General features: G+C 36.1%; 2 protein-coding genes and 1 long non-coding RNA gene across 3 annotated transcripts; 2 read left to right on the forward strand and 1 right to left on the reverse strand.

Annotated features, from left to right (window-relative positions):
• Positions 1–10,162: 10,162 nt before the first annotated feature.
• LOC141429195 (uncharacterized) lies at positions 10,163–110,874 on the forward strand. Its single transcript, XR_012451502.1, has 3 exons — positions 10,163–10,295; positions 55,216–55,335; positions 110,469–110,874. It is a non-coding gene; the product is annotated as an uncharacterized lncRNA (long non-coding RNA).
• Positions 30,663–32,216, reverse strand: LOC141428504 (uncharacterized). The gene is made up of 3 exons (XM_074088496.1): positions 32,024–32,216; positions 31,274–31,398; positions 30,663–31,145 (listed from the first exon to the last, which is right to left on the reverse strand). Exons 1-3 carry the CDS (start codon positions 32,139–32,141, stop codon positions 30,663–30,665), a joined length of 726 nt encoding a protein of 241 aa, XP_073944597.1. The 5' UTR covers positions 32,142–32,216.
• Positions 110,875–141,302: 30,428 nt separating the features above from the next.
• On the forward strand, positions 141,303–143,646 carry LOC141428725 (voltage-dependent T-type calcium channel subunit alpha-1I-like). The gene is made up of 4 exons (XM_074088739.1): positions 141,303–141,409; positions 142,128–142,261; positions 142,993–143,090; positions 143,609–143,646. The coding sequence occupies exons 1-4, from the start codon at positions 141,317–141,319 to the stop codon at positions 143,644–143,646; spliced, it is 363 nt and encodes a 120-aa protein (XP_073944840.1). The 5' UTR covers positions 141,303–141,316.
• Positions 143,647–144,179: the final 533 nt, after the last annotated feature.

Genomic DNA, 144,179 nt, shown 5'->3' on the forward strand with positions numbered 1-144,179 from the left:
ATGGTAAGAGATGACCACCGCCCATAAACATCTGCAACACCAGGGGTATTGCAGATGCGTTGCCAACCTAAAGGCCTATGATGGGATACCTCAAGTGCCAGAAATTTCACCGGCTGTCTTACTCTCCACGCCGAAACACAACAGTGCAAGCACTGCTGCTTCACGGCAGGATTATCGAGCAAGATGGTGGTAGCAATCCGGGCTGACCTTGCACAAGGTCCTGCCACCTGCAAACCATGCTACCATGCTGAGTGGAGGCCCTTTTTGGTTTCCTGTCGTATCACCACTTAGTTTTAGTGTTTTAGTCTTATTACTGTAAGGTGGTACCTAGGTGGTACTAATAAAACCAAAATAAATCTATCTCTTTCTTTCCTTTGTTACAAGCTTTTACAAAGTTGTACACTTTGTTCGCAGGTGCTCGCGTAGAGGATTAAAGCGATAGTGCGCCGCAAGAGAACAGCTTACCTGATGCGCCATGTGTTCAATGGCTGATAACATTGTACAGGTGGTAGGACCTTGTGCAAGGTCCGCCCGGATTGCTACCACCATCTTGGTCGCTCCACTGCCATTGTTTTAGTCGTGTTCGTTCAACTTTGTGGAGATTGCTAGCTTACCCGGATATAATAACAATAATAATTAGATACAATTTATGGTAAATAAATAAATAAATAATAATAATTATTAGATTTGTCTAGATTTCAACATCACCAGCTTGGCCAATTTACATACGTCTCACTGCTGGGCACAGGTCTCCCCTCAGAGTGAGAGGATTTAGGTTATAGTTCTAACGCAGTCATAGTTGCAGACGTATTAGCCTCTAGACCCGTGAGATTGGATTGAATTTTATTGGATTGAAAAGTAGCCTATGTGTCATTCCCGATATACATCTATCTACATATAAAATTACATCTATATCCATCCAAGCGTTTAAGTGCAAAAGAGTAAAAAATACATACACTCGCTCAAAAACTTTTAAATTTATAATATTAGTGGGATTAATTAATAATAATAATAAACTTGTTTATTTAGGCAATGATCCTATTATGATAAAATACAATATAAAACAAATAAAATACAAATAGAAAGAAAGAAAGAAAATGCGTTTATTGCCAACAATTAGGTAGGTATATAATGCATATTACACAAGAAGGGTACCTACTCTAAAAATTAAGTTAACTTACTAACTATATGCGGGTTCTATAAAAGTTCAAATACAAGTGAGACAGGTACTGCATTCAGTATTTTTGCAGTTTACAATGTGTCTGCTGTGCAGTTGTATGAAATTTTAATGCGTTTATGCATACATGTAACGGCACACGCAGTCAGATTGTTTGTTAATTGGCTATGTCGCATACGTGTCATGCACAGATTATCTCATTTCAGCCTATATACGTCCTGATGGGCACAGGCCTCTTCTCAGAATGAGAGGGCTTGTGCCGTAGTTCTTACGCGGACCCAATACGGATTTAAAACTTCACACATACTATAAAAATTGCTTCGCATATTTGTACAGGTTATCAACCTTGTCCTTAACGGTTTAATTCTTCTTATTAGTACAATATAAATATTTCTGAATAAATATAGCTGTTTATTCAAGCTAAGCCAAGAAACGTGAAAAAAGAAGTGTCTGACTTTGATATCGAAGTTAAATTAGCATACAATTTTTCGGCTTATTGAAACAAAGAATCCCTTTTAATGCAATATTTCATAGTTCGATATTCAAAGGTAATCCCCGTCTGAAATTCCCGAGACCTCCATAAAAACCTCAGGCTTTCAGACAAAGAATTGCCCGAGTTCAAACCTCAATCACATTTTAAACAAACAAAATAATCTCTTTCACGTAGAGTCAAATGACTTCCCCCGGGAAAGTGGTTGGCAAGTGAAAAAGAACGGGAGAATCTCCGGTTCAAATTGCGAACGATATTTCACCTGGCGGTAGCATCTGGCCACACCAAATGAAACACATTTAGAGTCTCAGGGCGATATTAAAATGCCCGAGTGCTTGTATAACGGCAACACCGACAGGACCGCATTAAAATGGATTCCGCTCAATCAGCATGAAAACTTTTTGTATAACAACCTTTCTGCTAATTATAATAAACTCTCTGCTAACAAACGAAGTGCTTTACTCTTGAAAAGCATTTTATTTAAATTATATAATACTTCTTCACTAAAGACTGTCCACGATAAAATCGGGGCATGCCTGATCTGGTGTATCTTTGTAATGAATGCTAATTTTCAAGCAGCATTTTTTAAAGTAATTAGTGGTTATGAAACTACATAATAAAAATAATATAATCATAATAAAAAGTTAGAGCGTTTGTGAGTTTTAGCTTTATATATTAGACTGTCTTCTGACGGTCTTTTCTAGGTTTTTATGTAAAGTTTATATATATTTTTAAAATTGGACAATCCACTTTGTTAATCCAATTAGAATTATTTTTGATGTAACTTTCAACTAGAATAATGTCATTTTGAATGAATTATTATATTACAATATTTCACTTTTCATTTTCATTTTCATCGGCTGCTATAATACTTATCATTTTACATCAAATGGTCCAGTAGACCACTTAAAAAATTGGTTAGGTTATCATTTCATAAAGGCGCGGAGCGGCTCTACCACTCTGAAGAGCAACTTACTTTTAGTCATAAAAATAGTATATAATTAAACAGTAACAGATATTATATAAACTGTTCTATATTTATGCTAGCAGAAAATATACAGCTTGTTGATATGCATTCTGTTTTGTACATTTCACCAAGTATGCAGATTTAAAATTATGTATTTCGTTTATACGAAAACTGAAAATTGTTGTTGTGAAAGTCATTAAAATATATATCGCTAACTCTGCTCGCCCTTTTGTTGGAATGTTCGTTGTTCAAGATATTAATGTCGGCGACTTTAACTGGGCTATTTTTCTCCCGCATAACTTGTTGAATGAATTCTGTGGGGACGGCAGTTTTGAAATAAATGTCGGTCTGGTTTTTATTCCGTGGTTTCATAAAAAAATTTGAGGTTTTTAGGGCTTCGTATCTCAAAAAGGAAGAGAAACCCTTATGGAATCACTTTAAAATCACCTCTTTATCTGTCTGTCTATGAGTTAAAGACCCTTTGCTTAGGAACGTTTAAAAATATTAAGTTGAAATTAATCTATAAGTCTGAAATACATTAAAAAGGGAAAAAAAGAAAGAAAATAAGTTTCTAACTTTTTGCGATCATACTGTACAACTTTTTTAACCGAACTCTTCTCAGAATGAGACTGATGAATGAAAGGCATATATACCTACCTACCTTCATAATATTTTTAACGAAAATTCAGCGAAATCAGCAGCTCAAAAATTATTCCATAATTCGAACAATGCATTTCGAAATCGGGCAAAATAACGAAAAGAATGTGATTACTATATTGAATCAGTAACAATGTGCCGAAATCACAAAATATCCGACCAAATAGCAACAATAACAATTTTCAATAAACACGAGCTCTTCAATAAACGTCCGAAAATAAAATTTTAAACTTTTCATTAAATTTCGGAGTACAATGTGTGAGTTCAATATTCGGAGCAAGTCCATATTTTTATTTTGGAACACAAAGGCAATAAGTGACGTAACAAACAACTGAGTTTGGTTCTTGTCAGTTGCCAGAAAGGTTGGAAATAAAACGAACCCTTCTTTCTTTATTTTTTAGTCGCGTAGTATTTGCATTCAGCTCACGTTCTGATCAGTGATGTCCAGTCATTTCTACAAACACATTTAAACCTAGGTACTGCAGGTCTATGTGGGGACAACTGGGTGTCTATGGGAGGCCTATGTCCAACAGTGGACGTCCTACGGCTGTATGATGCTGTTTTGTCATTGTCACTGTAGTTGTTGTTGAATGTAATTGGGTACCTTAAGTTTTCTAGGATGGTCCATAATATATTATATTTTTATCGATAGTAGACTTATAATGTAGCTCACTATTGTAGATACATTTTTTTCACTTTCCGTTTTTTTGTAAAAATAAAATGAAACTTTATTTTGGCAAACCACACGTTTCATGGGATTAATAGGTTTTGTGCCTTGGTCTGTTTGTTTAAAAAGAAAAAGGTCGGACTGACAGCTGTCAGTTGTCAAATTTCGCCATACGTACGTACGTGTGTGTAGGCAGCGACATTTGAAAACTGACAGTCCCACGAAACGTCTGGTTTTCCGAAATAAAGTTTCAATTTATTTTAAGGATTCGCGCTGTCATCGTTCATCCACCATTACCTCTCATATTTCGTTTTCTAGAATTTTTTTACCGTACAACGGCAAAACCTACTAGACACTGGCAAAATTGTCCTCCAATGGACATAGCCATATTTTTCTAAAAAATCTAATTTATTTAAACAAAAAAACGGAAAGTGCTCTTTATTAGCTGCCTGAATGAACAAAATTTAAAATTAATGAAAATGTAGTAAAAATTCCTTCATCCTATTAATGTTATACATAAGTACTCGTACATGAAAAAGTTACGTTACGCCGTGTGACGTCTGTCCAGAATTGCACCATCCCATCTCTTCTTGCGGGTGTCGTAAGAGGCAACTAAGGGATAAACCGGAGGATGGGCAGAGTCCTCCGCGAACTATCTGGTATACCTGCGGTTGCCAACCCGCTTGCCAAGTGTGGCGACTAAGGCACTTTTCCCCCAAAGGAACGAGATATCTGAGTGGAGCGCCTTGGGGGAGGCCTACATTCAGCAGTGGACGTCTTTCGGCTGACATGATGATGATGATGATGCAAAAGTTTGTATGTGTATGCGTGCGTGTTTTAGGTATGTTTATCTGTTTCTTTCACGCTAAAATGAATTTGGATGCAATTTGGTATGTAGATAGCTCAAGGTCTGCAATGACGCATATGCTACTTTTTCTCCTAATTTTTGCACGGATGCTCGTCATAAACGCAAATGAAGACCATGATGTAATTTTTGGAAATTCCCAGGGGCATTCAATGAAATTCCAGATTTTCTATAGGCTATATAAATAAATAAAAACTCCTCCAACACGAAGCTAGTGTAATAAAAGAGAATGTATTGAAATACTCCAAACCTGATACCTAATGTAATATTTGATACGAAGATACGGCTTACTGGAACGAGAGCGTAATCCTTTGACACAGGTACGGGTTTCAGATGACTTCTACGATAAATATACCTAGGTACCTGACTAAAGCATGTCGTCCATTATTTACAGATTATTTATCTTAAAATGACACAATAATGATAAAGCTAAAAAATACGCAAGTGAAATCTAGAGAGTCGTTTCTAAATAACTGATTTCAAAACGCTCATTTTTAAATAATCTTAAACTTCGAGAAGTTGTAAAATCTCCGCTATTTACATTTCAAAATTCAATATCTCAAAAACGGGTTAACCTATTTTTATTACAAATAACTAGGAACCATCGCAAGAAAATTCACTTTCACGTAAAAAAACGCATCGAAATCGATCCATCTATGTGCAGGATACCACGGGCAGAGAGGGACAGAGATTAGCGTCAAACTTATAAAACCATTTTTATGCGTCGGGATTTAAAAAGAAACGGACGTTACGTTTTAACGAAAATGCGCAACGAGCCAAGCTCTATCATCATCAGGTTAAGCACAGTTCTTCCAAACACAATTTCACGAGGTAAACAAAGCTTCAATGAGTAAACGCCTTAACGGTAGGCCTCCATCGTAGGCTGAATCCCCTTATCTGTAAGTAATCATGGAAAAATAGGAAGAACACAGACCCGACCAAAGATAGATCAGCACTTAAGATGAGGTTCTTGGTCGGATTTGTGGTGACTTCGGGTACGTCAATTTAAAAATATATCCGTATTTTCTAAATTTAATTTAGGCACGGAAGTTTTTTATACAATGTTATTACAAAGAACGATGTCATTATTGGGAACTCAGGAGTTATTTTGTGAAGTCCCGGAATTTAAATCTAATTATTACCGCAAGCGAGGCCGTGATATTATGTTTATGTTTCATATTCCAATCCAGCTAGTCAAGGACGTAATGTCAGAACCTAACTGATTTTTACAGTAGGTAATTAAAATGCAATGGGATTTGAAACATCAGATGTCTGGATGTCTGCTTCTCCGCTGGTCATCTTTTAGAGTATGATTCGGACGAAACAAGAGGTAGGTAATTCAGGAAAAAATAGTAGCCTATTTTTAGTTTTTAAGTCATTGTCAACTGACAATCCAGCATTACATAGCGCACTTGCGGCTTTTTGCTCCATTTTTACAATAATCGATAATAATAATAATTTGATGTCTGCAAATAATTTCTACGTGTCAAGTTAAGATCTCAGTCCTATAACCTAAGCTAAGTTTGAAAACCTGCGCCAAACCGTGAGCTATGAAAATACGCACTACCTACCATTCGGCATTACATGTTGCTGTATGTAAAATAAGGAATTTTATAAAATATTTAATTAAACGGTAGCACGTGTCGGTAACGAGATAATACGTATGTAGCTAAATCGTGTATTAAAAATACATTAAACTACCTTTAAATATTATCATATCATTTTGGTTTTATTCGTATCGTTTTTTCTGTCTATGGTTTATTTTAAGTAAATGTAAATAAGTTTTTACGTACATAATGGAATCAATGATTGGTCGAAATGCCCAAGCTTGTTTCACATAAAGAAACAGATAAATTTGTACATATATTTTCTTTTTAACTTAACGTAACTAAATCAGTGTTGATTTTTTTTGGATAATGCCGGCTTCAGAATAAAAGATAAGCAATATTTATTACCCCGGAAAATACAATGTAATTTATGGCAAAGGCCTTACCGTTAAACGTTTGTAAGAAAACTTCATCTTAATTATTTAAAAAATAAATTGATTTGATTTCAATTATTTTCTACTTAAATAAAGGATGAAAATATATGTAGATGAGTGTTCTAAAAGAAACGTCAAGAGTTAACAATGAATATTTAATGCGAAAAAAGCTATGTTTTATGCCTTACATTAACAGACCAGACATCCGTCATCGGACATCGGTCAGTTACATTAACAGACCAGACATCGGTCATCGGATATCGGCCAGTTACATTAACAGACCAGACGCCTAACATGATTTATACTTAATATGTAATTGCTGAATTAAACAGTTCAACTTACGATTATTAAGTCGTCTGGAAGTGGACTGGTGCAGGTCATATAAGTATTATTATTAAGTTTAAGAACTTAAGTATTTATTTTCATTCCACCAAATGAATTTCTATCGAAAATTTATTGTATCACAGCTTTTATATTTGAATACCGTGAAATATTCGTAAAACACGAATACAAAGTACCTACGTAAAATACGTGTTTTATTATCAATGTTCATTTTAAGAAATATATTTAGTAAGCGAGTGAAGAGAGACAGAGATGTGTGATAGGTATTCACGGGGTCGTATGAGCGTTAATATAATGCTTCATTACATTTCTTTCTTTATAACAAATATTTTTTTTGAAGATGTAGAGTAATGTTTGTATTTTTTATGTCAGCTTTGATTAGATTGAGGTAAAATAAAAAATGGTGACTTTTTAAATTTTCAATTTCTAACAAGACGAAACCACTTTCATTATACTAACAATAAAACAAAATGATACATCAACCTGACCTGCACGTGGTGCATCCTGCTAAATAACTAACGAGACTCTGACGACCCACCAACACGCACTGGACCAGCGCGGTGGGCTTACGGTCCACTCCTCCTCATGAAATCAAGATCAAGAGGAGAGGCCTTTGCCCAGCAGTGGGACACTATTGTAGACTAGAAAAAAAACATTTTGTGAAGATGTTTATTAACTGATTGAGATGGGTACTTATGTAGGTAGGCTGAAACTTTTTGTTTTGTGTGTATAATACAATAGGTACAATTTTTGCATGTGCATAATGATAGTTTTAACTTTAGAGGAATACCGTAGTATATTAAGAAAGCGGTCAAGGCACGCGAGCCGAAAATGATGAACGATATAAGAACAGAACGCAAAGTAAATAAACATGTAAACCGTCAATGCATCCGTCCAGAGTTCACATTGCTAATTTTACAGCAGCGCGCAATCTTGTACCGAAATGGCCTAAAATACTGCAAAATCAAACACACTTAAGCCCTTTTGCGTCAGTTAGTTCCAGTGTATTGCGAACGGAAGTGTGAACAGTCTTTGGTATTTGCTCGATTATTATAGACGGGTAAATACCTCTTGAAGAGGACGGCTTGGTATTTATGGAATGGTATTTGTTATACTTAGTGCTTGGCTAATAGTAACAGGGACGTGAAATGATTACACCGCTTCCTTAAAGTGGTGGCCAAGTGGTGACCTATGGCCTCTTAAAAAGAGTCCTGGGCTCGCACTTCAATGTTCTTCGGAATTGAGCTTTTTAGTGTGAAGAGGAAAACGTCTTAAGTAAAGGTGTATGAAACTGCAAAGCCATTCTATGGTTAATTGTGTAGTTCCCATTCTGTATTGGTGTACCACGTGGAAACTGCAGTGCGACATACAGGCCGGAGTATCGGTTGAACATGCACCAAGTTCCGATGACTTATTATTATTTCGTAATACTAAGATATAGTGCAAGAAAGAGCAGTTTTTATAATAATTCCAAACATTTTTCAAAAGAAAATAATAATAATAACAAATTTCTAATGTTCACGGCAAAACCATGACTATTCACAATGAAAAGTGAATTTCTCTGCAATAGTTGCACACGATGCACGTTGCACTGTTGTACACGGTACTACAATAATTTAGTGCCAAGCGACACTGTCGCCGCCAGAGTGAAGCTACGACATTATACATGCCTTGCTATGACAAATTGGCGACTTAAAGGCAAACAGTCGCCATTATCAGTAGATTTCTAGATGTTCAAAAAGTATTAGGACACAACCTTGTTATCAGTCATAATATACTTCGTTTTTTCGAAAAAAACGAAGTGTAGGCTGGAAATACACATGCCTTTAGTTCGCACATTTTCGTACAAGTAGCAGAGCTGGCATACAAAGATGACACAAGCGTGCAAGCTACTTGCATTAAATTTAAATATACGAGCTTCAGGCATGTGTATTTCCGGCCTGTGTTCAGATATTTTTGACCATCTAGATTCTAATGTTTATGAGGGCACAAATACCACACATACTACATTAATCTGTCATGTTTCAATAACGCCGTGGGTTTTATGGCGTTATGGCGTTATTGACAAGCGTCCATAAGCTTTGAACTTTAAAAGTTTATTTCAACAGCAATTTCATCTTATCTTCTACTGTCACTACCCTCTACACTATCCTTTTTTTTATTCGACTGGATGACAAACGAGCAAGTGGATGGATCACCACCGCCCATAAACATATCCTAACTACTATATCCTCACTAGCCAGGACAGTCCAGAACCGTAGACTTTTTCTGGGCAAAATGTTGACCTTCAATCATACTGAAAATAAGTTTCTGTTAAACATTTCATTTTTGATACAGTTGTTTTTTGTTGTCTGCACTTTCATTGTCATCCAACTTACAAATGAATACTAAATTTCAAGTAAATTTGACCATTGAAAATAGGGCAAAATGAAGTTGCAAGATTTGAAACAAAAATAAACAGGGCCCGTTAAAAAACTTGTAATTATTCTTAATGTGGGAACTAGAACAGTCGCCGCGTATCTGTAATGTAGAACCTGTTGACTTTTCCTGGCCAAAACGTCGACATTGTTATCATACTGTCACTGACTCTCAATGAGAGAAGCCATGACTTTCCCTAAATATAAAATTGCCCATTGACTTTTCCTCACGAAAAAGTCAACCTTGATACGCATTTTGTAACTCTCCATGGAGTCACGAAATCAAATCACCAAGTGCCCGAAATAAAAACCTTCCACCAGCTTTTCCTGGGCAAAATGTACATCTTGATATCGAACAGTTACTGGCGCTTAATGGGGGGAGCCACGACGGTCGCCCCGTGCCCTAAATATAAAACCGCCCATTGACTTCCTCTCCTGGCCAAAATGTGGACCTTGACCACAGCGTCCTGAAAGCAAACGAGCCGCGCGGAAATCAATTCGCGTTATCCATCAATATTACCTACTTAGTTCTGGATGTGTACCTACTACCTGTAACAGGTAGGGGGAGGTGCGGGCCCAGCCAGTGCAACCGAGGCCGCCCGAGCCGACAGTCGCGCACGGCGCCGGGATAAACTCGCGGACCGTCAGGACTACTGTGCTAGTGACTGAGTATAGTGTTCTATTTCCGTTGGTTTGAACGGTTTGTTTTGTTTTGTGATTGTTTGGAATAAGGTGCGTATTTTTTTATATTTGGAATACGTAACGTAGTTTTGACTTGATTTTTAATATGTTCTTTAGTTATTTAGCCCGAACAAAAATATGTAGTGAAATTAAATTTTATAACCGTTGTTTGCGTATGCTGTTTAAAAAATATCTCGCTAAAATATTCATCCCAGCCTATATACGTCCCTCTGCTGGGCACAGGCCTCCTCTCAGAACAAGAGGGCTTGGGCCATAGTTCCCACGCGGGCCCAGTGCGGATTGGGAACTTCACACGCACCATTGAATTGCTTCGCAGGTTTGTACAGGTTTCCTCACGATGTTTTTCCTTCACCGCAAAGCTCGTGGTAAATTTCAAATGTAATTCAGCACATGAATTTCGAAAAAATCAGAGGTGCGAGCCGGGGTTTGAACCCACGACCCTCTGCTTTAGAGGCGATAGGTCAAACCACTAGGATTGTTCCGTGAATTTTGTATTTATTGTCGAATTCCAGACTATTTCAAGGTCCGTGTATTATCAAGATAATAAAGAACTATATCATCCCGTTGTTTATGATAATACCGCTCCAGATTTTAAGCAAACGAAACGAACGAAATATATCATTCACTCATTTATTCGTGCAATAAAAATCGGTTTGAATCATCGACCGTAATGAATGCAAGACGTCTGTCCGTCCACATATATTTAGAAAACCGTTAAAACAAGAGAAGGCCACTTTTACAACATCCTATATCGGTCTTTAATGAATTAAACACTGCAGGTACCTGTACTATTTTCCGTGTTTAAAAGTTAGTGACGAGATGAAACCACAAAAGAGGCTGGAAACTTGTGGTCCGTCGTATCATTCTCTTCGTATGTTCGATGTATTCTTTTTCCAAAATAATGTGAGATAAATATCATGGGACAATTGATACCAATTAACCTGGTCCCAAACCAACCAAAGAGTGTGCCTATTGTGGGTATTACGCAAAGGATAAACATATTTGAACACGTAATTATTATTCTAAAACTGCTGTCTTATAATCAGTAACGCATGTACTTCGTATATAATTTAAAAGCTGTCCCTTTCATATTACACACAGACACTAACATTTTATTTACTTGTTATACATATGTACATTAAACATTCCAGTGCAAACTTTTGAATTTTTTTCACACAAATATTTGCCCCGACCGTGATCGAACCCGGGTCCTCAACCTTTGTAGTCAGTTTCTCTAACTACTAAACTGCCCGGTCGTCAAAAACTAAAATTTAAACTAAAATGACGTTCTAAACTTTACTTGTAAGTGAATTATAATGGAACAACAAAATATGAACAGCCACCAAAAGATACTTACACTTATATATGACAGTAGAGTCCTATGTAATTAAACCTTTAATGTATATATAAATATACCACAGCTGACTGTATACATGGCTTGTTATTTCGGGGAACCATACCTAACCCAGAATCCCTATATGATTCCATCCCATCGTTTTACCAAGGGATGGGATCATGTACCTACCTAATAATTTCTTAGTTACTTTATAGTAGGTACAATTCAATATTAAGTAACGAATTAGAATTAGCCAGTTAGATATTTAACTATGATTTTAATATCAACTGGATATTTCCACGCGTTCCCGAAATAAAGAGTCTCGACAGACCGACGGACGGACGGACAGGCAGCAAAGTGATCCAATAAAGGTTCCGTTTTTAACGCCGCCTATTGCTCACCTTGTAATTTTTTTTTCTCTGTGTATCTGTTTTCTGTATCGCTTACTTAACTGGTGTACAATAAAGAGTCTTTGTATTGTATTGTATTGTATTGTTTTTTCCTTTTGAAGTACGGAATCCTAAGAAACAGTAATTTCGATAACCATTTTTGTCTCGGATAACAGAGCAACCGCAGCAAGAATTACCCGCCAGCCCCAATGGCGCCAACTAAAGCTGACAAGGAAACCTCCGTTAATATTGTACGAACAGTTTAACTGTTGATTTTGCTTATGAAGCAGGTGAAGTAGTGACGTAACGATGAATATTTCGCGAATGCAAAAACTTCACTATATTTGAAAATACAAACTGAAATATAGGTGCACAGAAAAACCAGAAAAATAAGACCATCACTGGGAATCGAACCCAGGTCCTCGGTATTTCGTACCGCGTGCTATACCGCTACACCACTGATGGTCAACGGTACCGACACGAATTTCCCCTATGCACCTCATATCTCAGCTTGTTTATTTCTTATTTAGCCACTTAAGCAGTGACGCTAGCGACATCTATGCCGTAGCCCTCATCGAGAAACTTTTTCGGCACTCCATTGGAACTAACCGCTCACCCGGACAAGAGATATCCGTTACTAAGCAATCAAATTAAGATTGGTTTTTTGGAATCTTTTTGTATTTTTTATTTCAATTCCAAATTTTTACTTTTACGGTCATCCCGTAAAACCTAAATTGAAAATACAAACTGAAATATAGATGCACAGAAAAACCAGAAAAATAACTATATTTGTATATCACTATATTTGTATTCCAATTGAGTATTTAAAATACAAGTTTATTATCATTAAATAATTTATTGAATCAGGCGTTACTTTGCGGAGGTCCATATCAATGAACTAAAATAATTTTCTTGCTCACCCGCGACCTTACGATAGCTAAGCTTATGCAAAATATGCGTGTTCATGCAGTTCCTCCACCTCCACACTGTAAGAACACACACAAATCACACAAACCCATCTATCACCACCACCACACTACACTGACGCGTTTCGAACTCAAACAGAGCTCATCTTCAGAGTGACACAACCGTTCACCATGCTTCCAGTTGTTAGACTAACGAACTACAACCACCGTTTTAACTTGTCACTGTAACTCCCCAAGTACGTTTTACTCACATACGTTTTATGAAACAAAACAAAACTACCCACAAATTATTAATATTTTTTTTTTTTTTTTTAGTAAAACGGTGGTTGTGGTTCGTTAGTCTAACAACTGGTAGCATGGTGTACGGTTGTGTCACTCTGAAGATGAGCTCTGTTTGAGTTCGAAACGCGTCAGTGTAGTGTGGTGGTGGTGATAGATGGGTTTGTGTGATTTGTGTGTGTTCTTACAGTGTGGAGGTGGAGGAACTGCATGAACACGCATATTTTGCATAAGCTTAGCTATCGTAAGGTCGCGGGTGAGCAAGGAAATTATTTTAGTTCATTATTATCATTAAGACTTATTAGATTCTTTTGACTTCAATTCAGAAAAAGCGGCCAGCATAATTAATTAAAACCAACGGTTGTGTAAAATTATGGTAATTATTTTTTCTCTAACACAACGCATTCCTGCTATAATGCTTAACTGAATCCGCACTTTCGTAAGACTTAGGTACAATTTAAATTAATCATTCTAGATAGATTTCATTTTTCAAAGGAATTCATGTAATAATTTAGATGCAAATTGGTCATAAACACAAAAATATGGTTACCTATATATTGTTTTGTGTGTATCTACGCAAGACATACGAATAGTTACAATGTAGTAGGTAAGTAGTTATGTTATTGAAAGAATTGTTGTCTTCTGCACCTATCTCTTTACAAAAGTATTTTTTTTATTAAAATAGATTTGTGTGCGGCTTTTTCGCTTGAACCTTAGTACAGTCAGCGTCAAATATAAGTCAGCGGCGGACGTGATCAAATATATCGGAGCACAGGGTTTATGTATGGTTTAAAGATTTGGTCCGACATAGTTTTTAAGCATCGTGGCCTGTTTGGATAAAAACATACAAAATATTATATTATATATTATCCCTACTAATATTATAAATTCGAAGTAACTCTGTCTGTCTGTCTGTTACGCTTTCACGTCGAAACCACTGAACCGATTTGATGAAATTTGGTATAGGTATAGGTATTTTGAACCCCAAGGATCAACATAGGATACCTTTTATTCCGGTAGAGGGCGCCACCGCGCGATAACTAGATCCGCGCAGACGAAGTCGCGGGCTTAAGCTAGTTATATTATATACTAGCGTTTACCCGCGGCTTCGCACGCGTAAATCATTAGATACAGCAGTTGAATTGAAATTCGGGGATTTTATTAAATTCTCGTGGCAATTCCTAAAATTACATCGTGGTTTCATTGATGTTAAATTAAAACACCCATGCCAAATTTCATGACTCTAAGGCCAGCGATTGTTATTTCAAGATTTTATCCCTATCCCGTGGGAATATCGGAATAAAAATTAGCCTAGTGTTATTACAGATTTTCAGCTACCTACATACTAAATTTCATGACTCTAAGCCTAGCGGTTGTTATTAAGAGATTTTATCCCTATCCCTCGGGCATATCGGGATAAAAAGTATCCTATGTTTTAATCCAGGTTATAAACCATTTTTTTGCCAAATTTCATCCAAATCCGTTCAGCCGTTTCAGCGTGAAGGAGTAACAAACATACTCACTCACTCACTCACTCACAAACTTTCACATTTATAATATTATAGTAGGATTTTGCAGGTGGTAGGACCTTGTGCAAGGTCCGCCCGGATTGCTACCATGTTGCTCGCTAATCCTGCCGTGGAGCAGCAGTGCTTGCACAGTTGTGTTTCGGCGTGGAGAGTAAGACAGCCGGTGAAATTACTGGCACTTGAGGTATTCCATCTTAGGCCTCTAGGTTGGCAACGTATCTGCAATACCAGGAGTATTGCAGATGTTTATGGGCGGTGGTGATCTCTTACCATCAGGAGACCCACTTGCTCGTTTGCTAACCAGTCGAATAAAAAAATATATATATATATTGTCAAAGTATCACAAAATTAACCCGAAATTGAAGCCGTGGTGGCCTAGTGGTTTGACCTATCGCCTCTCAAGCAGAGGGTCGTGGGTTCGAACCCCGGCTTGCACCTCTGAGTTTTTCGAAATTCATGCGCGGAATTACATTTGAAATTTATCACGAGTTCTGCGGTGAAGGAAAACATCGTGAGGAAACCTGCACAAACCTGCGAAGCGATTCAATGGTGCGTGCGAAGTTCCCAATCCGCACTGGGCCCGCGTGGGAGCTATGGCCCAAGCCCTCTTGTTCTGAGAGGAGGACTGTGCCACCGAAATATTTCAGCAAATAGCTCGATAAATTAAACTGATTGCCCATGTCACAGTAGGTACAGTGAGCATCAAATATGAGATGAGAGTAAGGAAGGCCGGGTGCTCAAATATATCGAACCATGTTCTAACGGCCTTGACATAGAGAAGTGATATAATGTATTTTACGATTATTGATTAATTAATTACTATGCGATTGTTGTTTTGATTAATTTTATTATTGTTTTTGAATAGTACTTTTTTCATTTAAAACAAAATTTATTTGAAAATGCTGTTTTATTTTAAATAAATAACTAACATTATTACAAGAAGTAAGTAGCATATCGTCACTACCTAAAAAAAAAGTCGTACCTCAAAATAGATAATTTTTCCGAGTGAACTTTATGAACATTATGTCAAGGTTTAATTTTGTTGACATATTTATTTTAGATACGAGATTTGTTCAAAGTAGTGACGATATGGGAATAGAGCCTGAAATAAACGTTAATTATTATTATTTGAGCATCTGAGCCGGTGCCAATACTTAATTGACCATTTTTATAAAATTTTGTTTCAAAATTGTGTTCAGTGTTGTTTAATACAGTGAACGAGTATGATACTCGTCCCTTCTCTACAAAATTATCGGTTAATTCCGTGCTCGAATGCAACAAGTGAGGCGATATCGAGCGGAGTTAGCTGAACCATGTTCTATTAATTATGCTTTTGATAGTCGAATAAAAAAAATGTTTTCACTTCTCATGCTCGTAAAGTTCGTGTTTATGCTGGATCTAGGCGACATAAAATTACTTTTTATGCTCTAGTGCATAAAATAAAATTATCGTCTAAGACCAAGGCATTCAGGTCATTATTATTATTATTTTTAGTCAACAGCCACAAACAAAACAGTTTCTATATATTTTTTAAATAATTTTTAATTTATGTAAAACTAAAAATCAATTAAAATAAATCAATATAACTAAAAAATATAATTATTTAGCAATGCATGAAAAATAAAAGGTACCTAGCAATTGAACAATTGTTTCAACCGTTGCTATTTAATTTCCTCGCAATTGAAGTGAAAAGCAGTGTGTAAAACTCGAGCATTAATCCCATTTTCCGTCACACACACAATCTACTACTTAATATCTATTGTCATAATTTTTTAGTTTTGAAAGAAAGAAAGAAAAGAAAGATATTTTTATCACATTAGATGAAAGAAGTAGAGCACATTTAAGCACTGGTATTTTATGGTAAAATAGTTGAAAATAGATTGTTTTCGATCGGATTAAGCATAAACAAATCAACAGCTGTGAAACGGGGTCGTATTCTATATAACATTTTTCATATTATCTGACCCATATTCGTTGCTCTTGTTTATATAAAAGTGTATTATAATACAAAACAGTGACTCTTTATTGAGCATCATAATATAGTAAATAGTACAGAAGACAGAGGTACGAAAATTTGCAGAAACGTTTTGCGTGCTTATTCATAGTGGGTTTTATGCCTAACACTTTGTATAAAAGCGTTCACAGTGGTTCATATTATAATGGTCCTCTTCATCGATTTCAATGAAGGTCACCCTAAAAAACTACCTATTCTATAGATGACGTCTATTGTGGTGTGGATTTTTAAAAAAAATACTCTCCTGCACGCGTGACAGTACAGCTGGACAGCTAAGTTGTATGTGTACGCGTAGGAGGACTGAGGTCATTCTTTACGTAATTGAAGTAAGACGGAGTACGTAGTAACATGGTTACGTTACACGATCTCAGCGTAGAGTACCTACAAGAATGTTCAAGTACGGAAAAGTTCTCAAAAGGTATATCAGCTGTTACATTATGCCTTCAAGAAAATGGGTGAAAGGCAGCAAGTTGCTGTATGCTTTCGCAAAACGAGCCTAAAGCTATCCGATCTTATCCAGCAAAATACGTCAGTCGGTAAATCTGGTAGCCAACATTAATTTGCCGTTTTGCCTGAACCAATATTAAGTTATTAAAGGCAAACCGGATTATAAGTTAAGGTTGACTACAAAGGCTGTTTCTCTAGACGCTTATCTTGGTTGGCCGTATTCCAAACTCACTGGAGATTAGACGCTGTGCTTCAAGCAGATTCGATGCGGCTTCATATTTCAGGCTCCGTTTGGTAATTTCTAATAAAAACTTTCGCAGACATCTAATAATAAGAGTAATATTATCGTAGACATATTTTCTAAGGGATGTGAACCTCGATAACTTAATATATTTTATCTACATGCATATCATAACTTCCCTATTATATGTTCAGAAACGACTATCAAATGGCCTTTCTTAACCTGGTATCTGCGGGTGCATCTTAATGTTCACATTAAAGTACAGTGCATCTTAATGTTTACATTAAAGTATCGGTAATACTTTTTTTAACAATGCATATCTGTACATATTGTAGAAAACTTATGACATACATGTAGATAATAATTATTATTCAAAGTCAAAGTCAAAGTCAAGTCAAAGTCAAAGTCAAAATACAGGCCATATCTGAACATATTATAGAAAACTTATGATATGCATGTAGATAAAGTTATGTATGCGGCTATACATAATTAGGCATTAAAACACTCGTGTGATCTTATTATGAAACTCGCCTTCGGCTCGTTTCATAAAACCACACTCGTACTTTAATGCCTCTCATTATGCACCAGCCACATAAATAACTATAATAAGTTTCCGGTTATTTTAAGGCATCAGCATCTACCACAGTGATGACCATGGGTAGACTGGACTAGTACATTCTATTACAGAAGTGAATGGACGGTAAGGTGCTTAAAAACGATCTACACACGACTACTGCCAAGGCAATAAAAGAGTATTTTGAGCATCACACTCAATTATAAAGAAAGCGCATCAATTATGCTGCAGCCGTCTTATTTCCAGTGAATTTGTAATACAGTCAGCAGCAGAAGTAGATCAGGGGTTGTGGCGTTCAAAATGACTCTACTGCCAAGGTAATAAAAGAGCGTGTAGATAATTTTGAGCATCACAACCGCTCATCTACTTCTGCTGCTAGCTGTACTACATGAAGGGTCCACGGAAAGAACGTGCCTAGTCACCTAAGCAACTTTTTGAGTTATAGCGGTTTGAAAGTTAGTCATCACGAACAATTACTATGGTTACCATTTACTTAAAAGATAAAAAAAATGATTTTATATTGTTTTCAGATTATTGAATTCAATGGTAAGTCATAGTACTTTGTGAGCTCTACATTTTGAGATTAAAATCTCAATTTTAAAAAAAGGTGACTAGGCATGTTCTTTCCGTGGACCCTTCACATACTCACTGGAAATTAGACGGCTGTACTGAGAGCATATCTGATGCACTTTCTTCATAATTCAGGCTCGCTTTGGCAACTCCAAGTAAAAGTTATTGCGGATACAGAATATTTTGTGAAATGTAAAAGAGCCCATTGCAGCCAACTTGCAGAATAAATGTTTTGATTTTGATTTTTTGATTTCGACAATCGCTGTAATTACACAAAAAAAGGTTTATTAAAAAAAAGAATTGCTTTACTAATTGCTTGCCGTTGACTCCACACTAGGCAAAGCGTGACACGTGGCGACCGGCATTCGGGTACAAAACACTTTACTTAATTTCATAAGTTAATTCGAGGGACTTGGCCATCGAAACTTTCCGATTGCTTTTTGTGTTAAGTAACTAAAGTCGCTCCATAGGATAGCTACAGTATGATTGTATTAAAATTCGCAAAGAAAACTAGAATAAGAATAATAAAAAAAATATAATAAGAAGAAGCAAAGCCAAATAACAGGGAACTTTATTTTTCTAGAACAAATAAGCCAGGCCCCTACAGGCCCTGTACTACGAAATGCAAAATTCAAACTTCGTATCTTGCCGTTCCGCTTACGCTAATATTATTTAATACGAGAGTAAAAGGGACGGTCAGATATGAACTTCCATTTTGGAATTTCGTAGTAGCCCCCCAGTATCCTCTCAATAACATCGAAAATAAGCCTAGTATCTTTTGTAAGAACGTGGAGCTAATTCAGAAAAGTATTCAAAAGAAAATATTCTATTTACGGAGCCAGCCGACGCGGAGGTTTCAATGTTTCACTAGATCAAGAGCGACCTCGGTAACCTTTGGGATTTGTACTAAGGGCACGGGCACAGTTAGAGCTAGTGGCTAGCGCATTTCTATATATTCTAAATGAAAATGAAAAATAATTTATTTGCCAATGTTCAAGTACATTACGTAATAATTTACTTAGCTACTTAGCCTAAAGGTAGGAACTAGAGTTTAACAGCGGTTCTCACACTAGGTCGGGCTGTATCGTGTGAACCCAGTAATTTGGCATAAAAATCAAACTTTAGTTTAATAACACTAGCTAAAGAGACTGCCTGCTTGTGTGTGTGTGTGTGTGTGTGTGTGTGTGTGTGTGTGTGTGTGTGTGTGTGTGTATATGTGTGTGTGTTTCTATATCTATATACATATAAATCTCTTTTTTTTCTATATAATTGTATGTCTGTATTGTTTATGTGTTTCATTAATTCTCACTTATGTTGATAACTACATGACCTTTGTTGTGTTCCTTTCTTCTTTCCGTTTTTGAAGGTTAGGTACTTGGCAAAAATTGGTCTGTAACGATAAGGGCATCAATTTTTTTTTGTTTATTTCGTGGTACACGAAACTGGTGGCTGGACTCGTCTGTCGCATGCACCCACAGAGGTGGGCTCACACAGTCACTTGGTGGGCACCGGAGGACGGCCGTCGACGGCGAGGCAGACCGAGAAGGAGATGGCGGGACGATTTAGACGCGTATGCAAGGGATTGGCCTGACATTGCGCTGAACCGGGAGGTGTGGAGATCAAGAGGAGAGGCCTTTGCCCAGCAGTGGGACACTATTGTAGGCTAGCAAAAAAATAAAAAAAATCGTGGTAATAGAACAATGAACTCTAGCGAAACCCTTTAGATATCCGTAACACTTAAAGTACTACAATCCCCAGGATTTATTTACGAAATGTACCATTGCCGTGGTCCTAAGTACCTACTCAGTGTTCGTTCGCTTTCAGCCAGCGCCGCTTTCAATTAACATTTTGCGTTTTTCAAGTGTTTAAAACTTTTTCTTTTCTCAAGGAATAACCCTTACAACATACACAGTGTATAGGGTGTTCCGATTACACCGAGAGAATCTTCACAGTATATTTACTTACCTACTTATTAACAGTAGCTCGTAGCCTCCTGACCTATGAGGTCGGGTTTGAAATGAAGCCAGTTTCTTGTTTTATTTAAAAAGCTTTATATTTTTTTAGGCAAATTAACTTATTCGAGTAACGCTCGCTACTCTAGCCGGTATATTGTTTTCATTACAATGAGTTATCATGGCCGTAAAAGCATTATGTTAAAGTAAAAATTATGAAAGGTCTCATGTTAGGTATACACCTAACCTACCTGTAGGTACCTACGTACAATTGCCATATGTATCCCACTAATATTATAAATGCGAAAGTTTGTTTGTTTATTATCACTTCACGCCTAAACTGCTGAACCGATTAAGATGAAATTAAGTACCTATACAAATAGTTTGAGTCCCGGGGAAGGACATAGGAGATCGGTTCAGCGGTTTAGACGTGATGAAGTAACAAACAAACAGACTTAAAAACTTTCGCATATATAGTATTATAGTGGGATAACATCTGCGTTACTTTCCCGAGTTTTTTAACCGTTTATGTACTGTTCAATCGCAGCAAACACAGTCAAATGTTAATAATTATGGGTTACGGTAGGCTGATTGGGACTGTTACAAGATAAGTTACTTTAAAATATTTTGAGGCATTTTAGGGTTGTTTACGACGGTTTGAGGCTAAAAAAGATAAAGTGTCGAAAATAAAAACATGCTGTGAATAAACATAAAAATATTTTTAATACAAAAATATAAATCAAAAGGTTCAAAGGGTATTCTCGTTCAATCCTGCTAATATTATAAATGCGAAAGGTTAAATGTATGGATATTTTGTTACTCCATCACGCCAAAACAGGAAATCATTTTAACGAGATTTTGGCACAAAAGTAATTTATAAACCGGATTAACACAGATTACTTTTTATCCCGGAAAATTGGATAGTCTCAACGGAAAAGCGATTTTCGAATTCTTCGCAGACGAAGTCGAAAACAACAACTCTACTAGTACTCTACTACTTGAAAATTTTAAGTATGAAAATTTTAGTTCCGGGTTTGAGATTTGTATCTTTAAAAATTATAGAAAATATCCTCACATGGGTCTTCTAACAAAAAGCGTGTTATTCTTGATTTCAACAAACTCCAACAGAATGTTATTTGATATGGATTCTATGTTTTTTTTTATAAAAAAAAAAATCAAATATCACTGGCTCTTAAGCCTTATTAAGGCAATTTTCACAGTAAAGTAAAAATACTAAACATATGAATATCTTTACCCAGAGCACGGTCAAATTTAATTTAACAGATATTATTTGCTCGTCGTGTCATGCGGGACTCCCCGAAGGCTTATTGACATGAACCACAATATATGGGACGGTAAATAAGCTACTGTGACTACTACACCTGATTATAGCTACTGTCACAGTACTTTACTACACCTGATTGTATTTAACAAAATATATAATACTAGCTTAAGCCCGCGACTTCGTCTGCGCGGATTTAGGTTATCGCGCGGTGGCGCCCTCTACCGGAATAAAAGGTATCCTATGTTGATCCTTGGGGTTCAAAATACCTATATACCAAATTTCATCAAAATCGGTTCAGTGGTTTCGACGTGAAAGCGTAACAGACAGACAGACAGACAGACAGACAGAGTTACTTTCGCATTTATAATATTATAGTAGGGATTAAAGTGTAATTGAAATTTTCAAAATCTGAAACTGATATGACAGCTCAAATTTTATGATCACGTTGCCCCAAAAGGACAAATACGCCAGAATTTTCCAAATGAAAAAACAACAAGGGAACGTTCGTTCCCGATATCATTTGGCAAATAAACATTGATAATCGAATTTTGTCTCGCAACAAACCTGCCAATATCTCCAGTGGAAAGAAATATTGTTTTGAAAAGGTTGGCTTTCTCGTTTACCGCCTTATTTTTACTGAGGCGTGGTAAATCGTTCCATTAGCAGAGTACACACTGGCAACTTCATTTTTGTACTTTTTTTTCAATTCCGAAATCAATACGTGAGGTCTGGCATTGAAAAAGAACTTGCATATTTTTGTGATTTGAATTTGGAACGAAATATGACAATAATCAATAATTTTGATGTGAATACCTTTCGTTTTGAGTCGTATGAGGAATTTTGTTGGTTATGTTTTCAATGTACCTACCTAATATCCGAATGATAAGTTTTTGGCACGAATTCTGTTCTAACCGGCACGAGAAGTTCATAGCTTGTAAAATTGCTTAGAGTAAGGTTTGGATGATAAAGAAAGACTTGTAAAAGACCAATCATCCTTAGGTTTATGATCAAATAAAACGACCTAGGTGCAGGTCATCAAAATAGTGGGTAGTAAAGTTTCAACGACTGCTACTACTCGTGCCGTGGCACATGACATCTTCTGTGTTGGCACCATATTATTTTTTTAAATCGCATTTAAAGTGCTATTTTTGCAAAAAAAAACCTTCACTTTTTTATTTGTATCGCTTTTTTATTTAAGAAGAAGAAGCGATATATCCTATTACTAGCTTTTAGCCGCGACTTCGTCTGCGTAGATTTTTATATTTACACATATTCGATAGGAATGAAGTTAATGTCCCGCATTGGCCGTTTCGTGGAATTTTCGAAAAATCCTTCAACTACAGCTAAACAATCAACTGAAAAATCTGATCATGATCAATAAGTTTCACATCTAAATTGCTCAAGAAATAAGATTTTTATTCTTCGCTTACTATTTTCCTACATCGAGTGATCGCAAAGATTGCGTACATGTCTTTGGGATCGCAACCCAGCCGCGCTGGCTTGCCGTTTCAGCCGAAAGCGAAGCGGCCTGCTGGCTAGTATCCTATTATAGTATAATACTAGCCGTTGCAACTCCATCCGCGTAGAATTCGGTTTTCGCACTCACACACACACACACACACACACACACACACACACACACGTGCACACACAACACACATTACACACATAGTATAACGTTAGTTTTACTTTTTTGCCGGTTGTTTTGTATCAATTTTGTATTTTTTTTTTAATATTATTATTATTATTTTCCTGCATGTTGTCGCTTAATTCTAAAGCTTTACAAATCTGTTATTCGCACTCGCAGACGTCCAAGATACAGGCTCAGCCTAGTTTGGAGTCTGATAGATATGTTCTGTATTGTATCAAATATGTTTCTGTTAATAAAAATATTTGTATTTGTTTGTATTTGTATTCAATTTTCCGGGATAAAAATTATCCTATGTTCTTCCCCGGGACTCAAACTATTTGTATACCGAATTTCATCTAAATCGGTTTAGCGGCTTAGACGTGATGAGGTAACAAACAAACAGACTTACAAACTTTCACATTTATAATACCAATTGGGATTACACACATCCGCGAAAAGATTCAATTGGTCGTAAGCTTACGTAACTGTAGATCAACTCATCGATCTACAAAATCATCATCACCATCTTCATATCAGCAAACCAATATCAAAATATCAAACAAATTTCAATTTAAATTAAAACGTTACCTAATGTTACCTAATGTTGTGTTGTGTGTTGTTACCTATGTTGGACAAATGAATAAATGATTATGATTATGATTATGATTATGAACGTCACCAGAAAGCTTTCTGCTATGACAAAGGGAAATAAAGCTCTAGAGGCCTTCAGATGTTTTTCTTATTGCGTAAACGGCGTTATCTTAAACGTATGTAACATGAAACAATTTGTTCGTGTCACAGGAAATCGCCCGAGTCACGCCTTTGGCTAGGAAATAGTAAAGAAACACAAAGCTAGATTTATGATAGGGAGACTTTTATGCTATGGAATACTTGCTTTATATAACAGCGCTTGTGTGATTAGCATTGACAATTATTGTAATAAACATGACTTAGAGAAGGCGCGTTAGAATAAGTGACTTGGTTTCAAACAGATTAAATCGAGTAGCGACAGTTATAACAGGTTACTGACAAATTAGGTACCAAGATTTTTTGAGCTAATACTACTCGGTTTTTAGGAACGGAACCCTTATAGTTTCACCATGTCTGTCTGTCTGTCCGTCTCGTGTCGGCTTTGCTCAGGGACTATCAATGCTAGAAAGCTGTTATTTTGCACGAAAAAATGCCCATAAAATATACTTAAACTTGGAATATCCGTACAAAATACGAAATAATTAGAAAAATATTACTTATTGTTTTCGTAATGGCTACAAAACCCTATTTTGGGCGTGTCCGACACGCTCTTCGCCTGTTTTTAAAGTACATATTACATCTTATGACAAATGAAGGTGTACCTTATAATGTTGAAGTCCGTCAAACCGATTTACCAGAAATTTATAAATGACCGATCGAGTGCCACAATGTACCATCACAAATCGTGATTGTTGAGGCACTCGCGCTAGTACCCATAATTTAGCCGCATTATACATAATCGTAGTAATGTTACCATTAATAAATCAGAATGGCATTACACGGTCAATTATTAATACTGACAAGTGACTCAACAGTCCCGGTTCTTCGACTAGTGCCTAATGTAACTTATAAGTCATAAAAAATTTCACGTTACACAAGGGTTTAACTCCCACAAATTCCCAGTAATCGTACTGTACCTACCGACTCGCATAAGAATACCGGGTCAAGTGTGGATACAATTCGAGTGCTCTCGCTGTCTCTTGTTCATTTCGCTTACCTACTTCAAATGTTTTTTGCTCTATGCAGCCTTTTCTAAGTATAGCGAAGTGAAAGGGACGAAATAAGTAGGTCTGTAGGCTGTAAAGATTTGTTTTATTTATTGTGAATTACTCGTACACTTCATGCCAGAGGCAGATTTGTGGAAAAGTATTGCGGTTTGGTCATTGTTGCTCCGAAATATAGTGGGGTAAAGATTTATGAGTACTTACTCGTAGTTCTAAAGGTTAAGAGGTACCTATTTGAGTTAAGTGAGTCAATCTCAACTGTGTCTTTTTCTGTACCTAGTAGGAACACAATAAGGAGGAAGGAAACTTAAAAAATAAATAAGTAAACTTACGGATGACAGCTCCATACATTTTGTCACTTTTGAATCCTATGGTGTCAGTTGACTCGAAGTTCGACACTGTTTTTTTCCGTGAACTTTGACGACTTAGTTCATTGATATAGTTACCTACCTACTAACCTTTTGGCCAAATTGAAAAAAAAAACATACATAGTGCCACTATCTTGACAAGTGACATTGACGTGACACATAGGAGAGACCTAAAAACTCACTCTTTTAGGGTTCCGTAGCCAAAATTGCAAAAACGTAACCCTTATAGTTTCGCCATGTCTGTCTGTCTGTCCGTCCGCGGTTTTGCTCAGGGATTATCAATGCTAGAAAGCTGTAATTTTGCACGAATATTATATGCAAATTATGCCGACAAAATGGTACAATAAAAAAATTTAAAAAAAAAATTTAGAGTACCTCCCATAGACGTAAAGTGGGGTGTTTTTTTTCTGAACCAACCTTGTAGTGTGGGGTATCGTTGGATAGTTCTTTATAGTACATTGTGTCTTAAGGGCGGTAAATAAGGAATTACGGAACGAGAGTCTATTAGAAGCCCGAAGTCGAAGACTGAGGCTTTAATGAGTCGATGTTCGTAATTCTAGTACGCCCGTGCGACATACAATGTTTTTCATAACATATGCAAGTAAAATTTTATATTTGTAAAAGAAAAAATATAATTCTTCAATATTGGCGATACCTTAGGCTATGCTCTGGCAACGTCGCCCTCTACCTCCTCGGCATGCGCCGCAACGTGCGTGTGCATGTGGTCCATGTAGTCCTGCTGCAGCGCATCAGTACGGACACCGACTCATTTACCGACCTTGGGCTTCATGGCAAGAAAATGTGTACGCGCAATGACTCATTACCGACCACGGGTTTCATGAGAAGCACATTAAGGTCGAGGGTTTATTTGGGGGGTTGCAGCGAAGGTAGCCTGCAGTTACGACACTGTTTACGAGCAAGTGTGATGAAAAATCCATTAGGGGGTTGCTAAAACGAATGTTCGATTCAGTGATTTATTTGCAAAATATTCAACAGTGCACATTGTTTATTAAAATCGAGCGTCCCCCGCCTCTAAAAACCGGTGGGTGGAATTTAAAAAAAATTAGGATGGTAGTAAGTATATCAAACTTACAAGAAATACTATAACAGTTAAGTTTTCTTGAGAATCATTAGTAGTTTAAGAGTAAATAGCAGCCTAAGGTATAAAATATACCTAAACTTGGAATATTCCGTACAGAATACGAAATCCTTAGAAAAGTATTACTTAATTTTTTCGTAATGGCTACGGAACCCTATTCCGCTCTTGGCCGGTTTTTTAAACCTTCTTTTGCTTTCATTAAGCATTTGCGTGACAGTTTGGTTTTGATACGGATTTATAGAAACATTACAATTTTACAATCATGTGCGTACAGTACGATTACTTGGAGTTAACACTTGACAGATGGGCGTGCCTTCAGTCAATTTTCAACTTTGACGCCATACAAATAAAATAGTTTTTACATCATCTGTAAACGTGGGTAGCGGTATACTAAAAATGGCTTTATTTGTATGACGTCAAAGTTGAAAATTGACTGAAGGCACGCCCATCTGTCAAGTGTTAACTCGAATTAATCAAACTGTAAAATAGACGTGTTTTGTAGTATTCACCCTTTCCAAAAATAGTAAAAAAGCATGCCATACTGTGATAAAAATATCAAAATATCTTCATGAAGCATTAACTACTTTAGTATACCAGAAAATTGGCCCAACAAAGCACTAAAATAGCGCAATAGAGAGCATTTATTCATAATCTTTCACTCCCAGTGGATCACTAAAAAGGATCATAAAAGCATCTATGGGTGACAAATGAATATGAAATAGGCCGACCCATCTCTTAGTCCGAGATTTGACTTCTTTTATCGAATCTTGACGGTTGGCACTTCCGAATCGCGCGAAATATGGGGTCTTATTGGATTCGAATGTCCCTGTTGACAGTTTTGTGGCTTGGAAAGTTATGACATATTCTATTATGGACGCTTTTCTAGATGAAGCAAGAAAGGTTTTTTTCGTAAACGAAGCGGTTGACTGCTGTTGGCAATTTGTAAAAAAGTTTTTTATGTTATTTATTTTTTAATCGACTTTTAACATGAATCAAGTAAAAATAATTCAAAGCGAAAAGCTATCTTATCATAAAAATACAGCTTCTTCTCTTTCTTTTTGTATCCTTAGCATTATTGGGTTATAAGATCGGTCACGCTGATAAAAAGTAAAATTTATCACTTGAACGTGTTCTGCTTATTAAATACCTAACTAGCTTTATTACTTCTTTACAATTCTTTTTTTCACTTCTCATGCTCTTAAAATGTTACTTTAGTCTCTGCATGAGACGTATAATGGTCAGATGATGATGATGCATTGATAAATCGACCGCAGCAATTAACATTGTCGTATGTCAAAAATCGTTACTTTCCAGGACCGGCGTTCAAAGTTTCAAATGTGTATAAAATTAACTATCATTAACGTACATTGACCAAATTCGGTATGATATATTAATATTGATTACCTGACGTAGTAATAAGAGCAAATTTTGAAAAAAAAATTGGAATTTTGAAAAAATGCACATGCAACATTATTAACCCAAAATTGGTTTGCGATATTGTCGGATGTGGTAGTTCCGACATTGTTATCTGGACTTCAACATTCAAATTTAGTCGGATGAGGCACATTCCACATTATTGCATGCACTTTTAAATCTTAGTTGTGTTGGATGTGCCTTTTATTACATTGTTATTCGTTGTTTACAAATATTTTCTTGTTGTATGTCCCACATATTATTTTAAGTCGCCGAAATTTTCAGAGATTTTCGTTATAATGCATTAAAATAGTTGAGTAATAAACTTATTGTATAATTCGGAAGGTATTCACATACTTAGAAAATAATAAGCCACAAATGGAATGAAATTAAAACTCTTTATTGGAAACGAAATTAAAATCAAGTCACATAACACAAAAACGAAATTTTTTCCTCTTTACTTTTACAGTTTAGGACTTAGCACATAAAATAATAACTCTCTAAGTTTATTCATCACATAAAATGACTTTTTTGCAACTCAATAACTAAATGAAATAACAGTCTTATAGATAATAGTCTTCGAGTGTTTGAGATCAACCTGAAATAAGATAAGTATTATTATAATCTAATTACTACAACTAGGCACAGGTAACAGTTCAGTCAATATTTATATACCTAAAAGGTGGACAAATTTCACAGCACGTATTGTAGTAGAAATTCTAAAGAATAACAATATACTTAAGTACAAATATTTTTTTAATATCCTTAATTTATAAGTTAACTTTTAAGTTCACAGTCTTGTATTTATGGCACATGGTAAGTTTTATCTAATATCACTTGGTACAACATATTTTCTAATAGGCTAAACAAAGGGGTGTGTAAGCAGATTTAAATGAAAAAGATGAATTACTCGTACTCTTCTTAAAATGTACTTTCTAAAAATGTACTCTGATTCGCTTTCTTCACGAGCGAGATTAGGAGCGGCAGTATGAGGTAGGTTAATATAAAAGTTATGGTGGCGCTCAGGAATGATTCCACCTTTGCAGAGATCTGTCAAATCTTTGAATTTTTCTTTACTGATTGGTAATGGCCCTTGATACGCTTGCTTTAATTCCAGATCATTTTCCAATCTTTTCTTGTTACGAGTGCCCGATCGTAACACCACAATTATTTTTGATTCTTGGTCCAAGTCGTACTTGTACTCTATTCTGTCGTTCTGTCCTGCATCTATTTTAACCTCTCTTACGGAGTTCCATGACACCTTTTCATTTTCAGTGTTTTTCGTCCAATTTTTGTTTGCAAGTAAGCCTTTAAAATCGAAAACATCTTCTTTTTTCATTTCTTTCACAACGTAAGGGTCGCCTTCGGTTTTCGCCCAACGAACTAAGCAGTACCATTCTTCTGGCGTCCAAATTGATTTGTGTCTGTAAGTTCGTTCTATTGTTGCATGTACACTGTCGCCTTCGTTTTGTGTGTGACCTTTCTCTAAAAAGCGATGTATGACAGTTACTCCGAGCTTTTTTGCTACAAACATGTAGAGCGAAAACACGATTCGATTCTTGTTTTGACCCGCGCAGTTGTCAGACCAAAATCGAAATTCTTTAATGCCTCGTTCAGCATGACCTGTAATAAAGTTGAGTAGACAACTTGATACTTCGATAGATCCACGTCGGGCGATACCTTCATGCCACATGTAGCAAGTACCTATCCTGGAAGCCATATCATAGAGCGTGAAATTCAAAGTAGCCAACCTCCTCTTGTAGTATAGTACGCTAACTTCTCCGAAAGGTGTTACTAAAACCTTTTGAAAGTCAAAAACTACAGTCAAGAGCTCTTTGTTCCCTTGAGCCTCTTTCTTATCGGCTTTTTTCAATTGTCGTGCTCTTTTTTTACGACATTGATGTAAATCGAACGCAGCCTTCTCTTCATCTGTGGAAGTAGATTTATTCTCAAACACGTGGCAAACATCACATTTATCTTTTTTAGGTCTATGTAGGGCCAAGTTGAAGTTGGTGTTCACTACATTTCGGTACTGCCTTTTTGTAGTTGCTCTTGAGGAATACTCACTGGGATCGAACCATTCGCAGTAGAGATTGAACATCCGAGATATACTTTCAACACCCTCGAGGTAAAGCTTATTTGAGTTCTTGCGCACGTAATGTGCCTCAACTACTGGAAAACATCTCACGTGGTCGCATACACTTTTTACTAGATCATCATTATAAACGCGTCTTTCATGCTTATAGCGACCTCTTTTGTCTTCTTCTACCAACGCGGTCCCATCAAACTTCTGCCAGGCCGTGGTCACCACACGTTCACTGAGCGATATGGTATTGAGAAACATCGTCTTACAGACCCTCACTGGCGACTTTTCCGAATCCGGCAAAAAGTACTGGTAAGTATTCTGTCTATCGTGCTTCGTAATTTCCGTTGTTTGCCGACGTTTAGGATTTTTTTTTGTATATTTAATAACGAATTCCCAATGTTTTTTTTTCTCACCAAAACCCAAAAGTATTCGAAAACTCGCTTTCTATTTTCATCTGATAACTTTTGAGTACATTTCAATCTGCAGCTATTGGCACAGGGCTCCTTTATTTGTTTTCTTTCGACTGTCTTCCCCTTTTGTTCACAAATTCTTCACCAGTATTTTTTTTTAGTTTTCTTTGGACTGTAAGCCATCTGTCTCTATGCGGAAGTCGCTTTTTTCCCCTGTCAACCTTAAAAGTTTTTTTTCTGGAACTGGTTGTAGAAGATGGTGTACAAGCTTGACTTAAAGAGGAAACCTCAGACGGTGTTCCCATGTTTTCATATACCTCATGCGTAGAAAGAGCATCAATCACGGAAGAGGTCTGAACCGATGTTTCAGTATTTTTATTTTCAACATCGAGAAGCCAAGAAGTAGAACTCGGTGATGGCATGGGTGTCAATATGTTATCGGATGGTGTAAAATCGTCATTTTCATTAGTTTCCACCACTTCAGGCGATGAATAAGTTGCTTCTGATGGTAACATATTCGGAACAGGACCGTTAGGAGTAGTAGGTGTTTCTGGTTTGGTTACTGAATTCATACCAATCTAAAACAAAAAACAGTTATGTAGTTGATAAATCTATTGTATTATAATAGGAATTAACTCTAGTAACATGAATTTCACGTAAAATGATTACTAATTGAAGATAGTGATTTTTATTTAATTAGACTTACCGGATTCATTATAATATCAGAAATATCTTCCACTAAGCTCATAGGGTCATCAAAATTATCTCCAAGCAGATCATCCAGTTGTGTTATGAGTTCCTCATCAAAGTTTTCAGGAAGAGGCGATTCTCCTAAAGAAAATTGTTAGTAATTGAAAGTTAAGAAACAAAGCAATCAAAATAAATGATGTTAAAGAGGGTAAATAGACCTAAATTGGAAAAAATCGAATCAAATTGCCCTTTTTTTTCAGATAAGACCATAACTATGCAAGCCTTTAACAGATAACAATGTCGGTATCACCATATACGACAACAGTTTACGAATATTAAATAAGGAATAATGTCGCATATGGTAAATCCGTTAGTAGCAAATAAGAAATATACAGGCAAGAAAGTCGGTAGTGACAAATCCGACAATAAAGAAAAAACACAAAGCCGGCAATAAAGTAGGAAGTGGTACATCCCACATACCATCATGACATATGAACAAGCATCAAAGTCGGTAGTACCATATCCGACAAAATGGAATTATCTTAAACCAGGCAATAATGTAGGATGTGACACATTCGACGAAGAAAATGAAACGAAAATCCATTAACAATGTTGTATCTGACACAACCGACATTATTGTCGGTTTAGTGTAGTTTCGTCCATTTTTAAACATTATATTAAATTAAAATGTACTTGCAGTTAAACAACACAAAATTTTGACATTATTGTGATGAAATTATTGACATACAAATTATTATGTACTTACTTTTTCTCTTCCTGCCATTATTCGTTTCTCCGATAGTGACCGTTAGCGCACAATTTGACTCATTTTCGTGTTGCACAGGTGGATCCAATAAATCTAATATTCTTCTTGACCTCGACATAACGAAAACATGTGAATTTGTGATAAAACGCGTTTAATAAGAATGATTCAAAAATAGAAATGGCGCGTGCGCTCCTCCCGCTAACAAAGCTAGTTGTGGCAGTTCCGCTCGCCGCACGCGCCAACGGTCCCCTCCCGCGCCCCGTGACCAACGTCTCAACGTACTATCCAACTATATTAATGGCACATAGTAAACATATCCGACAATATTAACTTTAAAAAAATGGTTACAGTATTAATTGCGATTTAAAATTTGCATAGATATACAGAACGTTATTTTAAGTTATTTAATGTAATAAAACGAAAATTGCCAAAATGTAGATCCGACAATGTTAATTGCTGCGGTCGATCTTATTACTTTTTTTTACAAAAATACCTTGAATCTTGAAACAATATTGTCAATTAATAATACTCACATTTTGTTCATAATTCAACAAACGCACCTAAAGCTACGTTTCCACCAATAATGTGCGAGAATGTATTGCAAGGAATGTGTTTTTCACTAACCAATAAAAACACTTTAATTTACACATCCTCGCACAGCCCATCTCTGGTGGAAACAGCTGAGCGGAGCGAGGCTAGGTAAATGAAGCGTTTCTATTGGTTAATGAAAAACACATTCTTCGCACATTATTGGTAGAAAAGGAGCATAATACACTAGTACATAAATATTTTAGTGAGTTTTTTTTATTACGTATAAACATATTGTGAGCTTCTTTATAAGACATTTACATTTCTTAAATATTGATTCATACTCTTCTTTACTGGCCTAAAATAAGAGGTTTCGTAGCAGTATCGTAGACCTAGGAGCTACGAGGCGTAGACATTGCTACGATATGTAGGTGTATTGATACCGAAGGCCTAAACGGCTACAACAGTGTCAATCTCCTTAAGTGTTAAGTAATTTTAATAAATTCTTGATATGTTGTTCATCAGCACAAAGTTTAATTTTGTTCATTCCACTTGTACATTTCCGAGATGATGTGATACTCGTATGATGACATTAGATAATCCGATATGATGATATATGAGCTCATACACTAAACCATGTGTATAGGTAGAGTGACAATGATTTTAATTAAAAATAGATTTCCATATAATAATTATTTAAAAACCGGCCAAGTGCGAGTCGGACTTACGCACGAAGGGTTTCGCACCATTATCTATACAACATTAGACATTAGCAAAATCGGCAAAAAAACAAGTTTTATACTATTTTAATATAACTAAAGATTTTGTGAATATTTCAAGCGTCTACCTGTTGCCGTTATTAATATCAAGCAAAAAATGGTAAAACAATCACGTTTGTTGTATGGGAGCCCCCCTTAAATATGAATGTATTCTGTCCTTAGTATTTGTTGTTCGTTGGCCACAGCAATACATAATTTGTGAATATATCAAGTGTCTAACTATTACGACTCAAGGGATAGAGCCCTGTGACAGACGGACGGACAGACAGACAGATAGCGGAGTCTCAGTTGGCACCCTTTGAGTACGGAACCTAAAGAACAGACGTTTTGTTTACTATAAGTGCGACCTAAACGTGGTCGCCACCAAATACTGAATTGCAGCGTAGAAAAATGTATTCCTGACCACCGATTAAATTCATCGTGTATATTAGAATTTATTGATGGACGTATAAACTGATGGACAAAGTGTACAAGCACCGTATATCTATGTCGGCGGCCGATCGTAAAATCCGGCAGATCGATTAGAGCAACGCATTCGTCGATATTCCTAGCTGTATACCGGGCACATTGTGATATGCCGAAAAAAAGAAAAATTTAGGTGCGACGAGCGAAGCGTGGAGTGGTTAGTATGAATTGTGACCACAACGCAGGAGCCGAGCGAGCGAAGCGATCGTGCCGCGGCAGCGGTCGGCGAAGTGCCAGAACCGATATAGCGGCGTTTCATGATATGCCTAGGAATTTCATGATCTGCCTAAACTGGCCAAATCATGAAATGGCGGCGATTCATGATATGCCTAGGAATTTCATGATCTGCCTAAACGTCACTAGGCAAATCGTTAAACGGTGAGTTTTTAACGATACGGCGGATGTCCCTTAGCTAATTCATGAAATGGCGCCATTTCACGATATGCCTAGGGAATTTCGTAATCTGGCGGATTTTAGGATCGGCCGCCGACATCTATATCCTGAAGACAAGCGGTGCCGCTTAAGTTCTGCTTCTGGTAAGTACGTGAAAACAATATACATCCTACACCTGGCTGGACACAAGGACAAAATTTCAATTACTAGAACTAAATTGTCTGTTCTTTAACTTTGGCTATGTGCTTTTATTAAACTGGTTTTTTTTAATGTATTATAACCAGATGACCCCAAAGGAAGGTCTGCGTTGTTCGCAAGACCGGCAGATTGCTGATTTGTGACCATTTCGTGACATGCATTTTTTTTACTGATTCTTCCCACGTTTTCACAAATAAATGTTTTCTTTCTTTCTTATTTCCAAAGTATCAAGGGTTCCTCAAAGAATCAGAGTATTGGCCCAGCCGTAAAACACATTGAGTAATGAGCGTCTTTGGTGTCACATTGCAGCATCATCAATCAGTGAGGTACGTTAAGGTACACAGATGGCGCCACGAGTCTGTGGAAAGGTGTGACGTTTCATTTATAACTATGAGGTTATATTATACTTATTGTCATTGGAGTATTATCAGGAATTAGGAATTATATAACCAGTTTTGAGGTTCCTTCATTCTTTAAAAATGAAATAATATTTCATAAAAAGAAAATAATATTTATTTTAAATTTATTTATTAAAATTACATTTGTACACTTACAGCTAAAGCTAAACCGGTACAAACTTAAGCCGAGTTTAGCCTTGCAAGAAAAATCGTGCAAGTTGCATTACATTGCGAGGCCGTAAAGCCAACGAGATTTTAGTGAAGATTGGTTTTTTGAAATCTTTTTGTATTTTTTATTTCAATTCCAAATTTTTTGTTACTTTTACGGACATTCCGTAAAACCCATATCGAAAATACAAACTGAAATATAGATGCATAGAAAAACCAGAAAAAAGAGACCAGCGCTGGGAATCGAACCCAGGTCCTCGGCATTCCGTGCCACGTGCTATACCACTACATCACCACTGGACTGGTCTCTGGTCTGGTCTGGTCTTATTTTTCTGGTTTTCTATGCATCTATATTTCAGTTTGAATTTTCGATATGAGTTTTTAAAGGTAAATCGGGCGCCGCGATATAATGCAACTTACACGATTTTTCTTGCAAGTCTAAACTCGGCTTTACAATACGTACTTAACTTGATACCTAATAATATCTAGGTAAGTTATAGAGCTCGCAGGCATCTGATCTTCCGCCACTCTCTTGCACTCGATCATGAGGCGCCGTACAGGTTTCGCAATAAATAATATAACGGTCCTGTTTTCTCGGTTGATCGACGCTTTTGGGGACCCAAGAGCTGGTGCGTACTAATCCCAGCGGATCGCACTTGCGGTCCAAATGGGTAATACAGCCAGAATCATGGGAACCCTGCCACAGGCAGTTCTTTTTACAATTTTGTTCTTTTTGTTACACATTTAGTTAACATATTTTCGTTTTTTTTTTTGTTTAATTGTATTCATAGATTTTAATATTTATAGTATCCGAAATAATTGAAATTATCACAATTAATCGCCAAGATTTGAAAGCGAGTTTAAACGCGCGTGTGAGAATTTCTGGCGGCACTGATTTCGGAACTTTTTTTTCTATTTTGTGGTCATTTTCTTTTTGGTAAATATATATTTTTTTATCACTGCTACCTATAAGTACCAACTTCTCAAGGATAGTCAATAAATATTATTGAAACAGTCGATGCTTCGAGTTAACTTTTTATCAAAACTAAAGACAGCACCGATGCTGAACCTAGTTTGATCAAAGTCATTAACTTGCGTCTCAACTCAGAGGTCAAATATTCACCCAAAGAAGAAAATCATCTAAATTTATACGTATTTAATTCAACAATTAATGCAAGCAACCTCCACGAACCCCGTTTTCCAAAGAATATTTACAGTACAAGTACACTTATCGTATATAAAAGTTCGGCTTATTGAATAACTCTCGAGAAAGTTACACGTCATTAAATCTACCCGAAAAAATTCGCAATTTTCCTCAGTACCCGTAACTTGCAACCCTCTTTTTCGTAAGTGAATATATATTTCCAATTTTGTAACCCCGCTGACGGCAAACAATATAGGTGGTCAAGATCGAGTTGAGTTGGAACGATACGTTATAGAAGTAGAAACATGTTTCGTAATTCACATAAGTCAAAGTCAAAATATCTTTATTCAATTTAGGCTATAACAAGCACTTATGAATGTCAAAAAAAAAATCTACCACCGGTTCGGAAAAACCTCTGCTGAGAAGAATCCGGCAAGAAACTCAACGAGGTATATATATTTTTTTTAAAACAGATTTACAATATTATTAAATGATATGTATACATCACAAGTATTTAACACAACTTTATTTTTAACATAAAATTACAAAACATACACACTATTTACTCCTAGCCAATTTATGAACAAGTTTAAACATTTTTAGTCGAATATCTATCGTCGTCTAGATATCGTTTTAATTGGGAGATATTCATTCGAGTAAGCACTTGTCAATTCTCTGAAGAGCAAAATTTGTAAAAGTACGCTGTTTTTGGAACGAAAAGAAAAATCTTATGTGGTGTCTATACTATGTAAATTACATTTTAAATCGTATTTTTATGCTTTATCACTTAGGTACTTATTACAGCTCACTAACTATGCATCAGGAAAGCTTATCCGTATTTAAAAATGTTTAGTCTATTTTTAAACTTAAACGCGACATTCAAACAATTTTTTAATTCCGCATCTCAAACCTAACAAAATAACTAAAAAAATAAATAACTAACTTGAATACAATGACTGTCAATGAAATGGCAATGAAATGAAATGAAATGACAATACAGATGAGAAAAAAAATACTAGTAGAACTATCCTTCTTTTTGTTCTGGGTTAGAAATTTAAATGGATAAAGGAAAACCTTCCTCATTTCTGTTTTTTTCTTTTCAAGAAAAAACTACCAGTCATCATGATGACCGCACTCTTGCGGAACCCCAAACACGCTCATTAATGTTTATCAAGCAAAGTTTGATTCATATTTCCATACGGAAAGGGCCAAAGCAAACGTAATTGAGAACGGATTTTATTTTATCCCTTACAATGTGACGTTTACTTATTAATAATAGTATACATGTGGAAGTTTTAATTGGTTTCCGAATACACATATTTTATCACTGTCACTTGGACAACTGGATAGCCTAATGCTTAAAGAACCTAGCTACGAAGCTTAAGGTCTCAGGTTCGATCCCTGGGGTAGATATTATATATACTAGCCGTTACCCGCGACTCCGTCCGCGTAAATTTCGGTTTTCACTATCCCGCGGGAACTGCAATTTTCCGGGATAAAAACTATCCTATGTCCTGCCCCGGGACTCACACTATCTGTATACCGAATTTCATTTCAATCAGTTCAGTGGTTTAGGTAACAAACAAACAAATAAACAGACTTACAAACTTTCGCATTTATTATATTATAGTGGGGTACGACTGTTTGTTCAAGAGTCTTGGGTGTTTAATATGTATGAAGTATGTTTACCCATTGCTTAATACCCATAACACAAGCGTTGCTTACTTTGGGACTAGGTCGATTGGAGTCAAGTGTCCTGAGATATTTACGAGTATTTACTATTTCCATATTTATTTTAGTACGTAGGTTAGTATGTAGGTCGCTCTGAAGTGATAAAGCTAGGCTGCCCATTGCTTACCTTGTATTTTCTCCCTGTTATTTTTTTGATATCGCTTGCTATTGTTGTGTTCAGTAAAGAGCCTATAGAGAGTATTGTAGGTCAAAGGTAGTACTTAAATAAAAAGGTCCCCGACCTCTGCTGCCGCCTTACTGGCAATCATATCGTTGATCAGCAGTTCTTTTTGGTACTGCTGTATTCTGGTGTGAGGAGTAAGACTGCTGGTGAAATTACTGGCTCATGAGGTATTCGATTTTTAGGGTTCCGTAATCAACTAGGAACCCTTATAGTTTCGCCATGTCAGTCCGTCTGTCTGTCTGTCTGTCCGCGGCTAAACTCAGAGACTGTTAGTACTAGAAAACTGTAATTTGGCATGAATATTTTATATTAGTCAGGCCGACAAAGTGGCAAAATAAAAAAAAGTAAAAAGAATTTTTAGGTTGCCCATAGACGTAAAGTGGGGGTCATTTTTTCTCAACTAACTCTATAGTGTGTGTTTCGTTGAATAGGTCTTTTAAAACCATTCGAGGTTTGCCGAGACGATTTTTCGATTCAGTGTTCTGTTTGCGAAAATATTTAACTTCTTTTGTTACCTACTTTAAAGTTTGTAAAGTGGAAGTTTTCATTAAAATCGATTTGTAGCTGTATTAAAATACACGCTAGTAGATATTAAACACCGTGTAACAATGTACCTTCATAGTACATTACCCTAATATACCTGAATTCAGCGACAAGCGTAGTCTACCCCAGATAACGTTCGAAGGAAGTTGTACCGGGACCAAACGACGCGTACCTAGAGCGCATCAGTGCTTCGAAACCTCCCAAAGATACTATCCTCCAGTTTAGGGCATCCAAAATGAAACCTTATACCAAATAGTGCAAAGTGAAGTTCAGATTTGTCTGAAGATAGAAAATTGAACTTTGGCGTAGTAAAGTGGCTGGTTGGGATTTGTGCATGTGTAAAATATGGAGGAGGAAAATTGGTAAATGTGGTTAGAAATATGGGGTCAATTTTAGATATTTGAATGTTTACGGCATGTTATGATATTTGCATTTTTACAAGCTTATATTTAGTTTCATCTGTCCCGTTGTCTGTCTGTAGTCAAATCTTGGAAATTAAATTCGACCAACTTCCAGTAGTCGGATTGACTTGATATTTGGCATACTTATGTAAATTGCGTGATAATAATCTGGTAATGACATCTTGGTAGTCCGGTCAGGATCATCTCCCCAGAACGGAACTCTTCAACGGTTAATGGCATCGATTTGAGATTTGGTATGCAAATGTTGTTTGGGTGAAAAGGCGAGTAAAGTTATCAAAAAGTACAGTCAACAAAAAAAGCATGTATTCAAAATGAAAACTTATTTTAAATGACAAAAATAGCTAGTTATGATAGATAAGCAGTATGTGTATATATGTACGTATCCATATATTGTACTCTTTATTGTACAAAATAAGTAAAAAATACAATTGAAAGACATTGAGATAGTGGCACTTAAACCGAAATTTGTTCATAGTAATATTTTTTATAGCGGTTTTTCGAAAAAACTTCCTCGCAAAATATACGAGACGGGACGTAGGTTATGAAATATCCGATAAAAAAATGTTTTTAAAAAAAATTCAAATGGCGTTGATAATATATTAAAAAACTATCTTGCAACAAAACCTCACTTAATTTACCCCGAGGTTTTATAACTTGAAATCTCACGAAGTGTAAAAAAATGTCAAACACATTAAATGAGAAAACTAGTCCCAAACATGATCTAGTCATTCAATACGTGGCGCCCTACTCTAATGACATATTTTTCTCCACAACAATAGGATTAACTTATTGCGATATGGTCCTACACTAGGCTACAATTCAAATTCCTTTGTATATCGACGTTAAAAGCATACACGTGAAACAACATACAACTGTGCATTATCTCAAAATATATCCATCGTCCGTGAATCATGCGTTTCGCTATTAAAATCGGTATTGTGATTGATGTTCATATAACCAAAACAAATCGGATAGGATGCTGTCAAAGCAACTCATAGTCTATGCGGTGATGGGTGTAGCAAATAGGATAACTGGTGAGAGTAAGAGTATGGTTCATTGCAGTACTAATAATAAGGCAGATAGAAGTGATTTCTAATTTTTTTTATCATAAAATTACAAATGAGATTGAACCAATAATAAATATATCACTCTATTATTTAAAAAAATAATGCTCTTAAGTGAAGTCAAAAAGACCCCGGGCGCAAAAGTGCCCATAACTTCTAAATTAGGTACATAACATCTCAAACATACTGATAAACCAGAAAAATAAAGCTAGGGTTTTTGGGATTGCGAACTAAGTTCTTCATCACATTAATGTCAAGAATAAATGTGGATTACTAATGTATGGGCAAAAAACTTAAGTAATAATATAATTAAGTAAATAATAATAAAAGTATAACTTCCCAAAATATTTTACTCAAATTATCATTTGGCAAAGCAAATTATCGCAATTTTACAGAAAGTCATTTTTTTTGGCAAATTATTGGTTAGTCACGTTTCATATTACCAAGTATTCAAGTCAAATGTATCATCAAGTCAAGTCAAGTAAATCTTTATTCAATTTAGGCTACAACAAGCACTTATGATGTCAAAAAAATCTACCACCGGTTCGGAAAAATTGTGAGAAGAATCCGGCAAGAAACTCAACGAGGTATATATATTTTTTTTAAAACAGATTTACAATATTATTAAATACATAATGTATACATCACAAGTAATCATATTTGGCATAACGTACTCTTTCCAAAATATATGGCATAATAACCTACTTTTCGGGTAGCAGTTGGTTTCTGTGGTTGGTTCGTGTGCGAAGAATCATTTTGAACAAACATTTTTTTTGGAATATAATATTAGCCAAAATAAAACGTTTGCCTAAACCTTCGGGGGCAGCCATCTTTAAAAACTGGCCAAGAGCGTGTCGGACACGCCCAAAATAGGGTTTCGTAGCCATTACTTAAAAATTAAGTAATATTTTTCTAAGGATTTTTTCTAGTTTTCTTTGTAAGTTTGATATAATTACTACCATCCTGGTTTTTTTTTAAAATTCCCACCGGTTTAGATTTTAGAGGGCTGGGGGAACCGCTCGATTTTAATGAAAATTTGCCCTTTAAAGTTGAATATTTCACAAACAAATCACTGAATCGAAAATTGTCTTAGCAATCCCTAATGGTTTTAAAAGACCTATATAACGATACCCCACACTACAAGGTTGGTTGGATGAGAAAAAAAATCACTCCCGGTTTACGTCTATGGGAGGTACCCAAAAATTTTTTAATTTTATTGTTTTACATTGTGTTGGCATATTGGCATATTTTGCAAATAGCTATCGTAAACATTGAAAAACATTGATAGTCCCTGAGCAAAGCCGCGGACGGACAGACAGTCAGACATGGCGAAACTATATAAGGGTTCCGGTTTTGCCATTTTGGCTCATCATCATCATCATCATGTCAGCCGAAAGACGTCACTGCTGGACATAGGCCTCCCTCAAGGCTCTCCACTCAGACCGGTCTTGTGTTTTTGGCATCCACCGCGATCCCGCGATCTTAACCAGGTCGTCGCTCCATCTTGTTGGAGGCCTACCGACAGCTCGTCTCCCGGTCCGCGGACGCCATTCGAGAACCATTTGACCATATCGGCCATCAGTCCTACGAGCATGTGCCCCGCCCATTGCCACTTCAGTTTCGCAATTCTTCGGGCTATACCTTAGTTCTACTGCGGATATCATCATTTCTGATTCTATCCCACAGAGAAACCCCGAGCATAGCCCTCTCCATAGCCCTTTGAGTGACTTTGAGCTTCCTCATGAGGCCCATCGTTAGTGCCCACGTCTCAGATCCGTATGTCATCACTGGCAACACACACTGGTCAAAGACTTCAAACACTGCGGCCATTTTGGCTCCGGAACCCTAAAAAGCTTAGATGAATGATTGGTCTCGCGCGCTCGCTCGACTAGATACCGCGCTACCTAAAAACAAAAGGTTCGTGAATGCGGCAACTCAATATTGTAGTGTGCGTAAGAACGGTGTAAGACAATTTGCAAGGATGCTGGTGTGCGTGACGAATTGTGTTGCCAGCTGCTCCACTGTTACCCGAATTATTGGGAAAATAAATTATTCTGTGGTCTATTAAGTTACTGGTTACAAAATGTATCTTGGGAAATACTTAGAAATGAAGAAGTAATTAAGAGTGAATGTATTAATATGTTTGTGTATAGGTTAGGCGTAGGTTTCGTCTTTAAAAAAATGGTAGGTATGATGTAGGTATATCAATGATCAGGCCTCACTTTTAATTATATATATATATATATATATATATATATATATATTTAAGGACATTCAATATTTACAAATTATTACTAAAAATTCATGGACTGAGTCACCAACTAAGAAGTTTTGCGTACTTAAGATAACACGTTGCATCTATAGTTAAACCTAATATAATGTTCAGGTTAATTAAGACTAAAATAAAAAAAAAATTGTTTACAAAATATACATACATACATGCATACATACATACTTACATACATACGCTTGAAAAACATAACCCTCCTTCGGGCAGTCGGGTAAAAAGTTAACATTTCAGAAAAATGGGTAGAAATACAAAAAAAAATTTTTTTCGAGTCCCGTTATACCTATGTAAATCAGCTGATTGTGTTTTTGAATGGGAAAACGAAAAAATTTTAATTTTAAGACACATTCACCCCTTAATTAAATAGTGTCGGGTACCTAACAATTTATACACCTTCAGTGTATATATCACAAAGATAAACATTAAATAATATAGAACTAGGTTATGTATATATAATAATTACGTTAGATACTTAAATAAAATAAGTTATTAAAATTTATCATCATTTAATGATGATAACAATAAAGTTCAATTTATTAAAATTTCAACCACGGGGAATTTGATTCTTATGTACGCGGCAACACAGAATGGCGTTTAGGGTTCATGTTATTTTATTTTGTAATTTCGAAATTATACGATATTTACTGATGGTATGTGATCCCAGTGTCCTTCTTATTTCTTGTAGTATTATTTTTAAACAGTTTCACTGCGAAAACTGGCATTTAACTTCGGTTTATGACCAAAATTTAACAAAACATTGCTACATGCACCTTACGCACAGTTTGCAAGGCGACTGACTCGCCTCGGGCTCGGGTACGCCGAATTCGGCGTACTATTTGTTGCCGCATTTGACAAGTACGCCGGCGGTATCTAGTCGAGCGAGCGCGCGAGACCAATCATTCATCTAAGCCTAAAAAGGATCCTCACGATTTTAGAGAACGCTATGTCTAATGGTGGAAGTCATTCAGTTGATGGTAATGATGATGTTATAGCTCTAATGCATTAATGAATGTTTTTTTATTAGAATAACAAACGGTAATGTTTAATAATACCTACGCTTTCACTTGATTGAATGACCAGTAAAAGAAATGAAAGTCGCACTTCTAGTTTTATTATTCATCGTGTTTATGGATATAAAGATAGCTGTAACTGCGCAGAAGGCTTTGATGTCTCTTTTTTATGACTTCCCCTGTTTGTAAAGGGCTGTATCATTTTTTATGAAAACACATTCTACTAATTTATTCAAACTCTTGTCAAGTCCTTGAGATGCATTGCAAGAAATATGAAAGATTTCGTGTACTTTTTTCGATTTTGATGCTATGATGTTAACTTTATGAAGATTCCGCAAGTGAAAAGAAAAAACCGACCAAGTACATACTGAACATTGGTCAGTTTAGGGTTCCGTATACGTCACTAAAAATTACGACGTGAAAATTTTTTCCAACATAAAACGTTTTTTCATAAAAGAGGTTTTTTCCGAACCAGTGTTAGATTCTTCGATGTTCATAAAGAGGTACTTATTCGAATAAAACCATTAAAATATAATAAATCGTGATAAATAGTAGATTCAAAACGACGATATCAAAGGACTGGCGGGAACTAAGTGGTTGGAAACTGCTCAAGACCGGAACAGATGGCATCATAAGCTGAAGGAGGCCTACACCTTACAGGTTGAGAACGGCTAAAGAAGAAGAAGAAGAAGAAATAGTAGATTGATAACCAAGGGTGGAAAGTGTCCCATTTTACCCGAGATATTTGCAAGTTGCAATAGTTCGAGGGGAAATGGGTAATTTCACCCGAGTTAGACACTGAAAAATATTTTTCATCTCTCCTGTTCGGAAAGTTTAATTTTCATGGGTAGATAGCCGGGTGGAAAATTGCGTTTTCATCTCCAGGGTGGAAAGTTTTTTTTTTTAAATTTTCCAATTAGCCACGGAGTCGAAGATAATTGAGTTACGTCAATGACACTTTTCACGTTTCGGCATGGCCATCAAGATACACGTCGTGACCAAGGAGCTTATATACAACACTGGAGGTTGAACGCCGAACATTCGTTTGAAACAAGAAATTTGATCTTTATTACGTCACAAACATATTCCTTCTCTTTCTTTAGTTAGGTTAAGAAAGAGATGGAAGTCATTCGTGAAATGTGAAAGAAAGAGATGGAATATATATATAAATAAGTAATAAAGGTCAAACTTCTTTGTTCGGCGTTCAACCTCCAGTTTTGTATATGAGCTCCTTGGTCGTGACCAACTCGATTTTTTTTATAGTCGGCGGTAGCGTTGCAGGTTGGATATAAGTTAATTCAATTTATTATTATTCTAATTTTTTGTAGTATTTTACTTTCCTCACAGTCGAAATGAAAAGTAGTGTCTAACTCGGGTGAAATTACCCATTTCCCCTCGAAATGGAAAATAATCTCGGGTGGTAATAATGGAAATATCTCGGGTGAAATAGGTCACTTTCCAACCTTGGTTATCAATCTACTATTTTTTTTTTTTAATTCACTGTAGATAGATATCCATGACAGCGTAGGTACCATTCAATGAAGTCAAATTGATATCTGTTAATTCTTTTTAATTTTAATAAAGTTCTGATTCAATACAGAATCGTACCAAATTTTAAGAGGAATCTTCGTTACACCCATACCTTTCTCAAGAGGACTCGCAAAATATTTAAGTCAGATCTATATTGCAAAACAAATCCCGTGATTTGATCCTTCTTCAGCTATCATCTGTCAGTGTCTGATCATCCAAATTATCTCAAAGCGGGCGACGGAGTGGAAACCTTCCGGCCGAGTCGGTGGCATTTGTTTGAAGGGTTTACAATCTTTGACTGTAAGGCGTAAATGGGTTTAACCCTTCCTTTGTGCCGCTCAAGCTTTAAATTTTGAACAGGAAGCATTGTCTTCAAGCTTTATGTCTAAAGAGACAAGTATAATGTGAATTATGTTCTAGCTCAACATATTTGATTGGTAAAGTAGGACTGTACGAGTAGGACATATCTTGGCGTGGTTTAAACTGCACTCGTGGTAGCCAAAACGTTTGGCTTATGGCCTCTGAAACAGAGAGTCGTGGGTTTTAACCCGAGTTGGTATCTCTGAAGTTTTTCAGAATTTGTGTGCGATATGACATTTGAAATTTACTATGAGCTTTGCGGTGAAGAAATTCAATCAATGGTAAATGTGAATTTCCCATTCGAACTGAGCCGGCCTGGGAACAACGGTCCAAGCCCTCTCATTCTGAGCGGAGGTCTGTGTTCCACAGTGGGACGTGTATAGTTCGAGGTAAGTGCCAGATATGAAGCAATTAATAACAATAACGTATCGTAAGTTAAGCTGACTTTACAAGCTGTTATTTATTTTGTCGTGTATCTCAGTCATTTCTTGTCATCTCCACTCATCACAACCATCTAAATAGCCCCGACGTGTTGTGTTCACGCTAGTAGAAAAACGCTAATATCAGCAAGAAAGCAAATGACAGGAAAAACTGGCCCTTATCACTGTCGGGCGGCTTGTCATGTCATGGCCGGCCTAGATAAAGGAGTCATCGTTCTGTGAGAAAAATAAGAGTTTCAATGAATGCAATGTAACAGTATTTTCTTAGTTAAATTATTAGTTTTTGAAAAACGCAGTAAGTTGACTGAGAAGCATTTGTTTTTATAATTACTTATTACTTGAAGTTATTTGGACTTCGGTCTCCATGCATAACAAAGAGAGATCTCTATCGTGCTGTATTGTTTTTTGTGTCTGGCAAAGGAAAATTTTAAAGTGACACAGATAATATTGAAACAAATATTATTGATGAGTTTAGAAGCATTTACGAATAAGAAGTAAGGACATTTTTATCAAACTGTTCGCAATCTAAATTAAAACCAAATCTATAATTGAAACTTAAACAATTTCAAACGTCAGAAAGGATGTTTCTTAATAACATTCTCAGTGGCTGTTCATTACAAAATTAGATCTGAGCTTTATTTTAAAAATATAACACGGAAAAGTTATTTTGTATCAACTATGCGATTAATAAAAAACATGCAAATTTGTAGGTACCTATATCAGAATATACGCTTTAAACGGAGGAATCCATAAAAATAAGTATTAGCAGAGTACTAATTTCTAAATTGATTGATTTTTGAAGCCGTGGTGGCAGAGTGGTTTGACCTATGGCCTCTCAAGCAGAGGATCGTGGGTTCAAACCCCGGCTCGCACCTCTGAGTTTTTCGAAATTCATGTGCGGAATTACATTTGAAATTTACCACGAGCTTTACGGTGAAGGAAAACATCGTGAGGAAACCTGCACAAACCTGCGAAGCAATTCAATGGTGTGTGTGAAGTTCCCAATCCGCACTGGGCCCGCGTGGGAACTACTGCCCAAGCCCTCTCATTCTGAGGGGAGGCCTGTGCCCTGCAGTGGGACGTATATAGGCTGGGATGAATTTCTAAATTCAATGTCGATAATTTTTTTAAGTGAACTTTGGGAACATTATTCCAACCTTCAATTTTATTGACGCATTGGTTTGAGAAATGAAATTCTTTTAAAGTAGTGAAGAATATGTGTTGTCATGCAGAGATTCGCACTCTTCGACGTCCACATACTTAACATTATGCCACACGGATGCAAACACAAAAAAACATACAAGACGCTGTCGCGTTCCAAACTCTAATAGTAGATTGTACAACAAGAGCATAACACGAGCCATTTTACGCAAGACGTTCATATAGCCACCCGAGCCGGTACGGCGAGGGTGGATAGACACATCGAGGGGAAAATGGGTTTAATGCTCGAGTTTTACACTCTGCTTTTCACTTCGATGGCGAAGAAATGTAATAAAAACAGTGGAAACAATTGTTCACTTACTATGTACCTTTTATTGTTCACGCATTACGATTATATTGTGCATTTTAAGTTTTATTGATCTATTTTGATTAATTTTTAGTTTTATATAAATTAAAAATATGTAGAAACTTCTTTGTTTATGGCTGTTTACACCTGATTGCCTTGGTCTTAGACGAAGATTTTACTTTATGCACTAGAGTATGCTCTAAGTAATTTTATGTCGCCTAGACCCAGCAAACACGAACTTTACGAGCATGAGAAGTGAAAACTTCATTCTTAAAGTTACATTGACCAGAAACATGTTAGCGCCTTGTGTAGTGTTTTTTAATAGTTGAATCTGTGACATATCAAATCTAATGCAATTACCTTTAAACTATCTATTCTTATTTATTTATTTATTTCTGGGATCTCAAAAACGTGCGTGTGCGGATTTTCAGTGGCGAACAATCTAGCTCGGTCTTCTCTGTGGGAGAAAGCGTATTTTAAATTTTTAGCACAAAAAAAATAACTCCGAGGAAAGCTCGATCGATCGCCTATATGCTTATGTTGATTTATGTAGAAGTAGGCGAAAGATTTCTGCATTAAAACGAATTGTGTTGCATAATTGTAGTTATTTTGTACGCGTTGTTTTGGACTAGTAATTTTTAAGGACTTACTCGAAGTATCGCCTGAATTAATTCGTCTGTTAATTATTATTATTATTTTATTCGTTACTTAATTTTTAGAGTAGGTACCCTTCTTGTGTAATATTTATTATACACCTACCTAATTGTTGCCAATAAACGCATTTTCTTTCTTTCTTTCTTTAGTTATGGGCAGGCCATACTGAACGGAGAACATATGCCCGTTGGGCCCGAAAAATTCTCCAACCACACCAACGAGATAGACGGATGACCTGGTTAAAGCTGGATGATGATGATAATGATCATGATGATAATGATGATGATGTTGATGATCATGATGATGATGATGATCATTAATGATCATGATGATAATGATAATGAATGAAAGTGTCTACGTTGTTATTTTTCTATCGAGCAAAATTTAAATAATAAATAGTTAAACAAAAGTTAGTTAAAACACACCACTTGCTCAAGTTTAATCTCAGTTTTACAACAATGGTCACAGTCCGCCCCTGGGGCGTAATTTGGCAGCTTTTAATTAATTAAGCGCTGCCGACATACAGTTCGCTTGTAACAAAATCATCCACCAACATGAATGAAGTGTATTCAGAATAACATTCTATTTCTGTTGCTCATAGACATTCCATGCAAACTATGGGTACAGACAGACGGGTGTATGGGCCACTAGAGCGTTAGGTTCGCGGCGTTATACGTCATGGCGTTATTGCCATGACGTTGCGTATTGCGTCAAATGCGCGTTCATTTCCGTAAAAGTGAATGCTATCACACTAATATTTTAAATGCGAAGGTTTGTAAGTCTGTTTGTTACTTCATCACATCTAAGCCGCTGAACCGATTTTGATGAAATTTGGTATACAGACAGATTAAATCTCGAGGAAGTACATAGGATAGTTTTTATCCCGGAAAATTGTATAGTTGCCGCGAGATAGCGATAACCGAATCCTACGCGGAGAGTCGCGGGTAACGGCTAGTAATCAATAATTCCTGATTTAATTGATTCACAATTATTCTCATCTTATCAGTCGTAGGATACGTCTATTTTTGGACATAGGCCTCCCCTATAGACTTCCAGCAGTTGCTTTGGTTGAAAGCGGCCTGCATCCAGCATGGACCCACCACTTTAACCAGACCAGCAGGTGGTAGGACCTCGTGGAAGGTCCGCCCGGATTGCTACCACCATCTTGCTCGCTAATCCTGCCGTGAAGCAGCAGTGCTCGCACTGTTGTGTTTCGCCGTGGAGAGTAAAACAGCCGGTGAAATTACTGGCACTTGAGGTATCCCATCTTAGGCCTCTAGTTTGGCAACGCATCTGCAATACCCCTGGTGTTGCAGATGTTTATGGGCGGTGGTATCTCTTACTATCAGGAGACTCACTTGCTCGTTTGCCATCCAGTCGAATAAAAAAAAAAGATCATCCGTCCATGGTGGAAGTTCTATGCTGCGCTTGGTAAATCGATTGCGATTGACTTATTAATAAAAAACATTAAGTACCTAAACCAAAACAATGCACTAAATTTTTTATCGATAAAAAATCAATACTAAATATAATGTAAACCTTCACAGGCCTGATTTAGGAATTGATCACTTCATGACGTGGCCAACCGTTTAATGATACGGCCAATGGTCAGATAAAAACACCAAATCGTTTAGTCAACGTTTATTGGTATGGCATCCACGTGCCATTTCATTATTATAGGGTTTCCTTTATATCGGAGCTTAGGTTAAGTTTGATTATTTGATTTGTTTGATCATAATTTTTGCACTGTTGTGTTTTGGCGTGGAGAGTTAGACAGCCGGTGAAATTACTGGCACTTGTGGTACCTATCCCATCTTAGGCCGCTAGGTTGGCAACGCATCTGCTATCCCCCTGGTGTTGCAGGTGTCTATGGACGGTGGTGATCTCTTACCATCAGGAGACCCACTTGCTCGTTTGCCATCCAGACGAATAAAAAAAGTTGCTAGCGCTACTTATTATTTATTTATTTATTTCCAACAGAATGCAAGTAAACTTTACGATAATGTATTTGAAAAAAAAATGAAAATGTGTTTATTTAAAAATATACAGTGGTTGACAAGAATTACCAGGGGTCCCCGCACTAGGCACTATTTATGTATGTAAACTCTTTATTGTACAAAAGAAAAGAAACAAAACACAATTGACAAACTTTGAGATACTTGTACAACGGCGGACTTATCCCTTTAAGGGATCTCTACCAGTCAACCTTTGAGTAGATGAGAGGAGCAATCAGTTAAAAATAATCAGTTAAATCAGTTAATGTATAGTCAAGCTCATGGCCACTTCATGATATACCACTGTACCATAAAACACAATAAATCATATTAGATCATGTAATTATGATTGGAATACGACTTATAGAAAACTAAAAGTTTACACTGACTGACTGACACGGTACATTTGTTATGAACACATAAAAACAACCGAAACACATCTACTATATTAATGAAACGTATCTTTAAATCTATTCCATAAACTCATTAGTGAACCAATGAAATCGTCAACATATCACCGAAGGTCGTCTCCACATTCGAACAGCAATGCTCAATATATGCGTGTCGCATTATAGACATAGAGACATATGCATAACTTTATTTATAACGCCTATGTATAATTTATTGATCATCACTGTTTCAATCAATCAATCAATCAAATCAGCTCACATTCACTCACTGCTATGTAAAGGCCTCTTCATTTTCACGCCACTTTCACTGTTTACAGCCGAATATTTCACTGCAGAATTATTTACCTAAAATCTATTATTTAATCGAAACGCGACTAAAATATAATTTTACGCTTGGGAGTCTTTAAACGCCGCTACCTCTCTTAGCCTGCTACAACTTTTGAGTTCCTGAGTATTAATAATATTACAACTAGGCAGATTGGGAGAGGTGATAATTTTTTTCGAGAAAAAATGCGAATGTTAAAAAAAACCTAAAATATTTTGGTCCTTAAAGGTTTTTGTGACAAGATTTTATTCAATAAGCAGGATTTTATTTATTTCACATTTCGATGAAACAAAATACATGCGCAGAATTTTATGGTGCAGAATTTTATGCTACACGATCTCAACTTTTCTTTTAATACGCTGAAGATTCTATTTTCGCGAAGAGCAGACAGTTTTGTCATGAATATGGATAAGTGTGGCAGAGTTGTGGCTTTATAACTATAACTATGACTATTTTATTTGTTTCCTTCTTTAAATATACTATGAATACATAATTATTTATCTACCACCTCTGTCAATTTAATTAAATTATCCAAGATTCATTTTCCAAGCAATGTATTTCTCTGTATTTTTGTATATACCATTAATTCTCTATGATATAATGTTTATGTATTACTTCATTTCCCACAATTTTATTTGTACTAATTTTATTTGCAATACTACTTAGTCACGGACCATAATCCATATACATGTCATTATAATATTTGATAGCATAATTTAGCGTCAAAATATCAGTACCCATAATATTGTCTCATAATGATAGTATCCATATTTTTTATAATCATAATTTTCATAGTCATCATCATTACATTATAATCAGAATCATTTGCCGCAATTACAAAATTCACTCAAATTCACTTAACCTTACCAAAACGTAACGAATGCGTTAGAATTCTTTTACAATCACCTCGTACACGGGTTCCACAGACGTAACTTATTTGTATAGTTCCAGAGCCAGCAATACAGGTTTTAGTTCATGAATGTGGACCTCCACAAAGTAAAGTGATTCAGGTACTTAAACACTTTACCTATAAAATCCCACATGAAATTAAACTAACCTTCAATTTACAAATACGGCTGATACGTGACGTGCCAAAGCTTTTAGTCTATCTCCATGCCATACATTAGGTTTTAGTTTATCCAACACAAAGATTTATCATTTGCATTTCCGAATACCTCGAACACTCGGCTAAAATTAATGCTTCGATGTACGTATTTATAACCAAACTATAGTTGGTTTGGATAGGTATTTAACTAAATGTAAACAAACTTCAACTGCCAGATTTGGTACATTCAAGGATTTTAAACATTTCACTTATTTTGTTTTAATTGTTTTGATAGAAATGTAAATATTTAGATATATGGGGAATTTTCAATATCTAAGGCGTTGACGTTGACGTTGTTTTGTTTACATTTAGTTAAATACCTATCCAAACCAAGTATAGACTTTAGCCGCGGCTTTAAATGGTTTCGCATTTCTAATTATACATAGAATGTAATAAAGGTTTTTTATTTTTATTTTATCGATTTGTTTTTAATGTCTGATTAGTAACATCTCCATGTTCTCCGGCGTATAAATACTTATATCACTGCTGGGCCTAGGCTTTATCTTCGAATGAAAGGGCTGTAGTACCCATGCGGGCTTAGTGCGGATTTGGAACTTCTCACACACATACATGCACAAGTGTATACATACTCGTATAATGCAAATATCTTTTAGAGTTTTCCTATATTCTAAACTTATGTTTGGCAGAATTCTAGGTAATTTCTATTGAATTGCAAATAAATTTGGTTGCAAATTTGCATGTTTACGGTACATGATTGCTTTACAATTGTATGCACCTAATACAATATGAAATTTAATTGCGTGGTTTCGTAGAACCAAACTGTGATTTACCGAATGTACAGAATTGCTAAATGCTTAACTTACTTTGGTATAGCCAATTAATATCTCAAACATTATAAATTTATGTTTGCCTACAAAATTGCTTTGTTTAGATTTCCGAGGCCGTGATATTGACCTCTGTCTTTCCTGATGGCAAGTGCAGATGGGGTCGAAAATAAAACATTATTAGGTTAACCAACAGTCTATTCACTCACTGTGTTTATCCGGAATAAGTTTTATTTTATTAAATTTTTAGTACTCACAAGATTTTTTGGTGGCTGTACACTTTTTGACTGAACTTGCATTGTCATACAACCTACATTGTATAGACCAAATTTCAAGACAATACGACTAGACTTCTTCTAGTGGTCCACTTGGATCAATATTAAGTTGTAAGATTTGAAATAAACAAAAAAAACAACGGCTGGAACGAAATAAAAGCTTGTAAAAACAGATGACTAAAAAGCCAATTATATTCCGTAGCAGCCCACATTATAAAACATGAAAGGGTGATAGAAAGCTGAAAGACGTCCGCTGTTGGACGTAGAAATCCCCCATATACATCCAGTTGCCGCGCGGTTGGAAGCGGCTTGCATCCACCGTAAACCCGCGACTTTAACCAGGTCATTCATCCCGTTTACCTTTACTTGCCCGAATTTCATTTGCCCGAATTTCACTTGCCATACCAACGTTTTCCATAAAATATATAGAACCGTGCTGTTTTCAGGATTTTTTTAAATGTCATCATATAGAATTCAGTATTCGAAATTCGAAATTCGGGCAAACGATAGAGAACCCATTCATCCATCTCCTTGGTGGGTGGACGTCCTACGCTGCGCTTGCCGATACGCGTAAAAAGGGTCATGTACTTAAATTGTGAAACCATAAAATGTAGAACGTAAGGACTCAGGATAAGAGAATCCAAATCCCCGTAATAATTTATTTATTTGTGCAGAAGCAGGAAAGTGTATACAAACAAGCCGAGCTATATTTGTCCCCTTTGTTCTCAACGGGCGCTTTCATTGCCGTGTATAATTATGCCGATGCATTTTACTCATTAAATTTTACTGGCCAGTAATAAGATGTTTCAATAAAACTTAATTTGGCCTGTATATTTTATTGTATAAAAAAAGATCGTTCAATGAATGCCCGAATAAAAATGAAACGGTCTGGTTACTTTCACTAACCATTTTTTGTAAAGTATTTTTTTATATAATGTTTTAAACTTTCGTGATTTTCACTCATAGTCAAAATACCCCAAACGGGACTTATCACGCTAAAACACACGAGTAATATTTACCTCGACGTTTCAACCACATTACAGTGGCCGTGGTCACGAGTAGGATCTTGAGTTTGGCAAAAATTTTACATGGACTATTTCGATTATGCACCGTTTTTAACACTTCGTGAAATAATTATAATTATTTTGTGTCTGTAGATATGTCGGCGGCCGATCATAAAATCCGCCAGATCACGACATTCCTAGGCATATCGTGAAATGGCGCCATTTCATGATATGCCGAAAAGTTGGCCAGGCATATCACGATGTGCCTGAGAAACAATACGGCAGATTGATTAGAGCAACGCATTTGTCGATATTCCTAGCTCTATACCGGGCACATCGTGATATGCCGAAAAGAAGAAAAATTTGGTACGACGAGCGAAGCGTGGAGTGGCAAGTATGAATTGTGACCACACCAGAACCGGTATGGCGGCGTTTCATGATATGCCTAGGAATTTCATGATCTACCTAAACGTCACTAGGCAAATCGTTAAATGGTGAGTTTTGAAAGATATGGCGGATGTCCCTTAGCCAATTCATGAAATGGCGCCATTTCACGATATGCCTAGGAATTTCGTGATCTGGCGGATTTTACGATCGGCTGCCGACAGATATAAACTTTTGTAGATACTGGTTTGTGGTATGCAATATAGAATTTCTTCACCGTATATCTATGTCGGCGGCCGATCGTAAAATCCGGCAGATCGATTAGAGCAACGCATTCGTCGATATTCCTAGCTGTATACCGGGCACATTGTGATATGCCGAAAAAAAGAAAAATTTAGGTGCGACGAGCGAAGCGTGGAGTGGTTAGTATGAATTGTGACCACAACGCAGGAGCCGAGCGAGCGAAGCGATCGTGCCGCGGCAGCGGTCGGCGAAGTGCCAGAACCGATATAGCGGCGTTTCATGATATGCCTAGGAATTTCATGATCTGCCTAAACTGGCCAAATCATGAAATGGCGGCGATTCATGATATGCCTAGGAATTTCATGATCTGCCTAAACGTCACTAGGCAAATCGCTAAACGGTGAGTTTTGAAAGATATGGCGGATGTCCCTTAGCCAATTCATGAAATGGCGCCATTTCACGATATGCCTAGGAATTTCGTGATCTGGCGGATTTTACGATCCGCTGCCGACAGATATAAAACTTTTGTAGATACTGATTTGTGGTATGCAATATAGAATTTCTGTATTTTACTGTATTGTATCGCAACTTCTACAAAATCGATGCGATATTTAGACAGTGCGCACAATTTAGAAGAATGACTGGTGCTCATTCTCCAGATTTGTGCATTCAAAAGTCAAAGACTCAAAGCAATTAATTGTTTAGTACCTACCTACAGATTTTTTGGATCCGGCTCACGATATGCCTTGTTTTTTATCCATATATTATGTCGGGCTTAGTCTTGTAGATACATGAAAAACAACGTCCAGAAAGCAATGTATATCCTAGACCTTTGGTTAATTTTGTGTTTTTTTTGTTTCAGATACCCCGCTTCTCCAGTAGTAAAAAAAATAATAAAGCATCTTAAAAATAGTAGTGAATAGTTTTGATAAGTTCAAGTTGTTTCGGCTGCTGTCAATTCCACTCTTCATGTTTAACAAAGGTAAGTAGTAAGTAACTAATTTAGTATTTTAAATTTATGAAACAGGTAATTTTAGTTCGAATTGATAACATTATACAGATATAATACATGTGAAGCTCATCTCGGAAAGCTTTATCCAATATTATCTATCTACTCATATACCTGTAAGCACTTGAATATCACTGAAAATTTTAATACGAAAGTGAGTTGGCTTCCTTGTTTGTTTCGAAGTGAAAGACGGACAAACATACAAACACACATACTTTCGCATTTATTATATTAGTATGGATTACTTACTTGGATTATTATTATTTCTAAAGACACTAGGCATAATAAAAAAAACACGGTGCACTTGACACCAATTGACCTAGTCCCAAAGTAAGCAAAGCTTGTGTTATAGGTACTAGGCAACGGATAAATATACTTAAATATAAAGATACACTTCAATACTTAATACACACCCAAGACTCGAGAACAAACATTCGTATTTTTTTTCATACAAAAATCTGCCCTGACCGGGGATACAACCCAAGACCTCCAGCTTCATAATCAGGTTCTCTAACCACTGCCCTTTCCAGTCTTCAAACTACAGAATGCTCCGCTTATGTACTAAAATTAATCCCAGACACGATATTTTTTACATTCCAATTCCAAACCTCAGTGTCCTCTCGCGGAAAAATTTTCAACCGCACGCGTTTGAAGAGCACAATTGAATGCTCTAGAAACCAGAGAACTAGGCCAGCTGGTTCACTTATCTGCGATATCTCGTGGTTCCGTGGAGATTATAATGTTAACAATGCACTTTTGTTTGTTGCCCTACTGCTGTGTTTACGGTTGGGATGTTATATTTTACTGAGGGGCGTCTACATGGACTTTATGAAAGTATCTATAGTATGCTCCGGGGATCTTCCTATAATATTATAAATGGATTACTAACGTAGGGACAAAAAACTTTCCCCAAATTATCACATCCCCATTCCCATACAATTACAATATTTATTTGGATTGATAGTTTATTCTGACCATATTTGGATATCTTGTATTCGAGCGTTTATTTTATTTGCTTTACGTGGGCACTTTTTAGGGTTCCGTAGCCAAACTGGCAAAAACGGAACCCTTATAGTTTCGCCATGTCTGTCTGTCTGTCTGTCTATCAATGCTAGAAAGCTGAAATTTTGCACGAATTATATGTATGACGACAAAATAGTATAATAAATAATAAAAAAAAATTTTTTAGAGTAGTTACCTCTCATAGACGTAAAGTAGGGTGATTTTTTTTCTCAACCAACCTTGTAGTGTGGGATATCTTTGGATAGGTCTTTTAAAACCATTAGGGGGTTGCTAAAACGATTTTTCGATTCAGTGATTTGTTTGCAAAATATTCAACTTTAGTGCAAATTTTCATTAAAATCGAGAGTCTCCCCCCTCTAAAATCTAAACCGGTGGGTGGAAAAATTTGAAAAAATTCAGTATGGTAGTAAGTATATCAAACTTACAAGAAAAACTATAACGGTTAAGTTTTCTGGAGAATTATTAGTAGTTTAAGAGTAAATAGCAGTCTAAGGTATAAAATATAATGTCTAAACTTGGAATATTCCGTACAAAATACGAAATCCTTAGAAAAATTATAATAATAATATCATGGGACACTTGACACCAATTGACCTAGTCCCAAACTAGCAAAGCTTGTACTATGGATACTAGGCAACGGATAAACATACTTATAAAGATAAATACATACTTAAATACATATTAAACATCCAAGACCCGAGAACAAACATTCGTATTATTCATACAAATATCTGCTACGGCCAGGAATCGAACCCGGGACTTCAAGCTTCGTAGTCAGGTTCTCTAACCACTTAAATTGGCCATCCGGTCAATATTACTTATTTTTTCGTAATGGCTACAGAACCCTATTTCGGGCGTGTCCGACACGCTCATGGCCGGTTTTTTGTTGACATGGTAAAAGATTCTGTCCTAGTTTTCCGGTTATCTAGTAAAAGTACAGGACACGTCTAAAAAATAATCCGAAACGTCGTCAAATTCTATAACCCGTTCATAACAAAAATGTAACCACGAAAATTGAGGCGGTTCAAACGTTTGAATAACGATCCTTTAGCCATGTTATAACAAATGGGGTGGAAAATGGTCAGTAAAGTCAGTAAAAGTCAGTTTTTTACCAAGGTCAGTAATAGTCAGTTTTTTTCGAAAAATGGTCAGTAAAGTCAGTACTTACATTCAGTCAGTGACAGTAACATACACCAAAAATTATTTTCTTATCGTGATATCAAATAGAGCTGTTCAGATCTACAACCCTACGAATGGTCAAGGGTTACTGTCGCCGTTATGAAGGAGTTTCGAGTTTAGTGTGAAATGGGTCGTCGCATTGTAAGAGGAACTACTGAATTAAATTTTAATGAATGGACTGGCCGGCTTTCCTTTTGAGGCTCTTCGCTTTGTGAGCCACCTAATTATAATCAACTGAGTGTTTTAATGCTGTTTTATACATTTAAAACATCTGAACACCGAAATTAACAACAGGGTTAAACTTAATCCCACCAAAACTATAAATGTAAAAATATACTAAATATCATAGATGTTAACAGTCAAATCGATCCCCTAAAAACATTTGATGTACACTGGTGAACAAAATTACATGGCCGTTTTGTGACACGTTCTTAAATAAAGTATCTTATAGCATCAGTCCTTAGGAGTGTCTGTGCTGCGATCGTGAAATAGCTGAGCCAATAAATAAATTGAGTGATCTGTAAAGTAGTCAACTAATTACACAAGTTCTTATTCGTGATAAAGAAAAAAAGTTACTTAATTGTGAAAAAGCGCCCTTAAGAGTTCGTGTTTTGTATGTAAGAATTTTTATTTAAATGTGTTGCTGTCCACGACATTTTACGTCAAAAAATTAACAGCTGTGATGAATGTGCCCTTAATTTCTTTACACTCTTTACTATTGGATTTGTATATCTTTTGGCTCAAATACACTAGGTCAGAACCTGAATAGCTACTCACAAATCGAACTAATGGAATACTATTAGCCTTGCATAAATCGTAGGTATTTACTGGAATAGTTAGATAAGGGGATCAAAGCACTTTATTGAGGATGCATTGATGGACGTCAAAGGTTAACGCGTCACTGCAGGGGATTTAGTTCAATGCGTATTTTTATATCTTGTAGCGTAAAAATGCATGCTAAATAATAGTTTAGATAGTTTATAGTTTGTTTTATTTTTTAGCGTTTACCCGCGGCTTCGCACGCATAAATCATTAGATATAGCAGTTGAATTAAAATTCCGGAATTTTATTAAATTCTCGTGGGAATTCTCTAAATTACATCGTGGTTTTCACTGACGTTGAATTTAAACACACATGCCAAATTTCATGACTCTAAGCCCAGCGGTTGTTATTTCGAGATTTTATCCCTATCCCGTGGGAATATCGGGATAAAAAGTATGCTATGTTTCAATCCAGGTTATAAACTAACTTTTTGCCATATTTTATTCAAATCCGTTAGCGGTTTCAGCGTGAAGAAGTAACAAACATACTCACTCACTCACAAACTCACTCACTCACTCACTCACAAACTTTCACATTTATAATATTAGTAGGATTAGTAGGATTTACTCACTTATTGGCTATGTGATTGACTGCAATTTACGCTAGTAGCACAATTACGTTATGTCAAAAATTCACAGGGCTTCATACAAAAAAATACAAACAAATCAGAACAACAGCACAGACAGCACAGTAGGTATGTCTCTCCAGCATTACCATGTATTATGCCCGGTGTTCGAGCTGAATAGCCGAATGGGGAATCGTGAATATTCGCTGAGCTCAAGTAACTAGGTACGAGTTTTCTTTTTTAATAATTGAATGTGCGTATTTATAACCTTTCCTTTTGGTTCATGTAATATGAAGTATTGGGTAGGTTGTATTGTTGATTTCGGCGTTTCGGGGTTCTGTATCTAAAAAGGAAACAAATTTTAAATAGTAATTTAATAACTTGGTCTTGCTGAAAAGATTGTTTTTCTTAGGAATACCAATAGACCAATACGCAATTAGAAAGAGACCGTTTGATTTTATAAAAGGTTGATCTGATTAATAAGTTCAAAATCGTGTTAATTCTTGATAGAGCGCATAATAATATGAAGTCTAGAAAAAATGATTTTAGTTTTACTTGTGAGCCATCCAAGAGTATGTGTGAAGTTCCCGATCCGTACTGCACCCAAGAGGGAACTACAGCCTAAAGTATTTCATTCTGCGAGGAAGCTGGCTGAGCATTGGTCCATATATAGGCTGAGATGGTGACTTCAATTGTTAAATTCAATGACAGTTTAGGATGTTTCACAATTAATCAGGTACATTAGAAATATTTTATGTGGAATGTAAACTGAATAACTATTATGGGCTCACGACCTGCACCGTTCTTCCAACTCTCCGTTTGTCTAGTCGTTCTCGACTCGTTCATTTTCTGATTCGTCACTTTTAATTCTATGAGCTTAGGCTGACGGAGCCCCACTTGGCGGAGCTTCTATTCCACGTGGCTCAGGGGCTTGGCGTCCTGACGGAAATCGAATGTAATTTAACCTATATTGGGACGTTAAGTCAAAGAAAGATATGAGCGACGAAATAGACGAACAAAGAATCTAGCCATTAGATACGAACACGCTAGAGACGAACAGGAAACCAGATGCTGACGAACTACTAGCTAGCTCATTAAGGGTATTCACGATCTATATCCCGTAGAAAATATGTCTAACTCAATTCAATACTTTGAAGTATAATCTACAACCAACAGAGGGTCGCTGGCCCATTTGATCATGCACATTCTAGCCGAACTTGGCACGCCTAGTAGTCGCCGCCTCCCAAGTTAAAGTGATATCGTTCTGCCGCGTAAGAAGTTCGTTGTTTTTTGTGTACCACAGTCGCACGCAGTATGTGTAGATTGACACACAAATCTGTCTGGCATGATATTAAGGCGTCTCTACTCGTTAATCAACATCATCACAAATACAATTAAAAAAAACGCAATAACTACCCCATCAGTTACTTACCTTTTTTTTTAAATATGGAATATTCATTTCTTTCTTTTGTCAATTAAACAAAACGCGGTAAAGATAAAGTAAGTTAAAGTTTCCAGAATTACCAGAATTGTGTTCACTTTTAGGAGTATAATTTTTGAAGAAAGTTGTCTTAAATCAATATATTGCACAGTTGATTTCATTCGTATAGTTAGCAAACTGATCATAAGTTTTGATGTCACTTGCCTAATCATCTCACTTGAAACTATATTATTTTTTTAGAAATGTAAAAAAATATCATTTCCGTAAGTAGTAGTTTTTTCAGGTCATTTTTAAACAAACAAAATAAATATTACGTACACGATTTTTTAATAATCTCGAGGAAATAAACTCACATCCCCGGTTTAAATACAATGTCACCACTGAACTGATCAGTTGAAACAACTTTTTAACTAAAAGTAACCTAAAGTGAGTTGAAAGACCAAATCGTTTTTCTTTCCAACAGAATTCAACGATGGCCGTCGTTCAGCCCTTAATTCGTTTAGCCAACTTACAAAAGATTTACTTTCGCCTTTGTAAGCAGTTTTAAACTTACTGCCGGCTAATTTGTTAGTACTTAATCTGGTAATAATTTAAACCTAGTTTAACTTGGGCCTCTTGCTTATTGGTAGACGTCGCGTAGGCGTTTTAGGAAAATACAGATTTAAGAAAAATTTAAAGAAAGTTAAATCTTTTAAAGAAAGTTTATAATTATTGACATCATTTTAAGCGCGCTTGAGTTTGCGTAAACGGGTCTTTGTTTATTGGGAAAAAATCGAATTAACTGGCTTTTAACTATCTTTCTATAATTGATTCCTTATTACACGCAATTTTTTTATATATAATAATGAAGTGAAATACTTTTTAGAAGTTTTTAATTTACTTTTTACTTCATCAATATTTTTCTAGCTAAATGACGAAAAAATTAACACACCATTACTCTTAAAAAATACATTTACAGAATTACTTATCTACAAAGCAAAGTTCCCCACATTTTTTGAACTCGATAGTCAGGTAAAAAGTTTAGTCATGCATCACACGTGTTTTCCAATGTACTCGTGAATCAGTTGTCGATCGCAGTAGTAATGCAAATTCGTATTTGACATTCATTCTACATCCATTTTAGATACGTTTTCAGTCATCTAACTAACTATTGTGCTGCATCGATAGCCTGCTTTATAATTTTTTTTTAAGGTTGACTGGTAGAGATCCCTTAAAGGGATAAGTCCGCCTTTGTACAAGTATCTCAAAGTTTGTCAATTGTGTTTTGTTTCTTTTCTTTTGTACAATAAAGAGTTTACATACATACATACATACATACAATTCTACTTCAAAACAAACTTCGGGCTTTGAATTGTATAGAAAATTAGTTACGTGTGACCAAAGATTATTTCACACCATTGTTGTGATACTGACACCACTAATTTGTCAGAAAAGTTGAAGAAAAATTAAGCTGACTCCTCGCCAATTCTTATGTGAAAGGTTTCCGAAAAAAATCAGAGTTTCAGAATGATCATATGACAACCTTAGTGGCCAATTGAACGCTATATTTAAATTTTTCACAATAAATGAAACTTGAGCTCGGCTCGCTGAAAAGAAACACTTTAGATGAGAATGCTTCTAGGCGACGACGCCGACAAGCGGTCAAGATATTTTTAACCCCCAAAAGAGAGGGACGTTAACATGATTACAAACCTTTGTATGTCTAGTGAGGCTTAGTATTTTAACTTTAGCAAACACTCCAGTGGAACTTCAAGATCAAGACAGAACATCGTAACCTATCCGTGTTTGGAGTTAGTGTTGTTGTTGGTCTTAGCCTCTTAGGATGTACCTCTCTTAAATCGGTTTACCATTGAAGTGTATTCTTTTAACTTTTAATATTATTTAGTTACATGGGGTACAAAAATAGACCACCTAATGGTGCATGAGAATCACCAATGGAACAAAAGAATTACAGATGCGCTGCCAACTTAGGTAAGTCAGATTAACAAGCCACTTAGTAACCATAATAACTCACTCTTGCATAATAAGTGTACAAACGAGACGTACAATTCTAATAAAAGGTCATGTTGTAGAGAATTCACACTTGATAAGTAATCTGTGCCTTTCCCCTTGGTAAATAAACTACTATTTCTTTTCCAACAATTCTATTCTTAGCTATAATTCATTATTTAGTGTCAAGATAAAAGAAACACAGCGAGTACCTTCGCATGTAAATTCTTATCATAATTATATGCGGCGCGATTATTTGTATTAAAATGACTAGGCTTTACAAATTGTGTGCCACGTTAAAACCTTATTATGTAATAATGGTTCGAGCCGCACGCAATGGCTGATTGTAGTATTTTACATAATAGGGCCTCAAATAGAAAGGTCGGAATTAATGAAGAAAATAGGCAAACGGATTGAACTAAATGTGGGACAATGTCAATAATACAGAGAAAGTTGGGTACAAAGGACACTTGATAATCTCTGAATCATGACGACTCAAACTATGTGCCGCGCTTTGGGGGCGTAGAAATCCAAGGGGGACATAGGGCATAAAAACTGTCAACATTGCGAATTTTGGTATACCTTAAATCAGGGCTAGCGGCTTACATATGAAACACTTTGAAGTTTTATTTATTCTAACTAGCAAGACAGAGAGGCAGGGGGCGTAGTTATTAAAAAAATAGATGCAGGAGTTGTATATTAGAAAAGATTGGGAACCTGTGGTGGAAAAAATATACTACACGTAGTTACGAGAAAACAATGATCAATCTGTCACCGCCAGAAAGGGTACCTACTTCCTGATGGGCGCTATCTATTTGTTTGTTTGTTTTCTGCTAACTATTAATAAATAAATAAATAAACTACGTGTAGAACAATTTTTTTTAATTACCGTACAATTTCGTACAAATTTTGTACATTTTTTGATGTTAGTTTGAATTCCATACGACACCTTGTCACCACTAGAAAGTATGACACAACCTGTGATCTAAAACAGTGTTTTTCGAAATTGTTCAGGACGCGACCCTCCTGGGTCTGGAAAATATTTGGCGACCCCCTGCTTACCTCCACTTGCAATTATTTGTATTAATTTTACGTTAATAATATAAACATTGAATAATCATACACAATAACGATGCGACTGTGACCCCCCTAAGGGGCATCCATGACCCCCCGGGGGTCGCGACCCACAGATTGAAAAACACTGATCTAAAATATATGTCAAAACTTTGAGAAGCTTATTGGTATAAGTCAGTTCTGGTTATTTTTAAATACATTCTCAATTGTTTTGTTTCGTTAGTAACTATTATTTTGAACATAGATAGAATGATACACGCAACAAAAAAAATACATAATTAAAATACAGAATTCTAACCAATTATCGTGTAGCAAATGGACACCTTGTGTCTCTAATAACGCTCTCAAAAGCTAGAGCCACATTTACGTCACTGCATTGCTATTGCACCTATTATACCTTTAGTCATAGCACTCAATATTATCTAAAAGGCTTTAAAGCGCACACTGCACTGCTATCTCCCCCGTTATGTTTCCTATGACCTTACTTCTACGACCGTTACGCGACCTATTTGCCGATATTGGCACGGGTGCTCTCCTACGACCCTTAGCTGTTTAAATATTGATAGCAAGCTGTAATAACAAATATTGCACTGATTTATTGAAGAGAAGGCGGTATTAACTAGTAATCTGTTGACCGCGAATAAAATCAATAGCCAAATCTGATCACCAAGGCTTTAAAAACATCGTTTGTAAATCGAAAACAGCAAAAAGATTTTTTTTTTTAACAAAAAAAAAACCGACTCGAAAAGCTAGCAAGAGTGAAACTATAGTCATTTACATTATGTACATACTATCTTTTGGGCTTTATCACTCACTCCTGCTAGCTCGTTCTAAGATATCGAATTGCATGAAGTTGTGTTCTTAATCACTTTTTTTTTTATGGTATAGGGGGCAAACGAGCAGGCGGATCGCTGAAACGAAAAATGTTTTCACATTTGAAAATCTTATGTTTATCATGGCTCATGCAAAGTAGCATGGTATCAAGGCCACCCAATTCATTAGTCGATATTATGGCAGATATCCAGCAATCTCGATTTATTGCTTGATATAAGGACCCTTGCGGGAACAGCCGATATTTACTGCCCATTCGCTAAAATTGTACAGCATAAACATGAGTGCTTCGGAAATAATCGGAAGTATATTAACGTTACAATTTAATTTCAGATGGAAGAGGTAAAGCACGTTTTGTGATACCTATGTTACCAGCTGTATTTCGTGACTTTGTTTGCGATTTCTGGAATAAGAAATATCATAACTTATTTATACTATTCGATGATGATTTTTTTTTCTGCTTATTTATTTTTCTATGTATCGTAATAATCGTAAATTAATGTCTCTCCCTTCCATACACGTTTTGTGATAGCCTCATGTATCAGTAGAAGAGGGTAATTCTAATGTAAATAATTCAATTATCTGTCGCATTGTCGCCTGCAACCTATAATATAGGTTATAGGTAATCCTATAAGATGGATTTAAGTAGATTTGTCTACATTTCGAATTGATTGAATTAATATATGAAATTTTTGTAGGAAAGTTTAGGGTTATCGATCCGTGAACGAACCAGATCATCGATCAATCATGTGAGTGATCCAACTGAAGCTCGAAGATCTAAAAAAGCACCATTCGAAAATGATGTAAATCTGTGGTATCATTAAAAACTACCGCTCGTAATCGTACTTTTAAATTAGCTTAAATAATGTATACACTTGCTTTTGTTTGCTCTCCTTGAATAAATAATAGATAAACTGGGGCAAACTTTTTCCTTCTCAAATCACGTTTTAAATTAAACACGTTTTTCTACCAATTTGTAATGGTACCTATTTTCAAACATTTACGAGTACGACGTAACTTAAAAAAATCGACCCTCTGCACTTAAAAGGCGTTGGAAATAGTTTCTCAAAATGACGCTCGCAAAAAAATTAATTTACAAAACAAACTAAAATGCTATACCTACTCAATAAAAAACTTCTCATTATTGCGATGCCAGCTAATCCCCCATACTCGGACCAGCTGCGGTACAAACTTTTACAATGTTTTAAAATTTGCTCGACTGTTTACAACGAAACGCACTTTGCGGTTTTTTACGGTCACTACAAGCTTTAAAATGATTTTCCATCCAGAATTGGTGAGTTGTTTACTTGCAAGCTAAATGCTTTCAAATCAAACGCATGGTGTTTTAAAAATAATCCAGAATATTTCAACATTGCTTGCGCATCATTGTGTAGGTAGCGAAAGTGTAGGTCTGTAGCGTCTCTAAGATATCTTAATTTTGAATCAAAAATTCTGACTAGAAATGTTTAGACGGGTCTTCGGTCAAATTCAATCATCTGCTGATACCTACATAGTATTCCGGATTAATTTTAAAACCGCTTGTATAGGTAGGTACAGATCTGATAAAAATATCAAAGTCGTCTCTAAAAATGCAAAATTAACCCTTAGCACGGCGTAAATATTGCGCGATCGGTCATTGAGTTTTTAAATGATGAGAAAACTACATGGTTTATATCGCGTATAACGTTACATTTGTAAAATAAGTATTTGTTACAAGCTTTTAGTTATTTAGTTTCACCTGTCCCGTTATCTATGTGTAGTCAAATCTTGCAAGTTAAATTCGACCAACTTTCATTAGTCGGATCAACTTGAAATTTGGCATACTTATGTAAATTGCGTGATAATACAATAATCTGGTAGGGTAGTGACATCCTGGTAATCCGGCCAGGGTCGTCTCCGCAGGACGGAACTCTTAAGGTTAATGGCATCGACTTGAAATTTGGTATGCAAATGTGGCTTGGGTGACTACGCAAGTAAAGTGAAAAAGTACAGTCAGCAAAAAGAGCCTATATGAAAAATATTTTTTTAACAAAAACTTATTTTAGTAACTCGAAATTCTCCGTATTCTAGTATCCTCTTTCACCCTCCTTTACCTCTATCCGACTAGATTAGCGCTAAAAACTCTGTAGCACCTTAACATATCGACCATAAATTAGATTGTTTAAATATTACGATTTTAACTATTAAAGCCATTTGCAGGTATTGCGGTAAAAGGCTACTTAATAAGCTTTGGAACTCGACCACAGGTCAAAGCGCTCAAACCGTGGGAACGATTATACATGAAATAATCGTACTATTATTATTGATACTTTGTTGGATTGTTTATTATTCAGTTGGCTAGTTTCCGGGCTAAAAAAACAACATTATATTTCAGGGTTTGCCAACCTTTATTTCGCCGAGCCTCTCCGAACTAAAAATATTATTTTCATGCCTCCTTCAGTTTCAACAAAAATAAGAAACACAATTCGGAACAGTTCATTTACCTACGCGTTAAATAGTTTTTTTTCTGACGAAAATACCCACTTGCATGTGAAATATCTATCAGCTAAGAGGTATTTGTAATTCATAGTCGATACTAACCTTATTCAATTTGTGTGTTCCCAAAATGCAAAGGAAATGCCGCACTTGACGTATTCCAAACATAAAATGCTCTTTTTATCACTTTTTTTTCAGTTTCAAGTGGTCCAGTTTTAAAAACGAATGACTCAATAAAAGTGTGATAACGGCTTATAACATTCCGTGTAGAGGAAATGATACATGCTCGTAGCTAACTGCTGCTACGGAAACGTAGATAAGCAACGCCAGAGGCGGGTTTATTTTGTTGTTATGTCTGTTTTAGAGGTGGTTTTATGATCGGAATAGTACGTGTAAATATTAATCTTTATACGTTTTGGTTTTATTTCTGTAATGTGAATTAACTGAAAAATTCGGCCAAGAGCGTGTCGGACACGCCCAAAATAGGGTTCCGTAGCCATTACGAAAAAATTAAGTATTATTTTTCTAAGGATTTCGTATTTTATACGGAATCTTCCAAGTTTAGGTATATTTTATACCTTAGGCTGCTATTTACTCATAAACTACTAATAATTCTCAAGCAAACTTAGCCGTTATAGTTTTACTTAAAAGTTTGATATAGGTACTTACTACCATCCTGAATTTTTTCAATTTTTTCCACCCACCGGTTAAGATTTTAGAGGGGGGGGGGGACGCTCGATCTTAATGAAAATTTGCAAAAAAATCACTAAATTGAAAAATCGTCTTAGCATCGTTTCGCAACAGATTCGCAATAGCCTACTATAAACAACATTTTTTAATACATGTAAGTATACTGTTTCAAGATTTACTTGGAAATCTTAACTCACTGGTCTCTTCAATTAACTCACTCATCTGGTCTCGGTTTTAACAGTGATATAGAAATTCAATATCTAGGTCTAGTATATAATATTAAGTATATTGCTGGTATGTCTTATCCTGTTTCATCCACACCACATCACTCAGATAATCCCCGTTCTCGATTATTCGGTTTACGACGTCAAGATGATGCGTCAGTGATCGGCATAGAAGGCTATTCAATATCTAGGTCAGTGGATCACACACAAGTATATCGTTTTGCTGTCCCAAATATATAACAAGTATATTGGCCGTGAACTGGTATGTCTTAAAAATAATCATCTCTACAAGATAATAATTAATGTACTGAAATCCTGAGACACCCCAAATTCTTTATTTATTTAATTAGTTTATTGTATTTATATTTTAATACCCTAGTTACTTATTTCAAAAAATATTGCCACCTAGCAATCCTTCTTCATTTCTAACTCTACACTCACAATTTTTACTTGTCAGTTGAACATTGCCGTTTTTAGAAAAAAAAAACGAAGAGTAAAAAATTGCAATCGAAAAAAAAAGAAAAAAAAACAATCGATATCATAACAATACACCGGTGTTTTTTCACACTTGAGTCGGTTCGATTCCCGGATGAAACAATTTTTTTTTAATGTCTCCTTTCAGCAAAATACCTTATATATGTACAACATTTAAGGTAGTTTCCCTTCATGCCGCATAGTTTTGAGACGATCTATATATGTCGTAGGTGCCACAATGGGTCCAAGCTTAGTTACACCTCCGAGTTTTTCTTAATAAACATGCAAACAACAAGTAAAACATCGATAGTGGGAAAACCTGTATACTTGCGAAGAAATTCAACGATACTTCATAAGTTCCCAATCTGCATTAGGCCCGCGAGGGAACTACAGCTCAATTCCTCATTCTGAAGGGGAGACCTTTGCCCTACAGTGGGACTTATGTATATAAGCCGAGGTGATATGTGAACCAAACTAACTAAGCGAAACTCGAATAATAATTAAGCACAGTTACATAATTAAGCTTTAGTGTTAATATAGCGTAATAATCGTAAATGCTCATAATCAGTACACCTCAATAATTAACGCGAAATCGGATTCAGTTGGAGTAATTAGTAACTGTTTATATAAAGCTCTAATTATTCAATTACTATTTCAATGGTTATAGTTAATTCTGATAACAGTTTGCAATTACCTAGTCTGTTAGCGAAAGCACGAAAGATCAATTATCAACTAGAACCGCCTAATTACTTAATACAATTTTTTATAAATTGAAATGTAAATAAAACTACTAATTAATGAGTAAGTAGTATTTTTTATCCTTTTGAAAGTCAAGCCTATCTAAATAATAAGTTAATTTGAAACTTATACAATCACAAGGTCACTTTTAAGCTGTATCAGAGTTAAAGCCAGTTTTTTTTAATCAATATTTTTTCTTACCACTATACTCGAACATTCAAATCTGATTTGTTGTAAAAACAGCTAAAAATGATATCTACATTTAAATTCACTCGATCAAAAAAAAACTTCTTTTAAATCATTTTTTAAATCATTGATTGTTTCATTGGCCTTTAACTCTATTACGTTCCCTTAACAACATCATCAACATATACGCAATAGAATTTCTACAAACCAGACATGCGTACTTCAAAATTAAAGCCAACCGCATAAAAGATATCGCAATATTTTTCGCATTTTACATTTCTTACCTACACAAAGGTAGAGGAATGCTTATATTTATAACGACACAAAGGTTTGTGGCCTGATTCCAGCCGTCAAGTGAGTGAATCACGCCTCGGTTAGGTTATACTCGTACAGATGTAGGCACGTACTTAGCTATACTCGATGAAAGGAAATGGTCATAATCGCACCAGGAAAACTGTTCAAAAACTACTTTTGAAGAAACCTGCACACACATGCGCAGAAATTCAATGGTGAAAATCATAGACCGAGATGATGCTGAAGTCTAAACTGGCCTTATGCTGGCCAAATCGCCATGACACTGCAGGCAGGTGTGTTTGCAGGTGTGTTGCTTGTGCAAGGTCCGCCCGGATTGCTACCACCATCTTGCTCGCTAATCCTGCCGTGAAGCAGCAGTGCTTGCACTGTTGTGTTTCGGCGTGGAGAGTAAGACAGCCGGTGAAATTACTGGCACTTGAGGTATCCCATCTTAGGCCTCTAGGTTAGCAACGCATCTGCAATACCCCTGGTGTTGCAGATGTTTATGGGCGGTGATGATTTCTTACCATCAGGAGACCCATTTGCTCGTTTGCCATCCAGTCAAATAAAAAAATAAATAAAAAAAGGCATGATCAAATCTGCAGTTACGATCAGTTTGAACTGTCCAATTGGCAGCGACGTTCAGTTGAAGCCATGGCGTCACCAGTGACAGACGACGATGTGTTAGCTGTTTTGGGCATTTTACTCATCACAAAACAAAGAAAAGATCGAGTAGAATGATGCAAACAGTGGTTAATGAAAATAATTCAGTTTACTTGTACTTCGCGGTACGACGCCTCCACCACCGACAAAAATCTTAAGTTTACTGACTGAAGTGACGATCGCCGACCGCCATACACGCTCCAATCGGCATGATCAAGCCAAAAGAATTTAAATTTGATAGTGCCGTCAAATATAACTGTCATGCTAATCCACGCCCACACACAGTCAGTTCTAACTTATCCAATCGGCAGCGTCATGCGCCAAGAAACCAGAAATACCAAAATTAGATACTGTCTACATCCGCCATGTTCGAATGCTACAAATCGTATCCTCTGTGTGTTTGTATGTTTCACGTCTAAATGGAGTAACGGATCGACGTGATTTTTGGCATAGAGATAGTTTATGGGGCAGAGAGACATAGGCTACTTTTTATCCCGGAAAATGCACAGTTACCGAGGGAACAGCGCGCAATAACCGAATTCCACGCGGGCGAAGCCGCGGGCAAAAGCCAGTAACAATATAAGCTTTAGATTGAACATTCATATGTCGTCTATATACATTATACATACTTGCCATGTGTAAGAACAGGTTTCTCGTGTTTGTGATTAGTAAGGTACGTAAGTGAAGTAATTATGTCCCCGAGACTGTCAATTGACACGCTTCTACACGGAGCTAAGTGGTTTACAATTAGTCTACTTTGCGCGTAGTTTTCGTATCTGATTAATTTTGTCACCGTGAAATATCAAAGGTAAATTGTCTGTAATCTCATTCTCTATTCTACAAAGTGTTCAGAATTGAGAGGAGGATTGATTACACTTTACTATAAACGAGGTTGCGTTTTTTTAATTCCTCTTTTACAAGTGCCATGTCTAAAAGTTTTTTAAGCAAGTTTGCGTTATTATTGACATAATTTAATACTGGTCGTTTTTCTGTCTATTTTGATTTTCTTCAAAAAACAACGAAGCACATCTGACAAGCACAAGTTATGGCTGTAGAATTAGAAATCAAGTAGAATTATAGAAAGTTGGGATGTCTGAGGTTTTCAATTTAATAGTTAACCTACGTTACTTTGTAGTACAGTCGCCATCAAATATTTTGGAGTGGCCAAGGTGGTCAAAAATATCAGCACGTATGTGAGAGGCCAACGTTTTCAATTTAATAGTTAACCTACGTTACCTTACTTTGTAGTACAGTCGCCATCAAATACTTCGGAGATCACCTTGGCCTCTCCGAAATGTCTGATGGCGACTGTACCTATAAACATAAACGAGATAAAAAGGCAAACTTTGTGTATTTATTTGTTAGTATAATAACATCTGGGAATGCTGAACCAATTTTAAAAATTACTTATAGCATTGGCGCAAGGAGTAACCAAAATTATCTTTTATATCCAGCACTCTTCCATATCTGAAAATGGGACCAGATTCTACCCATGATACAACTTTTAAGTTAACCTTACTTTGTATTCGTTTGTTGGTTTAATTACTGCTAATTGTTTTTGACCTACTTTCACTGCTCGGGTTGACATGATTGAACAACAGTAAACTGAATACAATCTAATGTTTTAAATTTTCGCGGTTCTTTACTGATAACTTACATTTCTCAGGACTTATCACGACTACTATTTATTGCTAAAATTCTGAACCAAAAAATTGGATCGAGCTTCATAATCCTAAAATCTGTTCCACTGATCGTCATTACTACGAGCACTCCAGGATGGTACGTGAAGCGGTAGAAATAGATAAATATATATTTTTTTAACTTGGATGATGATATAAGATCGTTTGTCTATGGAATCCTATCAAAGTCAAGTTCAAAATATCTTTATTCAATTTAGGCTATAACAAGCACTTATGAATGTCAAAAAAAATCTACCACCGGTTCGGAAAAACCACTGTTGAGAAGAAAACTGAACAAGGTATATTTTTTTAAACAGATTTACAATATTATTAAATGAATATCTTTATCACAATTATTTAACACAACTTTATTTTTAACACAGTAGGTTTGCTATTTGAAGGGATCGCTAATGCGGATCGGAATGATTTCCAAATATCCCTGTCCATGATATGATCATTTACTTTATAATAAGCCTAAGATATTAATATCTTCTTGAGAATAGATCTGAATTTTGTATCTGTTTCATTTTTAATATTGTTTGGAATTTTATCATAAAAACGTATGCAATTTCCCAGTAACGACTTTTTGGTTTTAGCCAGTCTATAAGATGGAACTTTAAGCTTCCCTGTGTTTCTAGTAGCCTTTGGCTTATTGACGTTAGTGGGAAAATCACATACGTTCTTCCTAACATACATGATTATTTAAAAAACATAAAGCGACGGCAGGGTTAGGATACCTGTTTCCTTAAAAAAAGATCTTAAAGATTCACCATGCCTGCGATAGGCAAATATGGGAGTCTCAGATGAATCTTAGACAAACTTTCGCATTTATAATATACTTAGGTATTAGTAGCATTAATATAAAGCTACCCTAAGCAAGGAAAGTGTAGGTATCATTTTTGGGTCCATATTGACTCTCATAAAATCCTTACTCCTATTTTTTATTTTACTACTGATTTGTGTTAATAATAATCACTCTTCATAATTTTTTTCCTATACTTTTTTGTTCATAAATTTTTATCATTAACATCGGAACTCATAACAGACAGTGTTCATATTTTTTTTACTCATAATGTCATACTAAGAACATATCTCAACTCATAATGTTGTTTTTCAGAAAATTTTCCTTCATAACACACGAATATCATAATTTTCTTTTTAATAATGGCATTAATAAGAAAACATTTGAACTCATAATATTGTTTTTCATAACGGTAACTACTTATTCAAAATAAGATTTACTAATATAGTTAATTATTTACATTATATTAGTACCTATGAGTTGAAAAATATGTTCGGTCCTGGCGCTTCGCCGGCCGCTGCCGCGGCACGCTCGCTTCGCTCGGTCGGCTCGCGCGATGTAAGGTCACAGTTCTACCTAACACTACTCCTCGCTTCGATCGTCGTCGTACCTAACGGAGTCCTTCCTTAGATACATCATTTTGCACCATCGAAAATTTTCCAAGTCCCTGCGCGTCAATAATGCGGGTAAATAACACATGATTAAGAAATACGTGAAAACAAATATTAGTATTAACAATGTTAGGAATATTGGCGTTATGAATTAGAATGATTAGGAGTTTCGATCGTTAGTATAAGAAAATATATGAAAAGCAATATTAGTATGAACAAGGTGTTTGATTAGTGATATTATGAATTCTGATGATTATGAGTTTCGATCGTTAGTATTAAAAAAAATTATGAAGACTGATCGTCATGATGTAAAATGGTATGAGAAACATTTTCGGACTTCCGATAATAGGACTAAAAAGTTATGTGAAAAAATGCGCACCCATCATTTTTTAATGAACTTATTAGCGGGAGTACATCGACTGTTTTTAAAGTTTCCCGAACTAATATCCCACTGGATGTTTCAATTGTATAGTTGCTAATGAACCGCACTGCGATATCAAAAGCGCGGTTGGTTAATCTCACGTCGGAGCGATCGCTTTGTCCGTCTGTTTACGTTACGTTCTATTTTCACGTCCGTCACGCGGCATTGTTAGTGGCGCTGCGTGTCTTTTGCGGGGATTTAAAAGGTACGTGGAATTAAAGAGACCAGCGTGCCTAGACAGCTGCTGCCTATATAACTAAACAAGCATTTTCCCGCGGTTTCGCCCGCGTGAAATTAGGTTATCGCGTGCTGTTCTCTCGGGAACTGTGCATTTTCCGGGATAAAAGTAGCCTATGTTTCTCTGGCCCATAAACTATCTCTATGCCAAAAATCACTTCGATCCGAAGCTCCGTTTCGACGTGAAAGACGGACAAACATAAACACACAAACACTATCGCATTTATAGTATTGGTATGGATAAATAAATATCATGGGACTCTTGACACCAATGACCTAGTCCCAAAGTAAGGAAAGCTTGTACTATGGATACTAGGCAACAGATAAACATACTTATATAGATAAATACAATACTTAAATACATATTAAACATCCAAGACCCGAAAACAAACATTCGTATTATTCATACAAATATATGCCCCGGCCGGGAATCGAACCCGGGACCTCAAGCTTCGTAGTCAGGTTCTCTAACCACTTGGCCAACCGGTCGTCAAAAACGACTACCACTACTAGTACTAGAGCATACCTACCCGCGGCTTCGCACGCGTAGGTACCTAACCCTTGACCCTGTACTTTTTCCCATGAAATTCCTGTGGGAATCCCCAAAAATTACATCGTGGTTACATTGACGTTGCATTAAAAACAACCGTGCAAAATTTTATGACTGTAAGCCCAATAATCGTTATTTTGTGAAAACAAATTTAGCCCACAGTTTATTACTTATTTTAGTACTTCTAGTAGCGCATTGTCACTTTATACAAAAGACTAATAAATAATGTGATATTCTCTTCGGCAGTTGATACTCGAAAATGAACTCTATGACTGTTACTTACACCGCCAGCGGTGAGCCGGCTGGATGGTAAATTCAATATATCAGTTCTGTTGTCATGCATGTCATACACGTTTTAAATATATTGACCCGGATAACTCACGTCTTAAATCGAGTTCAGCCCGACATGTTTCGGGCTAATCCGTAGCCCTTCGTCTTCGGAGCAACGCGACTCGGCGGCTGCTGCAAGACGCGCACTGCACGCCGCCGCTCTGCTCGCGCGACTACCCGACGAAACTGACACCGGCACACAACTACCTACCCGCGTTTTCATCATCATTTTCAATACAACTGTCAAATGTAGGGTAGCACACAACACTAACAACATCACTCTGTAAAGGTACGTTCACACACACCGATGACGCAGCACGAGTATTTAACACCGTTTTCCAACTCGGAGGTACCGTCCAACCACTATCCCGGTTAAAATTTGCCATTTGACAGTTGTATTGAAAATGATGATGAAAACGCGGGTAGTTGTGTGCCGGTGTCAGTTTCGTCGGGTAGTCGCGCGAGCAGAGCGGCGGCGCGCAGTTCGCGTGTTGCAGCAGCCGTCGAGACGCGTTGCTCCGAAGACGAAGGGCTACGGATTAGCCCGAAACATGTCGGGCTGAACTCGATTTAAGACGTGAGTTATCCGGGTCAATATATTTAATATGAGTGAGTCTTACGGTAGTTTCATGTTCATACACGTTTCGTGTAGTATAATGTAATATAATATAATAATAATGTAATATAATAGTATAATGATAACTTGTGCCTCTAGTTTGCACTTATAAAAGTGCATAATAATAGTTTATAAGGTCTAACTTGTGATCAACTGCATAAAAGGTAAAATTAAAATTTCTAGCTGATTTTATTAGTCTCGCGTAAGTTCATCTGTAAATAAGCTAACTTTTTAATTAAAATTAACTTTAGATCTTAGTAGAAACTTTGACACTATAATGATTAAGGGAATTTGCCTCGTGACGCTCAAATTATTTTACTAATGAGACATACTAGTAAAATATTCTATGTAATCATGAAATTTCGCTTCAGTATCGAATAAAATTGGCCGAAGTTGGAGTTATGGTAATTAAGTTTGGAAAACTTTGTACATTTGGCTGTGTGCCGAGATGCGGTCATGTGTACTCTGTGAGGGAACGCCAGTGAGTGGTTCCCAGTAAACGACAAATGTTTGCAATCTCTCAGTTCAGTTGAACTGAGCAACGCGGAATAGCTTCATCACTAGCTTGTGATTGTTTGATTATTTTACTTTCGGTGTTGGTTACAAAGGCGCGACTGTCTTTTGTTTTACTAGCATCAGAAACATTGTATGTACCATCGCGAATAGGGATTGTGGAACCACTCATCACTCTTCATAAATTAGCCGAGTTGTACATGTACAAGTATGTATACTTGTAGTAAATGTTTTGATTAATAAAACAGAATAGTATTACCCGGTCAAATTACAAACAATGGTAAGTGGATTGGCTTAACAATCTCTTTTCGCGACTGTCTATATTATGTATGTATTTTAACTCTATATTGTACTAACATAAATAAACAAACACAATTGACCAATGTTGAGATACATGTACAAAGGCAAACTTATTCTTTTAGTGGATCACTACCCGTCAACCTTTGAGTCGATAAGAGAATTCAGTTAGAGACAGAGAAAAAGTAAGTTTAAAAGTCAGAAATAGTAGAAGTTACAAAACAATGATGTAGATATTATAAGACATAAAATCTTTAAAAGGAACTTAACATTAAAAAAAACTATTCTATATACAAATATGTACCATGCATGCATAATATGACTGAATCATAGGAATACTTAAAACAAGAGTGTTCTCAAATTTAAAAGAGAAGTTGTGCCACATTTTCCTCAAGCCATCCCCAAACGATCCCATTGTTAGACATAACGTCACTACTTAAAAAAAAACTCGTACCTCAAAATAGATAATTTTTCTGAGTGAACTTTATGAACATTACATTAAGGTTCAATTTTGTTCACATATTGACTTTAGATACGAGATTTTTTCAAAGTAGTGACGATATTCAACTGTACTGCAACTCGTCCTATTAGAGAAAGCACCTAAGGCAAAAACTTTTCGATCTCGTCCACTTCTTCCCGGTCAGAAACTTCCAAAGCCAACAAGATTGTTGCTAAGCTATCTTACATTGTTATTAATCCGAACCAACAAATTGTTTATAACGATTAGTGCTCACCTGTTTATTATTTAGTTAGTCGTTGTAGGTTAAATCCATGTGGTAGGTAAAAAACTTTATTAGAAGCAAACTTTGTTAGAACAGAACGTGTGCTAGCTAAACACATGCTAACGCAAGGCCAGACGTATTTCATGCGCAATTTAGACAATTTTTAGAGTTCCGTAACGCTCAATTATAACGCAATTTGATATATTTTCACTCGTCACATGATGACGTATCACCTTATAGTTTTGTAGCTATCTAATCTATCTATATACCTAATCTAATACCTTTAAACGAGCAATTCTGGTATATTATATATATTTCGGGGATCTAGGAAACGGCTCCAACGATTTCGATGAAATTTGGTACGTGGGGGTTATCGGGGATGAAAAATCGATCTAGCTTGGTCTTATCTCTGGGAAAACGCTTATTATCGAGTTTTAGCCTGGGCATAGCTCGGTCGCCCAGGTACTGACTCTTTAAGGACAGCCGATAGGTAAATTGCCTTATCCCAACATAAGTTTAGGCACAAATTTATTCACAAATAAGATGTACTTTGTTTTTAATAATTAAATTTCCAATTTCGTGACTGCTCTTGTAATGCCTACCCGCAAAAAAAAACTGTAATAAGAACCACGGCACGCGTCATCGTGAATAACTCTACCTATACATACCTCCGCATGGCACAGGATATAATAATACAAGATGGTTTTGATTTATACACCAAATCTACAGCCACAGAACCCAGCACAAGGTTCGCCACGGTTTCAAAACTTTTTCAACCAGCAATTTAGACGAGCAATTGTTATGCTGGTTGATTTATGGAGTGCACATATTCTGCGAGGCGTTGTGAATCATGGCGGCGGACGGTGAAGATAAACAGCCGAGTTCGCGACTTGTAGGTATTGGTTGAAGTGAATAAGGAGAGCGTGTGAAAACTTTCCCTCTGTTGTTGAAAAATGGCAGGACATAGGGTTAAAATACGTTTATGGTTTAACTTCGGGCAACATTTTGTGTCAGTTAAGTTGCAACGCAATGCCAAAAGATGTATTGGGGTATTGCCTCTCCACAACAATACAATACTAATATTCTTTATTGATCGCCAAAAGCCGTGGTGGCCTAGTGGTTTGGCCTATCGCCTCTCAAGCAGAGGGTCGTGGGTTCAAACCCCGGCTCGCACCTCTGAGTTTTAAGAAATTCATGTGCGGAATTACATTTGAAATTTACCAAGAGCTTTGCGGTGAAGGAAAACATCGTGAGGAAACCTGCACAAACCTGCGATGCAATAAAATGGTTCGCCCACCTTATAAGAGCGTAAATAATATTGAAAAATGTTACATACATTGAAATATCAAAAATAGGAACGGATTGGCATTGGAAGCTTTATTTTTCTAATTAACGTAGGCGCTACCTGTAAAGAGTCAGATGCAAGTAATAAGGCATGCCATAGGACTTAATGAAAGCAAAGATAAATCAGTTCTTTTTTTTTATAGTTTAAATGCATTAGCTATGGATCGGTCCGTTTGGATCTCTACTTACTGGTACCACCTTTTTACACGTTTTCCTGCCGCAAAGTCCATTTGGCTGGCTTTATATCTACAAAGACTTTAGTCTTGTGAGTTTCTATGAACAGAAATAATCACTTGTCAGGTCAGGTCACGCTGTTGCATTAATAACCTTATTGTTAAGAATTTAAATTCAACGTTGCGATGAAAAGTTGATGAGTAAATTTAATGGAAACACAAAAAACAAACCAGTCCAAAAATACGTTAATAAATAAATAAAAAATGGTCAATACTTTATATGGAATCTCCAATTTCGATTTTGTATGACAATTATTCTTATCTCTTTGTGATAACTTTATAAAACTTTATTACTTTAATCTCCAGGTAATAGGTATTTTTATGAAAAGTATAACTAAAATTGTTTTACGCACTTTTTGTCTTTTTAAAATAAAAGTCGGTTTAAAAATAGATATTGGACATTCAAATAAACCTCAATTCGAGTCAAAAATGAAATCATTCAGTGCATTATTATTTTTGGATGAAAAATGAGTTGAGTGCACATTTTATATTTGACGACCGGATGGCCAAGTGGTTAGAGAATCTGACTACTTACAAAGCTTGAACACCCGGGTTCGATCCCCGGCCGGGGCAGATCTTTGTTTGAATAATACGAATCTTTTTTCTCAGGTCTTGGATGTTAATATGTATTTAATAGGTATGTATTTATCTATATAAGTATGTTTATCCGCTGCTTGGTATCCATAGTACATGCTTTGCTTAGTTTGGAACTGGTCAATTGGTGTCAAGTGCCCCATGATATTTATTTATTTATTATCTTTAAAACCGTACCTTGTTCTTAATTTTGAGTAAAATCCGTTCCCGGAATGGTTTAAAACTAACTTGCCGTTCGTGGCATCATTCTGGTGGTTTGCATATTTATACATGGGTTGTATGTTTATTTATTAATGCACTTCTGTATAATGTTATATTCATGAATTTCCCAGATTTCTTAAGCATTCAACATTTCGGTGGAACATTTTTTAATTCTCATTCCTAAAAAGAACAAGCTTCTAATTTGTGAGTAATTTAAATCCTTAACAAATCTATGTCCAAACAAAAGTATGTGCGCATACACCAAAATACTAATAAAATTTCCCCACCAAAATGACGCGAATTAAATTTCAAAAATTTGCCCACATCTCTAAATCCATCTGTCTGACAACTCGTTATTGGTCATATACATCGTAATTTTACAATAACAATTCACCTATCCCCTCAGATTTTTCGACAAAAGATCATTGCTTGCTTTATAATCCTTTCGTTTTGATCTAAATAAAGTAAAGTAAAGTGCGAAGGCGATATCAAACTACGCTTCTCGTGTAATAACATTGACTTTTCGCTAATTCAAATAAACGAGTCGGCAACTTTGTTAGGGTATACTACATTATTACGCTGGCGAATTATTGTTTGTTTAAACTCCGGAGCAAATTAATAAGGTCGTTTCTACCAAGCTTTCAAATTATTCTCGGTCTTTATACAGTTTATTATTAAATTCCACTTGCACGCTAATCCAGTTATTTTGATATTACTCATTCCTTAGCATTCTCAGCTTCTACATAAATATATTATTATTATTTTCTACAATAGTAAACTTTTGTACAGAAAGTAGACAAGTCACAAATGATTAATTTATTGAATCAGGCGTTATTTTGCGGAGGTCCATATCAATGAATTAAAAGAATGTTTTAAGCATTATTTTGCATAAACTTAGCTATCATTAGCGGTCGCGGGTGAGCAAAGAAGTTCTTTTAGTAAAATGTCTAAAAAATTAAAAATAATCCTAAATGTCAATCTTAACGACACCCATGTTACAGTTCTACTCACACTGGCACTGCCAGTGCATCAGTATGCAAATTAAAAAGCCAGCAAGTAAACGGAATGTTATTTTAGTCTTTGTTCGTAGTAAACTAATGTAAAACGGAACCAAGATTAGTTACTTCCACGAAAGTAATAAAAGAATTAGCATTTTAACACGAGCGTAAAACCCAACCCAAACCCGAGTCGCCTGTCTGGCTAAAAAGCCATGTTCGTTTTACTCGGCTGATTTCGCAATGGATCGCATCTCGAGTTAGTTGTAAAAATTATTCGTCAAAAAATATTGAATTTCACTAGCGAATATTAAAACAGTAAAAAAAACTATGAAAACACAAAAAACGAACACGCAATGAGTGAACATTGGTTCTAAAAGGAAATAAAAACTACTGGTAACTTATTACTAATTCTATTTGTAACAAATCACAAATTCTATAACTTACTACTAATACTATTTGTAACGCAAATTCTATAACTTATCACTAATTCTATTCGTAACACTAATCATTATAATTCTAATCCCAGTTGAAGTAATGTGGGTTTACTCTTTGACAAATTGACGATCTCCAATGGAAACAACGCTAACTGATATTGTACTCATATGCACGAACGTACAGAACTAATATCCAAGTCAGCTCTGCTCAGACTTGCATTCGTGATCGGTTTTAATCCATTCATAAATAATGCATGCAGGCTGCTGTCATAACTAGATGTCCCATCATAGTAATATCTAATGCATTCAAGCATTTGTTTCTGTTTGGCTGAACAATATTGGCACAATATTTTTTGCAATCTGATATTTTTGACTAAAAAATACCACATCATCAAATTTCAAAAAACTGTTGTTATTTGACTTCCCCTTACGAACAAATGTCAATGCAACTGGAATCCTTTGCTATGTTTATTGAATTAACATTCCAAGTTGCGCGTCATTTAACCTACAGTCGTAATATTGGCAATGTCACAAAATCATTGGAACGGTAAATGGGTAGTTTGCATACACCTGCTAACGTTTGGTGTGGCCAGTAGCAATAACAATCGGTGTGGTTACAGTTTATGTCTCAATAATATAGGACGTGGCCGAGAATACCTCCTTGCGGAATACTCGTACAAAATAAAGAGCTATAGTATATGAATGGGCTTGATGTTGAGTACTTGTAAATAATAATAATAATAACGTAGTTTCCTTTAATTAAATAAGTTTATCAACGCTGGACTGACTAATTTATATTGACGTGAATTTTAAGCCTGTTCGTGCACTACAAACTGAAAAGTTTGGAACCACTGAGTAATGCGCATCTTCTACGAGTATAGTTGTTAGCGACGCGCTCGGCTGTACTTGCCCTATGTTTACGGTGTGCGCCTGCTTTGAAAACGTCGCCGTCAGCGAGTGGTTTTTGTTCTCAAATGTCAGGACAACCGAGCGCCGCTTCCCTAAATTTTTATAATTCGGATCTAGAGAAATAGGTACTTTTAATATCTAAAAGCTGTATATCATTTCCCTAAACGCAATAAAGAAGTGTTCAGTAAGTGTTAAACTATCTTTTATTACAACCAGTGCACCATATCCTACAATAGTAATTTCAAAAAATCTAATATTGTTACGTTATACATAGATGTTGTAAAAAAAAGTATTCTTTCTTGCTTTTGCAGCAAAAGTTATAACTTTCTATTGAGTTTAGAACTAGGCATCGCTTTACCGTGACCACTAAAACCTTTACTATTAAGATTTTTTCCACGGCGTTATTTATCTAATAAATCTAAATATAATATTCCCAATGATTAAACTGTTCTGCCTTCATCGGTACGACCAAATGTTTCTTTACTTTAACTTTATTGTAGATTCAGCTGTAAAGCCATTCAAACTTCCTTGCTTAAATATGAATTTGCCCAAAGTAATCGTTGAATGAATATATTTAATATTGTTACAAGTATTCGTACTTCCATACCTGTCAAAAAATAGAAAAAACAAGCCGAAATAATGAAAACAGTCGGATTGAGTATCTACAATATGTATGAACATTCACATTTTGTACTAACTATTAATATTCAAAATTTCTGCAATGAGACGTTTCTTGAGCCCAATATCAATGAAATGGATTGATATTCTTCTGGTAAGTATTATAACAACAATGATAAGTATCATTTTAATAACAAACTTCTTACGCTAAATAATCAAAACGCACGTTGACTGAGAAACTACACTACACGCAACATCGTTGCAATTTGCAAGTGGTTTCTATCTCACTCTTACCCAAGGGAATCGCATCTTAGAATATACTTACATCTCGCTCTGGTTTTGCACTAATATCAAAAGTGCGTGCACCGAATACAGGCCCTGTTTACTGTTGTCTAACTCAATCAATCAAATCATTTGTTGCGATGATTGATTATTGGAATGGTTTGTTCAGCTTGGCATAGGAAATGTAAGCAATTTGATTGTGGTTAGTATAACTTCGGATGATACATGCATACTCCTGTTTCATTGAAGCGTTTCAAGTGCCATCTGTATGTATGAAGTATTTAGAGGTATAGATGAAAAACATTTAGACGTGTCAATTTAATTATTGGATAAATAAATATCATATCACATGTAGTTACAGTAAATGGGGTTTTTTCGAACAGCGAGGCGACCGTAAAAATGAGCTTGACGAGACGACTAACTTTTTTCTTTTTTAGTCTAGTTTTCTGCTCCCAGTCGATGTCTTTATCGATTTTAATTTGGTCTCCATCTGAAATATTCATCTTATTTAAACAATATCGCTTTTATAATAGCAACTTTAAAACCATCAAAGTATAATTTGATCAAAGTTACTCTGATTAACTGTATCAATAAAGCTATCGTTATTCGCAATGATAATGTAATTTCTTACAACATGTCATCCTCTGGAGAATGGTGTTACAAGACAAGTTTTAGCAAAAGAAGTACTTTTCGTTGGAATTCTATTTTGTCCTAATTAAAAAAGACGACTTACATAATAATGTTTCTTTAATTTGAAAGTGACACAATCCAAAATAAAGGGAGCGTTAAAATTGAACTTTGATTGAATAGTGACATAGGTATTTCAAAATGTACTGCCCTAGAATTTTGAGTTGTGTCACTTTCAAATTAAAGCAGCGTATACAATGTAAACTTGTATAGCTATCCTCATAGATTCACTAAATACATTACACGAGAAGTAATTAATTCCACGCACACTTACACGTATACCGTAATTACAAATCAAATTAATATCACTTTGACGTCTAAGTGTTGTGATTACTTGGACTACATGCTCAAACGTAGGAATTTCTTAATACCTACGCCTATACATAAAATCGATAGAGATGCGAGTTCGGTCGGGCGTCTGGAAGTTGGCAGACAGGTACCAAAATAACACCAGTCTATTGTACTTTACTGTACCTACGTACGTTACACAGTTATGCTTTGATCTGCTTCGATGTGTGAGCTGTGGTTGGAGTAGCCTAGATATAATTGATGTCCAGAACGGGACGATCCAGCTGATGTATTGAGATGGTGATTACGCTGAACAATAAGTGAATCAATAGGTAATACAAATGCGATTTCAACTGATATCTTTACAAGAGTTAAAGAATACGAGGTAACTGGAATTCGAGGAATAATTTAGAACATTAATAATAATAATGAAATGATATTGCGATGGCGATATTAAGCTTTAATAAAGAATTAATACAACTTTTGCGAAATTCGGATGTAACAGGAAAGTAAGATGAAAAAAAATTATAGCTGTCATTCTGTATTTGCTATGTTTAATAACTCTTATTAATTTAATTTTCTGTGACTAAACCAATACTCAGATGTCAAAGATATCAATTGTTCCAAAACATTTACCCGCACATACATTATGTCACAGTCAAACGTTCAAGACATTTCTTCCCGACCCCTGCACGCTTTAGTTTTCTCAGATATGGATCTACATATAATATGTTACTTTTATCCCAGAATATTTCAGTAAATAAAAAAGTTAGACTTTACATCCCCATATAAATATTTCATCGGACTTTTTGATTCACAATGTAGCCAATGTAGGCCTTTGATGTGGAACATTTTCAACATCAATCAATGATATGGACACAACTTTGTCAACTACAATAAAATAAAATCTGAAAAAACATTATTCCAACTTTTTAGCGTAGCTTGTTGCCATGGTAATGTCTCCTGAGTTACAAGTAATTATTAAAAGTATTATTTTATGGTACAAATCAACTAAAAGTTAGGAGCTATAGGACAGTTTTATGGCAATTCCTTCATGGCTCATCTCTAAGCATGCTGATAGTGTACATTGCAAACTTTTTTCAAACTACGTTTATCACTGATGTCTGCCGACTTATGGAACAGAATAACAACACTAAAAAGTTGATTGACCTTGCTAAGGAGATGCCACAAAAAAGAGAGATTTCCCTTAATTTTGTTTATTAACCGACTTCAAAAAAGGAGGAGGTTCTATGTTCCAATGTTTGTATTTTTTTTAATAACACTGTATGTAACCTCATTATAACACTAACGTTTCAGTTACCCCGCCGTTTCTATATGTCGATACAGGCGATTCTTACTATCTTTAAATCAAGGTCTACCTTGATTGCAAGCCGTAAATGAGCTCTTCTATGTTTGAAGCAACCAATCACAAGTGAGCTTTGACGTCAGAATTGACGATGATTGGATGTAGATTGACTAGTTTACCTTGTCAGCAACGTGCCATCATGGTGCTATCCTGTACGTTTATGTAAACTCATACAAATCATGTTATTTTTGATCGATACGAGGTTTAAATGGATACAACAGTCAGGTAAAGATGATACTTATGAAAACACTTCGAAAGAAAATGAAAACAATTAATATGTACTTTTTACCAACTTTTACTTAATTTGCAACTTTTATATGTTTTCAAATCTTACAAGTCTAATTTCAACTAATTTATGATAATGATTAGGGATCCCCTTAAATCGCATAGTCCTTTTTAGACTATTATTGTTTCGCATAATTGATTTGGCATTATTTGTATTGGCATAATAGTACTGTCGTATAGTAATACTTTGGTCTACTACTTTTTTGGCATATAAAGCTATTAGAATAATTTCAGTTGGACTAATTTGTATTAGACTAATACACATAATGCATATTATTGTTTGGGCTATTGTTTATTTGTTATAAATGAACAACAAAATATTAGGTTAGGTTAGATCACTTTAGGTACGTTAGGTTAGGTTAGTATGATATCCAGGCGCGAAGCGCCCAAGCAACTCAGAAATAGGAGGTCCGCTTTGCGGGCCTCCGTCGACCTCGTCTTTTGTTCCTAAATATATATTAACACAAAACTAACCTTTTCTCGTAGTGCATCAGGCTCGTGATTGTGGTTATGCACTTTGTAATGATGCAAATTTATTATTATTACTTGTTGTATTTATGATATTTGACGTTAGTCTTCATGAAGATGATGCTTTCGGTGTACTGCCGTTTATTTGTGAAACAATAATTTGCTAAAAAAAAAATACTAACTGTAAAATTGCGATAAGTTGTTTTATCAAATGATTTTTTGCCAAATAATAATACGAGTAAAATATTTTGGGATGTGATACTTTGGGAAAAGTTTTTTGCCCACACATTAGTAATGCGATGCTTTCTGTATTTATGCTTTTTAATTTTATGCGTAAAAAATATGCGTAATGATGAGTATGCACATCGCTAATTCATCATCATCATCATCATCATCATCAGCCTACAGCAGTCCACTGCTGGCCCACCTAACCTTTTATGGCAGCACATCGCTAATTCGGCTAAAAGCAATTATGCGTAACAATAATATTACAAATAATTTTATGCCATCCAATAATACTCATGTAGACTTATGTAACTTGGAAGTAAAATGCAAGTACTAACTTAACAGAAATAATTTCACCAAAAAAAAGTTGTAGACATAAAGATTATTGACTATTTTTTCTCTTGCTTTAGGAACAAAGTTATTTAATGTGCACACTTACATTTTACTGCGTGAAAATAATGTAACATAACTCGATTTTTAAACCACAATTTCTGCAAAACCCACTATTCAAACAACTAACTTTATGACAAACTGTACTGGGAATATAAATAAACGACATTTTAGTCCTAAATTCACCTGTATTTATTCTCTATATCAAATTCTATTTCACATTCCTGTGTAGAAACTAGATCGTGAGTTATTTCAATTTTATAACCGTACACTGGACAACCTTTTGCACTTCGTTACTCTACGCCTAGTGCCCTCGGCGATGCGACAATCGACTCGAGTGCATTCCACACAAAGGTCGGCGACTAAATTAATCGAGCTTGATCAATATGCTTGTAATGGTATCGATAGTCCCGTGACTCTGTGGTGAACAATTTTACCTACTCGAAAAAAATATAGCAGCCACTTGAGTTCCATTGGTAAAACTTAGCCATACGAAACTCTTTTTCGTTAAAAAATTTGTAAAACTAAAAATTCAACGTGGGATAGTTACCCCCGTCCTGAACGTATTCACCCAAAAGGCCTCTCAAAAAGGCTGAAACTGTTCAGCAATGGACGTCTTCCAGCTCATTACGACGATGATGATAGTAAAAATGTATCACCTGCAACCTAGGTGTATCTAAGAAGAGAACGGCAAAAGGAATAAAAATCAAGTGTACAAAATGACTCTAAGGACTATAGGACAAAATGTCTGATGACCAACAGATACCTCTGTTGGGGAAGTACATTAAATAAGAAAACTGGTTTTGAAAAAAATAAAGAAAAGATTTTATTCTTGCACAACGTAAATTCTGTATGACATAAAGATTGTAACAAAAGCTAAGCGACCGGAAACGGAAACTTCAATCGGACATAGAGATGCCAACCTCTGACACAAAACTACCAACATGCAAAGAGTATTTGGATGCTATATATTATTCTAACAGTTGGTCATCAGTAAAACTAACAAGAGAAATAATTTAAAAACAACCTGAAGCCTTTCGCCTACCGTTTCTGGTGCTTGTGGTCGCAATCAAATGACAAATTTTGCATACAAAAACTGTCATTTGATTGCGATAGCGAGCGTCAGAAACGTTATTCATTACGGCCTCCGTTTGCTATATTAACTTGGTTCGAATTGCACATTGAAACACTATTACAGTGACAAGTTATCATAAATTAACGAACTTGTCTGTTGAAAGGTACCTGACGACTTGACAACCGTAGATTGTTGATAGGGACTGTCATGTTAACCTCATTTTCATTGTATTGAGTAGAGGAGATAAGAATCTACGTAGGTATTATTAGTACGCAAATAAGTTGTTATTAACATAATTAAGAATTTATCATCATCGCTAGAATCAATCTAAAGAAGATCATTACTTAGTTTAGGTCCCCTCCAAAGAATGTTTTATTTTTAAACTCCCGACGCTAATACCGGGTTGTTATAAATTTGTCTGATGCCAATGTCTGTCTGTCTTTCCGTGTGTCTGTGGCATTGTGGCTCTCAAACGGGTGGACCGATTGTGATGCTTTTTTAATGAAAGCAAGTTTCCTTTTTGGAGACTGAAATTTGAAATAATAATATCTGCGGTTTTCCAACTTTTCTAAGTTGGTTATTAATAATTAAAACAACTGTCAGATGCAGAAATAATTATTTATACAATCTACCTAACTGCAAACACAAAGCCTCACCAAATACAGTTAAAACGCTCTAAAATTTAACCAATTTCAAATTCATAATTCGGACGTCATAAACTAAATGAGCATTAGTGACTGTACATTATTTAATGACCAAATAAATCTGATGACAAATTATGTCTCAGTGTCATGCGAATCAATCAATACTAGTAGTAGGAAGTGGTTTATTAATTAAAGCAGGCTTTAGATTGACTGGCAAATTAGGATTAGCTAGTAGTCATCAGAATATGAGGAATATTTAACAAGGAATCTTGTGCCTACTATAAACTTTTCAAGAATAATGTACAATACAATAAAGTTAATGAACAGAAATAATTACTTTGCTCACCCGCGGCCTTATGATAGCTAAGTTTGAACACACACAAATCACACAAACCCATCTATCACCACCACCGCACTACACTGACGCGTTTCGAACTCAACCAGAGCTCATCTTCAGAGCAAAACAACCGTACACCATGCTACCAGATGTTAGACCCTGGCATACACCCTAACATACGGTTGTGTTGCTCTGGTGTGTGTGGATAAGGTCGCGGGTGAGCAAAGAAATTATTTTTGCATTTTAACTATTACGGCACACAAATGTCATCAAAACTGTGACATTTTAAAAGTCTTTTAATCTTACCTACTAATATTATAATCGCGAAAGTTTGTAAGGATGGATGTTTGGATCTTTGTTCTCTTTCACGCAAAAACTACTGAACGGGTTTGCATGAAATTTGGCATACCTACAGGTAATATACCTGTACCCTGGAATAACATATAGGCTACTCTTTATCCCGAAATAATGTATGGTTCTCGTGGTATCAAAAAAGATTTAAGCTACATACCAATTCTGCGCGAGCGATGCCGCGGGCAAAAGCTAGTAAACTATACGCGGTAAATGTTTAACCGATATATCAAAACAGTAAGCTCCGAGGTAAATAGTTCCTGAGCGGTCATATTTTATTCATAGTGATGTGTTATGATACTTTTATTTGTGCGGTGCCTCTCGCTGGCATAGCGACACTTAAGTACTAAGTAGGTACTTGAGTAATCTATTGAGCACGTTGACCTGTTTGGGGTTTCTTTTCATAAATATAAAATATTTTCTAGCTAAAACTTAACAAAAATTACACCTGAGGTGTGTGTTAACTGTTGTGGTTATTACAATTAATTTGGCTTGTAACCTCAACACGTAATGTCGTAAAGTTATAAAAATGTATATACAATTATACAGCCAACATTATTGACTTAACATTAAAGTCATGGATACATACATATTTTTATAATTTTGGCCGTATGGATATCTTTGTAATTGACTGTACCTACCTGCTTAAATGAAATTGATTTATTAGGGAAAAATATATAAAAAATATATTTATAACAGTATTTAGAGATAAAAGCGTTTCGAAGTAGTCGACAATGGATCAAACCAAAAGAAATTTGTATTTGAATTTCAACTTCAAGAATTTCATCTCCTCTTTCATCTTTAAAACTTTGAAATATCTAGACGACGACACTTCAATTTGATTTCTCGGTTTACGATTTCTGAGAATTCTAAGAAACTGGTTAGATTTCTACTTACCTATTTCAGCTCTGTTATACCGTATTATTCGATCAATTCTAGTGAAAAGATTTTTAGATTTATTTTACCTCTATATTCAATGATTGCGCCTTTTACGAATAGTGCGACAAAAAAAACACCAATACGTGCCAATACAAACATACAATACAGGTTTCTATACGATAATCTTCTTCACCGTTAATCTCGTGGTAAATTTTTAATACAATGCCGCACACAAATTAAGAAAAGCTCAGCGATGCGAGTCCGTGTCAAACCACTAGGCCACCACGGCTCACACAATGCCTTTAGCATTACAAAGGTGTACCTAAGTACAAGAAAACATCTCCTATAACTTCTCCAAATAGCTGTTTTTCATTAGATGCTTTGGAAAAGAGTATTCAGCCCCATATCATTGAAGACATACCCTTAAAACTTGATATCGAACGCCAAAGTTAACACGGGGACCCTTAAAGGTCACTGGTTTTGTGCCAAAGTTGACGCGACTCGTGCAGCCTGTCGGAAGTAGATAAGCCACGATACGTTGAGTCAGGTCGGTTAATACGAGGTTTATCGCAAAGTCACAATCTTAAAATAACGCGCGGCACGATAGTCAACGAGTAATGTAACGTTAACAACATTGAGGGTCTGTTTCACCACTTGTCGACTAACTTTAAGTGACGGATACCAGTGATGCCGTCTCTGTTTGTTTTGTCCGAATAAACAAAGACGGCATTACTTTCTGACACTTAAAGTTAGTCGACAAGTGGTGAAACAGGCCCTTAGTCTTTGAAATGTAAAATTTTATTCATTAGGCAAATGAGCTTTTATATTTAGGTCATACACAAATAATTAAAAGTTTTCATTCCGTGGATGTAAAGTTATAAACTTAGAAACATTTTCTTGTTGTTTTTCGTATTGTTGAGTTTTGTGATTGTTGTCTTTGTTGTTGTTGTTTTTGTTGTTGTTTCCTTGAAATTTTGATGAATTATGATTTTGATTGAATTAGCTTAAATTTGTCTGGCCGCTACATGCGCATTTCTTGTTAGCCAAAAATATAAGCCATTGCTTCTTCATTTTTGCCATGGTAATGTTCCTATTTCATTAGTATTCTGTATGCGCTCTGCTTTACTAATATCGGCAATACAGTTTTTTTTTTTTTTTTATTTAATACAAATAAATAGGATCTTTATTAAGGAAAAGGGTTTGAATTACATTAAGTACATAAAAAAATCGTGAACCCAAGAAATAAGTACCTACATTTTACATTTAACCTTTACATTGTAATTTTGCAGGTCAGTTTATTATGTCTTGTGATTTTTCCTTTTTTGATAATGTACTTAGTGTTTCATTTCTATAAGTAAATATGCTCACCATAATTTTTCGCCCCTCTCTCATTTCTTGAAGGACATAAAATAAATCTTGGCTTAGTTTCTGTAAGTACTGAGAAAAATCGTTTGTTCTCGATGAGTTATTGCTAGAGATAACAAAGCTTTCCCAGAAAAAGACTTCTGAATGAATATCCTAAGAATTCCTTGTTACAAATTTCTTATGACGCAAGTTTTTTGGTAGTGGTAGAACTTGAAACTGGTACTTAAATACCAGTACATGCCGGAATCATCGGTACGGTATCATCAAACCCTGGTTCTATAATACCAGTAAAATACCGGTAAATGGACAGGGTGGCACATTTAGAACAGTCAGTATGGGCAAATCTGTAACTGTAAGACATAACAAGATCAGTGCCCTTAGTGTAAGTTTTAGGTTACAAAATACGTCTCGATCGCGTTCGCGTTAAAATCTCACATTTTACGGAAACACGAACATCGCAAACGTTCCGCTAGAGGCGCTGTTCGTGTTTGCATACAAATTGAGATTTTGACGCGAACGTGATCGAGACGTATTTTGTAATTGAAAACTTACACTAAGGGCACAGTTCTTAAGAACCACGTCATCGATTTTAGTGACAGAAAAACTGGCTAAGAATATACTCGTATTTGTGGATCACACGAATCCCCGTTTCCGTGACAAACAAGTTAATTTATAGCTGAAAACAAAATGTTATGTAATTGCCGATACTACCATCTTCCACAGTTCCACTAGTATAGTATGAGTATAATATCATGAATTTTTATTGAGATTATTACGAAGTTTACTTACAATTACATACATACATAAAATCACGCCTCTTTCCCAACGGGGTAGGCAGAGACTACATCCTTCCACTTGCTACGATTCTGGCATACAACTCTCGCTTCCTCTTCATTCGAAGTTTACTTACTTTTCGATATGCCCTATAATGCCCATGGTTTATATATTTACCTTTTAAATGTGTAGTTGTCATCATTCACGGTCCCAACAGCTTTAAGAGAGCAATTGAACATTGTGTGCAACTTCACTGTTTCTTTAAAGTGTACTTTTCTTAAGCTTGTGAGTACAAGACTTTAGTTGTTTCGTTCGTTTAGGCCGATAATCGCATGAGTTTGGGCTAATTTCGAACGTTATACTGGCTTCCTTACATAAACCCACATTCAGGAAGGCGCAGTTACTAGGGATGTGCTTGTTCGCCACATTCCAGTCGGATTAATTAAAGCACATACTTTTCATGTACAGTCACGATCTTTAATTTGGGACCCACTTATAAGATCGAATCGAATATCTGTATGACAATTCAAAGGATTTTTTTGCAAAATGGATCATAAATTAAAGATCGTGACCGTAACTAGTAGGTAAGTAACATTCTGAAGTAATGTGTCAATAAAAATAAATGAAAACGTTAGAACGAACTGAAACAAAATGACCCGAGTGTAGCCGCAGTTTATGACTATGTACAAAATCCATACTAATATTATAAATGCGAAAGTGTGTTTGTGTGTTTGTCCGTCTTTCACGCCGTAACGGAGCTACGGATCGACGTGATTTTTGGCATAGAGATAGTTTATGGGCCCGAGAGTGACATAGGCTACTTTTTATCCCGGAAAAATGCACAGTTCCCGAGGGAACAGCGCGCGATAACCGAATACCACGCGGGCGGAGCCGTAGGCAAACGCTAGTAACAGTATATTCCCAAGTAATTTAGGTATATTTCGTCAATAACAAAATGTATTACGACCTTAACTTCGAGGTACCTAATGAATTATGTGCATTTCGCTCGATCATGTACTTCTTAAATATAATAAATACATAGATATTGAAAGAAAAGTTCTACCTTATTGACTGACTGATTGTTATGTCTCTCATTGTGCAAAGAAGTTCGTTTTATGATGCAGTTACAAAGGCAAAGCCATATTCTAGTCTGGTATCTTCAGAATTGTAATGCTTAAACTAAGCTAAAAATTTCACGTTCGAGGTCGAGTCGCTACCACATTAAGATTGTTTTTTTGGAATCTTTTTGTATTTTTTATTTCAATTCCAAATTTTATGTTACTTTAAACCCATATCGAAAATACAAACTGAAATATAGATGCATAGAAAAACTACCGGTCCAGTGGTGGTGTAGTGGTATAGTGGCACGTGGCACGGAATACCGAGGATCTGGGTTCTATTTCCAGCACTGGTCTTATTTTTCTGGTTTTTCTATGCATCTATATTTCAGTTTGTATTTTCGATATCGCTACCACATCACTAGCGGTAACGTTAATTGCCATACATTTACGGTGTTTGCCAAAAGCACTCACTTTAACGAGGCAACTCGTTCTGTCCATTGGCCCGGGTGGAGTTTTTGCCAGTTCCTGCCAATCTTACGGCATGTGCAGCTTATACTATAAAACTTTATGTTTGCCGCGCGCGATACCGACTAAAGGTAACCTACCTTACCTACTGACGATGCTCTTGGGCCAAATGGCATTGCCTTTTGAAATCTGCTCGTCATTGACGAAAATGCAAACTGCTTGTATATTAAAGGTATATTGAATTCTCTTTGCTGAGCACAGGCTTCCACTCACAATAAGAGGGCTTGGGTTGTAGTTCCCACGTGAGCCTTGTGCGGATAAGAAACTTCACACTCACCATTGAAGTGCTTCGCCGGTGTGTCCACGTAACCTCCCGATGCTGTCTTTCGCCGTAAAGCTCGTGGTAAATTTCACAACTTAATACTCAGAAACTTTGAGGTCTTCGACTTTATTGGAACGTACGATTTTGTTTGTGAGGCCATAGGACACACCATTAACTTACCACGGCTCTTTATTCCGTGTCTTCTCCCATCACTTAGTGGGGTCGGCCCTCCTCTTTTTCAGGCGCCGGGATGCTGCTGTCCTGGGTTGCACAGCTGGACAGTGCCCGTTCCACGTCCTTGGTAAAAGTTTTTCACCACGTCGCCAATGGCCGCCTTCTGCCCTTTTTCTTCTCGGGAATAGCCAAGGCTTTTCTCACAGTGTACTCTTCGTCACGTCTTATCACCATCTTCTCGGCAATAGGAGCAATGGGAGCAATTTTTATACATCAGGATTAGGGACTCTAAATGACCACATCGTCTGAAACTATACTTTTTGCGCTCTTTTTAAGCACTTTCGTTGATGTTCGCAGGATCGATTAGTGGTAGAGATTATTCAGATGTTAGGAACCTTTTCTAATAAAGCGTTACCAATTACTTTTAGACCCCTATTAGTGGGTTTTCACAGTAATTGCGAGTACCAAGTAAATGGTAAGCTTAATTAAGGGTGATTTGGAATAAAATGGGCCATTTGCTGGGTTTATCTCTGAACCCTTTTTTGATGCAAAGTTTTTAACATGGAACCATAATGCAACGTGTGTGTAATTCTGTTTATTTTTTTTCTAATCACCCATTTTTGCCATAAGCAAGTAGGTACTCGTACCTAGCAGTGGCAACAATGACATTATACTCGTTCGTATTAATATAGTATGCGAAAGCGTGAGGTCCCTCATCTATCCCTCAACTACATCCCAGAGATCATCTGGCAGAGATCCCTGCAGGGATAAGTCCGCCTTTGTACTTAACACAACTTTTATTTATGTAACCTTTTTGTTTTTCCTTTTTGTACAATAAAGAGTATAAACAAACAAACAAACATAATCAGCTTACACCTTACACAATATTTGATATACTGTTAGTTATTACTTCCGTCGCATAAAAATGATGCCACCCGATGAAAGTTAAATTGTTAGAGTGTACAGTCAAATGCAAAAATATATGTCTTTTCGAACCATTCAAAAATATGGAACCACGGCCTTATTACGTTGGAATAAGTCTGTATTACTTATTTTTGAAAGGTTAGGTACCTAAGTTCATATTTTGCACTTGACTGTACCTATTTTCTTAAAACAAGCAATTCCGACTTGTCTATACAAGGCAATATCAAATATTGTCTAAGAAGGTACCATTGTACAAATGTTTACAGTGGGCACTAATTACTACATGAATTAATAAATTTAATACGTTTCAGATCTGGCTGGGCTAAAGTGCTGCTAAATTTAATTAATTTTCCTAACTAACCCTCCAAACAACTCGATGTTAAAAGCGTAATTGAAGCTCCAAAACGGAATAAAGTAATAATGTAGGTAAAGACTTTCTTGTCAATATTCCTTCCTTAAACATTTTGATTTTTTTCTAAATGAACATTAAAAAGGAATTGCAATTTTTTTTACTTTTGTTCCGTCGCTATTGATATTCGAAAATAAAACGAGGTTTATGAAGTGTACATTCATTATAATGTAAATTAATGTGTTATCACCCTTTAAGTACTGCCCCTGTGTCATCAGGCCGCCCTTTAAGGTAGGTTTTATGTTGTCCCACGAAAGGTTCAACCCCATTACGAACCCTAAGGGTGGAGCCAGGCGAGTTGAGGCGAGCGTAATTTTTGAGTTGTGAGTCGCGTATTTTAGTTTCATACAATAGTCTGGACTTTTGTATAAATGCACGACCGAAAATACGCGACTCGGAACTTAAAAAATTACGCTAATATTTTTCACATTTATTCTAGAAGTGACATAGCATTTTAGATTATTATGATAATAATAATAATAAATATCATGTGACACTTGACACCAAACCTAGTCCCAAACTAAGCAAAGCTTGTACTGTGGATACTAGGCAACGGATAAACATACTATATAGATAAATACATACTTAAATACATATTAAACATCCAAGACCCCGAGAACAAACATGATTAAAAAGATATAGTTACGAGTAAGTACCTAATATTTGAACTTATTTGCCCAATTTAAATTTTACATTTGGGAGAAGTTTGAGGGCTCAAGCTTCTCCCTTAGAACGCCACAATAAATGACAACTTGCCTCTTACAACTACCGGACCGGTTGCCTGCAACACCCGCAATGTCGTCAGTCCTTAGTGGGAGGTCTGTCAACGTCTCGTCTTCTGATTCGTGGACGCCACTTTGAGAACCTTTTTTCACCAAAAATTATTTATTCTTCAAGCAACGTAGCCCGGCCAATGCCATTTCAACTTGCATATTCTTCGAGCTATGTTGATGACTTTAGTTCTTTACCACGCAAAGAAACTTTGAGTATATCTTACTACACAGCTCGTTGCATGATTCTGAGCCTCTTCAAGAGGCCACAGCAACCAAGGGACGCGTTTCAGAGCCAAATATAACATAGTTAAGATTATTTTCCGAAATCCGACTTATCTACTCGTTCTCTTTTACTACTGGAGACCAAAGGGCTGGCAGCTATCTCTCAACGAATTGCCATCGTCGTTCAACGAGGGAATGCTGCCAGCTTGTTGAGCAGCGTGCCAAGGGGCCGTTAAGTTTTAGATTTATTGATGGTTATTTTTTCTTAATATGTGTATCTATAGTTTTGATTAATTAAATAATTGTCCTCTACAATAAACATGTAAATAATTTATTGAATCAGACGTTACTTTGCGGAGGTCCATATCAATGAACTGAAGCAACAATAATAACAGTAATTATTTCAGTTCATAAACACATTAGGCATTCTTTATTGTATGCATAATTCAAAGGGAATAAAGTCTGGTGTTAAAGGCGTAATGCAAGGCGCCAAAGAGAAAATTGTGTTTTTCGCGGCTCTTTTTCACCAACTTACTCTCAGTAAGAGGTATGAAATGTTATTTTCCATTTTAGCTAAACGACCCAGAAAAGGTAGCAAGTTTGTCATTTTTTCTGCTACGCTACCGTTTACGAGTATTGTAGGTGACTTCTTCATCTTCATCTGACTACTTGACTTATTAATCTGTCATCTCCCAGGATAACAGGATCAAAGGAATTTGGGCACAAATTTGTGCCTCTGGGAGAGGACAGGTTAAAAAGAGTCGAGTTTTAAACAGTATCCACAGTCATTTAAAGCCACGTTTGAAATGTTAAACGTTATACCTAATGTCTTAAACTTTCGTGATTTTCACTCATAGGCAGACTTGACACGCCACACTTCAGTCCACGTGACCACACGGCCACTGTAATGTTGCCGAAACGTCGAGTCGGTTGCGTGATAAGTCTTGTGCGTGGTATTTTGACTATGTTAAACGTTGTTGCAAATTGCTGAAATGTTTGGTTCAAGTTCCATCATTATCATCATCATCCCAGCCTATATACGTCTCACTGCAGGACTGCAGGTTTCAAGTTCTATAATTCCTGTAAAAACCCCTGCTTGGTGACTGAATTTGAATAGGTTAAAACTACTTTTTTAGCTGTGGTCGAAACAATACTTTTAACTTTAAACAGTACCTATACAATACAATACAATACAATAACTCTTTATTGCACACCAACGCAATAAGCAATACAGAAAACACAAGTATATACATAGAGATTTTCTAAGATAAGCAATAGGCTGTAGAATATAAACTTAATAAAATTCTGCTCATTGTGTCTGTATTCAATGTTATATCTGAAGGTCCCAATCCGCACGGAGCCCTTATGGGAACTATAGCAGTGGGTACGTGTACCCTAAGTAATATTAATTATGAGAATGTTTTTGAGACACTGAGAAAGACATAGAATAGTTTTTATATCGGAAAATTGTATAATTGCCGTGGACGCTAAGGTGTACAAAGGGTCAGAATAAGTCCCCTTAGTCCTCCCAGTTGAACTTGCTGGCCTCCGGGTAAGAAAGGAAAATAAATGGATTCTTCGCAGACAAATTCGCGGGCGACAGCTAGTAAGTCATAAAATGAACAAACGATTGCGGAATGACTCAGCACATCAAATCCAAACAGATTGCACGGCTTTATCACAGTGATGAACTCTGTATAAAAACCTTTGGTCTCACCGCAATTTCTAAAAATCTGTTAACACGTGATACTCCAGAACCGTCAGTAAACATGGAACGTAAACATCATCTTTTTGGAAGCCTAAAAATACAACGGTAAATTCATGGTAAACAAAAAAAGCTCGAAACAAAAGGTATTCTTGTAGAGTATTCTCTAGACGAAACGAGACATAATAGAATACTTGCGGCGACAATCGATTTGTGAAATAAATGGCTCGACTATTGCCTTGTCGTTGCGTTGAACGTCGAGCGTCGAGTTTTCTAGGAAATTTATTGCACTTTGGGGCAGATAGGTACGAGTGCTTATGTCGAATATACTGTGGAATATAGTGGCAGCAATACGTACAGTCTTGGAAACTGAATCGCGTACCAGGGTAAATAGGATCTCTACATAATCAATTCCGCTATAATTTCTTTGGCAGACGTATGACTAGTATGACATTTCAAAACGATATCAGTAGCACAAAGGTGCCACCTTAGTACACTTTGATTGTACTTTAAATAGAAAAAGTATTGGTATTAAATAATGGGATGTTATGATGGTAAATTAATCTACTTGCATTAATTATAATTATCTATTGTTGAAATGTAATTGTTCGCGTACGAGACAAATAAGGGACGTTTTTCTTTTATCTATTAATTTTATAAGAATATCAACCATGCCGCCGGCTTATACCTAACTACTTAACTTTCTCAATAGTTGCAAGTACGTTGAACTTTCCAGTATGAGTAGACTACGCTGGTAGACAAACGGAAAGAAGGTATTATAAAAGTTTATAGTGTCATAAAAGCAGTTATTCTTCGTGTTATTGCCTTAGGAGACAGACAGGTCGGCACCTTAATCTGAATTTAGCTTTCCATATTGCTGTAGTTCATGAAAATCATTCGCTTAAACAAAAGTGAAAGTAGTTAAGACTTTGTTTAATTTGGATCTTTTTTTTATCATGCGGGTCTGTTTTTCCGAAATTTTTTTTTATAGTACCTATCTACAGGACTTCTAGTTTCCTAATGCCTTTGACAGTTGCCGTGTTTCGAATAAACATGAATAAAACACTATTATTATTGGGTATGAATGCGAGTAATCTGGACGTCTACATTCCGAAGCCAATTTGTGTAAAACCTATTTCATATACGAATCCACGAATATCAGATTTAATTCATAAAAATGAAAGCCTCTATATTTTCAGAACATGAAAGCCTTCAACGTAGTTTTTAATCTCAAGCTAAATCTTTTCACGTTTTGTTCGAACGAATAAATCCACAAGAATAATGGTTTTGTGAACATGAATGACGCTATGCGCCCACGACTCGCGATGTTCGCTCCGTCGCCATTTTTTTAATCCTACAGCTATTATGAAGCTGTCATGCTTCCAGACTTACCCCCTGCTTCACGCTTCACCATCCATTGATTAAAAAAATATCTGACTGATAAATGTGATTTATTTATTTATTTGCCAATAAAAAATTACAGCATTACAGTAAAACCAATGCGCTGTAAAATTCAAATTATACTTACAATAAAAAACACAAAAATACATTAAAAACAAAAAAAAAGTTATTTAGGGATTTTTATCCATGCTTCCCTAAGGCGACGGAAGACCACGCCCTCTGGCCAGAAATCGGAGTGCAGGAACATCTGCTGGTGCTTAGCCGGCACTTGGAGTCTAAAAGAGCGAAAATTGTTGGCTCTATTAGACTCGAGCGGGCGGATAAAAACCTCGGATCCCTTCAACCGACCACGAGCTGCCTCGCGGATGTGCTCGAGTGATGCCGTCTCTGTTTTTTTTTTGTTCGAATAGACGGAGACGGCATCACATTTATCCGTCAATAAAATTAATCAATGGGTGGTGAAACAGCCCCTGACTGGGAAAATTGCTTTTAAGGATACCAAAAACTGAACATGTACAGTTTTTTTTTAAACCGTAACGTGGCAAGTTGAAGTACAAACAATTATGGCTTTGGTTATTTTCGAGAATTAGGCTGCGTATCCAGCAATAATGTGCGAGGAAGGGTCGCGAGAAATGTTGTTTTGAAACGCTTCATTTACCAATCCTCGCACAGAACATCTCTGGTGGAAACAGAAGAGCGGAGCGAGGCGAGGTAAATGAAGTGTTACTATTGGTTCATGAAAAACACATTCCTTTCAAAACATCCTCGCCCATCTCTGGTGGAAACGGAACCTAAAGCGTACAAAAAGAATAAGAATAAGATGTTTTATTTACCTACTCTTGGACCATTTTGTTGTCCTCATTTTGAATTAATAAATAAAATTAAACCGTAACATGGCAAGCTCAAGTTTTACGAATTATAACCATGGTTATTTTCGAGAATTACATTTTTCTCTGTACCTACTACTTGTATTTTTGCCCGTACTTGCACTTTCATCCAAAACTATCCCTGCATTAAATTATTAAATCAACCCTATGACTGGCAGTGAGCAAATTTCGACTTGCCAAATTTGACCTTATTCAGTTAAAAAAAATGATATTAGAAATCTCAATATCATTTTTGAAGACCTACCCATAGATACACCACACGTATGGGTTAGATGAAAAAAAAATAGTTTTTTTTTCATCTAACCCCAAAATTTATTGTTTTTTTTTCTATTTGTGTGTGAAAATCTTAATGCGGTTCACAGAATACATCTACTTACCAAGTTTCAACAGTATAGTTCTTATGGTTTCTGAAAAAGTGGCTGTGACATACGGACGGACAGACAGACAGACAGACAGACATGACGAATCCATAAGGGGTCTTTCCGAAAGCGCTGGTAGTTTAAAAAAATAACGTGTATTTAAAAGTGCCCATTGCGGCCTATTTACTGAATAAATGATTTGAATTTGATTTTAAAAACTCATTTCTTCATAGTACAAGAAACTTTTTAAACATTGTACACCTGCCTTAAGTAATTAAATCACTTTACTCGATCACTAGCAAGATTTGAAAGAAACAAACGAACAAATACATCAAAGTCCATACAAATGAACAATTCTTTTCCACAATCTTTCCCAAAATATTTTTAATGACCTACTAATGATGTTACTTCATTTTGGATGAAATTAGTTTGGAAAACAAAGCTCACCGAAAACGCTCCGGGAAAGGACGAGATTATTTATTTCCACGGATTGAAATCCGACTGCTCAGCCATATTTGTTTTTTTCTTTGTACATAATCCTTAATTATTTTATAGTAAAAGTATATATATTTAGTAAGTACTTAATGAATGGTAATTGAAGTTGAATGAGTGGCGGAAATTTGACTTGACGTTTATTTGTTTTCTTTTTGTTCGGTTTCACTTTTGAAAATATTTTTACCGCACGCAATTTATTATCCTAATTCTTAATTATCTCTTAAAAAGTAAGAATTTGGTCACCAGTGCTTGGAGAAAAATACTTCATTTGACCTGTTGAGTGTTGCCTGCAATGAATAGCTGCAATGAAGTTATAAATAACACGTTGTACACCCATGAAGGCCATGAATCGAGAATAAGGATTCAAAATGATCATACATTAAATATCTGCCGCTACCGGCATTGGAACCCTGTGCCCTTAGTGTAAGTTTTCGGTTACAAAATACGTCTCGATCGCGTTCGCGTTATAATCTCATTTTGTATGGAAACACGAACAGCGCCTCTAGCGGAACGTTTGCGATGTTCGTGTTTCCATACAAATTGAGATTTTACGCAAACGCGATCGAGACGTATTTTGTAACCGAAAACTTACACTAGGGGTACTCTACCTAAGCAATCCGGTCATCAAACTCAAGCATTTTAGAGATTTATTATTAAATTAGCTTTTAAATTCTGTTGTAAATTTATGGCCATTAGTCTTACTTTCGATGACAGTAAAGTCAACTTTGCAGCTCTGTCATCGTTTAATGTAGTTTAGCTTATTTAACCAGTTTACGCATCGATGGACGCTTGGGTGAGCGCGACGGAAGTCTGTTTAAGTCGAGCAAATATTCCTTGGATAAGGGTAGATTCAGTAGCACGTTGAACGGCAAGCGATTCGATGCCTAATTTTGTTTTATGTTTAACCGACTTCAAAAAAGGAGGAGGTTCTATGTTCCAATGTTTGTAAGATTGGTTTTTTGGAATCTTTATGTATTTTTATTTCAATTCCAAATGTTTACTTTTACGGTCATCCTGTAAAACCTAAATTGAATTGTCCAGCAGTCGTGTAGCGGTATAGCACGCGGTACAGAATACCGAGGACCTGGGTTCGATTCCCAGTGCTTGTCTTATTTTTCTGGTTTTTTTTGTCCATCTATATTTTCAGTTTGTATTTTCCAATGTTTGTACATTTTTTTATGTATGTTCACCGATTACTCAGTCAATTGTGGACCGATTTTCAAAATTTTTTTTTTATTCGAAAGAGTACTCTTCTGAGGTGGTCCCATTATCACCAAGTCAAGATCTGATGATGGCATCCTAGTTGAATTGAGGGCAAACCTCAAATTTTATAGGCACACCTATGGTGATTTTGTCATTTTTAGCATTAAGATAAGCATTTACATTCAGAAAGTATCATTTGGTTAACTGGACCTGATGAAGAAGACCGTAGATGACCAATGAAACTCGTCAAAGCTAAGTAATGCTCGCTCGTCTATAAACGACCACGATATACCTAAGCGACTAAGAAGAAGCTTTGAGTTAATGATTCTTTCGAACTGATCTGATGCTGAAGCCGGAAGGTAGGCAACGGAACTCTGCTATAAAACAACGTAACTAAGCCGTGTTTGGGTTTAATGGAATCGTTGTGAGATGTACTTTGGCTACAGATCACTATAGTACCATCCAATAATGTAATGAGCATGAATTTGAATGAATAAATATGAATATATGAAAAAGTAAGAAATAAAGAAAAATATTAAGAAAAAAAGTAAAACAAACTTCAAAAAAAAATGGAACTGACTTCAAAACCCTTGAAAATATTTTTCTAGGTTACTAGCTCGAAGTCGGTGACTCAGCACGACCCAGCATAAGGGATTGATACCCATAGTAGTAGGTGAGGTAGACGACTATTGTTCCACTCCTGCTGGCTTGTGCTGAGTCACCGACTTCGAGCTAGTACGTAGGTACCTAGAAAAATATTTACTAGGCTTTTGGAGTCGGTTCCATTTTTTGTTATTTATTTTTTGGGGTCAGTTTTACTTTTTTGTAAAAAAAAACCTTTATTACATAAAACTTGATAAAAGTGACCGTGATTGAACCTTATCTTACCTGATGTAAAGTACAGATAAGGCCAAAGGTGTATCTTGTTAGGTGTTTTAAGGCCTTCTTAGTAACTACTGTGTGTTGTGTTTTAAATTGCTTGAGTAAAAGTGGATCCATCTAATTAAGTGTGTGTAGAAGTAGGCACGATGAGTTATTTAGGCAATTAAACATGTAATAATCTAACCAACTTTTAATAAATTGAACTTTGAAATGACAATTTAAAAACGGCTGAACTTATTTTTATCAAAAATAATTAAGAACCACACCGCAAGGAAACTTACTTTCACGTAAATACTGCATCGAAATTGGTCTAGCGGTTTGAGAGCTACGATGTCATAGACAGACACAGACAGACAAACATTGGCGTCAAACTTATTACATCCCTCCATTTGCGTCGGGGGTTAAAAACTATTATTTTTAAAAATAAATAAACAAATGTACCTTCCAAATTTGGCTCTAGCCTTATTTAGCTTGGCTTCGTGCGGATAAGGCAACCGCACAGATTTGAATACAGTTAGTGTAAACATCTATCCTATTAAAGGAACTTGTGAAACCGCGATTTGGTGTTGGAAAGATAAAATACTCCAAACCGAGAAAAGCTCTTTTACTAATAACATTTTAATTTGAGCATCATTTAACCTTGAGAAGCCGTGGTGGCTTTAAGACCTATGGCCTTTAAAGCAGAGGATCGATTCAAATCCGAGCTCGCACCTCTTAGTTTTTCTAAATCATGTGCGAAATTAAATTTGAAATGTACCACGATCTTTACGAAGGACATCGTGAGAAAACCTACACAAATCAGCGAAGCAACTCAATAGGTGTATGAAGTTCCCAATCCACACTAGGCCCACGTGGGAATACGGCCCAAGCTCTCTTATTCCGACAGTACTCGTACGCCTTGTCGTTTATTGGCTGATAAAATAGATACAGTCACCAGCATAAATATCTGCCACAGCGGAGCGTGCAAAAATATCTAACACGTCCTTCCTGCCGGCCTTAGAAATAGAGTAGCATTAGACGCTATGCTTGTACGCTTGTTGTGTCAGATATTGGTGCTGGTGACTGTACACATACAGAAACACTGACTAATCATTTAACCTAATCTCAATAATTGTGAACAGGTGTATCTTTGAAATATAAAGATTACAAGAAGGTATCTTATTTCCGATCCCCGCCGTTAGTCAATTTCCCGAAAACTCCAGACCAGTTATTACCTCCAAAACAGCAGGATAAGACAATATTAATGATGCCCTGAAACTCGAATATAACGTTACAACCGTAATATTTCCCTGTTTAATCCCCTAGATTTACCAGATAGCGTAAAAAGGGATAAGTATTCACCCAATAACCTGGGTAAATACTACACCCGGCCAGTCGACTATTTCCCGGCACTCCATATGTTTCCCTGTTTATTCCCGGTTATCTTTTATGCATATCTCATTTCCTACAGTTTCTGGGTACGAATTTGTAGCGAACTTCGCCGCCATAAAAATGTTTTTTGATGGATACTGCAATACACCCTGAAGGGATATTAGCATTTTTCCGATGGAACTTTTTTGTTTGAGTTGAATTCTTTAAGGGTGGACTTGAGTTTTTGTGGTAGGAAAAAAATATGTTTGAAATAAACGAGAATAACAAAATCACAAACAGTTCGCACTAAGTAGATAGAGAATATGATATAGCGTTCTCCACGTGCGTCCGTCTTTATTCAAGACGTGCTAATTGCTCATAACTATTTCAATGAAGAATTAAAATAACACAACTTAAATATCCTATAGATTAGGACATTACTTGGAAGAGATCCACAACTTTGAAATTATATAGATAAACTTGATTGGTTCTTCCGCGACGTAGTTGCAAAATATGCAAAATAACCATGCTGCAAATAATCACATATAGATAATTAAATTTTCTATAATACTTAAGAACCTAACAATGAATAAATGACATTACAATGAATAAATTAATAATTAACCATGTTAAATCCCGTAACTTCAACCGCCAATGATTTTTTTCACTAGTGTTCTTCTTGCAACGTAAATGAAAATCACGCTGTAATTTTTGCAAATCTCCTTGTATATTGGGTAAAATTTCAGAATTTGAATTCAACTACTGGATCTAAATGGTTCATGCGAGCAAAGCCACGAGTAAAGGCTAGTTAAACAGATATTATCATACTAAGGGGCTGTTTCACCACCCATTGAATAACTTTACTTGAGGGATATATGTGATGCCGTCTCCGTCTATTCGAACAAAACAAACAAGATACGGCATCATATTTATTTGTCAAAGAAATTTAATCAATTGATGGTGCAACAGGGGGTAAGGCTTTGAGTGCTAACTTGACGTTAATTACTTGTAGTTTAACTACTAAAACAAAAGTGAATTTAAAGACTTAAATACTCGTACGCAAAAGGATCACATCTATCCCCGCCATATGTCTAAACCATGCGGCTAATTTATCTCCATTACTTTATTCATCTCTGCGAACCTTGGGGCAGGGCATTATACCCTTTTTGGATATTTCATCTCCCTGAGGAGGAATTAAAATTGCGTTAACCCTTACTATACCGCGGCTGTAACAGACCGCGGGGCTTCTATTCAACATAGACTAAGTGATATAGCAGCGATGTGGATGCCGGATTTGTACTTCACTCTTACAATGTAAAGTAGGCCTAGGTGCTCAAATATATGTATTTTTTTGAGAAATAAGAAACTTTTATTGTTTAAAACCATATACTATTGTGTTAACATTTCAGTTCTAATAATTTTTCTGTATCTGGGTGTAATACGTTGTAGAGAGTCGATCTATGCATATATCATACTTATACTTTGTGGTCTTAGATTTTTCTTTATATCACTTTTTTAAAGCCATTTTTATTTCAGATTTAATATTCTATTATTAATAAAATGTTTTTTATAAAGTTATAAAGTCCATATTAAATTATTTTGAATACTGCTTATTAGATGTCGATGTTATTAGAGCAAGACTTTATCGTTGTTTTGTTTTTCTTTAACTTGCAGAACGTTTGCTTAACGAACAACTATTGCCGAATGCAAGTAACCAAGGTTTTTGATCGAGCTGATGATTTCAAGATCGATTATTCAGAATGATGTAATAAAAAAATGACTTGTAGGTACATTAGCACATAAATTAAGTGATCTTTCAAATGGTGCTATAAAACTTTTCCAACCATAAAATCACATCAGGAAATGTAAGTAAATTAGCGAACTCAACCAAAAGTCGGTGTATCTCTTAAACACAAGTCGTAACTGTTGGGAAGTATTGAAATAAACACTAACGAGTTCAACGTTACCTCTTAATTGCTCGTAAAAACTGTTTGTGTCCAAAATCAAGGAACTTCCGCTTCGCTCCGCTAACGGCCTGCATTCCAGAAACTTCTTTTCATCTTCCAAAAGTGCTCCATTTTATTTCACCTTGGTGTTTTGTTTCGTATTAAAAAGTTGCAAAAGTGTTGCGAATCGCTTAATGATGTTGAGTTGGCTGATGTTGCTTTTTACTGCTGCTTAAGTTAGTAACTTTTAAAGGTTGTGCTATTTGTGTATTTATCGTCTATTGCGTTAAAATTTTTAGTTTTTCGGTGTAGTTCAACTACTCGTCAAAAGATGGTGCTAGCAAAAACATAATTAGAATTTAATTATTACCTATGTTATTATGTAGAAATGAATTATCCAGTATTTATAGGAAAATTCATTTTCATACGACAATTTTCACACTAGACTTTGTATGTAGGATCATTATCCTGCATCCGCAAAGACTCAAAACTCTAGCGTCATTACCAGTGCAGGGTTTATGATCCTGTAGTTTGTGGTCGGTCAGACCACGGGTAAAATCGCCCAACTTAAGTTTTATAGTTGCATTTAGGCATCTGCATTGGTCGCATCAAGCCAATCCAAATTTCTATAATACATTTCCAACTGAAGTAATTAGAAATGGAGGCACATAAAAGGACAAAACATTCGCAGCAGCTTGCCAATCATGCCTAGACTATACAAATAATCTAACTGCCTACAGTCCACTCGAAACAACTGAGTCGTGACCCGCTGTGGAACCTTTTCGTAGAAAAAATCATAACGACATCACATTGCAAGCCTTGTCAAGACAAGGAAATTTTTATGACACTAACTGTGAGGACGTTCTACAGTGGGTTAGGAATCAAATGGTTTGAATGTTAAAGTCGCTCGGGACGGGTATCGGTTCATCTTTTTCCAGAAGATTCAAATAACAAAATAAAAAGAAAACCGATTATGGTTATGAGTTCCGAACGACATTACCTAACTAGATTAAGTGTATCTACATATTGTAATGGCACAACAAAATATCGCCAGCCAAAGTAATGTGATAAAGAAAAGTTATTTAATGACGTATAAATTACAAGCAGAGCAAAAGTTTCGACGCGATAAAAAACATAAATAAGAGACACAATGTTTTTGTTTGTTCGCTCAGATTAATGTTGCTGTTAACGGACGTCCGAGACGTGCTTGTGTCTGCAACAGCCAATTGGAGCAAAGTTTTGCGACAGCGATTATTAAATTACAGAGTGTTAACAATATTAGCTGTTAGAAGTGCCCAAGTCGAGATTTATCAGTCTTTTTCTTTCCTGATTTAGTAAAATGAGAAGGCCGGGAGTAATAAAAAATAGCTGCGTGGCGTCGAAACTACCCGATTCCCATCGTGTTGCCAAAATTTTTTATATGTTTTAATTTGTTACATGTTCCAATGCTGGGCGAAGGCCTCTTTTTTAATCCGCCACTCTTCCCTATCCTGGGCATGCACCTGCCAATCGAACTGAAAAACGGATGACCTCATTATTGATAAATATATACGATAAAGCTAGGAGTGGCATCAGAAAACTTGGAGAGTAGAGTTGTCATTGAAAATTTGTCTTTATATCACGATTCTCTTATTCTCCGGGTTGCCAAATGAAATTATTTACTCCACGCTACAAAGTCTTTACATATTTAGGCTGCAAAAGACTCTTTTACATGTCTCATTTTATTATAATTACAACATTATAATGAAATGAAAAGATTAAATTGCGCACTTTTTCTTCTCTCGGGACTGCTAAAGATGACGCTATTGGATTAAAGAACTAAAACAATTACTTTACTCACCCGCGAAATTGTATTTGTTTTAGTTCATTGATATGGACCTCCACAAAGTAATGCCTGATTCAATAAGCTAGTGGATTGTTGCGCTCGCTTATCATTAAAGTTAAGAAGAAAACAACGAAAGTGAATAATTATCACTGCTATCTCAATCAAGCGGCACTAATCTAAGAACTAATAATTTCAATTATTAACTCTTTACTTTAATTGCTTCAACCATTTGTTTGAAGTTCAGAATGGCGCGGTGACCACGGATCATTAATTGGTCCATTTGCTCTCTGATTACGAAATTATTGTCCGCTTTATGAACGTCAGGAACACGGGATGAAATATATTTAATGTGGGTTAATATTTTACGTTTAATTTATGACCAGCTGCGTTTTTGGTCGAGTAATTATTGGGACTTTGTGCTAATACCGAGTAATTACGGATTTGTGGTTTTTCATATGCTTGTAATAATTGATTTTAAAATTTGAATTATTTTGGATGACAATCAAAGTACAATCAAGGAGGTAGAGTCAGCGAAAACATATTTTTTTAATACAAAAACAGAGTCAAAATCTGTTTATAATTACCGAAAATATTATTATCTTCTCCCTTTCTTCTTCATAAGTGCTTATTTAGATTTTTTTTAACCGACGAAAAAAACGGAGGAGGTTCTCAAGTCAACGCGTTTTTTTTTATGTATGACTACGCATAACTTTTTACAGAGTAGTCCGATTTTGATATATCTTTTTTTATTGGAAAGCGTATACCTTGAGAGTGATCCCATAATAAATTTGGAATAAATATTCCTACGTTAAGGGTAGGAAAACAGGGGATGATTGATTGTTCAGTCACTTGGCTTGGGCTTCTATCACTCCTGATGGCTAGTAGTGAGGCACCGGCTTCAAACTTAACTAGTACCTTGATTAAGGTTAAATAGGAGAGAAAGGTTTATTCTGTTTTGCTTTTTGTTTTTTCCGGCGGTTTCATTTTTTTGTTATTACTATACATATATGTTTGTCGTATATTAAATTTGTTACGGTCAAGTTTGGCAAATAGAATTGTATCCACGGATATGTGGTTTAACAAATTGTCATTGCATTGTCTGTGCATTGGCACAGTCAGTAAAAAGGCTCAAAGCAAAAATCACTTACGTCTGTAAAGAAATAAAATATGAAACAAATCCATATTTAAAACTATCAACCACAGCCATTTTTCCTTGCATTCGCTATCACATTATCTTAGTGGTAATGGAGGAGCAAGTTAAAACGGATTGTTGGTTCATTGATTAATAGAGTAGAGTTTCGCGAAGTAAGTAACAACTGAAACAATCAATCAATTAAAACTATGTGCATATTACCCGCTAGGTAAACCTGTGTAGGTATTCCTTAGACTACGGTTCTGCATTCATTTCTAATTTAACTCCCCGCCCTGTCCACAAATTGTAAAAGTTGCTTCCCTTGAGTATTAAGTATTAAAGTAGGATTACAGTTGTTAACTTTTTGCTGAAAATAGTTACTTAATTTTAAATGTTCTTATAAGGTATTTTTCACAAATAATAAAATTTTGTTTTAAGAAACAAATAGAGTGCACTGATTTTTCCAAAGGCATACGTTTTATATAATTTAGTTGTACTTAATAAGTTATCACTAGCCTATTAAGCCCTATGGCTGAGTACAGCAGGGCTACTAAGAAATTTGAAATTCGAAGTTCGTATCGTACCATCCCGCCGATGCTTATATTATTTAATACGATAGTAAGCGGGACGGTACGATACGAACTTAAATTTTCGGATTTCGTAGTAGCCCTGCAGGCCTTCTCGCATAATAAGATATCGGGGTTGTATTCCCCATGGGAGTGCGGTTTGGAAACTTCACACACACCATTTAACTGGTTCGAAGGCGTATCGATACGGAAAAAAAGGAATTCTTTGACCAAGAATATTTATAGTCTCAGGAATATTATTCCAATCCAAGTAATTATTTTCTATAAGTAAGATATAATAATAATTAAATAAAATATTCGTCTTAATGTAAGACATCCTTTTTTACATAAGCATTATTGTCTCCCGCACTCGGGTTCACAATCGCTTTCACCACTTCTTTCTGTCACACGGTATAAGAAGTGGTTAGAAAGAGACGGTTGCGATCGCGAACTTCAGCGCGTAAGACAATCGGTCCCAGGTTTTCTCGTGACGTTTTTCTTTCACCGAAAAGCCAACGACAAAATTCCAATTTAATTTTGCGGAGCGAGAAACTCAAAAGTGCGAGCCCAGACTGAAACCCGTGGCCCTCAACTTGAAAGACCATTGGTCAAACCACTAGGTTGACATAGGTTTCTTTAAAGAGTAATAGTTACAACATATTGTTGTTTTAGGTTATACTTTTTAGCAAATTTCATGTTTATTAGTTACGAGTTGGATTAAATATTGGTGTGCAAGAATGTTGAGTACAATAGTACCGAACCGAATAAATAAATAAATATCTTATTTTAATATATTGTTCTTCTTGTTCCAGATAAAGACGTATAAGGTTCAGACATTCCACCATGGAGTCGCTAGTTGGCATCAAGAGCGAGCGGCGCACGCGCACCCTCCGGATACCAACAGACACATACCTATATAGTTGAGCTCTAAACATGGTTAAGTAGAAGTATATAAGACTGTTATTATAGTTACACAATGAGCTTATAAGTTAAGTGGATGAGTGGAGAAAGGGAGAGGATGCCTTACTACGGGTACCGTGAGGACTCGGACTCAGGAGGGGGCTCAGAGTCCGAAGGGGGCGAATCGGACTCGGAAGGGGGCCTCAGTACCGGGAGCTCGGCTGGGCAGGGGCTTCCCTTCCCAGGATTCACTCCCATCGCGCTGAGGTACCTCACTCAAGACTCAAGACCAAGAAGCTGGTGCCTCATGCTCATCACCAATCCATATCCTTTTCAATAGTAATTTTAAATGAAATTAATCGAATTTATTATTTAGTCCTGTCTCGTAGCGAGATTCAGTAACCAGCTTCTAAATGGAAAAAAAAGCCGTGGTGGCCTAGTGGTTTGTCCTATCGCCTCTCAAGCAGAGGGTCGTGGGTTCAAACCCCGGCTCGTACCGCTGAGTTTTTCGAAATTCATGTGCGGAATTACATTTGAAATTTGCTACAAACTTTGCGGTGAAGGAAAACATCGTGAGGAAACCTGCACAAACCTGCGAAGCAATTCAATGGTGCGTGTGAAGTTCCCAATCCACAATGGGCCCGCGTGGGAACTATGGCCCAAGCCCTCTTGCTCTGAGAAGAGGCCTGTGCCCAGCAGTGGGATGTATATAGACTGGGATGGAATGGAAACCCGAGATGATAAATGGGTCCCTGCTTTAGTTTCTTTTATAGACTTTCCTTCAAATGAATAAAATCATCCCTTTTCATAACTGGCTATAAAACAGGAAATCACATTTCAAAGCTTACCAAATCTGGCTAAGAAATTGCACTAATAACAAGCAGCTAATAAGTTATTACCGGGCTCATAGTATCGAATCTCGAACCAAAATACTGCTTGGCAAGGTTCATTGTAATACAAAAGTTAAATGAGTTGTGTGACTTGACGGTTTTGATCGTTGCAATGTAAACGCGGCATTTAACGGACTTGAGCGATGACACGAATAAACACTTCATAAAACTGAGTGAAATGTTTATGATGGATTGCGATAGGATCTTAGACAGTTTATACAATGTTTAGGCAATTCCGTCAGAGTAATCATTCATAATAAACCAGTATTCTAAATAGCTGGTACATATGATTGAAAACTTACGTGGTCGGCATGTTTGGAATGTTTCGTTAGTCGTGTATGTATTTTCATTTCAGTGTTTTTGTTGTATTTGTGTCTCTTTGTGAATGTTTATTCAAAAGTCTTTTTGCTTTCTTTCGTTCTTTATTGGAACTTCGAATAGGTAGGTACAGTTACGGAGTATGAATGTTGAGCAACTAGTGTGTGCGTCGAAACGTTTTATATTAAATTAACTACCGGCATTGGGCTCCGTTTCCACCAGAGATGTGCTGTGCGAGGGTATAGCATAGGTAAATAAATAGTTTCTATTGGCTCATGAAAAACACATTCCTCGCAAATCCTTGATGTAAATGCAGCCTCAAGGTATATATAATACACCTTTTTAAGCTCTATCTGTAATTGTTGTCATTGGCGTCTAACCCGGGACCTTAAGCTTCATGTCAGTTTCTCTAACCACTTGGCTATACAATCGTCATTTTTTTGGTTAGTTAGTAATGTAAAATATAAGGAAACTGTACACCTACAAGTTATTTCTTGGTTAATAGATTCCTATCTCCTCAATACAGGGGTATTGATTCGATCTCAATGACAGCAAAAATGTTTAATTTACTTGTATAGTACCTTTTCTGATTCCTTTCTACGGACGGATGTGCATAAAAACTCCTCTTTGACCAGCGCCGTTCGCAAGACCGGCAGACTGCTGATTTGGAACCATTTCGTGACAGGCAAACTATTTTTTTTTAATTCTTATCCATTCTTACCATATTGTCAGGAACCAGGTATTGTCAAAAAAAGGATTAGGAAAAAAAGCCGTGGTGGCCTAGTGGTTTGACCTATCGCCTTTCAAGCAGAGGGTCGTGGGTTCAAACCCCGGCTCGCACCTCTGAGTTTTTCAAAATTCATGTGCGGAATTACATTTTAAATTTAACACGAGCTTTGCGGTGAAGGAAAACATCGTCAGGAAACCTGCACAAACCTGCGAAGCAATTCAATGGTGCGTGTCAAGTTCCCAATCCGCACTGGGCCCGCGTGGGAATTATGGCCCAAGCCGTCTTGGTCTGAGAGGAGGCCTGTGCCCAGCAGTGGGACGTATATAGGCTGGGATGATGAGGGATTGTCAGGGTCTTTCTTTTCTTTCTTTCTTCGTAACCTGCTTTAAAAACTTTGAGCTGTAGACATTCAACATGAATGTAAACACCTCTACCCACTACAGCGCATTATCGTCGCGGGATCACGGTGGATGCGCAAGCCGCTTCCAACCGAGGCGACTGGAGGTCTATGCGGGAGGCCTATGTCCAACAATGGAAGTCCTATGACTGAAATGATAATGATGATGATAAATAAATTTTTGCATGACACGTTCCTATTACGATCATAGTATGACACGGTGTAATGGATAGAGACCTTCACAGTCCCAGCTACGCGTGCTGCCTACAGATTTTTGATCCTCGAGCTATCATTTATTTACTCGCTTTCGTAAACTTATGGCTCTTCCTGTGGATTGAGTCGACGAGGTCAGTCCCAGAGCTATTGCTTTGTAGCTGCGTACATTATTAATATGGGACTGAATAATCAGACGTGGGTGGGGCCGTATTCTAAGAAACTGAACGGAACTGCACTATAGCTCCGAAAGAAATGTTTACTTGCTAAGTTTGGTACAACTCTCGTATCGTAATCGCTCGTATTATCGGCATTTCTGGGAAACTTGATCCTTTGGCCCTACGCAGAGACGTTAGTTCTCTCTGCGTTTTTTATATGATCTACAATGGGGAGTGTTCCGACGAACTCTTCAATCTTATTTCAGCTGCTAAGTTCTACCACCGTACCACTCGGCATAAGGGTGGTTTACACCCCGCACCATCTCGATGATTAGTGCTCTTCCACTGTGCGGTTTAAGCCTTCCTTTCTACATCGCACGTGTTAAATACGAAATGGACTCGCTGCTGGGGTTTTACTATTGGGTTAGATGAGAAAAAAAAACACCCCCACTTTACGTCTATGGGAGGTACCCTAAAAAAAATTTTTTAGTTTATTTATTTTACCACTTTGTCGGCGTAACTGTTATGTATCATCATCATCATCAGCCCACAGCAGTCCACTGCTGGACATAGGCCTCTTGCATGGCGCGCCACAGCACTGTCTTCAGCCCCTCGCATCCATCCGCCGCCAGCGACCCTCTTGAGGTATATGTATGTCTATTCATGCCAAATTACAGCTTTCTAGTACTAACGGTCTCTGAGCGTAGCCGCGGACGGACAGACAGACAGACAGACGGACAGACATGGCGAAACTATAAGGGTTCCTAGTTGACTACGGAACCCTAAAAATGATTATTAAGCTACCGTGATGTGGTTGAAACGTCGAAGTTGAAATTGGTTGCGTTTGAAATTATTACTCGATGTCTTAGCGTTATCAATCAAGGGTGCTAAAATAGTTATGAGTGAGAATCATAACATATTACGTTTGAAATTTTTATAAATGAAATAATTAACGCAGAGGTTGGAATCGACCTGTTGACGCAGTAGGCCCGTTTCACATGTAAATTCACCCGACGCATCAAACAGTCGTCACTGCTTATTTATTTTGCTGTTTTTCTGTACTTTGTGCTTACAAATACACGGCAAGCGACTCTCTAGAGGAGGTGTTTTTCGATTCAAAGTTTAAATCGAAATTTTGTTGACGTTAGAGCTTTTGAATTACGGAGTAAGATGTTTTAGTAAGTAACACTGTTGCTACATCATCTAATGCCGTGCCTGATTTAAAATTAAATCTTTTGGATACGAAATCATGATTTTGGTGCAGAGCAGTTAAACTGTTGCAAAGAAAAACATTTGTTTACACTAACTTTGTACAATCAATCCGACCGCACTAATTAGGTCAATTCGCTTTCAAAATTTGACGCTAACACAAACAAACAAGAGATACCTATATAAAACTCTTTTTTTTTTAATGAAACCGCAAAATATTGTTACAATATTTATTGTTTCCGCATTCGAATAAAAAAAATAACAGCAAACTGCAAGCCAACAACGCAATTTTAATTACGTTTTTCAACGAAATAAACATTAACAGCGCTGCGCTGCGGTGAAGCTGTAACAGATTGTTACCAAATAAATTTTGACAAAAACGTTGGTGATATTATAAAATGTCCATCCTAAATAGTTGGCAGCAGGTCGTGCCTGCCTCGTTTTTAACTCCTGGCGCAAATTGTCTGTCCGTCTGTTATGTGGCATCGTAGCTCTCAAACGAGTGCGTGGAATGAGAACGTGTAATGTTACTTTATATATTATACTTAATTAAAACCCTTTTAAATTATTTAATCTGGGATATTTCAGCAGATATTTGGTTTAGTTTGAATAAACAGTTACTATCTTTTGGATTTTTTTATCACGTTTGTCAATTTTTTTCCCTAAGGTAAACGTTTTGTCATTACCAATAGAGATGACAGCAGGATGTCGTCTTTGGGCGTGTCGAGCATTCGGACGTTTACCTTACATTGGTCAATGTTCAAAGTGTATCTAGTCTAGGTACAACTTGATTATGATATGGTATTTTTTTGTCTGGGTGAGCGGTTAGTTCCGAAAGAACGTGACGTCTGTCGACGCAACATAGATGTCGCTAGTGCTGCTGCTTAAGTAGCATAGTAGAAATAAGCAACCTGAGATATGTATACATAGGAAAAATTCGTGTCTAGATTTCTGTCCAGCAGTGGTGTAAGGGTTATAGCACGCAGCACGGGTTGCTGAGGACCTGGCTTCGATTCCCAATGCTGGTCTCTTTTTCTGGTTTTTCTGTGCATCCATGTCTCAGTTTGTATTTTCTACAACTTGAGTAAAAAAAACCGTAAAAATACACTACACTCCCGATTAAGTCAAGTTACGTGTATCTACTTACATATAAAGCCATCTATGACTGAGTACAGATCTGTATCTGTGCAGCTGTCTGCATAATGTAACATCCTGTATTGTACAGTTTCTGATTGCTGTCCAAAACCCTGCGTAGAATGTAGGAATATATAGTCGGCTAACAACGTATCATATAAATTATTAAAAGAATCTGGTTAGTCTCTTGCGAGTAACACGTGGGTAATGAAACCGAGATTATTATGTACATTGGCTCGTGGTCTAAGCCATGAACTATAGCGATCGCATTATCCTATTAATATGCGAAAGCTTTTGAGTATGTGAGCTGTTGCGTCCTCACGCTAAATGCTTAATCTCTCAACAAGTTATTTTAGACCCCGATTTTATTTTTTAGGAATTCCTATGGGAATTAAGTGGAAATTTAATTTTACTGCCGAATCTAATGATTCTCGTAAATGGAGCCCCAGGGCTAAATATTTGTAATACTAGAATTTCTGTATTTCAAATACGCTTTGATTGAACGTAAGAGCTTCTGCAGTAATTTACGGTTTACACTATTTATTTATTCATAAAATTACAATTATAAACTTAACAGTATGGAACCAAAGCGCTTACAATGTTAATAAAAAAAAATACAATGTTAATTTAACACGTCTAATGTAACCGTGACTAGAACACACTGAAAAACCAGAAAATTCAACACACATACACACACACACCCACACACACACACAAACACACCACACAGTGATGTGAAAAATTCAAAATTCCTTAACGTGAAGTCTCTATTCTTATTATTTTATTTAAAAAAAACCCACTTAGCGCACTACCTGAACATAAAATACTATAAAATTTAATGTAAAATTATAATTACAGTGAAATTTAAATTAGTTTATACCGGATCATTAGCCGGCATCGAGGCAGTTAAATTAAAACGAGAACCCGCATGGCGGCTGCTGATAATGCAGTGAACAACGATTTTGACTTCAAAGGCTGCCAATTACCAAGTTATCGTTAGTTTTCATCTACAGTTAGAAACTATCGATAGTGTTATCGATAGTGCTGTACTACTGTCGGAGCAAAATACTATCGACACTATCATCTATCATCACACAGCATTACCACTACTACCATATATCACCATCACTATAATATATCATCCAACTAACATCTATTTCTCTTGTTAACTGTTATTTTCACGTGTTTTATGTTATGTTATAGTAAAGATCGTTCGTTCGTTTTGGTCTATCGATAATCACAAACACCGTAAAACTAGGCTGTAGTACTGACAGAGTACAATATTATCGTAACTATACTATTGACAGTTTTGAAGTCCTAAAAAACAATAAATAATATTGACGATGCTATCGTTTTTCCGACCGAACGTCAAAAATATGGATAGTATTGATACTATTGCACTCTGTCAATAGCACACCTATTATCTTGTTCCGAGTGGCGGTAGGAACTATCGATATTTTTTTAAGTAGTGCTTTCTGCAACACTACTTTCAATGTTCAGTATATTGCTTCTGCATTGCCAAATGTGGTTGGAAAATAGTGCTACGTAATAAATGCTGAGTGCAAAATAATCCTGCTCGCAGGCAGAGTGAAATTTGTTTCAGCCAAATGTTGCACTTTTAAATTTTTGTTTGTTATAATAGAGTCATGCTCTATATTGTACGTGACATAATGCAGAATTCAGAAAAGTAGTACAAAATTTACAAGGCAAGCAATGAACGGCCTTATCACGGCAAAGAGATCTGTTCTAAGCAAACATTACCCCAACATTTCCCTTTTTAGGGATAAGCTCGCCTTTGTTCTCCTCTCTGTGTATTTTTATTTTTATTTTTATGTGCAATAAAGAGTTTACATACATACATACATACATTACACATTACATAATTCTCAAACAACTTGTTATGGGAATTTAAGTTATTTTTGCTCCTCATAATAGTTTGAGTGTAAAATAAGTTTCCAAACAAATGGATACGATTTTTATTACAAACTTTTATTTAACTTCACTTCTTTTGTTCTTATTTGTTGTTGTTTTTGTTTGTTAATTTTGATCCACTTCCAGTAGTTAGGTTGACTTGAAATTTGGTATACTTGTATAGTGTTAACTTATTATAGTGTCGATGACCATACAAGTACAGTCAACAAAAAAGGCTTGCAATAAAAATGAAAATCTTAACAGAAATTTATTCCTAGCACTGAAACATTAACCAACATTACATGACAACAAACCCAGCTAATAGTCTGAGCGCCCGCTGTAATTCCTTAATGAATCTTGTGTACCCACCGCCTGTATTTGCCCACTTGTTAGAACGAGTGTAATCTGGACTAAATTGAACGAGGCTTGAAATCGGCTCAGGGGTGCCGCGTCGCCTGATACCTATCATTGAGAATTTAACTACAGTCGAAACGTTACTTTGCGTTGACAGCTTTAATTTGTTGGTGAATTACACTATCGTATTTTGATGGTTGAACGTTTGTTGGATGACGTTCTTCATTTAAAGGTGGGATCACGACTTAAATTGAAATGGGTGTAAATGTAAAATAATATTCTAGTAGTTTTATATGCTGTCAAATATTATAAAGATATCGAAATTGCATTCAAACAGCACTCTACAAAGTATTAGACTGGTTTATGCGCGGCTTGAGCCCCTCAAAGTGTTTAAAAGCACAAAAACTAGGAGAGTAGTATGAAATGTACCGATACTCCGTCAACTTTTTAAAACACCTTCCAGATTCAACTAGTCAAAGAAGGAATTTACTTGAGTTTAAAAAAGCGTACCTAGAAGTAATTCAACAAAAACGTAGATTATAAAATAACTTTAACAATCTACTTTGACTCCAAATCGTTTTAATTATCATAATAAATCGCAGAAAGTAAGCCAATAAAATTTATTCAGCCACAAATCAATCGCACTAATAATGTACAAGAAAGTTTAAAATTACATGAGAATTACATACTGGAAGGTATGTCTTATTTTTACGCGTCTGGTTGGTCCATAAAATTGTCCATAACAAATAAACATCACCGTCATTGGCCCATTTCCAAGAGAAAAAGTCGGAATCATGCTTTAAACCGTATCGAGTGACGGATGGTTTTTGTTGGGAGGAGGTTATCGGAACTGTATCGTTAGGTTATTTTCCAAGGAATACTTGCGGGATTGTTTTTTTTTTCACAAAAAAACCGTTATTGCCAAAAAAGGTTGCTATCATTTAGCGTTTTATCGCCTCTGTAACCATACGTATATGAGGTATAAGTCTTCGTTGAAAATGTTGTAACTATTCTCTACCAAAAAGAAGCGAGTAAAACTAAGCATACTTACATTCTGGACGGTAAAAAGTAGCCTTCATCCTGTGTTTGATCTTGCGACGCTATTTGGCTACTTATTAAAGTAATTCGTTAGCTTTTGGAAATCACCATTCGTCGAAGTAGATGATGATGAAATTTTACCTCAATATTTCCATAAATTCGAGAAACATTAAATTCCACAACAGACAGAGTCTAGACAAATCTAGAAACATGAAATTTACGTTGATTAACGTAAATGAAGACCAAGATGCTATTTTGGGAATTTTGTAAAATCCCGGAATTTCAACTCGACTACCGATATAATGGTTTCCACGAGCGAAACCAGGGGTACAGGCTGTAATCTAATAATCCACAACAATCTCCGTAAACATTTTAATACTGAAATAATTAGGGAACACTCTACAAGCCAGACCCTTCCGCTCACTGATATTTTGCGAATCTTGGAGTATCCCCTTTCATTTACGAAAGGTTTCTTTCTAAAATTATCTTTTCTATTATGTACTTACAAACCTTCATCTTTTGTAGAGTTTATTCAATTTACTCAGTCTTTTACATCATGTGTCATTTATGCATGTATTCGATACACTTCATTAGCTATTGTCTCTGACCTTTAAAAGTCAAGCTGAAAGTATTAGCCGATGGAAACTTTGATGTTATTAATACAAATTGGTTATTCGTCATTCCTTAGAACAACATATATTTTGTGAGTAATAAAACGTAGTTAAAAGACAACAGTTTTTTGTATAGATCTGTAACGGTAAAAAAAGTCGACAATGTAATCTATGGGATTTTATACCGATATTTCCACGAAATTCATGTAAAATCCAAGAACCTCAACCGCTAAGCTTATATGAAATTCGTTCGTCACACAACGTAGGTAAATGAAGACCACGATGTACTTTTTGGAAATTCCTATAAGAATTTAGTAAAATCCCGAGACTTTAAATCAACAGCGAGATCTAATGGTGAACGCAAGCAAAACCGCCAATAAGCTAATAATTTCTAACAGTAAAACCATGACAATAAAAACAAAACCATCATCATCATCATCCCAGTTGGGTACAGGCCTCCTCTCTGAACGAGAGGGCTTGGGCTGTAGTTTCCACGCGGACCCAGTTGGGAACTTCACACACACCATTGAATTGCTTCGCAGGTTTGTGCAGGCTTCCTCGTGACGTTTTCCTTCACCGTAAAGCTAGTGGTAAAATTTAAATAATAATATAATTTCACACATAAATTCCGAAAACTCAGAGGTGCGAGCTGGGGTTTGAACCCACAATCCTCTGCTTGAGAGGCGATAGGTCAAACTACTAGGCCACCACGGTTTCGCACAAACAAAACCTAAAATTAGAAGTAGTAAAGTAAAATTTTCGAGTTCGATAAGTTATTTACACTAAACATCACACACACGAATACAAGAGATCACAAAAAGAAAGTTGTGAGATTGTACAACCACCAGCACAAATAAGCGTGCATAAGTATCTGATACGACTCTATTGCTAGGGCCGGAAGGCCGTGTCAGATATTTTTGCACGCTCCGCTGTGGCAGATATGAATGCTGGTAGGAAGGCTTACGTCTAATACGGCTTAGGGAACACAATGACCTTATTGTACCACCATGTGAGCTCGAAATTACATGAGGTGTAACATTATACCAGAACTATTTAACTATGAAGCTCTGCCCGACGCTCGCAAGTTAATATCTAGCTATTAACATAATATTATGTGATCCTTGTTCTACTAAGGGTACTTACAACCCTAGCTATTAAAAGCCTAAATATGCTAACGATAATATTAGTTCTGGGACTTGATTCTACCCTAGTAATTACAAGCTCATCTCGACTTGTTAAGTAGGTAGGTGAATAGGCACCGTGGGGGAAAGGGGTGGTTTTGGATGAAGATTAGTTTATTTTGTTGCGTGCAAGGCATTTTTAATGAACAACTTGAAATTTAAATTATGATTTATATAGAACTGAGATCAGACGGTGAGATACACCTTTGGCCCCATCTGCACTTAACATCAGGTGAGACAGGGGTCACTCACGCTCAGTTTTATGTAAAAAAAAAAACTGTTTTTTTCTATTAATATTATAAATGCGAAAGTTTGGTGTAGACCATACTTGGTGTTGATCATCATAGGTTTGAAAAAAATTAAGGGATTTGACCAAATCACGCAGGATGCTAAAATGGCGAATCCATTATATATATATATATTATCATTTAACAAGAAAAAAACAGTCATTTCATTAAATCTCTGAACCTGTTTAGTGAGATGACGAATCATTTCACTAGAAGCGTTCAGTAATAAATATGATAAAGTATCTACTGTAACATGGTAGGTATAGGTGATTAGATAAAATCATTGAACTTACGCCTTATCTCCCTCTATTTCACTCTTCTTCTTCAGCGCCTTGCCACCCAATACTGAGTATAGGTAGGCCTCCAGCAGTGCACGCCATTTCTCTCGGTCTGGTATATTCCTCATTCACTCCTTTCCGACAATTTTGACCAGACCGTCGGTCTTTAGTGTTAGTAATATACCGACATGTCTATGTCATGTTCTAGTTCTCCACCCAAAAAACTTCCCAAACCCACAAACGAATCTTTAGCATATTTACATTTCGTATTTTATTCATTTGGTCAAATGTTCATTTGGCATAATTTTACTTTGTCAAATTTTATTATGACAAACGTATATTAATCAAACGTTTTCTTTTGGCTAATATTGTATTCCAAAAAAATGTTTGTTCAAAATTACATTTCGCACAAACCAACCACAGAAACCAACTGCTACCAGAAAAGTAGATGAGGTTAGACTGCGTCCCCCACAGAAACGAACTGCTACCAGAAAAGTAGGTTGGGATAAAACTGCGTCCCCCGCAAAAACGAACTGCTATCAGAAAAGTAGGTTAGGTTAGGTTAGAACTGCACCTCCCACGGAAACGAACTGCTCCCAGAAAAGTAGGTTATTATATCATGCGATATTTTGGGAAGAGTGCGTTATGCCAAACGATACATTTGACTAAATAAGACTTGGTAATATAAAACATGACTAAGTAATTATTTGTGAAACAATTATATGCCAAATAAAACTTATTAACTGTAAAATTGCGATAATTTTTTTTGGCAAATGATTTTTTGGCAAATGATAATTTAAGTAAAATATTTTGGGATGTGATACTTTGGGAAAAGCTTTTTGCCCATACATTAGTAATCCCTGTTTTTCACTAACGTTTGCATTAAAAACACTCGTGCCAAATTTTATATCTCTAAACCTAGCAGTTGAAATTTAGGAATTTTAAACCGATTCCTTGAAAATATCGCCGCCAACAACAACAATAACAACCACAATAACAACGCCAAAAACAAACACGTAAACAATATGCCAGCAACTGTTTTCAATAAGTTACGAACTAACTACAAAGTTTCCCCTTAGGATCAGAGGCATATTGTTTTCTATATACGCACTTAAATGGATTAGTTATTGTTGATTTTGGATTACCGAATCGATGTTTGCTATAATAATACCAGTAAATCTAGGACTGGATGAGAGGAGCATTTAGTTAGGGGACCGATAAAGAGTAAGTTCAAAAGTTAGAAGTAATGAAAGCCGCAATATAATGATTTAAAATATTCCAAGCAAAAATATATTTACAATTATATATGATAATATCAATAAATTTTTTGAAATTGAAAAATGAAAAATGAAATTTACCACGAGCTTTGCGGTGAAGGAAAACATCGTGAGGAAACCTGCACTAATCTGCGAAGCAATTCAATGGTGCGTGTGAAGTTCCCAATCCGCACTGGGCCCGCGTGGGAACTATGGCCCAAGCCCTCTTGTTCTGAGAGGAGGCCTGTGCCCAGCAGTGGGACGTATATAGGCTGGGATGATGGGATGTTACCTATTCTGGACACCCTATGTATTAAAATTTATAAAAAAAATACTCCTATCTCTTTGTTCTAAATGCAGTAAGGAAAAACTACAATTAAAAAAAACCTTCCAGTCACCATCTTTTCATACAAAATGAATGCTTGTATAATGATCCGTGCAATTGAAAAAGGTGCTTCATTAAATTGTAGGGACATATTTCAAGGGAAAAATGTGCTAAAAATGGAGGACCCTTGGGACAAAATGCATTGTTACCAAGAACTTTCCTTTGACATGTTGCCCCGGCCATTGTTGACTAAAAACTCTTTTGCCCCTCAATGTTCATTCATGTTTGATATCTTATATACATAGGTATTTGAAAAACATTTTGGTCTTATTTTAGTTTTTATAATTCTTTAGGGACGTATTATACAAGGAGTTAATAAATAAGTACTTAAATAAATATTATGGGGCACTTGACAACAACTGAACCTAGTCCCAGACTAAGCAAAGCTTGTACTATGGATACTAGGCGACGGATACGAGTAAATATACTTATATAGATAAATACATAATTAAATACATATTAAACATCCATGTCCCGAAAACAAACATTCGTATTATTCATACAAATATCTGCCCCGGCCGGGAATTGAACGAAGGATTTCAAGCTTGAAAGCTTGAAGTCGGGATCTGTAACCAATGGCCATCCGATCGTCAAAAATAGTCAATAAAATAGGTAACTGAAAACCAGAAAGTAGTTTGCTCAGACTCAAGAGTGGAATCGATTACACTATGTTTGAAATCACTTTTTTATTGTGCCCAGTCTAAATGATAAGTGCATCATCAACATCATCGCCAAATTGTTACGAATGCAGGAATGCATACATACATACATAAAATCATGCCTCTTTCCCAACGGGGTAGACAGAGACTAACCCTTCCACTTTTTTTTATTCTACTGGATGGAAAACGAGCAAGTGGGTCTCCTGATGGTAAGAGACCACCACCGTCCATAAACATCTGCAACACCAGGGGTATTGCAGATGCGTTGCCAACCTAGAGGCCTAAGATGGGATACCTCAAGTGCCAGTAATTTCACCGGCTGTCTTACTCTCCACGCCGACAGACAACAGTGCAAGCAGTGCGGTGGTAGCGTAGGTAGTGGTAGGACTACCACCTGCCACTTGCTACGATCCTGGCATACAACTCTCGCTTCCTCTACAATCATCAATCTAAATCTAATTCATTCATAATCAGGAATGCACACGCCGATTAAATATGTGTTCTAGCAAAGTTGCATACTATTAGATAATTTAACACTTGCCGTTTTGCTGTCACTTTGGTTTTCTTCTAAAAACCATATTATTGTTGTACCAAAAGAAATAAACATTGAACAAGTGTTTAACCACAGTCATATCCATTCACTGAAAACTCGTTTTCGACATGTCTAAGGCGTCAGATCATATAAAGTTCGTATAAAATTTTAGGTCTAGTTAAAATGCTTAGTTGAACTCTCATCTATCATTACAAATATCAAGAGGATAGTTTCAGCAAAGCAAAGTCACAGAAAGCCTTTAAAAGCTACAGCAAAATGCTACACAACTTTCATAATAATGTTCAAGCTTCCCAAAGCTCTAGCGCTTACTACACGCCCGTATGTAACCAGTTGAACGTGCATTTTCAAAGCGTACTAATGTTTTTTTTTTGACTAAACCCGCTTGTTTTGAATCGTACAAAGCATTCTTGTACTGCCTTTTATACGTTATAAGAGAAAATCAAGGGAAAAAGTGTTTATTGTTGACTTGCTGCATGCAAGCTAACGGTATCACGGCTGCAAATAGAACGGGTTGTGTGCACAGTGTACACAGAACGTAGCGTTTTTAAGGTTCACCCTACCTCGAGAAATAGGGTCTCGATTCTTGGACGAAATTCTGTAAAACTACAATACAATACAATACAAAGACTCTTTATTGTACACCAGACATAGTAAGCGATACAGAAAACAGATACACAGAGAAAAAAATACAAGGTGAGCAATAGGCGGCCTTATCGCATAAGAGCGATCTCTTCCAGGCAACCTTTTTTACAGAAAGAAGGAAGGACTAGGAGTTTAATTCATGAGCCACCATGGAACCATTTCACAGTAAACGTCATAGTGACATCTCATTAATTAGCAAAGAAAATCGTTATGACTTTCCTTTAAAAAGATTCCAATTTAAGTCCTAGACCGTACGTAAAGAAAATATAAGGTCACTTCTAGATAACCTGTAAAACGGAAAGAAAATAAAACTACAACACACTGCAAATAATCAGAAAGAAAATGCTAGGACCGAGGATTGAATCCAAATTTTTGGCAATTCAGGACGCGGGCTGAACCACTACACTAACCTGAGCTTAACTTCCACGGTGGAAATTTCGAATGCGCTTTCTAGACATTTTTTTATTTGCGACTCTTTTTGTCACTTTGAAATGATTTGGATAAAAATAAACATACCAGTTCCCAATACCTTCCTGCGTCTAAATATAGGTTATCAGGGAACCTTTTATAAACTACGCATCAACGCGGCAACGTTAGCTTCAATCCGTTTGCGGTAAAACTCCATAGTACTCAACTCAAATCTTCCAGTTGCATTTTTCAGGAGGTTGCGGGTATTATGCGGTGAAAGCTCAAATGAGTGCTTTAGAGATGTTACGTGATGAGGTAGTTCGTGGCAGTGTTTTGTTCGTGCTTGCTTATACACACGTGTTAAAACGTGTATTTTGTGCTTGCCTGTTTGTACACGCAGTATGTTTGCACAGTTACTCGTACTTAGTGGCCATAGTGAATTTTGGGTACCTAGTTGATAGTTAGGAGAGCCTGCATTGCAAGGTGTCGACGCGAGGAAGCCTCATCCCAGGGCGTCCAGTGGGTGTCGCAGTGTCACTTTATGCTCCCGTGGCGTCCTACAATAAGAACGAGGGAACTCGAATGGTTTTTACTGGATATCCCCGTAGCCCTTCACACAGTGAAACTTGAGTAAACGATAGAACGAAATTTCTTCCGTAGTGTTGTCGCGGCCGTTAATAAATGGCATCCTTGTCTATTTATGAACGCATTTTGCAAGAATGAGCAAACCAGATAATAGGTCTAACGGTTTATATTTATTAGTGAAATACGACACCCGCCAACGACCGGGAGCCGGTCGCTTGCCACTCAAGGGCTTTTGACAGGCTGCCGGGAGCCGGTCGCGTGCCAAACAAGGGAGTGCCGGGACCCGGACGCTTGCCACTCCAGGGGGCGATCCCCACATACCCTCTGTTTCTCCGATAACAGATTTCGCATACAAAAACTGTCATTTGATTGTAATCGCGAGCAGCAGAAACGTTAGGCAATACGGCCTCAGAACTAGTGCATATGGCGCTTTTTCCAGACTACAACAAAAAGGGTAGTTCATAGTAATGTTCTATTTATGAAATTCATTCATTTTGGTACATGGTACATAAAAAGCTTATTAACGTCGAATGGTCCATATACAAACGTTGAAATGGTTAATACATCGACGACAATCGTATGGGTGCGGTAATGATAACACCATTTAACCTTGTTAAACGGTATAAGTGATAGAGTTGTGTTACATTGCTGTGGTCGTTTGATCACTTATTAAGCCACGGTAACGCATGTCATGCGATATTATCCGCGTTGGCTAATTATTTTTGTAGTGTTAATACTTCACAAAGAGAGGCATTCTCACTCTCACACTGGTAACAATGTCTACAAACTTCTGAGTCTCACAAATGAGTTTGAATGTTACGCAAATTTTGTACTAAGTTTAGTACTTAGCACTCGCTGAGACGGTACTTCAGGGTGTAAACTTGGCGTAAATTACGCGAGTTGCAATCAATTGGTGTTAGTAAGTTAAGAGTAACTCAGCGCGGTATACTCGACTCCGAAGATGTTAATCAAATCCACTTCTTACCCATTCTATTAAAATATAATAAGGGAAGATACGAGTATGTAAGCATCACTTTGTATACGAATACATACAAGTTCGGAGATAGGATGATTTGAATCTCTTTCTTTGAGCAAAATTTAACTCAACAAGTGTCATAGAAATAAAAATAAAATCGGTAAAAACTTTGTTTTTTTGTTAAAGGTTATGATATACTGAGCGGCAAAAGATCTGGCCCTCAAATGTATGCAGTAACAAGTAATTTTGTATGTAGAGTGGGCCGAATTTTGTGCCGCTGAGTATATATGTATGTAATTAAAAGATACATAATCTGATCCTTCTTACATATTTTATAGTCAAATAGTAACATATGTTTTTTTTTCACAGTCATTCGATTTTCGATCAATCACATATAATTCGAGTTTTATTTATATTCTTCTTTCGATTTAACCCGAGGACGTACACTGCAGAATATCATCGCTCATCGTTCATTTTTATTCCATATTCACTGGATATACGCGTCATCAGTCTATCTAGTTGTAAATCTGTAAATCTGTTTAAAAAGTATACCTCGTTGAGTTTCTTGCCGGATTCTTCTCAACAGAGGTTTTTCCGAACCAGTGGTAGTTTTTTTTTGACATTCATAAGTGTTATAGCCTAAATTGAATAAAGATATTTTGACTTTGACTTAGTTAGGATCTAAGCTAAGCTTTACCCCGGTTCATATTAGCCATTTAAGAACGTGAGTCATTATAAGCCGTAAATGATATCCGATACATTCCCATTTTCGACGCTACTTCTAATAAATAAATATCACGGGACAATTCACACCAATTGACCTAGTCCCAAAGTAAGCTTAGCAAAGCTTGTGTTATGGATACTAAGCAACGGATAAATATAATTATATAGATAGATATATACTTAAATACATATTAAACACCCAAGACCCGAGAACAAACATTCGTATTTTTCATACAAATATCTGCCCCGACACGGGAATCGAACCCGGGACCTCAAGCTTCGCAGTCATGCAGGTTTTCTAACCACTAGGCCATCTGGTCGTCGTAATTCTTGAAACTTCTATACTTGAATTTGCTATTCGTCATAAGAATTACTTCAACATTGTAGCAAAGTTTTTCTCAAGTGAAACGTAACCTGATACACGCAAATTGTAGATTCCCTTGCGTAGTTATTGATATGTTTTACCCCTCTGAAGTTCTTCAGAGAGGATATTCAGGATATTAGATTCTCTGACATGAATATTGGGTGGCTTCATACTTTAGTACCTACATACCATAGTATATTAGGGATATAGATCGTTATCCGGCGTGTAACGAGCAAAGATTGGCTTTTTGAATTCTATCTCATTTCGATGATTAGCTTTTATTTAACTTGCAATGTTTGTATGACTCAGTCAAATCTTGCAAATAAAAAATATTTCTATTTATATTTCTTGTCAAATTCACTTTTCTCCTACGTTAACGGGTGGACTTGAAATTACGTATGCACACACACAGTTTAGACTAAATTAAAAAAGAAATTTGTAAACAAAAACTTATTTTTTAAACTTAACTCATAGCGCATATTTTCTATCAGTGTACCAGTGGAAAGACCTCCACATATTGAGACAATAACAAAGAAAGAAAGGAATTTTTTTATTTCATAACATTTAAGGTTGTTTTTTAAAGAGAAAAACGGAAACAGAGACGAAAATTCATAGTCAAAATACCACTAACGGGACTTATCACGCTAAAACACACGAGTAATATTAACCTCGACGTTTCAACCACATTGCAGTGGCCGTGGTCACGAGTAGACTGAAGTCAAAAATTAGACAGACATTAGTAGAGATTAGATAGAGACAAAAATTTACACGAAATGGTCCCAACTCAGCATGATGTCAGCCTCGCAGCCGACGCTGGTCTTCCTTTAACAATAACCTAAGATGCGCCATGTTGGCATGTACCTGGGTGAGGCCCGTGAACCCGCTTATCGATTTAACCGCCATACTTTTACTTTACCAAAATCTAGGAATATGTTCAAGAACTAAAATCAATCAACTTGGTACTCCGCTGCAGATACAAATTATGTGGCTGTCTTTGTAGCAAAGCTTTGCTCATAGATATATTGGAAGATAGTGCAGAAGATACGGTAATGCGGAAGATGGTTGAACTGCTTCGTGGTTTAATAACCTTCGAACTAACCTAAGTAACAATTAAAATAGATAGATAGATTATAGATTCCGGCAACAAACTCTACCGCCTTATCCAAACCATTCCTAAATTAAATTTATAACAGATTCAATTTAAGGCTTTTCTTTGAAAATTGTCTTCGAACGGCACCATAAAAAATAGGATCGTTTTAAGTTACAAATTGAACCATTGGAACGAATAATGGTGTGACTTGCCGTTCCATTTTCAACATACTTAACGAGAAATAGCGCAAAAAAACTCGGGGCATTTGTTAAAAAGGAAATATTAAAACGGAATCACAACGATGACAAGTCGAGATGCTCTATTCTTTGGTACGGTAGTGGCTTTTAAAACGCTGCTTCAGTTCATTGTTATTGTTCTGGTTGAGCACAAAATATGGTGCCAAGAATCAAATTCCTTTCATAATGCTGACTGATTGAATAGGGAACCCTCTTGCTCATTAAAAGTTATAGTTTTTTTTGTCCTGGTGTACCTAAATTATTTTCCTGTGTCTCATAAATTTATGATGTGAAAGTGTTAGATAAATTATGTGTGTGTGTGTGTCTACCGGATAGCTTAGTGGCCTGGTGCTTAGTGACCCTAACTTTGACGATAAAGGTCTCTAGTTCAAAACCCGGAAGGAGCAGGATGAATAGATTTGTACCCGAGTTATGTTATGACTGTTAGTTTAATAATCAACTCTGAAGAAAATACTATTTCAGAAATAAATTACTTTATGGCAAATGAAAATTATGGAAAACGATACATTATGGCATATCAAATTCGGGCAAACGATAGAGAACCATAATGTTATACCTACTTTAAGTGTGTAGCATTGTATATTCTGCGATTTAATCGATGTTTGTAAATTATCTTACAGTAAAAAAATATTTAAAAAAACCTAGGTACTCTTAAAAAAAGCCTAAAAATGGGAAAAATATTCGCAAAGATACGTAAAACAGATGATTCAGGCGAAATATTTTGCTGGTTTATCGCTTGTTCTCGTATACGAATAGTAGGGTAAATACAGGCTTAGTTCATATCAGCCTCAATTTGACTCATTACGATTCAATAAACAGATACTTTATTAACTCTGTTAAGTAGGTGCGTTAAAGAGTAGGTAACACGATATTGTCCTCGCTCGATGCGAAATGTGGTTGATGTGGTCGGCCTTTGTTTGAATTGCTGCGGATCAAATTCCTCATCTATACCTTATGTAGGTTGCTGTATACCAACATAATACACAGACAGGAATTGGGTAGTATCATAGATAAAAAAATATCATTATCTATAACTAATGTCAGTAAGATTATCAAAAAACTTTGTCGATCATTGTGGCGGTCTGTGTGGTACCCCTACCTCTGGTATTGCAGTGGGCGTCTTTTGGCTGAGGATGATGATGATGATGAAGTACATTCATGTCAAAAAATATTTTACAACAAACAATTTTCACAAATGATAATAATATCTAAAACAAAAAAAATGCTTTCTATTTTGCTACCTATCTATGTCACAAATTAATGTGAATGGCATTGAGGTGTGAATATATCTGTGGCCCCTTTCACGAAGCTACAAGCTACAATTTACAAGCGGTAGACTCTTTTCATTGCATACTGTTAAATAAAGACAACCGCTTGTAAATTGTAACTTATAGCTTCGTGAGATAGGGCACTGGTCTTTTTGTGACGAAAGTGTGCAATTTCCGCAGGATGCTGGCAGAGTTGCGAGCAACTACTTATTATAAAATAAAATAATATCTAAAGAGGTTACCATCATCAAGGACTGGACTTAGGTGTAACATATTCCTTATTCGAAAGTTTGCTTGAATTTGATGATGATCTACATTACCTACTATACGTAGTTACAATGACCAAATTACATTTCCCCACAAAAACTTTTTTATGGAACATTAAACAAACAAATCCACAACCAACCTGTGGACAATACCCTTTAAATAACCCATTAAGCGATACTAAAAAATTACGGCCATTTTGAAAAGGTCACGGAGGTATTTTTTGCTGGCAACGCGCGCGTCCGGCCGTGGGATCAGTTTTACACGCGATTAGAAATTAAAAGGATGGACATAGAAAAACCTGATATCGCCTCTTTAAAAATATCCTCGGTGTAGACGACATTAAATGTGCAACGTACGGGGTTTTTCCACGCTGTCGTGCTTACTTTATATAGGTTCATGAAGCGCTAACTCTTTTGCTGCCAGTACTATGAAAAACAGCGTTGCGGCTTGCCGTAAGATAATTCTGAGTGGGGCCCACTCTATACTATTCGATGTTAGTTTTTTATTCTTTCTCTCTAATGTTTTTATGTGTATCGAATATGTGTAAATAAATGTTTCTCTCTCTCTCTCTCTCTAATACAATCAGCGTAAAAGTAAATAAAAATATAAGGAACAGAGATATTAGGTATCGTGTGTATTTTCTTCACAATTAATGTTGGAACTTTTTTGCCTCTCGTTTGCCCACCCGATCTAATAAGTTTGTAGCCGTATTGGCTTAAATTTTTGGTGTATTACAATACCAAATTAAGAGATTTTCTATAAATAATACAACTAATAGGGCTTAAGTTAAGTTTTTGTAATTACATAAATACTTAATGGTTATTTAGGTACCTAGTTGTCACGCAGTAACTTTGAAATGGTGGAGGCGGAACGAACACCAAAATTTAGAAAGTACAAACACAGACAGGAAGCAAAGGAAATAGCTGTAAATATTACTGTAAGGGGCTGTTTCACCATCCATTGATTAGTGTTAACTGTGTTAAATGTGATGCCGTCTCCGTCTATTCGAACAAAACAAATAGAGACGGCATCACATTTAACCGTCAGTTAACACTAATCAATGGATGGTGAAACAGCCCCTAAATGTTGGTATCTATCGAGTAGAAAAACAGTAAAAATAGAATGAATAAGAAAGAAGTAGATATTTTCAAAGACTAGCTCTTCCCCTAGGCTTCTTCACGCGCGAAAATCATTAGTGCTGGCAGTTGATCATCATGCGACCCTATGGGAAAATCGAGTTATTCCAGAGCTTCAGTTAAATACAGAAAGTAGGATCTTGATCTTGATCTTCTCTTGATCCTCTGTTTACAGAAACGTCAGTTCTTTTGCCTATCTATAATGAACTTTGTAACTATTGTCACTACTGCCAAATCCATCATTGTGCTACCCGACGGAAAAGTAGCTTCCTTAAGACCTTTAAAAGGCAAGTGTCCCACGTTTTGCAAAACCTGCGACACAATGGTACTGTTGATGTTCATGGGCCGCAGTGATCACTTAACATCAGGTGAACCGTAGGCTATAGAAGTAAAATAAATTAATTGTCTAAGATTTATTTCACGCTTAATTTTCCTTTCTACTCAAAAACAAATTCATCTTCTTCGACGACATAGAAAATATCAACATTATTATTCCACGGTAGTCTGTAATAAATACTAATTATATTACAGTTTTATCGCCTCCTGCGCATGTCCGGGTTAATTCGAGTTCATTAGCGCGACAGCAGAATAACATTGGACCAATTACCGGCCGAGACATAAACTTCCGAGCTGACCAATCGCTCGATTGGTCGCCCGATGTTGCCAAAATGTACGGATTTGTCGTCAATATTTACGTGGAATTTCGGATTGGGCATTATGACTAGGTTGGAGTGTTACAGACTGTTACAGAGAACCAATACCTAATAAGAAAAGTCGAAATTTCACGTGTACCTACTATCGAACCAACTGATTCGTGACCCACTGTGGAACTTTTTCGTAGAGAAATCATAGTGACATCGCATTGCTTCCATCCATGCTTACCATGTCACGAATAAATGTTTTCATTCTTTCTTTCTTTCATTGCTTGACAAAGGAATTCATTATGGCTAAAAGGCCATAATAAGAATTAATTTGATGAACTGCCTCCAATCCGATTTTAAATTTGGATGAAAAGTATCTTAAACCGTGCTAAGAAAGATAATATTTAGCAATTTAACATTTTAATAAAATTCTATCGATAGGTAACTAGATTCCAAATCAAAATTTAAAGTTTCATTATTGTAAAGATTTTATACTGTTTAAGAGAAATCTCTCTATTGTTGCGTCCCTCACGCTAATAAAATTTAAATATTTGAAAATCGGCAGTGAATAAAAGCCTTAAGCTTTTGGAAACACGCCATCAAAGTTTGTTGTACTTCCCGTACGTAATCCACTGACTCGTATCAAACCATCTCTGCTTGGAGAAGAGGTACAGAAAAGTTTGACCTATTTACAAAACCTTGAATGTTCAGGTTACTTAGCGAACATTTGCTAAAACTAGTTGTTCTTTTTGTCTTCTTGTTAATTGTTAATTTAATGCGTTTAAATTTTTCTTTCTCAAAATGCATATGCATTGTTTGAGTTAATTTAAAATTTAGGTTCTTTTATCTTTTCATTGTACTCGTAGTAGACAGACAGACTTGTGTCTGATATCCTGTCAATCGTTCAAAGGTTAACTGGAAGAGATCCATTTATGGGATAAGTTCGCCTTTGTAAATCTTATTATCCTGTGTTCTGTTATTTTCATGTGTTTTTATGTACACTAAAGAGTTTTACAATACAATACAATGTTATAAAAATTAATATTTAAAAAGTCGTAAAAAAGTGATTTATCTAAAGATACATTGCGTGCAAATTTATTTCATACGGAAAAGGAAAAAGTTTTTTTAAATAAAACATAATTATTTTTTAATAAACAACATGTAAGTATTGTATTGCATTGTAAACTCGTATAGTACATGAAAACACATTAAATAAAATAATTAAAGTAGTAAGTAAAAAAGTTTATTTGAACCTTTAAAAAAATTATACGCTGTATATGTGTCATATTGACATACATACAATACAATACAATACAATTACTCTTTAATGAAGGCCACACGACGTACCTACATCACTTATACCAAGCTGCTGTGGTACACGATTTATAGCGGAGAAGTAAATAATAGAGAATTGCACCCAAACACAAGATGCAGTTTCTTCGAATTCACCTGTTAAATACAGTGGACAGTGTGTTATCTACGAACACAGATCTTCTGTCACTTGGGCAAAAATATCGAAGCAGATTTCGGCAACGCTTCGCTTCATTACTGTGATTGCTTGGATCACCATTACTTATGTTTTGGTTCCGTGCCGTGCCTCAGGCGCTATCCCTCATCCCCCTCTAATAGGCTATTAATATTTTGAGATAAATTACCTTTTAAATTCCTAAGAGAATTAATGTGAGAACTTAATTTTTGCTATGAGAAATATACAGTAGGTTGTAGTATATGTAGTAAAAGTATTATGTAGTTAAAGTATTATGAGGTCCACACTTGACGTAAATTCTAACAGCCTTATTCATAAAAAAATTCTTAATTGAGGTTTGATCGGTCTGTTACTTAGCAGACTGATTAAGCTTGTTAGACGGTTGTCAAGAAGTGATTCATAAACGTTTGCTAGCAGTCTGCTAGTTGTTGAGCTGCTGATAGACGGATTAGACGCGTTATGTTAGCCATCTTGACAAATCAAAGACAAAAAATTGCCTCATCGATAATTTAAAAAAAAAATGACAGCAGTGACAGCAAAAAAATAAAAAGCGAGAGGTTTGTTTTCCCGCCATTTCCGATCCGCATGTTTATGTTGTACCAGGGTTGTACCTAAGTGCAAAAAACCATAATTATTTTAATCATCCTAATTTTTTTTTTCATATTTATTGTTAGTAAAGTAGCAGTAATAAATACCTAATTTAGAGGATTTTTAAATACAAATTCCTGAAAAATATTTCTCCTGGATTTTTTTAAATCTTTGCGTAACCCTCCCTTCACTAAAAATATCTTCGGTATGGTTTTTTGCTCTTGTCAAAGTCAGCTGTTCAAACTTGTGGTTTGTGACTTAGCAGGGAGATAAAGGAGGGTCTACGGTCCTCTAACTTTAGCAGAGCCTTGATCGACTGATTAACGCTAACAGACGTTTATGAATCATGTTTTTTAGCATCGGGCCTTCAAGGAGCCTTCAAGGAGGCTCTAACTTTTTATGAATAAGGCTGTAAGGGTCTACGCGCTAACTGTCGCGGTTTGCACGCAGCAGGTGGACGCCTATTGAATAACCTAACCAGCAAAATGTTGGAAAACCCCCGACTTTGTCACTTCAAAGTTCAATATCTCAAAAACGGCTGAACCGACTTTAATAAATCATGTCTGAGAACCATCGCTAATAAACTTGATTTCAAATAAAAAAACGCATTCAAATCGGTCCACCCGTTTAAGAGCTACGGTGCCATAGACACACATAGCGGTCAAACTTATAACACCCCTCTTTTTGCGTCGGGGTTTAAAAAAGTAAGTTATACTTACTTTATTTTTCTTCATATAAGAGAATAAAATGATTATAAAGAAACCAGAAAAGGTCAGCTGCGACTGGAAATTGATTATCATATCTTTTCTGATACCTATGTGCTTCACCAAATTTTACCGAAATATAACACACCCGCCATAACACAGCTAACACACGACATATATATAACACAGCTGCTGATTTCGGTAAAATGTAGAAATAAAGGCATAACTACTTTAATGCTTGCTAAACTCATTCCAATACTTAATAGTTAGCGTAGTATCATTATTCCGTCCACTTGATTGATAGAGACGAGTTGAATGACTCCATAACGTAGGTACAGCCTTTCATATCCCATTGCCAGCTACATAAATAATAAATGGCATTGCTATTCTGAAATTGCCGACCAGTTTATTAATTACTGCGCATAGGTAAATGCCTGTGAACATTTGATTTATGTGCAATAAATAATTAATGGTAAACTTTATTGTTAGATTCCGATACTAAGCATAATTATACATTGCGGGATTAGTGTAACACTTGGTGGTGTAACAGGTGTCCGTATTTAAATAATTACAACGCGCTAATTATGTACTATGTAACCAACTGCATTGTGACCAACCTGTGGAACTTTATTACAGAGACCGGCCAAGAGCGTGTCGGACACGCCCAAAACAGGGTTCCGTAGCCATTACGGAAAAATTAAGTAATATTTTTCTAAGGATTTCGTATTTTATGCGGAATTTTCCAAGTTTAGGTATATTTTATACCTTAGGCTGCTATTTACCTTAAACTGCTAATAATTCTCAAGCAAACTTAGCCGTTATAGTTTTCCTTGTAAGTTTGATATACTTACTACCATCCTGAATTTTTTCAAATTTTTCCACCCACCGGTTTAGGGGCAGGACGCTCGATTTCAATGAAAATTTGCACTTTAAAGTTGAATATTTCGCAAACAAATCACTGAATCGAACAATCGTCTTAGCAAATGGTTCTAAAAGACCTATCCAACGATACCCCACACTATAGGGTTGGATGAGAAAAAAAATCACCCCCACTTTACGTCTATGGGAAGTACCCTAAAAAAAATGTTTTTTAAATTTTTATTGTATCATTTTGTTGGCATGGTTTACATATATATTCATGCAAAATTACAGCTTTCTAGCACTGGTAGTCCCTGAGCAAAGCCGCGGACTGACGGACAGACAGACAGACAAACATGGCGAAACTATAAGGGTTCCGTTTTTGCCATTTTGGCTCCGGAACCCTAAAAAACTAGCTTAGCGCTCCTTTGAAATCTAGTCAAACATTTCAGACATTGTCTTTGAGACTGAATTATTAGGTGGTTCACTTAGTTGCGGTTTGTGCTGTAACCACAATCTATGTTGCTACAATAGAATACATACTAGTTAGAACTAAATTCGTCGTTCTCTCTCAAAGTCAAAGTCTAAGTCAAAATATTTTTGTTCGATTTAGGCTATAACAAGCATTTATGAATGTCAAAAAAAAATCTTCCATTGGTTCGAAAAACCTCTGTTGAAAAGAATCCGGCAAGAAACTCAACGAGGTATATATATTTTTATAGATTTACAATATTATTAAATGATATCTATACATCACAATTATTTTACACAACTTTATATTTAACACAGTAGGTTCGCTATTTGAAGTAAGGGATCGCCAATGCGGATCGAAATTATTTCCAAATATCTCTGTCCATGATATAATCATTAACTTTATAATACGCCTCAGAGATTTAATGTCTTCTTGACAATAGATCTGAATTTTGTATCCGTTTCGTTGTTTTGGAATTTTATTACAAAAACGTATGCAATTTCCCAGAAACGATTTTTTGGTTTTATCCAGTCTGTAAGATGGAACTTTAAGCTTAGCCCTGTTAGCCGCTGTTAGCCTTTGGTTTATCGATGTTAGCTCTCTTAAGCTACTGTTACACTATGGACAGTTTTACAATCTAATAGTCTTCACCTACAAGCGAGACTAATGATAGGCCTTTCGATTGTATCAGTATGGTATCTATATAGTAGCATGCCATTAAAAAAAACTTTTTTGATGATTTTAGGGTTCCGCACCTCAGTCGGCAAAAACAGAACCCTCGTTTATAGAATCACTTTGTTCTGCGTCCATCCGTCTGTTTGTTTTTAATCCTCTCAAAAGCGCATCGAGGTCAGCTTGATAGCTGAAATTAAATATCAAAATACTCAGATCTGGCTACCCCTTGGAGTCAAAAAGATAATAAAGATAAGGTAATTTCCAGGTAATGATTTCATTGTTAGTCAGTAAATGTTACTAATTTAGTAATAAGTCAATGGTTACTAACATACAATGGATCTGCCGGTCTGTAATAAAGTTTTTTTTTTTATAATAACCTGAGCCGTCTGTCAAAAAAAGCAAGAAAAGCACGGTGCATAACTTTTTTCAACGTCATGCAGTGTTTATTAGGCAGATATAAACAACAGGCAAATCTCAGCCTCAGCAAAGCCGGTAATACGAAATAAAACATTTCCCGGCCGATTTTTACGGGATTTGATTTCCCGCTGTGACCTACTTTGAAAGGAATCGTGTTTTCCCCCGCTATTACCTTGAAAATTTCATTCAAACGAGCAATCGAGTAGTGTAAGAAACAAACGGTGATTTCCTTCACGAAAGATTACGTTATGTTTGTTTTACTTGGCACGGGGAATAAAACTTTCATTTTTGTATTGAACCTCAGATAGGAATTTGTTTTTGAGTATTGTTTATTTGACGTTTACATAAAATAATTATCATACTTTAACCCAAAAAAATAAGAAAATTTATTTATTTATCAATGAAAATATACAGCATTAGGTACAGTTTAAAAAAATCACCAGAACCACAAAAACCAGTTGAAATGCAATATTTAATTTACCAATTATTACAGAAATAACTTAGTTAAACAGCTCGCCCCTTGTCATTCCCGGTGCAAAAGTGCCCATAACGCTCACGGCATTAGCATACCATTGAATAGCTATGGACAGCCTTTGCACCAGAAATGACTCGGAGCGAGGGTAACAATTACTTTTAACTTTTTTTTTAATTAATTATTTACAAACGTAGATGTGCATCTTTACCTGTTAACGTCTTAAATATGTCGTAGATATTACGATTTTTGATCTTCTATTTTATAACCCCAATTTTTATTAACCTATCTCTGCCCTTTTTTCTGGCAAAAACGTCAGGATACAAATCACAACTGACTTACGCGTATGCTAAGCTATGCGTATGCCAAGAAAAGCACTTATCCCTCAGGAAATAATTTCCCCACACGACAGGAGTTACTTAAAAATGCACATTTATTCAGCGGAGCGCGAAATGTTCGTGACTGGCGTATTCTTTGGTTCACGATTGTTTGTCAGATCTTTATAATGGCTTTAGTTAGTAAAAGGTTTCCATAGGAACTGATTTATAATGTTTTCGCGAAGGTCTTACCATTTACCCTTACGTCTTACCGATTTTGGAGCCGCCATAAATTCCTGTGAAACTACGATTTCTTGTTTACTTCAGGGATCATGTCTTGGGTTAATAGTGTTACGCGCGACGTTTTCCAGACCATTGAAGTCGTTTTTCATTTTATTTATAAAGCGTTTGGCTTGTTCGTCATTTGTTCTTTGATGTTTATGGTGAAGTAATTTAACATTAAAACCGAATGTAAACTTTTATAAAAAAACGTTGTCGACTTTTGACATCGCTCTGGGCTATCTTTGCAAGTTTTTTTTTATTCAACTGGATGGCAAACGAGCAAGTGGGTCTCCTGATGGTAAGAGATCACCACCGCCCATAAACATCTGCAACACCAGGGGTATTAACATTGGGTCTGCAACATTAGGGGTAGGCCTAAGATGGGTTACCTCAAATAATTTCATCGGCTGTCTTACTCTCCACGCCGAAACACAACAGTGCAAGCACTGCTGCTTCACGGCAGGATTAGCGAGCGAGATGTTGGTAGCAATCCGGGCGGACCTTGCACAAGGTCCTACCACCTGCAAAGTACAGGAAGCATCTTAAAATAACTGTACTATAATAAATAAACTTTGTACAGTGTCGGACTGGGCCAGAAGGGACCGGTTGGCTCGGTAGATCTGGGACCAAGGGCTTGTAGGCTTGTAGGGCCCGTCCGACCCTGTACAGGAGCGAAGCCAGGCGGTCCTGGTTGTGGCAATTCAATCGTTAGCACCAAAAGTTTTACGCGTTTAAAATCGCGGGTAAAGCTTATTTATCTTTATTAACCCTTTGACCATTATTTTTTTAAAGCAATGAATCGAGAACTTTAACGATACGCACAGCATGAATGATTTTTTTTATGATTTTTGAGAAAGAGAAATGTATATATTATTGCAGGGTTTCCGAATTATGAGACGGCAATATGTTTGCCGCTATCAGCCAAGGGCATTAAGTGACAGACCGTCATGTCAGTTTGCCTACGGTGGCACGACGTATCTAAAATAAATAAATTAAAACCAATAGATGATAAGAAATAATTAAAACCTTTATTTAACTTAAAACTGAATTCTTTCAAATAAATAACGGGCAAGAGCATATCGGGCCATTTGAAGTATTGAATTAAGCTATTGCTCCATATATAAATCAATAACAATTGTAGCCTAACCCACCTTTCCTTTAATAAACACCAGACACTTAACGGATAATGGTGCCGTCTTCATTTTTTAAAATTATCAAATAACAGATTTTTTTTCTTTAAACTTTATATCGCCAATCTGTCTCACTATCGGATAATCCAGCAAACCAAACATTTTGTTCAATTGTAAGGAATAGTTAAAAATCTAAGTTCAGGCCTAAGATGGGTTTAACGTTTATCTGCTATTTCGTAAAACGAGTATGGCGAACCAAAGTCAAATATTTGCCGTTACCATAAAGGGTTAATATTATTATAACTAAATAAGTATATTTGTCACCTCTTCATGCTTAAGCCGTTGAACCGATTTGAATGAAATTTGTATGAAGATAGTTTAACACCAATAAATTCTAAGCTCACTGAAAACCGCTCATTCCACAACTTTTTTTCCAGTTAAGCTTCGTTAAGCTCAATAATTAATTGCATTAAGCCAATTTCAATCGCAAAGAAGCTTAGTCAGTGTTTAAATAATAGGGTTTCTTAAATGGAAGCCATTATACCTGGCATAATGGCACGCACAATGGGGCAAGTCATTAATGGGGGTCGGCCATGTTCATAATTTGAGCATTCGGTTACGAATTAATTGGTACGGAAGCTCGCAAATAAATTTGCGTTGTTTGGATTAGATATAGTCATGGAAATCATGATCTAGGGCCTAGGTATATATTATGTTCCACCGCCAGGCACAGGCCTGCTCTCAGAATTTGAAGAAATAAAAATTTTAATTAAAGGTAGGTAGTAATGAAAAACAAACATTTCTTCATTTCTCGCGAAAGACGTAGATCGAAAAATAGCACGTAAGCTTTCATTGTGCCACGTCTTTTGAGCCGCATTGTGCTGTTTGTGCTCTATGCTTGTTCCCAACATTCTCGTTATTCATTACTCATACTCCATTATTACGTACGACTTATTCTCATTGGCAACCACGGAACTCATTATTTGGCTTTATGAAGACGCGAATTGAATTGAGCCTGAAAAATTGGGGTATTGCCGGATACAAAGTCATTAACACATTTTAAATTTTAAATTTTTTTGTATCCCACGTGGACTTGCGCTACAAATCGGGAACTTTACACGCACCATTGCTACATAAGTGTGTAAAGTTTTATCACAATGTTTGCCTTCAACGAAAAAGTCAGGGCAAATTTGTAATGAAATTTACACTATGTATATTTCAAAATCTTCGTATTATTATACTTATTGGCACAAAACTAGGCCCACAAATATACAACAATACCTTTTAATGCATACATTTTATCCGTCAGTTCATCAATACGAGCCTACGTGTGCCTAGCTCAAACTAATAAATATCTTTACAATTCCTACTTTTATTAACCTACTATTTAAAGAAAATGTTTTCCTTAACTATTGCTCCACGTGGTTCGAGAGGATTTCCATGTTGGTGATTCTGCTGAACTGCGTGACACTGGGGATGTACCAGCCCTGCGTGGATGACCAGTGTGTTACTAACAGATGCAAGATATTACAGGTATTTACCCTTGACATACTTTACTCTGACTTCAAGTAACTAGGTGTAATTACAAAATTTCACTTTAAAATTTGATATAATTAATTACTAGTATTAGGTATACTGCCGCCTGTTCTTAGCGAGCAGTGCAATAATAAGGCAACAATAGTTTTTAAATACGTACCTATTATTTCAGTACTACATGTAAGCTTGTTTTTTTAAACAATACATATATGTAATTATTAGTATTTTTATATTTTAAAGATGAACAAAAAACGCGTAGTATACATTTGAAATTACCGAACAGTTACATAACTAATTACCGTGAATTTGTAACCATGCATGCACAGTTTTTTTTTTCATTAATTCAATCAGACTAAAGAATTAGTGTCAGTCTGATAATAAATCTCAGGCCATTCAATAACACCTTAATGGCAATTTATATGATTAGAAAAACTTCTAAAAAACTGGCCATCAAGAAAGGCAGAACGCACGTCGCACAGGTAAATAAAAAAAAAGTGCGGGCGAATTCAATCTAAGAATTGTAAGCGGCGTCTGTTGTTGTTAGATAATTGATAATGTACGTAATGCCTAGTTTGACAGTTGATTAGTTAATTATTTAATAAAAATCTACACTAATGCGTGGTTTCATGAATTAAAAACTTCAAGGTAAAAACACTAAGTAATGAGTAGCGTGATATCAACGAGTACTTTTAAAGTTTTTGACGATTTTTTGCAGGTTTTCGACGACATCATCTTTGCATTTTTCACGATAGAGCTGACGATCAAGATGGTCGCTATGGGGGTGTACGGGCATGGCACTTACCTGGCGGACTCTTGGAATAGGCTCGATTTTTTCATCGTCATGGCTGGGTACGTACATTTGTTTTACTTCCACATATTTTAGAAGAAGAATACAGGTTCAAAAAGTTAACCATTGTTTATTAGTAGTACCTACTTACCTAGTGCAAAATAGTATGTTGTACGAAAGATGGTTAATAATACAACGTACCTGAATTTTTCCAATCAATTCAACTTTATGAACTAAGCATACCGAGTCGATTACAATTTTTAAATATACCTATTTATCTATAAGAAGTTAATACATTATGAATGTTATATATAGAAATTGTTTTCTTATTACAAAACTATGCCAATTCGGGTGCCGCGATATGTCAATAAATAAATTGTATAGTATAAAAATATTACATGAAACGATTACATTTATAAATAAAAGTATTTGTAATAGTCAAATAGTTTATTATAAACTAGTGACCCACCCCGACTTCGCACGGGTGCAACTTTGAAAAAACTAAATGAAAAAATAAAGGTATTGTAATTAAACGTACATACACACATACTCGTGATGAAAACTACATTATAATCCGTTGCGTAGTTTAAAACAATAGAAGATACAGACACATTCAGTTGGGATTTTCATAAGGGATCTGTAGAACCATAAATTTTAACTTGCATCTGATGTAAAAAAAAACCTGGCTAATTGCAATTACTCATGACTCACTAAAACGTAAATATCTTTTCTAATGGTGTCTTATTAATCGTTGAGCCAAGTTAAGTGATTCTTACAATCTTTTCTCCCCCAGGGTGCTAGAATACGCGTTGCACGTGGAAAATATAAATCTGTCGGCGATCCGGACCATTCGAGTATTGCGGCCGCTACGGGCGATCAACAGGATACCGAGTAAGTTACTCTTTTTACAAGGTTTTATTTAACTTGTAACGTATGTATGTATGTATGCGGGTCAAATCTTGCGAGTTGAATTTGATCCATTTTCAGTGGTGGAATGATTTGAAATTTGGCATATTTATATACCTAAATCTGGTAACAATACAATAATCTAGTAGTGACATCCTGGTGGTCCAGCCAGAGACCAAGAGAGTTATTATTAAATTATATTAGTGAACAAAGGTATTCAAAAGTTAACTTTAGCACTAACACAAAAGTTAACTAACAATATAGCAGAACTTGAAAAAAACTGACGTTTATTTGAATGATCTCATTTTTACTGTATAAAGGGAATGAACAACCACGTTAAATAAACAGGAAGAATAAAACACTATGTTTTTCTTCATCTATGAAGTTATAAAAAATATGTACAGCTTTCCTCATTCAATTTCTTTACATTTTTGTACATAACTCAAAGGAAAAGAAAATATTATCAAGGGTTGTTAAAAAAAAGAAAAAACCGGTCTTCCCAGATCTACAGAACAAAGATAACTTCAAAGAACTAAATTAAACGACAAATTTCTCCAAAGTGACTCTTGTAAACAAAAGCTTCGTAGCAAATTTCAATTGCTCACTAAAAGCTTTCCTAAGCTTAATAAAGAGCACTTAATATAAGAACCGTGTTTTGGGGTGTTTACACACTCATCCATCCTTAAAATTTTGGTTGAGGGAAATAGTAGAATACCTAGCTCCATTCGAATGCATAATTTGCTCTTAAAATTAAAATGTCACAAGCCCGTTATAGCATAGTGATAGGTAAGTACAACTAAGAAAACGAAAGTTGAACTAGGTAGGAATATTAAACTTTACAAGTTGGTTAGTAAGCTCGCCAGAAAGAAGTTTCTTAACATCAGTCAAATAAATGTGTCTTCCTTTGATTTTAACAGTTTCAAGAGTACTCGTCATTTCTCGTTTGAAAATTAATTTTAATTGACATTTATAACTTTTCTTTTTTAATAAATCGTAGGACTAGATTCTGTGAGCGCTTCTTCCTGTTTAATGGAAAAGTAAATGGATACCTCGAAATAGCAATTTTATTCTTTT

This window comes from Choristoneura fumiferana, chromosome 6, assembly GCF_025370935.1.
Source record: "Choristoneura fumiferana chromosome 6, NRCan_CFum_1, whole genome shotgun sequence".
NCBI lineage: Eukaryota > Metazoa > Arthropoda > Insecta > Lepidoptera > Tortricidae > Choristoneura > Choristoneura fumiferana.

Bases quoted from the DNA above. Each gene is read 5' to 3' on its own strand.
- LOC141428725 (XM_074088739.1), top strand. From the start codon at position 141,317: ATGTTGGTGATTCTGCTGAACTGCGTGACACTGGGGATGTACCAGCCC. The intron at 141,410-142,127 runs GTATTTACCCTT...GATTTTTTGCAG, and splicing joins ACAGATGCAAGATATTACAG to GTTTTCGACGACATCATCTT. The intron at 143,091-143,608 runs GTAAGTTACTCT...CGGTCTTCCCAG, and splicing joins GGCGATCAACAGGATACCGA to ATCTACAGAACAAAGATAAC.
- LOC141428504 (XM_074088496.1), bottom strand. From the start codon at position 32,141: ATGTCGAGGTCAAGAAGAATATTAGATTTATTGGATCCACCTGTGCAA. The intron at 31,399-32,023 runs GTAAGTACATAA...AATTTTCTTTAG, and splicing joins TAATGGCAGGAAGAGAAAAA to GAGAATCGCCTCTTCCTGAA. The intron at 31,146-31,273 runs GTAAGTCTAATT...TTTTTGTTTTAG, and splicing joins CTGATATTATAATGAATCCG to ATTGGTATGAATTCAGTAAC.